Source organism: Heteronotia binoei, chromosome 1 (assembly GCF_032191835.1).
Source record: "Heteronotia binoei isolate CCM8104 ecotype False Entrance Well chromosome 1, APGP_CSIRO_Hbin_v1, whole genome shotgun sequence".
Taxonomy (NCBI): Eukaryota; Metazoa; Chordata; class Lepidosauria; order Squamata; family Gekkonidae; genus Heteronotia; species Heteronotia binoei.
In genome coordinates this window covers 76,258,987-76,403,165 of record NC_083223.1, presented here as the reverse complement: position 1 = coordinate 76,403,165, position 144,179 = coordinate 76,258,987, and the positions used below count along the sequence as shown (strand labels likewise).

Sequence of the window (144,179 nt, the reverse complement as noted above, 5' to 3'; positions counted from 1 at the left end):
AGACACCCAGAGCCACTCTGAGAGTGGGGGCAGTGCTGACATCCCAGTGGCTGATGGCATTGATAATAATAGAAGCCAGTGGGTGGGAGGCATTGGAGAGGCGAGCTGCTCTTCAAGGTGTTGGCTTCTTGTCATTCCTCTGCAGGCCTGGAACAGAAGGCAGAGTCAGGGCAGACCTGAGCTCAGTAGAGTTAGGCATGGTTAGGAAAATAAGGAGAAATGACATGGAAGGAGCAAAGAGAAATTACATGCAAAAGGAGCAAATGATGAAAATTTCTGCTCTGCTTTTTAAAAGCCTCTCACCCTTGCTTCTTCCCAGACCCACAGCCGGGGGGGGGCATTGGGGCAATGCCTCCTCCTAAATGTGCCTAACCCCCTGCCCCTCATTTCCCTGCCACCCCCCTCAGGGGACAGAGGGAACCTAGGGCAACTAGCAATGACTGTGCTTACCAGCAGCATATCACAGCCAGCCTGTGTACCTTGTGGTTGGCCAGGAGGGGGAGGGAGCCTGGAGTGCTTGGTGCTATCCTCTCATGACTGAGGCAAGGCCTCAGGAGGTGAAGAGAATGGTCCACCCCAGTGCCTCACTGCATCTGTGCCACCCCAGGACACATTATGACAGCAGTAAGCTCCTACCCCACTGCCATCACAGCCTCCAGTGACCTACAGTGGCTGGGTTGGCATAGGTGCAGTGAAACACTGTGGTGGACCATTCTCTTTGCCTCTTGTGGCCCTGTCCCATTCATGAGGCGGGCTAGTGGTGCCGTGTGGACATGGCCAGCTGGTGCAGCCATGCTGCCGAGCTCATCCACTACCCTGCTTGCCTGCTCTGTGCTGGGATGGAGAGGGAGAAGGAGAACCTGGTAGGAGGGTGTATGGGTGGCCAGTCAAGACTGGCTAAGCCTCCTTTCCCTTCCTGCTGGCTCAAGCGGGGTGATGGTGGTGGAGCAGGACCAGGAACTTCAGAAGTGACATAGGCAGTGATGTAGGCATGTCAGGGCACATGTACACCCCACCAAAAATATCCTGGCTATAGGGCTGTTTTCCCAAGTCCCATCCCTTCACTTACAGCACTATTCAAACAGAGCTTTCATCCTTTGCTCTCCTGCTGCCGACACTCTCTCTCTGGGGACACTGTCTGATCATAACAACATCAAGGATGGGTTCTGAGTTTCTGGACTGGCCTATTGGCAGAATATATAGCATAACTGGGTTAGCTTCCAGCAGAAATATCCTGATTTGCTTGTTGTTGCTGGTTTCATATATGTGCTGATATTATATGCCATCTAGTATTTTATATTGCTCTTTCAATCTACCTGCATTTCCCCCTGCTTTTCCTTCTGTTAATCTGACAAGATCAATAAAGGGAATATATTATTTCCCTCTCTGTCTGTCATTACAAGACTTTCTCTAAGGCTCTGCCCAAGTTTGCTCTTGTTTCAAGCAGAGAGAAGTCCAAAGGTGCATGTATGAACAAACTTTGCACATGGATTTTGAGCATATCTGGGTACATGATGATTGGACCCTCATGCAAAATATGATTGGTGAGTGTGCCAGGATATATGAATGTACTATACAGTGATTTGATGAATCAGTGACTGAGTTCTGCAAATGATGGCCAGAATCCCAAGTGACATATTGTTAATCTCATATCCAAGGGTTTGGGTCTTGTATATTTCCAAACAGTGCCTTCCATCCCCTGCCCATGCTACATTGTTCACTGCAAGGAAATTAAGGTACAATCCAAGTGCAAGAATGCATATGCCAAGTGAATACAAGAAAATGGGCTTGGGCTTGGGAATCAGGCAGGGAGGCAAAATAGGCAAGGCTAGAACATCCCAGGGACGAGCCCTGCAACTTCCCCCATTGTTCATACCAGCAGGACTGAGATAACCAAAACTGGCTGGGTCCTTTGGGCAAAAAGACAAGAGAGGGACAGCACTGGCAAAGCATTTGCATGCTGGACTCAGACATTGAGTCAGCCAGGTGGAAAGGACAATGCTCAAAAAGTCACTCAGATCCTTCCCCCTCCAGCGAGATTAAAATTCTCTTTAAACTGATTTTGATTATTTTTATTTATTTATTTAATACTTCCCTCCCTCACCAAGGCAAGGCTCAGGGCAATGTACAACACAGAAATTAATACAATATAAACATAATATCGTTTAAAACCATAAAATCAATACTACTAAAAGATGACAATAAAAAATCCAGGAGAGCCAACTGTTTGCAAAGGAGGGGGCAGAGAGGGTAGAAGATGGGAGTGCTGGGGGATACAGCTGCCACTGTCCTTAACCAAATGCCTGGCGGAACACCTCTGCCTTTCAGGCTCTGCAAAGCTGCTTCACATCCCAATGTGCCTGGATGTTTTTTGGCAGAGAGTTCCACCAGGTTGGAGCTGGGGCAGAGAATGCTCTGGCTTTGGTTGAGGACAGCTGGATATTTCTCAGGTCAAGGACCGCTAGTAGATTTTGTTCCACTGAGCGTAATGCTCTTCTGGGGTAATATCATTTTAACATACAAAAATGATGATGGATGAAGGCTGGGATGGGGGAAAACAAGCTCCTCTGCCTGCAGAGCCAACAGAGACCTGTGGGAGGGGGCTGCCTTGCTGCCCATGGAAGGAGACGGCACTGATGAGCAATGCGTGCATTGCAACATCAAGACAGGGCAGAGGCAGCAACATTTAAAGGCTGGCTCTACCCTGCAGCTTTCTCTTCAATCTCATGATTGCCCCACCCTTCTGACCTGTAGGCACTGTAGGCTTGCACTGGTTGCTGTTTTTGAGTCCAGATAGGAATTTTTTTTGCCCTCCTTGTGATTGGCATCTTAGGGGGATATCTTTTGCCTACCTTGCACTGTTTGCAGTGGAATGGATGATGGATGATGTCAGTTGGGGGAGCCTACACAGATTTGGTCACTAGACAGGTTGGTGCTGAAAGGGGAAAAGCAGATATGGGGACCACCAAAGAGCACCTTTCCAGTTTGGGGGTCAACGGGTCCATCACGATCTGCCTGTAGGTTTTGTGGTTTAGGGCAGGGAATAAGGACTGCCTTCAGAGCCACTCTGGCATCATTTCTCCCTTTTAAATTATTCAGTTTGGGAGGAGTGTTGGGATATGGATCATATTTGGGGCAGAACTGGCTTGCCAGCACAAGGCAAGGAGGTGGTAGGAGGGGCAACACCTGCCTTGACCAGTTTCAGCACTCACTCGTTTACCCTAGCTGCAGAAGTTCTAAATAATAAAGTTAATTCCAATCCTGCATTTGCCTTGTTATTCTGACTGGGGGTGGGGGGACAGTGTACTGAGTATTTTCAAGCATTTAACGAATAAAACAACTGAATTTCCTCTTCTTTTTGAAGTTTGTGTATCCAGCTTGCATTTGTGAGAAATTATGATTCAAGCAGAATGAGAAGAGGGATCAAGTGTTCCTGATTTTGGCATCTCTTTAAGGATTGTTGAATGACCAACTGCATGGAAAGTGGATAAGCTATTTATTGCTTTAGCCAATGAAGGAGAAGAGCTAGAAACTATGATTTATCTACCCTAGACTGATTTATTTATCCTAGTAGGCACTTAAACTTCAGAAGAGACTAAGCTTTTAGGGCAAAAATCCTTGCCTCAGGGCTGTTCACATATAAAATGCCAAGGTACATCAAATAGCTCCAAACTCCACCACTATATTTGCCCTTTACTGGCAATATTAATAACCATTAATTGTCAATCAATATCCTATATTGTCCTTTAGGAACAGAAAACACAAGGTCAGCACATTCACTATCAGCCCTGGTGTGAAAACTGTTCCATAGTAGAGAATCTCACTTCAGCTGAGTGACTGACTGGTCTTCTTCCCTCCCTCCCCTTCTCAATATTTTGTCTTGTTTCCTCATCCACTGAGGAACAAAGAATAATAAAGAAAAAGAAAATACAAGTTCAGCACATTCCCAACCTAGTTTGCTGCTAAAACATTTCCCTTGTTTTTGGGTGCCCATCCTTCGACCTTCAGACTTCAACCAGCTGAACTTCAGCCATCAATCAAATGGACTCCTGTGTACCAACAGATTCCACTTCTCCTTTGTCCTATTTAACTCATTTCCCCTACATTTGCATATCTAGCTTTAAAAGTACCTCCTGCTCCAAGCTCTGATTGGTTTTTTGTTGTTGCTGTTATATTGTTAGTTAGGATAAAGAATGTGCTATCTGAGATTTGATTATGTATTTTCTAGTATTTGCTTAGGTATGATCTGGGAGCCCAGCCTCCGTGGCGGATGGGGCTGCGGTCTCCCCGCGTGGGAAAGCCACCGGCCCAGGGTTGTCAGCGCCTTGCGGCTCCTCGGGTGCCCCTGTTCCCTGGGGCTGGCTCTCACTACGGTTGGGCTATGTCGGGGGAGATCTTGATGGGGCCGTGGTAAGTATTTGCTTAGGTATGAAGTGAGTCACTGCTCACTTCTTAATATAGTTGTATTTTTCTGTCGTATTGTCTGTGGCTACTAGAACTCACTTGTTGGTGACTAGAGCTGCAAGAGAAACCAAAGCATATCTGATGGCCCTGGGTTCTAAATGGTTGATATGAAGTTCTGCTTGGGGGTGAATCAGTGACCACTAACGTGATAGGAACCACACAGAGCGCCCCATCCCCAAGAGAGAGGCATCTGTAAAAATGTGAATATCTTGAGAGAGAATTCCAAAATCAGCGATCCACGATAAATTGTCCCACTGGGATCACCAAGCCAAGGAATACATTATCATTCTGGGTATGGACATCCTCTTCCATTGTGAGTCTTGGTTTTGTGAGTTTCATACCTCAAACAGCTGAAATGCAGGAGCAATAAAGCACCTGTAAACAGCTTGAGACATGGGAGCAGGCTGCCCTCACAGCTCAGTTGTTTCTCTTCTAAACAGGTGATCTATGGGGGCAGCCTGCTCAGCACGACTCAGCTGTTTTAAGGGGCTTTCTTGAGCAGCCAGCTCCAGGCTCAGAGCAGCAGCAGAAGAAGAAGAAGAGGAGGAGGAGATTGGATTTATGCCCTATTGTTCACTTGGAGTCTGTAATGTACTGAGAACTGAGACAGTTTGAAGGCAACATAGTTTATTCAGTAGCACATTACAAGAGAGCACGCGGGCCAGGCCCCGCTTATATACATTGCCTGGTACAGCCCCCCTCATCCGACCAGGCCAATCCTGGTCGGTCAAACTTCCCGCCACAGATCTTGATGGGCGGGGCCTCAGGCGAGCTCCATCCGGGGACCCAAGGGTCGCTTTTAGTCGCGATCGCCATGAGGTCTGGTTGCTTATGTTCAATACATAACACTCCTCCCCCCTGGCTCAGGACACATAGTCCCGCAAGTAAGCGGGGGCTGTGCACTCCCGATTAGACCTCCTTGGGATAGCTGGTGAAGTCAGAGCGGTCGCCGGTGCCTCCGGGGGCCCAGCCTCCGTGGCGGATGGGGCTGCGGTCTCCCTGCATGGGAAAGCCACCGGCCCAGGGTTGTCAGCGCCTTGCGGCTCCTCGGGTGCCCCTGTTCCCTGGGGCTGGCTCTCACTACGGTTGGGCTGTGTCGGGGTAGTTCTTGATGGGGCCGCGGTTGTGAGCTCATCCTTGCCCTGCGTCTCGGCCGGTTCTTCCAGCAGGGTGCGGCAACATATCTTGTCAATATGCCTCTGCAATATCCTGCCTCCTTCCGTGGAACGTCGTAGTGGCGGGACCCTATTACTCGAAGCACCCAGCCCGCAACCCACTCGGGGCCGTTCACATAGTTCCTCGCGTACACTGGGTCCCCGGGGAAGAATCCCCTGGCTGCTTCTCTGATCTCGGGGGAGCTGCGTATGTCTGAGGCTCGGTCGGGGTGCAGCCTATCTAATCTTGTGATTAGCTTCCGTCCCATTAACAGCTCGGCTGGGCTGACCCCCGTGACTGGGTTGGGAGTTATCCTATTATCGAATAGGAAGGCGGCTAGGTGGTGGTCCCAGTCCCCCTGCACTATACGGCCCAGTGCTTCCTTCGTGGTGCGCACCATCCGCTCGGCTTGGCCGTTAGTGGCCGGATGGAAAGGGGCGGACCGGATGTGCTGTATCAGGTGCATGAACTCCCAGAATTCCCGGGATGTGAAGGCTGTCCCGTTGTCTGAGACGATGGTGTCCGGGATCCCATGTGTGCATAGGACCCTGTGTAATGCCCGGATTGCCGCCGCCGTTGAGGTTGAAGCTACCGGGATCACTTCCAACCACTTGGTGTATGCATCCACCAAGATAAAAAATATTTGGCCCTGGAAGGGCCCTGCGAAGTCTATGTGTAGTCTGGACTACGGCTTCCTGTATGCTTCCCAGCGTTGTGCAGGGGCGCTGGGCGGATCGGGTCGGGACTCCTGGCAAGCTTTGCACCCTCAGACCCAACCCTCTATTTCTTCATCCATCCCCAGCCACCAGACATAGCTGCGTGCTAAGGCCTTCATTCGAACAATCCCTGGGCCAGTGGCTTTCCCACACAGGGAGACCGCAGCCCCATCCGCGACCGGCGACCGCTCCGACTTCACCAGCTATCCCAAGGAGGTCTAACCAGGAGCGCATGGCCCCCGCTTATTTGCAGGACTATGTGTCCCGAGCCAGGGGGGAGGAGTGTTATGTATTGAACATAAGCAACCAGACCTCATGGCGATTGTGACTAAAGGCGACCCTTGGGTCCCCGGATGGAGCTCGCCTGAGGCCCCGCCCATCAAGATCTGTGGCGGGAAGTTTGACCGACCAGGATTGGCCTGGTCGGAAAAGGGGGGCTGTACTGGGCAATGTATATAAGCGGGGCCTGGCCCGCATGCTCTCTCTCTTGTAATGTGCTACTGAATAAACTATGTTGCCTTCAAACCGTCTCGGTTCTCAGCACATTACAGTGGCGACGAAGGTGGGATGCAAAGCTTGCCAGGAGTCCCGATCTGATCCGCCCAGCATCTTAGAACTGCTTACAATCTCCTTTCTCTTCCTATTCCCTTAATTCCTCAGCCAGTTCTAGTAGAGCTGTAATACAGACATGGTAAAGAGTAATAATCAGTTGTTTTGTGGGTTTTGAAACGTATTCTGATTTTATAATGATAAGGCTCAATTTTTCCAAAGTTGGCTAGCAGGATTCTCTCCCCCTTCCCCCATCAAAGTGTTCCTCTTTGGTTTCTTGATAAAGGTATCTTGCACTGAAATCTGCTGACCCATGAAGGTTGTATGTTTGTGAATAGAACAAAAAAAAAAGACGATTTACATTCTCACGAGAGAAAGGAACAAACCTCAGAATATTAAACGGCTTATGTGATGCTCTGGGTTCACCGAGTCTGCACAGTTCACTGCCCCAAGAGAAAACTACAGTTCAGTCAGGAGAGCACAGATAAAATGGCATACTTTTAGGCTGCAGTCTGTGCAAACTAATTATTCTCAGGTTGGCTTCAGTAGGTGGTAGAACAAAAAATGCATTGAATATAACCACTCTATCATAATTGGTTGTAGAATAAGCTGTTAAGAAACACTGTAGCCAGTTCTTGAGTTGATTTTGAACTAGGCATTAGTGATGCATGATGGAGTTGTGCTATCAGTAGACTTGCTTTAGATCAAGGGTACCCAGTGGAAGACTGACTTGTATATTGTAGAAGGATACAACTAACTAAACTTAATAAGGAAACAAACTATCCTATGCCATGAGGTGGCTCCACAAGGAAGCATAAGAAATGCCAAGAGTTTTTGCTCCTGTACTCTGAAGCAGTCTAGGTTAGTGAAGAGGGGTTGCTAATAAAACACAAAGCTTATCAAAGAGAAAAGTGTTTCTCCGAAACCAGTCTGGTACATTTCCCTTGCTCCAGGACACTCCTGATAGTTTTCATGAGAACAGAAGCCATTGTATAATGAGCCCTATGACGATGACTCTTTCATTAGTATGTCCATCAATTTGTATCTAATTCTGAACACTGCTTTTGGAATGCAGACCAACGAATCCACATGTCTACAGGTTAAGATAGGGGAGATGATTTTGCAAGCACAGCGGGACCAAAGGTTTACAGAGAAATCTTAAATTGTAAAAACAAATGAGGGAGGGCTAGAATTTTTTAAAAAGCTTTAAAATGCTACATGAGATTTCTCTCATGAGATTTCAGCATTCATGGTGGATTGGCTAGGCAATTCTGGCGATCCCAAATGGATTCTTCAGCTTCTCTTCAACTCTAAGGGTGAATTAGGGAAAGCAGGAATAGGCAGGCAGGCAGGCAGGCAGGCAGGCAAGACAAGACAAGAAGAAGCTGGGGTGGGTGGGAGGAAGGAAAGAAAAATGGAACAAAGGGAAGAAAATGGGGACTGAAGGGAAGCAACCATTGATCTGAATGGAATTTTGAGCAGAAAAACTGTCACAGGGGGGAATTGTTAAGTATCTTGAACTCAACCATTCATCTCCTCAAATTTTAAGCCTTCTATGCATTTTTTTACTTTTCCCAAAAGGCGACAGACCCCTTTTCAATGTAAATATCCCATTGCCACCCCAGGCGGAATAACGAGACACACACCAGATTGGATTAAAGGGCCACTTTATTAAACTTAACGGCAAGGGCAAAAACATGGGGACAGGTCAAGCCAGGGGTCAACCCGACCACCTCCTAGACCTGGAACTGGGCGAGCCCCCTAAGCCCCGGGTATGAGCCAATCTCACGGCTCAGACCCGGCCGGCCCGGCATCCTGATCTTCGCTCACCCGAGCTCCGCCATCCCCACAGACGTGCAGCCTGGGATGCGGACACTCACCGCGTGCCGGGATCCACAGACTCCCTAGAGCCAACCTTGGGCCGTACAGCTTACTGTCCCCCAGGGAAGTCATGCGCCAAAATGGCGCGATGCTATGGGAGCTCACCGATCCCCAAAACATAATCCCAAGCACAAACTGCCAGTGACCAACCTATATAACGGCACCACCATTCCAATTGCCAGCACCAAACATCAGCAGTACAGGGTAGGCAAAAACACCCTGGAACTTGCCAATCCTTCCGGGGCGAAAAATTCCTACCCGGCCCCATACAGGCGACCAGCCTCTGCCTGAACTGCTTGACGGGCGGGCGGGTGGGCCGAGAGCGAATTTCAGACTGTGTTGGAGGGGGCGGGAGCGGCCCCTTAAGGCAGCACCACGCCCCCTCTCCCTGAAGGAATAAACCATCTGCCTCACATCCGCGCGGGGAGGCAATGGGCGGCCCCCAGCCTCAGCGATCATGGACCGCTCGGCTGGGAAGGGGCCGAATTGCCACCCCAGGCGGAATAACGAGACACACACCGGATTGGATTAAAGGGCCACTTTATTAAACTTAACGGCAAGGGCAAAAACATGGGGACAGGTCAAGCCAGGGGTCAACCCGACCACCTCCTAGACCTGGAACTGGGCGAGCCCCCTAAGCCCCGGGTATGAGCCAATCCCACGGCTCAGACCCGGCCGGCCCGGCATCCTGATCACCGCTCACCCGAGCTCCGCCATCCCCACAGACGTGCAGCCTGGGATGCGGACACTCACCGCGTGCCGGGATCCACAGACTCCCTAGAGCCAACCTTGGGCCGTACAGCTTACGGTCCCCCAGGGAAGTCATGCGCCAAAATGGCGCGATGCTATGGGAGCTCACCGATCCCCAAAACATAATCCCAAGCACAAACTGCCACAGACAGCGCCAAGCCTCTGCTTAGGCCGCTGTACCCCAAACTGTAAAACCCAAAGAAGCCCCTGCCGCAAGTCAGCCAAATTAGCTTGTTGCCCCTCTGACAGATGGACACAGCCCACTCTGTACAGTTCTGGCATGCTGGACAGAAAAAGAGAATGGCACGTAATCCCGAAAACCCCCAAGGAGGGCTTTGCCCAAGGCCGTGTTGGCCATTATCCTGTTGCGCACAAGCCACAGGGTCCCGAGCTGTCAGCCAAACCCGGCGCGGCAGCAAGGCCGACCACAGGAAAATGCCTCCGGCCACCTTTCGCCCCGGCCCAGCTGCGATGCGATCGGCGTCCGTCGGGCTTGGTGTGCCGCCCAAAATACAATGCTGTGGCTGCATATAAGGATCCTTTCCCTTGCCACCGGCCACAGCACCTAGAAGAAAAAACTGTTAGAATTGCAGAACAAGAATGAATAAATAACGCCTTAAACAGTTCCCCCGTCATAATAGTGGTAAAAACCAGCGGAAAAGAACAGGGTTCGGGGACCTTGATAAGTAATTCTAAATCCAAATAAGAACGCATAAAACAGGCGCCGCGCTACATCAGAACGAGGGTAAACCTTTAACTACAGTCTAAGAACCATCATCCGAATGGGGCTGGGACTCTTTACCAGGGTGGTGCCCCGGCCCGCTACCTGTCCGCTTGTTAGGCCACCTCTGTTTGGACCTGGTACAGGCTGCTAAGGCATGAGGACCCGCACAGATTGGGCACTCGTGCGTATATTTACAGTCCTTCCTGGCACACGAGCCTTGGGAGGTGAACTCCCAGCAAAGGAGCTGCGGCTGAGTCTACTGCCCCGCAGCTGCACGGGTGCCCGCAAGAGTTGATGACGCTGTCTTTTGTACCAGATGGCCGCTATCCGAACGCTCACCCGCATTGGGTTTTGCTGGCGCCATGAGCTGCAGCCACAGCTGCTGGTTTATCTGATTCCACTGCATACAAGGATTAACAGCCGCCCTCATGCGGAACTGTTCATCGTACTGGAGCCAAGCCCTGCCCGCAAAGTCATTATATGCGCGATATATAATATCGCAGTACTGGAACAACGGGGCTGCTCTCCATGGCTGGGCCCTGGCGAGAACGCCAGCATAAATAAGGAAACCGGGCAACCAATTTGCCCAAGTCCTATCAACTTTTCGGCGTCTGAGCTTCTCTTTGTCTTTCTCGTCAAGCTCGTCCTTAGATTTTTTCTCCAATTCCCTATAGAGGAGGCTAAATACGTCAACGTATTCGCCTTTGAGGATTTTCTCCCAAGTAGCGGCTGTAAGGTGGTCACCCAAAGGCATGGCCGGGTCACCAAAAGGCAAAGCGTGAAACTCCAATGAGCTGTAAGGGACGGGGGGATGCGCTGGAAAGCCCCAGAGCCCCCCCTGTTGCCCGGCCCACGGTAGCAACATGGGCGGGGCTTGCTGCCATCCCCATGGTGGCACAAACATAGCCGGGCCCGGACCCCCGGTCACAGGGCAACCCTCGGAACCGCTGTTCCCAGGGGCTAAACCCCAAGGAGACCAAACACTCTCTGGTGCGGGAGACGAAGAGGAAAGACCTGACTGAGGCGGGGAACCGAAGGCCGCCTGCCACCCCATAAGTGGAACTGCCCCAGAAGAGTTGGCCCCTGCAGCCTGAGCGCCTGTCCCAGGCCTGGGACTCGACACCACATTGGGCACCCAAGGGACCCAGGGCCATGCCACCCCTTGCTGTAGCGCGGGTAACTTACTATCGCCTACCGCCGGTGCCAGCACAACCACGTCGGGCTCCTTCAGCTGCTCAATATCCTGCGACACTTGCTCCTCAGCCACGCCACTGGTTCCTTCTGCTCCCTGCAACACAGAGAGACGAGCCAGCACCTCCTTTTGAAAGGAAATGGTGGCGGCCCTGCCAGACCCTAAAAGGCCAGTGGCCCTCCTGGACGGGCCGGGAAAACCTCTCGCCTCCTCCAGGGCAGCCAATTGGTTAATAATAGCTTGCCTGGTCTGAGCCTCGTTGCTGTCTACATCAGGGAGCGGCTCGGGGGGTAGCCTTTTGGCAGGGCGCTTTGCAGGCTGCTTGCCTTTTTTATTGCCCCGACCCTTCAGAGGACCCATGGCTGCTACTTTCTTGTTATTCCCAATATTATTATTATTGTTATTTTTTTTTTAATTTACAGCCCCACCAACTGCTCAGCAAAACAGGTCTGCGTGTGGGGGGTGAGGAAGGCCCAGTCCCTAATTCCAGGGGCACCCCCAAACTACTGATACTATAGGGGCATCCAGTAGCCACCCCCCAACCCACCAACCAAGGCCAACCGGCCTACCACTCAGCAATCTGGCCAAAAGAGGCCTGCAATCAAAAATGGGGGGGGGGATGTCACAGTAAATGCGAAAGGGAAGGGCCTGCAGAGGTCTAAGGCCGCCCACCCGACGCGCCAGGACGCACTAACAGAGGCCCGCCGGCCCCCTACCAACCGGCTTAATGCACAGCAGGGGGTGGGGGGGGAGGCGAACCGCGCCGGCCCACTCTCCACGAGGCCTAAATAGGCCTGCAAACACTCGCCGGGGAGGGGGGGGAGCGCCTAACCGAGGAGGGAGGCGAACCCTGCCGGCACGCTGCCTAAACGAGGCCGGAAGAGGCCTGCAGAACACCCTGAGGGGCAGGGGGGGGGTTAGGCAAACCGTGCCACCCACGCAGGCCCACGGGGCCTCACGCCGCCGTCCCGCCGCGCCGAAAGCCTCAAAGCCGGCAAAACTCTGCCGGAAGACTCTCGGGCAACTGAAGAAGACGTCCCACGCCGGAGCGAAGCCTCCCGAGATGCCGGCTCAGCCCTCCGCTCTCTACCAGGCCCGCAGCCAGCTGGTACGTGACTGCGCGGGCCGAGAGCGAATTTCAGACTGCGTTGGAGGGGGCGGGAGCGGCCCCTTAAGGCAGCACCAGCCCCCTCTCCCTGAAGGAATAAACCATCTGCCTCGCATCCGCGCGGGGAGGCAATGGGCGGCCCCCAGCCTCAGCGATCATGGACCGCTCGGCTGGGAAGGGGCCGAATAGTCATCAATATCAACTGAAATGCAATGTAGACTTTCACCTTCCTTCCTTTCCACCAGCTCTCTCTCTCTCTCTCTCTCTCAGTGGTAGTTACCCTAAGCAGGTAGCTGGGGTCAGTAATAGTTGGTTAATAAATTGATATTAAATCCAACTGATACATTAGTGTCAATAATGATTGATCTGGAAGAGGTTTTTCAAACATTTTGCTCCATTTTTGATGTTTTATATGCCGCTGTTGTTTACACCTATAATTTAAATGGTCTGTATTTTTTATCTTTTACATCATTGTAAACAATCCTTTCGAAAGGATACTAGATGGAGATCCTTGTAAAACCAATCAGTGAGCTAGTATTTGAAAAGCTCATGAAAATGACTATGAGGATTCTGAGAGTTTGGAGGAAAAGAGAAAGAATTGTTGGAACAAAATATAGAAAGGAAGATCCAGACAGTTGGTATCTAGATGGATGTGATAGCAGATAAGGATGTCTGCAACAACATTAGCCTTACTTAATGTTATTTGCCTCTGCAAGGGCTCTAAGGAGCAATGTTTGGTACATATTTTAACATACTCCCCCATGTCCTTCTTTATTTTGCCACAGCAGAAATCTAGGTTGCTTGTGCATTTTAGCACTGTCAATTATTGTTCCATAACCATGTTGATTTATTCCGGCTAGGGACCTGGACCTTTTCCTTAGCAGCAAATTGTCTCTGATTGATCAGAGTTGGCTTTTACAAATAAACACTTTGCACACATGATGGCCCTTTGGAGGATCAACACATTCTCCAATGCAGACTCTGAATGAGAAAATTGTGCCGCACCATTATCCATGGACTGTCTTTTCAGTGCTGATTTGCATAGCAGTGAACTCTGGAGTATTTCTTTCCTTTTACATTTCATGCCTGGTTCAGATTTAGCAACTCCTCATTCAGTGACACAACAATATTGACAGTTACTGCCTAGACTTCATTGTAGGAAACACAGCTACAAATTATATGGGATGAATAAGCTTTGCCTATGTACTATTCACTTCCAGGGATCTCATCTCCAGTACAAAAACAAAAGGGATTTTTTCTGAAACCTCTGTGCAGGCCCTGTCTTTATTGTGATACTCACTGAGTAAGAGCACCTAGAGGAGTGCTTTCCCAAGTCCTGAAGGGGGAATTGGTGGAAACCAGCACAAGATGAGTACTGATATCTTTTTTTCCTTCCTTCAAAGAATCTCTATGTAGTTCCAGTTTCTCCCTCCAGTCCCAGTTGTGGGTTGCATTTGGGGCAGAGCCTGGCACTTTTACTCCACCTGGGCATTCCAGGATGCACAAATACAACAGTAACAAGTAAGACAGAATTCAGTAGCATGATTTAATAACTAGTTCAGAGTCAAGGAGGTGGAGAGTTAGTCCAAAGGAGGGACTGGAGTTTAGGATGCACAGCTTGGAGGCTGGGGCAGGATATGGGGTCTGTGTTTCTAGCTAAAAAAGCAAGCACAGATTAAACAGGACAGTGTACAAGGCTGCAAGACAAGGTAGCACCCTGTTCACTGAGTGGGTCAACTCACAGAGGAAAGCAAAGTCACTTCCATGCCAAGTCTTCCTCAGAGTGTTCCTTTTAATTGCCTCCTTTTGATGACTCATCCCCAAAGCCCAATATTCACTTCTTCCTGCTGGATTCCCAATCTTCCGGGTGTAAATCCTTGCTGCTTTTTATCAGCATCTCAATCCTGATATTGTAAAGATTTTGCTCCAGGAATCAACATTGATCACTGCTGTGCCATTAGGTGAGTGCTCCATCTTTTCTCCAAAGCTGTCAAGTGCTCTGTCCTTCTATGCTTCTACAAAAGAAAGGCAAATATGATTTCAGAACAACTCCTCAGAACCTGTAATAGCATATATGGAACTCAAAATTAGGGATGGGCATGAACCAAGAAAATGAGGTTTGTAGTCAAGCCATGAACCAAAACAAGAACTGAATTAAACTAGTTCATGGTTCATGGCTCTGCAAACCCTGTTGAAAGGGACCACAGTCGTTTTAAACAGGGTATGCAGAAAACCTGAAAAACAGCTGAACAATGTGCTCTCTACCGTTCAGAGAGCAACTTGCAATGGGGAGCAACTTGCTCTCTACCATTCAGTGGTTTTGAGCTGTCTTCAGCAATCCCTTTAATGTTCAAAGAGACTGCACCCTACCACTCAGCTGTTTTTGCAGCTTTCATGGGGAACAGAAAGCAGAGGTTTAAGAGGAATTGAAGTCCCTTTAAACTTCTTCTTTCTGCTCTATCCATGAACTGCCATGAACTGCTTTAAAAGTTCATGAAAGTTTGTGACAGTAGACCTGTCATGAACTTCTGCATCATTCATGAACCATGAACAGGGGAAAATTCATGATGAATTATTCTTTGTGGCTTGGTTTGTTCCCATCCCTATTCAAAACACAAACAGGGTTTATTCAACAAGGTAGGGTGAGTAATTTAAGTAGAACACACACACATAAAATCTCACATAGATAACACAATAAAAATTAGAAACAGTAGAGGTGATAGTTTCTTTTGCTTCTTCTGTCCGCAGACTTCTGATTCCGAAAGTCTCTCACACTCAGTCTTTCCTGCAGCTCAGTTGGCTCTCTGTGGGGTGTTGCTCTTGGTGGTGCTGTAAATCTCCAGAGGCTACAGCTCTGGTTTGACTCCTCCTCAGGCTCCTCTCCACAGAGTAACATATGGTGCATTCACACAAACTAAATAATGTGCTTTGCAACTGGATTTTTACTGTGTAAGAACAGCAAAATCCATTTGCAAAAAGTTGCAGTGTGAATGCACCAATACTCTTTACACTCCTGAGCCTCAGAAACATCTCCTCTTTCTCTCCTGTGAGTCAGTGTAATGTAATGGTTAAGAGTGGTGGACTCTAATCTGGAGAAGTGGTTTGATTCCCCACATCTCTACGTGAAAACTGCTGGGCGACTTTGGACTAGGCACAGTTTTCTCAGAATTCTCTCAGCTAGGCCAGTGCTTCTTTTTTTTTTTTAGAAAAAACCCAACAGGAACTCATTTGCATATTAGGCCATACCGCCTGGCCTGGGAGCACATGGCTGCCACATGGTGGGTCAAGCCAGCCAGAGCCCTGCCTAGCCCATGTGGAGCTCTGCTGCTATGGGCTCCAGAAGAAAAAAAAAGGCCCTGCTCAGTCCCACCTACCTCACAAGGTGACTGTTGTGGAGAAAGGAAGGGAAAGAGACTGTAAGCCACTCAGAGACTCCTTAGGGTAAAGGAAAAGCAGGGTATAAAAATCAACCCTTCTTTTCCACTTTCCTCAAATTCCAATGATGGGACAAAACCCTTTTCACTCACAAACTCCAGCAGAAGGCCAAGAAGAGTAAAGGGGTGAATGCATCCATGTAGATATTCATCTATACCTGACTGAATAACCAGAGTCAGAAATGCTAGTAATGGATCAGTATTCTCTGTCGAAAACAGATTTCTGCATTTACCACGAAAATACCTTCCATATATGCTACCTGATCTCAGCTTCTCACATTGGTGGGTACTTTTCCTACAGAGCAATGTAGTGTAGAGGTAAAGAGACATCAGGAAGCTCCTGCCTGAGTGAACTAGGTAGCATTAAGTAAGCCACTTTTTTCCTTCTCCCTGCTATCTCTGAAATATGTGGATAATGGATAACAATACTAAGCTACCTTAGAGACCTTTGCCAATGATGATATATGTGAAGGTGCTATACAAATGCTAACTGTAGTTATTAAAAGCACTAAATGGAGTACAACTTTTAGATGCATAGTTCCCCCCCCCCCTTTGCTAGGACAAACAAACAAGGCTTAATCTGAAACAGAGTTTACTGATTCAGTCCTGAATTCCATTTCTAATTCCTTGTTGGACAAAATCAAGTACAAGAAGATGACCTTTCTCCCACTATTGAGAAAGCTGCCACTTTCCCACTTAAAAATCTAGGCTACCTAATTAGAGGGCACAGCTGTGTTGCAATGCTGAGCTCCAGCACCTTTCTGTTTAGAAATGTACCACTGGCAGCAGTAACGCAATGCCTCAAAACCCCTTCAACAAATCATGATGCACTGGAGTGTAACATGTGAAGCAAAGAGGGCTTCTGACAGCAGAGCAGAGAGCTGTGACAATCCAATCATCAAACCTTTTCACAGGGTTCATTTGCACTTTCTTGGGACTTGTAGCAGCACATCTGCTTTGGGGGGTTGAGGTTTAGGCCTTGGGTCTTTATCTACTGTAATGAGTTACAGCAGACTGTGTATGAAGTCCCTGCAGTTCTAGGAATATAGCAAGAATGCATTCAACCTCAACCGGGGAGCAGAAAAGGTGGTTTTACTTATACACAGATGTTAACATCTTCGCTAGCAAATCCAAGTAGCTGTTCTGCGAGCAATTAATTACCAAAGAGACCAAATCACTTCCTTTACATCTATTAAAACCTCTCTTTATTACTGAGAAATTTAATCAGCATGATTTATTTCTTTATTATGCAAGTTAAGAGACAATACAGCAGATTTCTATGAGGCAATGCTGACATAAACAAACTTTCACACATGGGTGTTTGCACCTTTGTTTTAAGATAACATAGATCAGGAAACCCCAGTGTTGGCACTGACATTACAGCTGAGGCAAGTTTTCAGCTTTGTAAAAAAAAAGTCCATGGGATTAAAAAAAAAAAAATCAAGTTAAAGCATATGTCAAAAGATGTACTTCTATTTAGAGTGACAGGTTGGTCAAACCCAACCCAAAAAGTGCTGGCATTTGATTCCTTACAACCTCAGGGTAATGTGCTATCAGCAGTTCCCTTAATTCAGTGTTTCTCAATCTGTGGATGAGAACTAAGGATGGGCACAAATCAGGGAAAAGAGTGGTTCAAGGTTCATTTGATTTCATGAACCAAACGAACCATGAACCAATCAAACCACCATTTTTCTGAACCATTCATGGTTTGTTGGTTTCTTATGGCTGGAGGAGTGTGGGGGAAGCATTTAAATGCCACCCCTCCCTTCTCAACTGGCCTGCAGTGGCCACATGGCTAGGGGAGGGTGGAGGAGGTATTTAAATGCCACCCCCTTCCTTCTCCAGCCCACAAGTTCTCTGTTGTATCCTATGAGCCCTAATCTTCCTTCACTTCTGAAGCCCTCTCCCCATGGGCTCAGCTCATGCTCTGCTGGGCTGCCTAGTTTCTACTTGGCAGCCTAGCAGCGCTCACAAAAGAGTCCAAATCATGGTTCATGGTTCAGTTCATGCCCATGCCTATTCAAGACCCAAAAGTGGGTTGCGAAGCCTCTGAAAGCAGGTCGCAGGCTAGCCCTCTCTCATGGCAGAGAGAGGGCTAGCAAATGTCCACAGGCATAGGGCTGCCAGCTCTGGGTTGGGAAATTCTTGGGGATTTGAGGGTGCAGGATCACTTTACTACAGTCAGTACAAATGCTAACTGAAGTAATGCAAAGGGGAGAATCTGCCAAGCATGCAGACAAAAAAGCAGGCAGCTGCTATTTTCTCTCACACATCTCTTTTTGTTTTTCAGAACCCAGCCTGCTGCAGAGTTGTAGCGACCTTTAAACATACATACTGTGTTGTATTATTTTGGCTGGTCTTATTAAAAGATATTACATGATTTTTGTTTTTGAATTTTTGCTAGTCACATAGGTATCATGCAAAGGATTTGGAACACACACAACACACACATGCAGAACACACTGCTTGGGAAGAAATTAGGGTTGCCAAGTCCAATTCAAGAAATATCTGGGGACTTTGGGGGTGGAGCCAGGAGACATTAGGGGTGGAGCCAAGATCAAGGCTGTGACAAGCATAATTCAACTCCAAAGGGAGTGCTGGCCATCACATTTAAAGGGACAGCACACCTTTTCAATTCCTTCCTTCCATAGAAATAATGAAGGATAGGGGCACCTTTTTGGGGGGCCCATAGAATTGGACCCCCTGGTCCAAACTTTTTGAAACTTGGGAGGTATTTTGGGGAGAGGCACTAGATGCTATACTGAAAATTTGGTGCCTCTACCCCAAAAAACAGCCCCCACAGAGCCCCAGATACCCGCAGATCAATTCTCCATGATTTTCTATGGGAATAAATCTCCATAGGGGATAATAGAATTCCCAGCAGACATTTCCCTCCCCTCCCCTCGCTTTCTGATTACCCTGAAGCGGGGGGAGGGTCTCCAAACCAGGGGATCCCCTGCCCCCACCTGGGGATTGGCAACCCTAGAAGAAATTCAAGCTCATGCAAAATAGGACAAAGCAAAATCTGCCAGAATATCTTTCTTGAATCTGCTGCTGTTACTTCCTTATCAATCCCTCAGGCCCAGAATGAAAAGGAAAAAAAAACCTTGCAGGCAAAAGGACAGGCAGCCAGAGGTAAAAAATAGGAGATTGTTAGATAAAAGGTTATTAAAGTGCATGGCAAATACGGGGATGAATCCCTGGACATATAAGTGCCCCAGATCCTTAAGGAAGCAGAGACAGTGGAAGAAGCAGAAACATTTGATAAAGAGAAAATATGAACATTACTGGAAAATCTTGTTTCATTTAACAATAACAATGATAAGATTTATTCTCCAAAAATGTGATTTCCACAAAAGCTATGGTTACAATATAGCCAAAAACTAAGTACTTCTTGTACTATTCATTTAATAGGAGAGATATTCCCACAGACCATAGAGGAGACAAATCATTGCTAGTTAATGGGTTTGATGTGATGGACTTTATTCATTTAGTACACATTTATTAAAATATAATTTTCCCATATTAGAATGGAACCCAAGTCAGCTAAGGTCCTGGGCTAAAAAGAATATAATATAAATAAATATTTTTTTAAAAATAAATCCCCGATGTCTGTAACTGAGACCTGACCTTGACAAACATACTTGTATTTGTGCTCACAGATGTCAACCATAGGTCCCCTGAGAAAACAGAAGTTTTCTTAAAGGGTGGAAGTGTGCAGCTTCTCTGTAACACTAACAGGTTGAAATATTTTTCCTTTCTTTCTCCAGGAGAATGTTCCATAACATAGAAGACACCACTGGGAAATCTCTTGGACAAAAAAAAAAGATAAGTGATGAGGCTGAGAGAAGAACTGATGTATTAAAGGCAAGGTAATGCCCTATGGGGAAAGGAGTTCCAGTCTTCCCAATTATTACTCTCAATTCTCTCTTTTTCTTCATATAAATTACCAAAAACTAATGTGGAACATGTTTATTTTGTCCAACAGAACTCTATGGGAGCCACTAACTAGGCCAATTCTTATCTGCATATCCTGGACATAGGCTACATTTTTTTTTCATGTCAGAATCATAGAGTTGGAAGAGATCTCCAGGGTCATCTAGTCCAACCCCTTAAACAATGCAGGAGACCCACAAATATCTCCCCCTCCAACATCCCCAGAGACACCTGCTCCATGACTAGAAGATAGTTAAAAACAACCACCACCATCACTCCTCCAGGATCCTTGGGCCAAATTTGCCGGGAGAAAAATTGCTGCCTGACCCCAAAGCAGTGAACACCATTCCCTGGGTGGAGAAGAAAGGGTCACAAGAATTAAGCACTTCCTGCTCTCCTAAGTTCACAGAATCAGCATTGCTGTCAATTACCAACAGAGTGTGACTGTTGGTAACATGGGTTGGAATGTTGGGCATTTAGATGTAATCAATAATTTGGCGAGTGTTGACAGTTGTGTGTGGATGCTGACAATCTTAGATCAATGTTGTAAATGCCTTAAAATACGATTAATTTGATCACCTTATGACATATATCATCTTTTTTGACATTCAAATACACAACTATTGACAGCCACTGGACATGCATTGTAGAGACATAGGCCATTTCCACATGGGTTATCCTCCTATGGGTTCATTGCTGTTGGGAAATGAGTTTCTTTCCTGCTTCCCCACAGCATCATGGTGTATTTGTGGACCTCCTGGAGTTCTTCAGACTAATAGCATTGAGAAGATAAGTTTTGGCAACCATTACTTCCATTCTTGTCTTCTCTTAGGCCTCAACATAATTAAAACTGCAGTATTTACAATGGTTCACAAATGCATACCCAATAGTTAATGTTTTCATTCAGTCACTCAGAGCTACATATACAAACGATTATTTTTAATTTAAATCCTGCTTTTGTCTCCAGTGGGGACCAAAAACTGCTTATAAAGTATTTCCCCTTCTTCCAATTTATCCTTGAAATGACAGGTTAGACTGAGAGCAACCAGACCTAGATTTAGAATCTATGATTCTATTATTCTAAATCCTGAGCTGGTTGCTCTCAGCCTAACCTATCATTTCAAGGATAAACTGGAAGAAAGGGAAATACTTTATAAACAGTTTTTGGTCCCCAATGGAGACAAAAGCAGGATTTAAATTAAAAATAATCTTTCTTAGTGGAAAGAGTGGGAAGGAGGAGCAGGAGATGAAGAAGAAGAAGAAGAAGGAAAAAAAGAAAAAGAAAAGAGGAGTTGGTTTTATACCCCATTATTCACTACCTGAAGGAGTCTTGGAGTGGTTTACAATTGCCTTCCCTTCCTTTCCTCATAACAGACACATTGTGAAGTAGGTGGGGCTGAGAGAGCTCTGAAAGAGCTGTGACAGGCCCAAGGTCATCCAACTGGTTGCATGTGGGAGTGGCAATTTCTAGATTAGAATCTGCTGCGCTTAACCACTATATCAGGGGTGGCTAAACTGGGGCTTGGGAGCCACATGTGGCTATTTCACACATATTGTGTGACTCTCAAAACCCCCAACACCCCATTGGCCAGCTAGGAGAAGGCACTTCTCTCCTTAAATCACTTTGCCAAGCTAGCCAATGACTGGGAGAACACATTTAAAGTTAAAAGTTGCTTTCTTTCCATCTCTCCTTTCCTCCCTCTTCCACATTGACTTCAACAGACTTAGAAGGGTTGTACTTTACCTGCTATAGGAGCAGCTATGATGAACAACAACTCTCTCTGAAGAGCAAACCATGTGATCTAAGGAGCTTGGACATATAATGAAAGAAATGGAAAATCACAGTTCAGCAGTTTGTCTGATGAGAAGATAGATGTGGCTTTTTTCAATATACAACTGATGGCATATGTGTAATGGACAAGAAAGGGAGTTCCCTTGAAAAAAACCCCTTCATTTTGATTCTCCCCACCAAAAGAAGATAATTTGATAATAAATTTTAATAATTTGATAAGCAGGAAATGGTAAGTTAAAATGTATAAAAATTATAAGACAACGATTTGAGAAGCCTTTTTTTCTTCAACAAACACTTCTGATGGCTTAGAAACCCCCCCCCCCCCTCTCATTCGTTCATTTTTACCCAGAGCTGCTGGATTCCCAAATGGGCAGCTATGAATTGCTTGGAACTTAGAGTAGTGTAAAGGGCCTATTTAATTACATGGGCTGAGTTAACTATATAACAATTTGCATTTGGTTTTTATGATTTTGTTCACTGTCAAAGTGCTCTAGTTGTCTTTTTTCATGCATTGTATTTGTTTCTCTTTCTTGTATTACAGTCACTGGCCACAATTCAAATAGAGTTAGGCACACAAAAGCTCATTTATGTTTCCTTGTGGCCACTAAGTAGTAAATCCAATTGAGCATGCTGGCATCTTTGCTTTCAAATGCCAGTTCTTATTTCATTAGCATTCACAACACATTGGTTTAACTTTCTGCCCATTCTAAGAGCTGAAACAGGAATGATGTAGAAGATCCAAGATCAACTATCTTGATGGTCATTTCTCAACATAAGGGATGTTCAATTATTTTTAGAGGAGCAGCAGGAGATGGAGGGTATAATCCTTTGCCCCACACTGTTTTCCCAATGTATATTGTCCTCTTGAAGCTGATATTACCTTGCTGTGGAAAATAAAGGCACTACAAAAGAATCTATGGACTAGATCCCACACAGTATTTCTGCAGATGGAAGGATATCTATCTGCTAAGTGTAGTGTGACTTTCTTGCCTCCCACTTCATTCTAGAAGCCCAGATGCTCTCTGAAATGTTGTTCCTGGGGACACTTTGGACTACACAGTGTGTGTACGGGGGAGGGTTGGGAGGGGAGACTCAGAAAGTCACAATTCTCTGGCAGAAATCTTTTAGCAGAAATGCTATACCTAATTTGGAAATGGGAATTTAGATCAGGAAAATGGCACAAGAAAAAGGGTTAGCTCCTCCCCCATTGATCCCACCCATCATGATTTAAAATATATATATTGGGGTCCAAACATTGATTTCTTGCACTGTATCTAAGTCTTAGATAATGCTTCTTCTTCAATAACCTTGGGAAACACTGATGTGTTAAGCCTAGATTCCTAACTTTCCCACAATTAATGAGACGTATGTATGAATTTAGCATTGCTCCCTAATGTGTCTTTGTATGAAATATTTTATTTTTATTTATTTTTATTTTATTCGATTTATATCCCACCCTCCCCACCGAGGCGGGCTCAGGGCGGCATATATACAGAAGGTATCTTGCAAAGGACAGAATCTTTTTCATCTGTTGAGGTGAATCAAACTCAATTACAGCTCAAATTATTTAAGTGCATAGTACTCAGAGGTAATTCTGTGTAATTTTTTGAGGGGAGGGGGAACAAAGGTAATTTGTAATGTTTTTCATGTTTTCATGTGTGCCTTGTAAGGCTTATAAAATTATGCTATACATTTTTGTTGAAAGAAAGGTCAAAAGAAAAAAGTCCTACAATAGCTTTTTAAAAACCTACATAATTTACTGCTGCTACATACTTTACTAATGGGTTGCAGAATTAATTGACATGCTTTCCTAGGAACGAATCAACGTGAATTTCTCTCTAGCCTTTGACTTTAGCTAATAGCAACTTGCTATCACATTATTCAATTCAACCTCATTGCTTGCTAATCATCACCACATTGAACAGCTGCCACAATCAGCACAATACTTCATATGCTACTTATTGCCAAAGGAGTACCTTCAGCCACTTGCTCATATATGAAACCTTTCAATACATTTATAATTCAGCCCATCATTACCTGCCCTTGCTTGCACCTTGAATACTATGCTGGCATTTTGTGATCTATGTTGGAAAAATCTGCGTATAGCTCACAGAGCTATGCTTACATACCAGATGTAGGGTTGGGGGTCTGTGTTTATGTCTGTCTGCCAATGTAAATGGTAATAGGCCTCTGACAACACAGAAATGAAACTAGAGAATTAAGGCTGCAGATATTCATTAATATTTATCCATTCAGATTTCTAGTCTGTTCCAGATAACAGTAAATTCATCATGTAAAATATTCAATTAACATCCAATTTAACACATCAAAATGAAAAAGATTTACTTGGAAGTGAGTCTCATTACAGTGATCTTAATGGGACTGACATCCAGGGATGTGCCAGGGATTTATTTGTTGTTCTTTGCTGTTAAGTGAGTTCCAGTTGACTGAAAATGATTTACAGTACCATCCCAAACCCATGAACTTCAAAGGAATTATAACCTGTAACTAGGATGGCATGGTTGCCATAAAGATAAAATGGGCATGCTGATAAACAGTAAGAAATTGTATATATGCTAGAATACTGGAGTAATTTGACCCCTTAAATTCTGATCCAGCTCCTGATTCAAATCAAAACGTTATTTAAGCTATTATTTATTTAAAACATTTATTAGATGCCTTTCTCCCTGGTGGAACTCAGTTCTACATTGACGTGATGGCCATGAAAAAACAAAGCAAACTTCTATAGCTTTATTGCCATAGGAATTGGTGAAAAGTATTCATGAGCATCAACCTACAGATCCAAGGGAAGAGGATAGCTGTTCACTTTATTAGGAAAGACTACCAGGGACTCTGAGTCTCAGTACTCCAGCTTTGTATCTATTCTGCTGGCACGGTATACAGCATTGCTTGATGTTACAAAACACACACCTACTCAGAAGGAACTTTTCCAAAAAGGAGAAATTGGATATGAAGACTTTTCTACCTAAAAAACTGGCACGTAAGCAATGTTTGTTTTTGTCCTTGAGCAGGAAACAAACAAGTCCTGGCTTGACCACGTACAGCATCTTGCCCTTGTTTAGGAGCCAGCAAGAAGTCCTGCTTCTTCTCGCCTTCAAAAGCCAGGATCTGTAAAAGTCTTGGGCTTGTGTGTCTCTGTATTGGTCTGCAAAACTGACAGATCTAGTGGGCTTTTGTACCGTTAGCAAAACTAGAAATCTCTGAAGGTGGCTTTGCAAGCTATATTTTGAATCTGAATATATATTGAAATACAAAATTCATGTACAGCTAATCAGTGATAAGTGCATTTTTGGAAAGTACTGCTCAATATACATAGAAGTACTTAATCAAAAAGGACTGGATCCCCATCACATCTGTGATCCCTTGGACCCTTACCTTTACCTTTCATTTAGATTACTGAAGCAAATGAAAGTGATGCCCCTGGGAAACAGCTATATTGATGGCTGTGGTCAAGTTGTTATTTTACAATTCAAAATTGCTGTCAGAATCAATTTCTGAAGAGAGCTCTGGAGTACTTTCTGCAGTACTTAAACAAAGAGCAGTGGCAATGTGGAGAGACCTCATATGGAGGTTCCACTTCACAAACAGCTGGGCCAGTTCCAAAAAAGCATCAAAATGACATAACTCCAATAATACTCCCACATACTCTTGATAATTTTGCATAGGACAACTGATGGCTGTAAACCAGTGTGGACCAGTAAATGTGCACACAGAAATGATGCAGAAAGTATCTGAGCAGTTTTGTATGGCTCAGTTTGACAGGGGATTGTGTGTTTTTCAATAGAAACTAAACCAACAAACTAATTCTGCAACTGAAATGCTAATCAACTCAATAGATAATCTCTAACAATTAATATGTGTTATTTCATATAATTAAATAGTGCAAATATAAACAGTCAGACAAAACAAGAAATAAGTTTCATTGAACAGTTCATAATGCTATCAATGTTCCTATGCCAAAATTCTAATTAGAATACAAGAAGTACGGGACTAAGTCTCAAACTCCGTACTGCAAGAATTTTTCAGATGTTTCTAAGTTGTAGATGCAAAGGAGGAACAGTCCTAATTAACAAATTTTCAATAAGTCTTGACGCAGTTCCTAGGTAGATGGCGTTTCAGAAACCTTCTTCAGGAAGTGTTTTAGTTCAATTATAACAGCAATTTAAACATCAAGGCTCCACTCCAGCAAATGCTTGCCGATATGGGCGGTGGGATCTGACCCAAGGGTTACTTGTTTGACATCCCTGCTGTAGAGTCAAAGGAGAAAGAGAACCTGTAAAATCCCTGAACTTCTGTGATAAATCTTTGGGAAGCGCCTCCGACACAACAGCCCATATATGGTTCATGGAATAGTCAGTAATTACTGAATACTGGAATATATTAATGAAGACGCGTGACCAGCAGAATTACATGGTACAGCTCTGATTGACTTTAAACACTTTTGACTGTAGGTAAGAGGTGACAAGGTTGAATCCTCCTCCATGTAAAAAGAACTCCCTGCATATAGAAGATTAGCACATCAACCAAGTGAAAACTTCTCATGAATAACTAACATTGTATGATGAGTTCAGACACTTTTTCATAATTTTAGTACTACTTTTTTAACTGTGTTAAGTGGATCTTTCATAAATAAAGATACAGTGGAATTCTTATTTTCAGATACATATGAATGACCTGATAACAAATCAGGCAGGGTGGAAATTCTAATTAGAAAGAGCACTATGAATACAAACTTTCCTCCCATTTAAAAGGAAAAAAAACAAGCGAAGGAAAAATAATTAACTTTTCAGGATGATGCACTGACATCTTAGAGTATTTGTAGTCCCCGCCAATCTTTTCTAGTTTTATTGGAAACTTGCAATGGAAAAACAAGAAGTGTCAAAAACACTTACAGTGATGTACTTGACTGACACATAAGTTCTTTACCCTGCTTGATGCAATTATTGCCTTAAGTGATTCGTATGCTATGGTGTAAATTTGTTTAAGCAGATTTCCCTTCCTATTTTGAGCAAAGCATTAGAAATGTCAAAACAAAGTCTTCAGGATTATACTTGAGTCACTTCACTTCTGGCTATTTAGAATGTCAATTTTGATCGTTTCATAGTTAGAAAAAGTGGGAAAAAGTAATGTTCTACTCCAGAATATACAATAACATATACCAAAAAGTTCATGAACAAAGGTCTGAATAAAAAAACAATCTCTAAAACATAATGTCCAGAAAACCCGAGGCAACAGTGGGCTGAAACTGGGCCGACTGCTGAAGGGAGGTAATGCAATGCAGAAGGTCGGGGGGGGGGGGGGACAAAATAAGAAGGCTGAATTCGATTTTAGTGCAGAATTGCTTAGAAGAAGAAGACTGCAGATTTATACCCCACCCTTCTCTCTGAAGCAGAGACTCAGAGCGGCTTACAATCTCCTATAACTTCTCCCCCCGCAACAGACACCCTGTGAGATGGGTGGGGCTGAGAGGGCTCTCTCAGCAGCTGCCCTTTCAAGGACAACCCCTGCCATTCCAGCAGGTGCAAATGGAGGAGTGGGGAATCAAACCCGGTTCTCCCAGATAAGAGTCTGCACACTTAACCACTACACCAAACTGACTGCAGTGAACATCAATTAAAAGGAGGGTATGGAAAGGGCCAATTTTCTATTCACCAACAGTTTGGCTCCAATCCTATCTTACTTACCTCAGAATAAATCCCAATGGACACAGTGAGACTTACTTCTATCATATGTATACATGGATTGGATTACATCAGGAAACTTGATGGCATTTGAATCCATATCTTGTATATTATGTGACTGTTCTTTGGCTTACCTATCTTATCCTGCTATTTCTTTCATTCTTGAAGATGATGTCCTGAATATATTTGCATAGTTCATAGTCTACCTCTCTGAGACTCAGTACAAATTACATAATATGCTCCCACATTCTTCCCGCAATTCTCCTGTAAAGCCAATTATTTTTCAAGGCCCTGTAAAAGTTACATTTTCCATCCTCAATAGATTTGTTTTTTAAAAACCTTAATTATGGGACAACATAGAACTACAAAGGTATGCACTGTTACTCAGAAGTAACTGCCAATTAACTTATTGCCATGGCTGAGCACATAAGTAAACTGATCCAAGCAGGCAGCCGTGTTGGTCTGAAGCAGTTGAACAAAGCAGGAGTCAAGTGTCACCTTTAAGACCCACCAATTTTTATTTAGAATGTAAGCTTACGTTCTAAGTAAAAACTGGTTCGTCTTAAAGGTGAAACTTAACTCCTGCTTTGTTCAACGTAAGTAAACTGTAATTCTTATTTTTAGTTTACCCAGTTACATTTACACGTTTCTTCTTTTGTCTTACAACTGATCTTCCAAGGTCTGTTTATTGAAAAAAAGAAAATTAGCAGGTATCCAACTATGCAGTTCTGAGGGCTTAAAGGCACACATCTTTTGAATTCTGAGAATTCCTTCCTCCCACTGCAGATTACCACTTTGTCCCCTTTGCTGTTCAGCTGAACTCCAAGAACAAGTGTGTGTGTGCGCATGTGTGTTCCCCCACAGTGTTACAGTGGGACCTTTCCTGAATGCCAGTTACTCCTGATTTTCATGGGTGTCAATTCATAAACATATAAAAATATATGTTTTTATACAAGGCATACTGCCACAATCGAAAAGGCTACAACTGATCTTTTTTTTAACAAAAAAAGCTGAGAAGTTAAAGAACCTGCTTGAACTATCATTGCAACGCTACAGCATTATATCACTATTTTAGGGCTCTTTAAAATTGAAATCACTCATGGGGTGGCAGGAGTGGCTTAATAATTATGATGATAGTCCACTCATAGAAAAGTGGGATGCGGGGGGAGGGGGGGAGAAAACTAACAGAAACTAACATAAAAAATGGTAAAGGTAGTTCCCTGTGCAAGCATCGGCCGTTTCTGACTCTAGGGTGACGTCACATCTCGATGTTTTCATGGCAGACTTTAATGGGGTGGTTTGCCACTGCCTTCCCCAGTCATCTACACTTCCCCCACAGTGAGCTGGGTACTCATTTTACCAACCTCGGAAGAATGGAAGACTGGGTCAACCTTGAGCCGGCTACCTGAATCCAGCTTTCGCAGGGATCAAACCATTACACACTAGGAAAAAGCTTACTCAAAACTGGCTTTGGGCATTGGAGTAAAAGTTGTCTCAAAAGGGGTCGGGGGGGGGACAGAAGAAGCACACACAGACACAAGTGAAAATTAAAGGCACAAAAATGCATGCAGGACTCAAGAGATAAACATCATTTTGCAATTGATGTTTGTCCAATTATCCTTTTATGCTCCCTTTTCCCTGGCCAGTTCTATCAACTTCATTCATTGTCTCTGGCCATATGTAAGGGACACAGACAAGTACACTCCTAATTAGACCGTTGGAGCGATTCCTCAGTGGAACAGGTGAGGTGGTGGGCTCTCCTTCCTTGGAGGATTTTAAACAGAGGCTAGATGGCCATCTGACAGCGATGAAGATCCTGTGAATATGGGGTAGGTATCTGTGGGTTTCTTGCATTGTGCAGAGGGTTGGCCTGGAGGTCCCTTCCAACTCTATGATTCTATGAAATTCTAATTTTTCATGAGAATAAGCCCCATTGAATACAGTGGGTCATCTGAGACAGATTGCATTTGAATTGTAGTCATTTAACTGTTTCGGAAATGTTTTCAGTTAACTGTGAAATGGTCTGCACAATTGTCTAGGTGCATGGAATGTTTGCTTTGCTCATTTCCTTTAGCATCCAGCACATCTGCGCACTCATCTTGCTTGAATAGGAAATGATGTGGCTTGCCTGTATTTACATATTACTGCAGGAGAGTGGTTTCTTACCTTAGGTTGAAAGTCAAATATAAGGCATGGGTTACTGGGATCAATGGAAACACTTTCTATGAATCTGCTACTGATGAGCTTTTTTGCTGTGACTTTTCTTTCCCCATCTTCTATTCAAAAATCTTTCAGTATTTGCAGCAGATTAACTGCAGGTCACTATGGATTTAAATCACCAGTTTTTGCTTTCTGCTTGGTACTACAAAAATGATCTTGCAGCAGGCTGCATTTGGTTTGGAGGATTACAAACCCTATAAAATCTGGGACCAAAGTACCTGAAGAATTGCCTCTTCCTGAACCTGCCTGCTATGATTATATTCAGAGCTCCAGCTGGGTGTGTACAATTAGTATGCTACTAAGGATCTTCTTGATTATGGTGGCTGGACTATAGAAGGCCATTTCTCAAATACTTGCAAAAGGAAAAATCTGGAGTTTTTCAGAAGCCAGGTGAAGCATTTTTATTTTCACAAGTTTTTAGGTACCTGTCAGGCTTTGGCTGGAGTCTGGAGCTACTCCACCCTCCAGAGTCTGTTTTTGGCAAGGTACATTCCAGAAGAGTCTCAGAACAGAGAATGGGGTGGTCTTCACCCTGGTTTCTCTCTTGTTTTCCAGTTGCCTTCCCCTGGAGTTCTTGGGATAAGTTTGACCCTGCCTCCTAGGTTCTCTCAGGATTTACCATTTTTAAAGGATTTCCTGTGAGCCTGCCCACTTCCTCTAACTTAGGGGCAGGACTTAGTGGAGATCATTGAGGCGTTCTCAGGCCCATGGAGTTGTGAGGCACAGGCTGGGCACTTCACATTGACAGGCATGCCTTCCTCATTCCTGCTCCCTCTGGCGGCCATAGCTGAACCCCAGATCCCATTGCCGACTGCCTGCCCATCACCCAAACCAACCACCACCTAGGGACTCAGGTTGTTGCTTTGCCACCTCCTCTGTCAGTACATCAACTCCCCTAAATTGTCCTGCCTTTATACAATTAGTTGGTGTATGCTTTCAGGATATCAATCCAAGGCATAGATCATCACCTACAAACCTTCGCAGTCTTGGACCCATATAGCTGCAGGACTACCCTTACCACTGTGCTCCAGTACAACAGTTTTTCTCATTGGAGCTAAAACTTTGGAAGGTGCCACTCTGCAATTACCCATACACAAGTTTAGGAGGGTTTTTAAATAAAGGGAATACGGCCATTCTTAATGTCTGTAAAATTTTGGATAGCCATCAGTACTTTGTTCATTGTATATTTCATGTTGTTATACCATTTCTAGCTCTGTAACCCAGGTTTCCCCACCCCCACTCCCTATTTCTTGAGTTAACATAAGCAGTTCTGAAACTGCAATTGTTCATAGAATCTGCTTATGAAACTCCCTGAAAAGTTACTATTAGGCATTTTTCTCACACAGCATACAGTGGGTGGAAATGTCATTGAGAGACAGTTACTCAGCCAATTTACTTGTATGTTTAAGCTTCTTATGTGCAGTTGATTGCCTACTATAATGACCACTTTACTGACAGAGCCACTCTAGTAATGTGTTTCTCTTCTTTGCTGAGGAACTCTGGCTTTCCTACCCTGTCACGGTACAATATTTTGGCTGTTGGCACAGCCCAGAAACCTGAGAGAAGGATCAGGAACCCACTTTAACTTAAACAACTTAAATGGCATTCAAGACATTTTGAAATTAAAAAATAATAGAATATTTTATTTATTTAACATAGAAAGATCATGTGAAATTAGGGGTTGAACTTTCCAGATAACTCAATATATATATATGACTCTGAGATAAAATCAGTAAATACACAGACTTTAGTTTTTGCATTTCAGGCAAATGAGAGCTTCTTAAGTTATTCAAAGTTACTTAAGGCCTATTATTCATGAGTGTTTCACTTTCACCATACACGTCTATCAAATTTTGTCATTCCACATTGATTTTCTTCCCTTCAGCACTCAGTTTGCTTTCCGGTCACCATTTTCCTGGGTTTTCTAAGTGCCAGCTTTCCCCTTGTTTCACTTCCAAGCCAAAGGTAATTCAAAAGCACACAGATTCCCTTGAATTCCACCCCCTCCCCTTGCCATCCCTTGAAGGTCACTCCCCATCCATACCAAGGTCGTTCCACCCACTCTTCACCTTCTGCCACCCTCCCCCCTTCATCCCCCTCATTTTAAATTTAATTAAAAAAAAAACTGGCATGAGTCTAGTGATATGAGACTATTGCTAATCTTGGATTGCTGAATTTAAAAAAAATTAAACAATGGAGGGAAAGTTTAAAAGGAACTGCACAAGGTTTCCTTTCCTGCTGCTATTGACTTGAAAGGGGAATCAGAGAGGAGGCAAATGGAAGCATCCCCAGTGCAACACACACACACACGCGCGCGCGCGCGCGAGAGAGAGAGAGAGAGGATTTCAGTGCAGCAGGCAAAAAAAAAAGGGGTGGATCATCAGTGTGGAATGAAATTGACATGAAATGGGGGGGGGGGGAGAAGAGAGCAAGAGAGAGACCAACAGACAGACTGGGATGGGAAGCCTAAAGCTTTGATAACATTTTCCCCTTTAATGATTTAGTGAACAAAATTGGGGTGGGGGGGCATTTTGCAACTCTTTGGAAGCCAAATGTTAAAATGGCAGCTGAGCCACAATGACCTTCTGCCAACTGCCAGACTCAAGAATCAGTTGTGAGGAAGAGTGCAATCTGAGGACATGTTTTAAAAACTGCCAAGATCATGACCAATGTGCAGAATCAAAATAGAGAATCACAAAGAGAAAAACGAAGTGAGGTTGCAAGGAAGGCAGGAAATTAGTGTTATTATGCAGCTGCACTAGGGCATTGGCAAAAATAGTTCCCCTATTTTTTCCAAATTAGTGGGACAAGACTAAAGTAGCTCTCTAGAGCTTCTACCAGAGGACTCCTCCCTTATACAAGATGCAGCCCTATGTAAAGTGTGGTGGAATTGCAGCCGACTGTCAAAGTGCACGTATGCATACACATACAGCCAGTGGTTACAGCTTGCAATGCCAGTGTCAGTGTGTTCTACCATGCATTCTGTACACTCAGCATGTTTCCCCACATTATGAGATGGTGTGACTTTCCCATTTTTCACAATAGCTGATAACATTGCAGATAATCCCCTAGAGCTGCACAATATGAAAAAATGCTTGTCAGTTTCAGAATAAGTCTGGGGTTTCCCCCACTTTGCCTGCACTCTTTTCTGTTCTCTTTTATTCAATGAACTAATGCTAAAATGCATGTGCAAAACCTGAACCCCAAAGATTTAAATGGAAGATGCTTGCTGGATGCTACTGCAAAGCTGTAACAGAGCAATCGTGTTAATTTAAAAAAACTTTTGACACCATCACCCACACGCCACAAGTGTCATTCCACCTCTGATTTAGAAAAGTGAGGGTGTCCCCCCCCCGTAGCTGCAGAATAAATACACCAGAGGAAAAAGAATGGTGTGTAAAGTGGGCACAGAATCCAAAGTCAAGATTAAAGGCTTACTGCTCTGAAAACCAGCAGCCTAAATCCTTATGTTGAGAGGTTTTTGTTCCGATGCTTTCCCAACCAATCCAGTCCACTTTCTTTGAATATTCTCTTCCTTTGGTTTCTAGAAGTCTGGTACAGTCTTCTCTCACAAGAATATCTATCCTCTTTCTTTGGCCTGAATGGGAGTCTTTGCCGACTTCTCAAACTTCCTTGCCAACTTCCCCCCAGTTCACCTGTCTGTGTTAAATTGCTCTCAGTAAGGGCTGAATTCTGAAACTGTCAGTACTCAACTCTTTTCAGCTAGGGCTGAAATCAGACTGAATTCTCTTCAGCATCCAGTTCAGAAGTCTTTCTTTGTTCAGCTGATGCTAACCAATTAAATTGCTTGGAGCAGCCTGTCACTCATGGCTCTTTTAACTCTTTAACCAATTAACTCTTCACAGTCCTTTACCTGTTTATACAGCACTTCTAAGCTTTTAAAAGTACAGTCTGTCATACCTGCCAACATAAATCCCCGGATAAAGAGTTACAGTACTGCAAATGGTTATTACTGCAGAATTATAGGTATTATTTTAACGCTCAGATTTACATCATGTTTTAAATGGTAAGAATTAGGCAATTCAGCACACCCTATGCAAGCTATCAGCATGCTATGACATACAGATTTCTCAAATCTTTTTTTTCCCTGCAGATGCTCTGGGAAAGAATCTAAGATTTCATTCTTAAATGCAATTTAGGTAAAGTAGGAATATGTTGTATGCTGTGTAACTCTAATGATATCTTATCTAACCATTTCACAAATTATTATAATACTTTTAAATAAAGTTTGTAACTAAAACACTGAGTGGTTATTGACTGGGGGAATACACGTTTGTGATCTGGACTTACAAACTGTTTATTTTCTCTGTAAGTTGTGGATATTGTGAATTAGTGGTTACTGTGCTGCTTTAATTGTGTGATCTACCTGTGTTTCTTGCAAAACTAGCATCAAAGTGAAGAAGGAAGGAGAAAAGAACGAGGTCAACAAACAGGGAGAATAAAGAGTTTAAAATAAATTAATAAGATTGCATAGACCCACCAGTGAACAGAGAGTCCAGCTGTTCTTGAAGCAGCTGCCTGTATCTCCAATTTGAAAGGAAGCTGACTCTACCATGTTAATATTATCTGATTTGAACATCAATTTAGTCCTTCTAAATACAGATGCTATAAGGGAAATGCTTTCTGGCTATGGCTATGCAAAATGAGTTCATTTGCTGTCAAAACGTTTCGTCTGATCAACTGATCTTAATTTTAAAGATCAGAAATAATTTATCTAGCTCTGTGGAAATTTTGGCTAATTATCCCCTTTAGCTACACTCAAGGGTTATCTGCATAAGTTACCAATTCTGCTGGGTAATTAGACAGCCCCTCCTTTGTGCTAATTATTCAGTCATTAGCTAACCAAGCTTAATGATAAAAAATTAAATTAATTAGCTGAAAGCATAAAACTAAAATTTAGCAGACAATCCTGAAAGAGGGACATTCACTGAGATGTATAATACAAAGAAAGAGTGATACTGGACTAACACAGTAGCTGACCACAATCCAGATTTATTTAGTTCCAGAAAACCTATGCACAAGGCATGGCACAACTCAAGATTTTTTAATGTCTGTCTGTCTGTCTATCTATCACTTTTTGGGAACCTTGAGTTAAATATACAATTGTGTTGTGGTCTCTTTGAAGTAAGATATTTTGCAATAACCCACAGATCACCGGCTGGAAGCTACTTCCAATATCTGGGAAATACAAAATAATTCTTGTAATATTACTAAAATGCTTCTGGCTTAGAGAAGAGATTGGATTTATATCCCACCTTTCACTTGGAGTCTCAGAGTGGTTTACAATCTCCTTTCCCTTCCCCTCCCCACAACAGACACCCTGTGAGGCAGGTGGGGCTGAGAGAGCTCTTTCAAGAACTGCTTTTTAAAGAACAGCTCTGAGAGAACTTGTGACTGACCCAAGAGTAGACCAGCCACAACATGGCAAGGAGTGAGGAATCAAACTCAGTTCTTCAGATTAGAGTCCTCACTCCTAACCACTACATCAAACTGGCTCTCAGTAGGGATGTAACAGTTTAAATATAAATAAAATTAGAGAACTTAGGCTACATATTAGAGCAGCTAGAAGCAGAACTCTAGAGGACTCACAAACACATACAAGTATTCCGTCCTTACTTGGTGCATTGAGTATTCTCACCAAGAAGAGCTATAAATCTTTTGTATTTTAATGTATTTCTTTTTTGAAATAGTATATTTGAATAGTGATTGTAATTGTAATGCAATGCAATATGCTGGAATATATTTCTCTGACATCACTGCACCCCACCTCTAAGAAAAGGATGGTAGACTAATGGAGACTAATGGAGCATAACAGAAGAGTCTCTGTTTATTACTCTCAACAATTAAGAAGGATACCTTTACACATCTGTCTCCTGACATGGCTACACTCTTCCCTCCCTTAACTGAATCCAAACAAACAGTGACCTGGTGACTGTATAAATCTACCTTGTTTCTGCTCTTTGGCCTTTGCATATGTCAAACATCTTAAGTTGTATGCAAATTTGCTGCTCATCTATATAGAGGCATCTGTCTCCATATAGGAACTGTTTACTTTCATTTCAGCGTTTTCTGAGGGTGCATGCACACGAAAGCACATACCTTGAATAAAACTTTGTTGTCTTAAAGGTGACACTGGACTCTAACTTTGTTCTACTGCTTCAGACCAACATGGCTGCCCACCTGGATCTATCAGTAGAAAGATGCAGCTGTGTTCTGCTGCCTATGCAGACTTATACTACTCTTCAGGAGGATACGAGCACTTTCCTAAGATCTGCCACTACTTTAGCTAAAAGAGGAGATAATCAATAATCAAATATTCTCTTTAGCTTCAAATCGAGCTATTTCTTCCCATTACCAATTTATATACCTAACTCCTTAAATCTATACATTTTACTGAGAAGAAAAACAGCCATCCAAAGAAGGTAATATAAAACCTTTGAATTGCCTGTTTTTTCAGGTTTACCAGATGTACTAGACAGATATTTGCATAATTTGATTGACACTCTCCCTTCTGACAAGTTAAAATATTTAAATATCACCACAGATATTAAACAGTGCTTCTATCTCTTGTTTATTGCAGAATTTGTCTGCACCTTCCTTATTCCTAAATTTGAACTGTAATCGAAAAGCATCTGTAATACAATGGGCAACCTGCAAAGGGAGACAGAACACCACACGTGAAGCCAAACAAGTTCTGCTGTAACAAGTAGCACCTTAAGAAACGAACAAAATATTCAGGGCATGAAATTTCAGGAGCCAAAGTTCCTGTCCTCAGATGGAGGTACCTGATAAAGGAAGCTCAAATTGCATACAGCATTAGTAATCAAACTAACAGGTCAATCTTGTTTTCACTGAATTTATTGGGATTCACCCCTCAGCAAGTATGTATAGAATTGCACCTAGGGTTGCCAAGTCCAATTCCTGAAATATCTGGGGACTTTGGGGGTGGAGTCAAGATCAAGGCTGTGACAAGCATAATTGAACTCCAAAGGGAGTTCTGGCCATCACATTTAAAGGGACGGCACACCTCTTCAATTCCTTCCTTCCATATGAAATAATGAAGGATAGGGGCACCTTCTTTTGGGGCTCATAGAATTGGACTCCCTGGTCCAATCTTTTTGAAACTTGGGGGGTACTTTGGGGAGAGGCACTAGATGCGATACTGAAAATATGGTGCCTCTATCCCAAAAAACAGCCACCCCAGAGCTCCAGTTACCCGCGGATCAATTCTCCATGATTTTCTATGGGAATAAATCTCCATAGGGAATAATAGAGTTCTCAGCAGACATTTACTTCCCCTCCCCCTGCTTTCTGATGACCCTGAAGCGGGGGGAGGGCCTCCAAACCGGGGGAACCCTAATTGCACCTTCAGGCTATAGTCTGTTAATACACTTTTGAGAGAGCATGTATAAGGGACCATACACATCTGGGCCATTTGCTTTTTGAGATCTTACCGTCAGGTAGACGATATAGAGTGTTGAAGGCTAGGACAAACAGATTTAAGGACAGTTTTTATCCAAGTGCTGTGGTTAGGTTAAATGCAGGGTTATGAAGGATTATCTGTTTTAGATGTATTTAATGGTTTAAATGGTTTTATGAATGTTTAATGGTTTTATGAATGTTTATTTAATGGTTTAAATGGTTTTATGAATGTTTATCCGTTTTAGATGTATTTAAATGGTTTATGAATATGTGTGTTTGATGTGTTGGTATGTTTGTGGAAGAGCACCTCATTTCGTTGCTCTCTTTTTGTTGAGAACAATGACAATAAATTCATCTATCTATCTATCTATCTATCTATCTATCTATCTATCTATCTATCTATCTATCTATCTATCTATCTATCTATCTATCTATCTATCTATCTATCTATCTATCTATCTATCTATCTATCTATAAGATCAGTCTGCCCAGTTACCGTTCTACACACATGCTATCTATTTGGATCCCACTTTATTCAGGATTGCAGCCTAACCTGACTAGTGCTTTATTGGTGCAAAAATGCAAAGATGAATTCAGCAAATTTCTTAAGAATCTACTATTAACACTTTCACTTTAATAGCTCTATTAAAACCACTTAGGCTTTAGAATTTCTTTCTCTATACCAAGGACTTTATTACATTCTCTATAAACAGCATTTTTTAGAAAGAAAAATGCTTCAGTAGAGGATTTTAGAGGAAAACCAACCATTAGAGCTAATTGGAAGGCTTTTATAATTCCCTTGAGCTAAAAAATAAAGTTCAGATGAACCAGTCTGACCTGGCAAAATGTTCTAAGATTGCTTGTAATAGTCTTTAAAAAACACTAAAGAAAGTTTTGCATAAAGACCTGTAAGAAACCTTAAACATTGTCATTTACTATAAATAGGATCAAGGGGATTGGAGGAAGACAAGTAGTGAGGTTATGAAAAAGACAGAAACCCTGAGCCCGATAGCGGAGGGCGGGATATAATAATAATAATAATAATAATAATTTTTAATTTATATCCCACCCTCCCCGCCGGAGCAGGCTCAGGGCGGCTAATATAATATAATATAATATAATATAATATAATATAATATAATATAATATAATATAATATAATATAATATAATATAATATAATATAATATAATATAATATACAGTAAAAAGTAGTGCAATAATAAAACAAAATAAAACATCCTAATTTACAATTATTCATCAGTTAAACATTAAAACATCAATAAAACCAGAGTTTAAAACCACAGATTAGTTTGGTGCTCCAAATATAACATAGCTTTGCATAACGATAGTATAATAATTCCACATTAAAAAGCCATATAAATGCAATAAATAAATAATAATAAAAAGACAAACACAAATACATGGTTTGCAGGTACTATGGTTGGACTTGTGTAGCAGATTCCAGAAAGCTGCCTTCCGAATAGAGATGATCTTGATCTCACATCTTTTCATGAAATGGCTTAGGCCTGTATGTACCACATAATTAACTGGCCAAGAGCTGAACTGTGAAGTAAAGTTTTCCACATAGATCCCATGTCATGACTTGCAGCTTTAGTGTGATGATTGCTTATTGTTGTTCAGTCACACAGTCGAGTCCGATTCTTTGTGACCCCATGGACAAAGTCCCGCCAGGCCCTCCTGTCCTCCACCATCCTCCGAAGTCTGCTCAAATTTGTGTTTATTACATCAGTAATGCTATCCAGCCATCTCATCTTTTGCTGTCCCCTTCTTCGTTTGCCTTCTGTCATAAGAATAAAGGCTTATAGCAGTCCATATTGTATACAACTTTTATTTTAAAAAGGTGCATGGAGCGGGTTTCATGTTTTTGTACTTTTGCCTTTACCCTACAGTTTTAATGTGTAGATCCTTGTTAATATTATGACCAAAGCACTGGCTATCCCTCTGCGACAAAAAGGAGCAATTCTCTTTCTCTTTGATTACCAGCACACACTTAAGGAAGTCCTTGAATTCCAAGCCCTCGAGAGGTTATAGAACTCTACAGTGCTTTATTTTGTCAGGGCAGTAATTTGATGATTACTGAGAATTAGTCAGAGATGTGGTTTGCATCAAAAGGTGAACCTATGAGTATGACAGATTGCCTTTATATAAAAAGCAAAATAATTATGCTTAATTATTGTATCATTCTGAGAAAGACTACTCCAAAAATAGAGTACTTCATAGAACAATATTCCATGATAAATCATCCCAGGTTCTTTTTCTTTGCCCACCAGCAGGTGCTTTAGAGAATGATTCTTTGTCTTATAATTAAATTGGAAGAGGAATTATTGTCTACCCATGTTTATCAGTTTTCATCCTCTGAATTATTCAATGTTTCAATTACTTACTTTGATACCAATAATAGCACTCTGTATACTGATTAATCGTATGTGTAAGCAAAAAGGTTTTTTTATTGAACATCTTTCATAAAGTGTAATGAAGAAGTAATTTTAACATAAATTATACAACGTAAATTAACATGAATGATGAAATCATGCTTTACATGACAATTTTCCAGTTATGCTCCTATAACAAAAGTAATACTTTTTGTAAGACTGGCTGTTGATTAAACAATTAAAGTACATTGGCACTGGCAGTACTTATGGATGGTATTTCAGGGCATTTAAGACCAACAGAAGGTAATGTCTAAAATCATGAATTATATGACAACAAAGGCCTATTCAAAAGGCTTAACTCATTCTTGCGTGTATACTAACATACCATGCACATGTACATTGATACTGTATAACACCTAATTATATGGTATATCATGTGTAAAAATTTCTAAGGAGATCAATGGGGTAATATAAATATTTGTGAAATCTGCTCCATTATATGTATATTTGTGACAAAAGTGCTTCAGTTCAGTGGTTGATGTTCAAGTAAGAGATTGTTTTTCTTCAATAAGGGGAAAAACAGTTTTATTGTGGTGAATCCCTGTATATATGCCTCATGCAGAACTGTCAAAAGTACACCTGGTGTAAATGAGGATGTTTGAAATGCGAGTATATATTTATTTGCAAAATTATAAATTGCAATTGTCTACCAACCAGTGGTATCTGCACTGGTGTATAACAGAAAAAGAACAGTGTAAATCATAATAAAAAAACAAGCAACTGAAAATAGAGCACGATACAAACAACAGCTTGCATTAAAAGTCAGTCTGAAAGATAGGCACAAAAATTACATTGGTAAAAAGAACAAAAGACTAATAATCCCCAATCAGCAAATGGTTTCCTGAAAAGCAAATTTTAACTAGGCACCAACATGTTAAACCAAGTTAGAGAACACCAGTGCACTAAGAGACAGTTCCACTCATTTTGGGTGATCTGCATAATGGTAGGTTTCATGACAGCTTCACAGAACCTCAAGAGCCACTTCATATGTTATCACAGCAATTAAACTTCCTCTCAGGCTGCTTGGCTAATATTTGGGTGAAGAAACTATGTGACATGGTTTCTTCTGATGAAAATTTCTGTCCTGGACCAACTTCCTGGAACCCCTCCACCTAATAACTGGACCAACTGGTCTATGCAGCAGCTGTACCCGAAAGTTAAAATTGAAACAATGGGGTGGATCTTGCTCCTATTCTATCACTACCACTCCACTAAGAAAAGTCTGAAGCCTTCCTCTAACTTAAATGGCTCTTCCAGTGAACAAAGGCTCATTGGAGGATGGTTGGATATATCCCACTGGAAGAACTATTACTCTGCAACAGGATGGCAAATCTGAAGCGGTTGGCAGGATAACAATGGCGGAAGCCGACATTGTATCAAAATCTTTGTTTTCACAGTGTCATTTGAATGGTTCAAGTGGATGGGTGGGAGAGTAAGGAATTACAACTGCTTTATAGAGCAATTACCATTGCCATTTGCCAAAAGACTGAAGATACATCATGTCAATCACCTCCCAGGAGATGCTAGCTTAAACAGAAAAGTGGGCTGTTGGACAATAATGGATTTATATATTTGTGACTCCCTCAGGTTTCAAGGGGACAGATTTGGATACCTTCCTATCCAGGATTGCCGTTTCTAAGTAAGTCACAATAAATATTGTCTATCTAAGTATTGAGCAATCCTATTAACATATATCTACATGTAATAGATACTTAGTATTTTTTAGTTGCAAATTGTTTCAATCTTTTTTCTTGAAAAAGGTTGGTTACTCCAGTGAAAAACCAATAAATTAAAAAGAAAAAACAAGAGGAATGTTAAAAACTAATTGCATACTGAATAGCTTGCTGGGTCGGCCTAATGCGCAAAACTTTTCACAGTTTAGATCCTAATTTTGTATACCTCATTACATTATATTTTAATTACTGTTTTAATTTTAATGCCAGAGATAATTAAATAAATTCAAATATTTTTTTTAAAAAAATCTTAACTCAGGGTTCTGTTATTCAAACATACTCCTGACAACTGAAACCATGAAACTGCTTACACCTTCTAAAGCAATTTTTGATACCAGAAAAGGAAATGGCATAATCACTGTTGTGATAGTATTTCACGCTCATTGTGATTACATACTTCCTTTAAATGTGAACACTGCTCAGTCTTGGTTCTTTCCCTCTGCTCTAATTTATTAGAAATAATTTATTACTTTGGAGCAGGCCAATTTCTCTCACCAGCAGTTTGTATTTCTGCTGCATTCAACAGAGTACCTATTCGCCATAAATAAATACAAAACAAGGGGAACTCATCAGAGAGATGAAAAATAGCTTGATCAAGGTTCTGCAGAAACTTCTTTTTCTCTTCTTCATCACAGATGGAACTAGCAGCATTTTCTTGCCCGGTCCCTCTTTCAAGAAGCTGTTCCAAAATTCTACACAGAAAGAAAATATTTTCATACTGAATAGCATACTTGGCTTGAACCTAGAAAGAAAAAACACAGATGGAAGAACATCATCAGCATAAATACCACAGTAAGCTTAAATTGCTAAAAACTTATCCAGCTCAAATATACACCCACTTCCATTGAGTTACCATTACTCTCAGCTGAGGGTCAAGTTGAGGATCCAGGATCTTCTCCTATCACTTTTTTTTTTGCTGTAGCCATTGATGGGAGTGGGGAAATAGAGTGGGATATTAATGTTAGGAGTTTCCTTGACAAAAATATTTGCCCAGCTGGTAAGTTCCTATAAGAAAAGCAGTGTTTCCCTCTGAGGACATATATTAACTTTATCAGACAATTCACACTGGGAAAATGGCATAAGAAGAAACAGTTAAGCACCCGCTCTCCCAGGGCCATAGTCCCAGTCTTTAGTCTTGCAGTTGTCTGATGCTAGGTCTGAAATTAGTAAATGATTAAACTGTTGTACCTTTGATGGCATCACCTTTTAAGGATCAACCAGATTTGACACACCATGAAAGCAATCCTTTAAAGAAATACAAGCTGACAATAGTTTATTTATTTATTAATTCGATTTATATCCCGCCCTCCCCACCGAGGCGGGCTCAGGGCGGCTATCATTAGAACTTTCATAAAATGGATGATTAAGTCTCTACTTTACATACATTATAAATTAAATTTTTTTTAAATGTATCGTGAAAAAATTAAGAACATTTTTAATCTTGAAGGGGGTGGGAAGAACCCCACCCCAACAATTCCTTCAAAGTTGAACATTTTCAAAGCTATGTGGATTTAAATTGTTTTGGGGTAGAGTTGCCAAGTCCCCAGTTTCCCAGAGCGGGGGACTTTTATGTGCACTTTGCACACGTGTGGGGCTATAACGTCACCCAGAAGTGACATCATCAAAATGGTGGTGCCTGTGTGGGGTTGCTCTAGGTATTTCTGGGAAAATTCTATGGTTTTTCCAGACGCTCTAGCCATTGGGGAGGTAAAAACTCTGTGGTACCTATTGTATAGGCTTTATTTTGAGCAGGAACGCACAGAAACGCAGTTCCAGCTGGTTTGGCAATGGGGGTGTGGCCTAATTTACAAAAAAAGCCCTGTATGTGATTAGCTTCCCCTGCCAGAGGTAGAAACAGTAGCACGTGACCTGAGAGGACAATCCTGCCACCATTCCCACTCCTGTTGATGAGGAGAGGAAGAGGCAGAGAAGCCACAAAGACTGCTTTAAGCTGCCATTATTGTTTGCTTTTGGTGACAGTCATGAGTCTTTTGCATCACCTAAGTTCTCTATCAATGTTATCATTATTAACAAAGTGAATATTCCACCAGAACAAGTTAACTAAGTTGGGAGACATCATGTGCTGAATACAACAGACTGAAGTTTTTGTCACTTTGTTTTTGTAAAGTTTCAGAGAGCACTCCCATTTTGCTATTCCTGGATACAGGTGTGGGGGTCCATAACAGGGTAAAAACAAAGTGGTGGTGGCTGATCACAGAGGATACCTACAGGAGAAACAGAAGCTCTGCTGTAGACAGCTAGTGTATTCTATTTCTGGTTCATGCCTTCAGAACCTTTGACTAACTATGCAAATTGCAGAGATCACCATGGATGCTGTCCACCAAGATTCTGCAAAACTACACAGCTACATGTGGCTAACTTTGCAGCTCAAGAAATGGAAATATACTTCAAGAAAAGTCTTGCAACACAGGTTCAAAACTACTAAATATAAATATATTTTTAAAAATTACAACTAGGCTTTCACATCCTGTAATTCCTTGCAGGTCCCCAGTTTACCATCTCAATAATACCAGATTTTGGATTTACTGCTAGAAGACAGTGGCTTGACAGGGTTGTCAGACTCCAGGTGGGGCCTGAAGATCTCCTGCTCTTACAACTGATCTCCAGCTGGCAAAGATCAGCTCCCCTGGAGAAAATAGCTGCTTTGAAGGGTGGACTCTATGGTACTGTACATGCTGAGGCCCTCCCCAACCTCCACCCTCTCCTGGATCCACCCCAAAATCTCCAGGCCTTTTCCAAAATAGACCTGGCATTTCTAAGATCATCCAAATGAGTACTGTACTATTAATAAACAAAGTGGCTGCAGAGTTTACAAATCATGAGCTGTGATTTTATTATTATTAATTAGATTTGTGAATCACTCAATCCCAGAATATACCACTCTTTAATTTAATTCAGACTGTCATTGCCTTTGACTATATCTCAGTTTAATCAGAGAAGAAATAGTGAGAAATAATTATTTAAGAAAAAATGCAAAGAAGTATTGTCCTGTGGTCTTGCTATAGCCATTGTTCAAATCAATTCTTCACTCATTGCTTTAAGCACTCCTAGTTTAATCAGCATTCTGTTAAGAATCATTACTTCTTGCTTCATACACATTTAGGTTATGATCTCTGAGCACCACAAACTAATTGGTATTTCTGTTAAAGTCTCTTTCAAAGGGTATTGGAATTGACCTCTATTCTTCTGATAAACCTGGGGTTTCCCCTCTCCAAAATTAAGACGTGTATTTTTTGTCAAGAAATGAGAAAGTGAAACTTTTTAGTTCCTGGAAGAACTTAAAAGTACATACAAAAGGACCTCTGAGCCACCATTATCACTATTTATTTAAAAACAGGGTTTTTCCGGGTTTCATACTTTCTGGAGATTGCAGCTATCATAAGGAAAAAAGAACAAAATCTTAATGTCTAGTAAATTGTGGCATGAATTTCTGAAGGACTGCACCTTCATTAGATGAATGAATCAAGCAGTGAAGGTAATGTGTGTGTATGTGTAATTCATATATGTTTAGGCTTGACAACACACATACAGCAAAGTAGGACAGCAATGTTTGAGAGTGTGTATATACTAGAATGGGTTGTGTCACTTCATTCTGTAGGTGTGGGAAATCTCCTTTTTGAACATTCCTTCAAACACATTCAAGCAGGAAACCAGTACAGCAGGAACAGCACTATTCTTAAAGAAGCCCTACCCACTGAGCTGGTGAATGGCTTGCAATGTGGTTTATGTAGGGGAATATTTTAAAATGGTATCATCATTCTACTCTAATACTTCATACTGCTGTAAGGGTCAGAGACCCCCTTCCAAGAATATTGTTGCTAGCCTCATATTGATTATTGATTAACAAATCAGATCAGGTGCTGGAGGCAAAAGGACAGGCCTGAACTTTATATGTGAACTCTATAAACAGAAGACAGGCAACTTTTAATAAGCTTCAAAATTTGGCCTTGAAACAACACAGACACACAGTTGTCTTTTGAAGTCACTAGTTGACTAAACTTGGCACACATAAGGAGCTGTAGTCCTCAATAAGGTTTTTAGACTGAACACCTGTTGCACATAATTGAAGAGTAAAGGAAGATCACCTAGAGTTCAACATGTGTCTTCTTCATTAATTAGCTATAGTGAGACTTGCTATGTAAGCTGTATGTCTTTTGAACCCTCGTCATTTCAAATTTATGGTTTGTATTGCTCATTAAGTGTCTGGTAATGGAACCTTGAACCATGGTTTGAAATTTTGGCTTGAAACACGGGTTTCCATTTATCATATTATTGGTGGGGTCAAAAGTACCACCAATTAAAAAGTGCTGACAAATATGTTTTGTTGGTATGTATGCTCAAGTTTTGAACAAAGAAAGTTCAATTGAGCATGCCCAATGATGTCACAAGGAGATGTTTTTGAGGAGGGGCAACCTCAGGTATAAAATTGTGTGTTACTACTGCATAATCAAGCTCCTTGGTAGCTTCCTTTATTTGCAAATAAAGTACTTTTTCCTATGCAACTTGGTCTCCCAACTCTGGTGTGACTTATTTGGCTCAGCCACACTTGCCTAAGGACCTCTTCTCTGAGGTATTGCTTTCATTGCTATTTCTGTAAATACAGCTGTTCACACATTCTCAGTGCTTGAGACCACAAAGACCTTTTTGAGGGGAGAGTTTTTTGCTGAGGTGGCTAAATTGTGAATTGGGAGCCGCATGTGGCTCTTTCACACATATTGTGTGGCTCTCTGAGGTTGAGGAGGAACTTAATTCCGGTTTACTCTTAAGTAAGCTTGCTTAGCATTGGGACCTCAGTTAGCCTCTGAGCACTGACCCATAGGTAGGTGACTATTTCTGCCATGTGTGAAGTGGGGAAGGGGCAAGTTTGCAAGCTCTTTTCCATCACAGAGGTCGCCTGGAGACCTAGAGCAGGAAAAGAGAGCACAAGAGCCAAGGGAGTCACTGAAAGGAAGGATGGGATTAAAAAGGGTGGCGCAGGATTCCCTCTTAGTTTCATAACTTTTGTAGATGTATTTACTATCCTTGGTGTCAAGGCAATGCATAGGATGCAGGCAGTGGTCAGTGATTAATATGGTACATATGTGTTTCCTTCTTCCACTGCTGCAAAAAAAAAGAAACAAAAAAATCCCCTAACCTTTCCCTATGCTGATTTTATGGGGACTGTTATTCCCAGTGTTTGTTTTTTAAAGTCTCCTTCTAGCATGGTCATGTTGCAAAGTGCATGCATACATATTTTATCTTTCTGTGCAAATAAAGTATTAAGAGTTTTAATAAAGATTTGTGTGTGATATTTGTTTATGCCTTGTGGCTCTCAAACATCTGACATTTATTCTATGTGGCTCTTATGTTAAGCAAGTTCAGCCAGCCCTGGTTTATTGTATGCAATGTCACTGAAACATCAGGTTTTCCTTGTCCTGCCTACAGCAACTGGAGAGTACTAACTCTCTGAGATGATAAATACTATTGAGCAGCCTTAATCCTTAAATGTGATAAAATACTAATATGTATTAGCCCACTATTGGCTATAAAAGGCCTGTTGTGGTATGAACAGAATGGCCCAGTTTGCATGAAACGCTTTTTAATAGGCAGAGCTTGCTATGTGACAGCTGTTACATGGAGCAATTTGAAGTAGCCTTCTTGTGATAGCCAACACAAGGTAAATAAAATGCTTGGAAGACAGTCATTGAGAATATTATATAGTTTACACTGCGTTTCTCTTGGCTGCTTTAGCCAATATTATTTTACAATATGAGTTGTTGTGAGTAGGTAGGTGGCAAACCACCACGGTTTGGCTCTTGCCTTAAGAACATTCTTGTTGGGTAAAAGAGACTTTTCAGGTGTAAAAGCAATTCAACTAGTTTAGTTTATATATATTTGTGTAATCAATTTTTACTTTGTAAAATTTCTTCACTCAGGGGAAATTGCATTTAGTGAATTGAGGTTCCCTCCCCATGACATGTGTCAAACCACCAAGCAGTAATCTTAGCAAAGAAACTGAGTGAATATCACTTGTGTTTGCTTACTGATGATCAACATTTCATTTTTACATTCTGAAGTGCTTGATCTGTTACCTCATAAAAGAACTGGTTTAAACAGATTCTCTGCAGGATATAAAGTCAAGATTAAACAAGAGAAAGCATCTAGTAAACATTTCACAGATTTTCAGTCACACTTGAAACCTACTCACAACAACTCATACTGTAAAATAATATTGGCTAAAGCAGCCAAGAGAAACGCAGTGTAAACTATATAATATTCTCAATGGCTGTCTTCCAAGCATTTTCTTTACCTTATGTTGGCTATCACAAGAAGGCTACTTCAAATTGCTCCATGTAACAGCTGTCACATAGCAAGCTCTTCCTATTAAAAAGCGTTTCATGCAAACTGGGCCATTCTGTTCATACCACAACAGGCCTTTTATAGCCAATAGAGGGCTCAGGGGTGATGGTGGGGGTGAGGCTGTATTAAAAAACACTCATAGTAGACATTGGTTTGATGAATCTGGATGCTGGGTCTTGGGTTCAAGCCTACCAGAACATGGACCCTTCAATCAAGAGGTGTTAAAATTGCATGTTTTCCCTGTCGGTTGCAACAGACGCTCTGTATCTGGGGAGGAGAACCTCTCCCACATTCTCCTAATAGAAGACAACTGTGTGCCCTTCCATCACCATAACTGTCACAGCATCTCTTGCCCCTCTGCCTCTCATCCATCAAACAGTTATTTAACAGAAGGTGCAAACAAACAAACAAACAAACAAAAAAGAACAGCAAGTGTGCTTTTCAGAAGTTGGTAAATGACCCAAATGACCAGAAATTCAGTAAATGATTCAGTTCCCAAACTCGGCAAAAGAAACTGCAAACTTTAATGACCAGATGGTTACTGTGCAAGCTTAAAGCTGTTTGGCATGGTACAGTGCTAGATGACAAACTCCAGATAACACTGAGACAATCTGGAGCCTTGCCTTACAAATGAGTAAAGGAGTTCAAATGAAGTATGTTCACCTGGTAATTATGGAAGTATGTTCAGGGGAAAGTATGATAAAGAATGTAGCAAGAGGTTACTGATCTAAAAGCATGCTCATACAAAGAACAAAAGGAGAGAGGTCACTTCTGGACAATGTGAAAAACAACCAAGAGGTTATACTGCTTGTAAGTTGATTATGGAGCACCCCATGCGAGAAGAATAATCGAAGCAGGACTGGTCAAGTCGACTGCCTGCACGTCGGGACTCCTCCTTACAAGCATTTTGATACTTGCTTATATTGTTATTTCACTGTAATTGTTATTATTACATCATAGTTATTTGGTCACTATAACCTCTTGGTTGTTTTTTACATCATACAAAGAACAAGACAAGACAATCATTAATTGGATGTTTGAATGCAATTGAACATTCACATCAAGAAGGCAACTATGTTGCTTTGTGATGCCCTAAGTCACATACTAAGTCACATACCAAGCCCTTGTATGGTACCCAACATTCATCACATTTACCAACAATCAGTCTGTCACTGCCTGTATATCTAATATAATCACTCTGTATGGCTGATATTCAAAAAGCCATGAAATGTGCACAAACACCTCAACAGGAGAGATATATCAAATAGCAGGGTGAAAAGTCCTTAAATATATTTTCCCACTTTGCCTACTATATGCATACTTGCAGAAGACATGACTTTATTTTCTGACTACACTACCAGCAATATAACCAAAAATGGTTACATCAGCTCCATAAATTCAATTTCTTAAGACCTTTTTAAAGGACATCTAAATGAGGGTAGCTGAAACCTCACTTTACACAGGCATAGCTAAGCAGTATACATGTGCACACAACTTAATTTTGTTGTGGTTACTGGACTAAGAATTTATAGAGAAATATTTCTGCCTTTTATGGCATCATATATTTAAAAGTATCCAACCTAACAATCTCTCTTCCACAGCTGAAAATTGAAACATTAAATTGCTTGCTACACAACTTGTTCCTTAAATTAAAGGGAACTATAGAATTTTTGTTAAAAGAAATTACATTCACTCAGGACTTTTTGTGTAGAAAAAGCCCGGAAACAACTCATTTGCATATTAGGCCACTCTCCCTGATACAAAGTTAGCTAGAACTGCGTTCCTGTATGTTCCTGCTCAAAAAAAGCCTTGCGTTTACTTAAGACTGGGTCATTTCCTGGGCTGGGTCACTGAAGGAAAGAGAATATTTAATGAACAATTAGTAAATGTCCCAATACTCCTCTCCATGCAATATTCTTCTAAAGATATCTAAAACCAGTTCAATGGGGGGAAATTCCAACACAATCCAAAATAAATGGTAAGCTTTCAGTATTACCTATATTTACTTACATGCAAATCAAACTATTGCCAACAAGACTTATTATGCCAAGTATTTATATCTAGTATTTCAACTATAGTGGAGAACTGTCAGAAAATCAGCACAGAGTTAACATCATCCTATTCTTTTTATAGCTATTTTTAGATTATGCTCAAGTGCTAATGTCTCAAAAGACTGCAGTAAACAACATACCTGCTTCTTGTACCCTTTAAATTAAGACACTGTTCTTTGTATGAACCTCTCCATTTCATCCACTGAATACAAGAAAAAACACAATAAGGACACAGATTTCTTAACAACTAGTGATGTGTAATTGATTGTCTCACTTATACACAATTGTATCATAGTACAATTGGTTATGAACTCACATTCTTTAAGGTGCTAATGGAATAATAAACAGATGAATACTTGAAATTGTAAAACGGCTACAAGAAATCAAAATTACCTTAACTTAGAGAATCCCCATTTGTTTTGTAGAGCAGAAGCTACCAAAATCACTGTCTCTGAACAATAAACTGAATCCAGGGTTTTTTTGTGTGTACTATTCTGCGAAAAGTGTTAGAAAGATTTATATCTGGGAGAACCTGAGTTATAGCCAGGCACTGAAGGTTCAGAGATGGCGGAGAACAATAAGCAATTGCATTTCACTACCCTCTGAGATCTCTTGACTGAGTCTACACAAAAGCACTCAGGAGCAATTACCTGAATAGATGCCAGGTACTGCCATATAATTGAAATGTTAGTCTGGATTTGATGATCCTTTCCTCTCCCTTCTTCCTGCATACAATAGGGACTGATCCTGTGTGTTCCTGCCCCAGTTGCTAGTAACCAGTCCTGGCCCTGAGATCTCTCGACATTCAAGGGAGGGAGCAAAATCTGAGTTATGCACATAACTGTAAATAACTGCAGGGTAGAACTGCACTACAATCCATCCTAGAAATCCAGGATGATTCTAGCTTTGTTGGATCCTCAAGCTGACTTGAGCCCTGGGAATTTTGTACCCTGCCTCCCCCCACTCTAGTGGGCCTGAGTCTGCCTTTTTTTTGCCAGTGTTGCATCTGGCATTCATCCCTGAAAGTGCAGCACAGCACACCTGTGGGCGGTGCCTGGAAGGGACGAACGCAGCCTGCCTATGATGATCAGCGGTGGGAAGTTTAACTGGCCAGGATTGGACCTGACCAGGAAGAAGGTTGTTCCAGGAAATGTATATAACAAGGGACCCAGACCCGCCATGTTCTCTTGATAATGTACTCGCTAATAAAGCATGTTGCCATCTGAACATCCCCGACTTCAGTACATTACACTGGCGACGAAGGTGGGATACCAGTGAGCAGAGAGTAGCCTCCAGTGCTCCGAGCTCTAGTGCTTCCGTGGCTGAGGCCATGGCTACTTCTCCCAGACAAACCCTACCGGCATTCGACGCCACTCGGCCTGACTTATGGGAATCATGGGTAGACCAAATCAACTACTATATAGAACTGCACAAAATGGAGGCAGCGGCTGAGAAGAAGGCGCTTCTCCTGAGCTCGTGTGGGGTGGAGACCATCCATCTGATGAAGCGACTCATCATGCCGACTACCCTCGCAAGGGCCACCTACGACCAACTGGTCAAGGCAATGACGAACCACATGGCGCCACAGCCACCCCGTCTCACACGCAAGCACGGGTTCTACATGAGACAGCAGAGACAAGCTGAGTCTGCCGCCAAGTATCTTGTTGAGCTCCGTTGATTAGCCCTGAGATGCGATTTCACAGGGGACCTGGAAGAGATCCTGCTGGACTGATTCGTGGTTGACATCCGGGAGGAGAAAATGCACTGAAAGTTGCTAGCATACGAGGACAAAGACATTGACCTTGCGAAACCACTCCGACAGGCAACCGCCTTCGAACAGATGCACACCAGCCCTTCCACGCACCAGGCTGCCACTGCCTTGATGTCTGGTTCCGATGAGGAAGGGGCACACCAGCTTCGCCGCCAGCCACGCAGCGGGCTGAAAACACCAAACTGACCATGGGCAGCGGAGAAGCCAAGCACCAAGTACACCAGCTGTGGGGATCTACATGAGTGCCGAGACTGCCCCTACCGTAACGCAGACTGCAGAAGCTGTGGAAAAGTGGGCCACATTGCCCGAGCTTGCAGGGCCAGAACCAACAGGATGCCTCAGTCCGCACACCACACCACACCACACCATGACACAACAGACGCACACACAACAGCTGCAAACAGCAGCCAGGTAATGCACTTGTCCCAGGACACCCCTTACAAGGCCAAAGTGCAGGTCTTGATCGAGAGGGGATTCCTGCCTGATGGAATTGGACACGGGATCCATCTCCATTATTTCGGAGGAGTCCCTCAGTAAACTGCCCCCACAACCAGCTGGCCCTGCGACCCAGGGAGTTCATATTGTGGGACTTTACAAAGAATCCAGTGCAGATCATGGGTTGGCCCAGAGTCAGGGTGGAGTTCAAAGATTTTAAAGGGGCCCTGGACATACTTGTGGTAAAGCGCCGGCTCACTACCCTATTGGGATTGGCTTGGTTTCAGCCCCTGGGCATCAAAATTGTAGGGGCGGACCACATACAGAGCCACAATTTCGACCAACTGTGCCGGGTGTTCCCGGAAGTATTCGATAAGGCTCTGGGAACGTACAAGGGGCCACCTATCATGTTGCAGCTGGACCCCACGGTTAGGCCCTTAAGGCTAAAGGCTCAGCGGGTTCCATTTGCACTTAAGCCAGAAATCAAAGCCGAACTGGACCGCCTCATGGCCCAGGGGGTACTAGAGCCCGTCTCCCATGCCACTTGGGAAACCCCCATAGTCATCCCAGTCAAGCTGAACGGGGATGTGCGCATCTGTGCAGATTACAAATGCACAATTAATAAAGCACTACAGAACCACCCATACCCCTTCCCAGTGGTCAGCCATGTCCTCGCCTTCCTGGCCAGTTCAAAGATTTTTGGGAAGTTGGATTTGGCCCAAGCATACCAACAACTTCTGGTAGTTGCACCACCTGCGGTGGAATGAGTTCCTCAACTCATACACCTACAAGCTCGTCTACCACCCCGGCAAGGCAATGGGCCACGCAGACACCCTCGGCTGCCTTCCGCTACCAGAGATGGATCCAGATCCTGCCCCAGCCCACCACGTGATGCCCTTGGAGTCTCTACCAGAGCGGCCCCTCCATGCAGTGGAGGTAGTCAGGTCTATGGGCAGAGACTGCATCCTTGGAAGAGTTTCAGACTGGGTGGGGAGGGGTTGGCCCACGGGCAAATTGGACACTGAATTCAGACTGTTTGTTTCCCGCAGGGAAGAACTCTCCTTATACAAAGGGTGTATTTTTGGGGGCAGCAGGTCCCTCCCCCACTCCGGAAGCAAATGCTCAAAGCCTTGCACGAGACGCAGCCGGGGATAGTGCGTATGAAAGCTCAGGCACAGAGCTATGTATGGTGGCTGGGAATGGAGAGATAGAGGGGTGGGTTAGGAGTTGCCCGCCCTGCCAAGAATCCCAGCCAAATCTGCCCGGCACCCCTGTTCACCACTGGGAATCCAATTGGGTGCCGTGGTCCCGGCTACACAGACTTTGCGGGGCCATACCAGGCGGTTACAGAACCCCAAGCAGCAGCCCCAGCTCCCCAGATCAAACCTTGGTGGTTGCTCAGAGAACAGCAGCCGTCCGCTCATTTGAAAGACTATGTATCTTGAACTAGGGAGAGAGGAGTGTTGTGTCTGGCGTTCGTCCCGGAAAGTATAGCACAGCACATCTGTGGGCGGTGCCTGGAAGGGACGAACGCAGCCCGCCTATGACAATCAGCGGCGGGAAGTTTAACTGGCCAGGATTGGACCTGACCAGGAAGAAGGTGGTTCCAGGAAATGTATATAACAGGGGACCCGACCCTGCCATGTTCTCTTTGTGATGTACTTGCTAATAAAACATGTTGCCATCTGAAGTCTCCGACTTCAGTACATTACAGCCAAGATTCAAGGCAGGTTAGCAGAATAAAAGCAAAATAGTTATATAGCATAACACATCCAATGAATGATACTATAGACCAGAATTTAAAAACCTTGTGAACCACAAACTGCTTAAAGCAAGGTATACCTACTGTGGAGAAATGTATTTTTTCCTGGAGGGAGGCTGGTAAGTGGCAAGTTGGTGTTTCAAGAGGGTTTTTTTTCCCAGACTGGGAAGGAGGAAGTAGCGCATGGCCAGGGTCGGCTTGCCCACTAGGCAAACTAGGCGGTTGCCTAGGGCACCAAGAGGCCGGGGAAGCAAATTGGGCTCTCCCCTCCCCAGTGCTCCAGGCAAGCACTTAGTTTCCCTCCCTCCCCCCTCCCTGCTGCTGCTGTGGCCGCTGCTAGCCCCCTCCAGGCTGCTGCCGCCCCCCCCCCCCACTGACCCCCCAGCACTCTGCTCCCCTGCCTGCCGCTGCAGCGGTGGTGGCTCTCCGTTTGCTCCCTTCCGCCTGCTCACCGCGGCTAAAAGTTCTGCCGGCTTCGCAGCCGTGCCTGTGCGTTTTGTCTCTTAACAAAACGTGCAGGCGTGAGCTGCAAAGCTGGCAGAGGCTGAGCTTACTTTTAGCCGCGGCAAGCAGGGGGAAGGGACTGCAGTGGCGGGGGGCAGCCAGGCGAGCATTGTATCAGGGACCCCATCATTGCTTCTTCCCCAATCGCCTTATTGACACCGCTGCTCCTTGCCTCCTTTCCCCTCCATCCCTGATCACTGCTTCCCCCCCATTGCCTCCTCTTCTCCCTGCCTCCCTCCCAGTCCCGATTGCCACTTCTTCCTGCTTTCCCTCCCAGTCCCAATCGCCTTTCTCCCCGCCTCCCTCCCTGTCCCGATTGCCTTTGTGCGCTCGCAGTGAGTGGGGGGAGCAGACCACAAGGGATGCCTGCTGCCTACTCTCAAGTAGCCCCATGACTGCTGCCTACTCATGACACGGAGCTACTCGCGAGTAGGCAGTGGGGGGGGGATCTGTGCTGCCTTGGGCACCAGAAGGGCTCGGATCGAGCCTGCTCATGGTCTTCCTGATGTATCTCTTAGGAAATGTTTATGGGTCTTGTTAAAGACAATGGGATGGGATGGTTCATCCCACTTTCTGCAAGCAGGGAACATAGAGGCTTGGAGGACTTTTCGCTAGACAGGTTCCACAAGGGGCTTTCCTAGAGACAACAGGAAAAGAAGTCTTGACCTGGGCTGAGTGGGGTCAAGAGAGAGGAGACACAGGTTTGTTAAAATTGCCTTGCAAGGAGAGGGTAGTCTTTTTTTCTTGGGACACTTGGCTGAGGAGGATGCTGTGCTCTGATCTGCAAGCAGGTGGCCACAGAACTTGTGGAAGAGCTGGGGCAAGCATTGAAGGCAGTGGAAAATCTTTAGAGAATTAGAACACCCAGGATAAAGAGTCTCTCCTAATTTTAACATCTAGCTAGGGTATGCTTTAGAGCAGGGGTCCTCAAACTACGGCCCGCGGGCCAGATGCGGCCCGCTGAGGACGTTTATGCGGCCCACCGGGTTATGGCAAAATCAGACCGGAAGTGACATTCAACCTAAACTCGCGTTAGCAACGCACACTTCCGGCACTGGGCTGAGGCGGCGGAGACAGAGTGTGAGGTGATACCGAGGTGAGGTGAGTTCCCAGGCCGGGGTGTGTGGTGTGGGGAAGGGAGAGAGATGAAGAAGACGGAGAACTGACGGCCCGCGGCCTTGTACAGTAACGGCAGTCCGGCCCTCCAACAGTCTGAGGGACAGTGAACTGGCCCCCTATTTAAAAAGTTTGAGGACCCCTGCTTTAGAGAGAGGGACAGAGGATTTGCGCTTTTCCAATTTCTTTTGTTTTTCCTTGCTTCAATCTGATGTGGTGCCAAAAGTATGCTTGTAAATATTTTCTTTTTAATAAATATTTTAAATGTTTGACTATGGAAGTGGTTCTTTGTGGTACACAGACCCCCAGTTTTGGATACCCTGTTTAAAAGGGGACCCAGAAGGAGGGAATGCAACTGGCTATTTCCTCAGGGGTGCACAAGGCATTAATTTGCCCCTGTGGTAGCTAGTGGGAGATACTGGGGCAAGGTCTCTGAGCATGGAAGGGGAGCTGAAGCTCCTGATCTCTTCAGTGGGAACCCACATATTGATCAGATGGTAGTGGCAGACTACCCTAGAGTGAAGGAAAAGCCTCTCCAGGAGGGTTGGGAAACCGAAAGAGGGCAAATCAGAATGGGGCCTGCAGGCCAGAGCAGGCATGTTCTGTCACACCTACAAACAGTGCAGAAAGTGGAATTGCAAAGGCAGAGGACAATGCAGGAAAAGCAGAACATCAGCTGGAATAATCATTGCAATAGATTACAATCCTGTTCCATTACAAAGGCACCCTCCTGATTCTGCTACCGTTCTAAACTTTTCATAAAGATGTCCTCTTGAATATTACTGTTTTGTACATTCTGCAGAATAGCAGACATGTTGGGCCTTCCTTACCTCCCCAGGCAGGTCATTCCACAAGACGGGAGCCACCACAGAGCATGTGTGAGAATGGGCATTTGCCAATTTAACACGTTTGTTCACAAAATGAGATATGTAATATTTTGCAACAGTAGGATTTTCCAGATGGTTAGTTCACATCCCAGTATAAGCATACAGTGTTTCTCATTCAAAATGCTGGCCACTTAGTTATTGTTTTAATCATTACTCTTATATAGATTCTCAGAATTGCTCCTGTATGACCCTTTTGTACAGATATGCTTTTTGTCTGGGGAATCAAAACACCATGAATATTTGCTGCCTCTGTGATACAGGCTGGTTAGCAAGCATCCATTTAACCAGGGATTACATGAAGTCAGAGTAATCAAAAGAAAGAGTTTTTCTATAGGATCCTGCCTGTTTTTGTTTTTTTTCTCCCATTTCTTGCCTGAAGGAGAAACAAAGGGTAAACCAGAACAAAATTTTACTTTAAATCTGTCTTATGTGTATTGGAAGTGAGCTTGACAAAGTGTGCAAAATTGGATTTCCCCCCTTAGTGTTAACTGAACATCCATATCCTGAACACAGACCAGCAAAGTTATTCCTCGCAGAGTCTGATGCCAATTTAAAACAAGGAACTTTTTTTAAAAAAGAGAAACAACCCAGAGACCCAAAGAGCAAGGTGGAGAAATTTAACTTGATGTCAATTAAATCAAGCTGTGCTGCTTTCTCATTTAGTTTATGCAGACATTCTGCAGAGCAAAACTCTCTGGAGAATAAACGTTGTGAGTGTGAAAAGTCAAATTCTGAACAGGGTATTAGGATTCTAAGTTGAAGTGACGGTCGTCCAAATATGAGACACATGAAAAATACAGAAAAATAAAAAAGACTGCAATTCCTCAGAGGTACAGCAGCTAATGCAGCTCTACCCAACACTGTGGCTCAAATTGAGAACCATTTTGCCAAGTGAAATATGCAAGCAATTACTTCTTTTACTTCAAAAGGACACTGATGGAAACTCAAAGATTTTTTCCGCCCTAATGTAATTTCAAACCTGAATTGATCTGGCTTGCGATAAGAAATAACACTTCTTCCCTCTACTGCTTCTCCACTAATTGCTTCATTGCAGATATTGTAACTTTCAAAGACCTATTTTTGCATATTTTTCATATTTGAACTATTGAAAAGTGAAAACACAAGACGCACTGAAGTGTCAAATGCATTAAATACTTGTAGTTTTGTGGTGGAAATATTTTACTCACCTCTGTAGCTCTAATTGCAGAATACAATAGTTTGTGGATTAAAGTAAATTCTCCATGCCTTCCTTCTTTGAGAATAGTTAAATGTTTCTCTCTCTTTTACTAGCTATTTTGGGAAAACCAGGTTCACAACAACATGTGTTGCACTGTTGAGAAGAAATAGCGCTCTTCCAGTGCAATTAATTTGAAGACTTGAAGAAATAATCTGAAGCAAAATTCCATTCTTATTGGACTTTATTTGTCAGAAAGCATAATGAAGTGGCTCAATAGCATTGTCCTATTAAGTTGCTTTCAGGGATACCATGTAAACACTATCCCCAAAGTAAACATAAATTTTCTTTCTGTAAAGTGGGATAAAACACAACCATCAGGGTACTTTTTAACCCCAGGCAATGCAAAACAGTGAGGTTAAAATATTACATGAATTTTTGAAAAGGCATATTGATCTAGGTTGTAGGTTGGAACCAATTATGGGACTTTCACAAAAACATGTACCTCACCACAAACAAATATGTGTTTAGGTGGGTGTTGAAAAATAACCCACGATCATCTGTTTTTACAGCTTATCTTGGTTTTCTGAGATCTTGGGTTCAAAGTCTGGGTATTATGAAACTCTCACTTCTTCCATCATAAACATGGATTCTCTTGGTGACATCTTGGTGATTTTGGAACTGGGCTTGGGATAGTGAATTATGTTTTTCACATATATCTGAGTTAGGCTTCCCAACCCTCCCGCCCTGGCGGGGGACCCCAGGATTTCCGCCCTCTTCCCCCGCTCCCCCAAAAAAACAGAAGCGGGGGGAGGGGGGAAACGGCGCCAGGGAGCATGGCGAGCCACCGCATCCCAGAGCGGGCGAGGCTGCCGCGCCACCCCCTCCCCACCCACCGCAGCTGCTCCTCCGAGATGAGCCCAGGCTGAGCCCATCTTGGAGGATCAGCCAAGAGGCGGCAGCAGCTCAGGGGAGGGTGAGGCAGGCCAGGAGCATGGCGAGCTGCGAATCTGGGCCCTTCTAGGACCCGGACTCGCGGCTTGCCACGCCCCCAGCCCGCCTCCACTCCCCCTCCGATTCCACCCTAGAGGTGGAGTGGGCGAGGCCACCGCGCCGCCTCTTCTCCGCTCGCCGTGGCTGCTCCTCCGAGATGGGCTCAGCCTGAGCCCATCTCGGAGGAGCAGCCACGGCGAGCGGAGAAGAGGCGGCAGTGGCTTTGCCCGCTCCGAGATGGGGCGGTTCGCCATTTCCCCCTCCTCCCCCATAGCTCCACCCCAGTGTGGCTCCACCCCCAAAGTCTCCTGGCTCCACCCCCAAAGTCCCCAGATATTTCTGGGGTTGGACTTGGGAACCCTAATCTGAGTTAACGTGGCATTAAAATAGTAAACCTCAACATTTAACACTTCACAAGCAACATGCTGGCTGTGTTTCATATGCTTGTTGCTGTTTTACCATGCAACATGGTACATGAATCAGGCCCAGTGAGAGGGCCTGTTATCAGGATACAACTAGCAAGTACTTGGGAGTCAATAATTGAATTGCAGTAAAAATTGTTTCTATAGAATGTTTGTTTCTATAAAATACGTGTTGTTTCTATAAAATCCATGAGTAAAGACAACAAAGAACATGTGAATAGGTTAGAGCTTTTTAGAGGTGCTGGGAATTCATTTAGCTAGAATTAAATACAGATATTTCTTACTTACAGAAAGTAGTTTTGTCCCATAATTAACATGACTAAATATATACATGGTCAGGCTCTCTTTCCTAATTATATATTGACATTACCAGTCACTGTTTATTATGACTGAGAATTTTAAGTCAAGCCAGTTTCAGAGGGTAGCCATGTTGGTCCACAACAAGACAGCTAGGTACAAGTAGCACCTTATAAGACCAATAAGAATTTAAGTGTATAAGCTTTTGAGAGTCATGTGTCCCTTCTTCAGCCACTGCTACTGGACTCATATCTAGTCATTTTATGTCAAATATTGGAACGTTTACAGTAAAACAGTTTAACTTGACATGATCTAACATTTTTAAAATTTGTTGGGTACAATTAAGAACTCTTTCAACTTGATGATTTGAATGAAACCATATGCATACTGAAGGAAGGAGATAGTAGTAATGTTACCAACCAAATGTCAATGCAGCTTACCCCACTACAGTTTTTAATGAATTACAGCTAAAATGTGTGCAAAAACTCACAAAGGAAGTTACAATAATTCAAACCCATCACAAAGATGGCGGCTGTCTTTCTTTTATTCCTATTGAAATTATAAAAGTATCAGTAAATGACAGGGAGCAGTACATAATAATTTATAATCAAAGCAGAAAATAAATTTTAGATATACATGTGACATTTAATAAACTCTAGCCATCAAGGCAAGATCAGGCTTAAGCATGCAACTTAGTTATGAAATGCTTACTGGAAGAACTGTACACTGCATGTAAGTTTTTGGGCATGAAATTTATACTTGTATAATTATACCTAACAGCATATTACAAAAGTGTGACACCTCAGAAAAAGTTATATACATGTAAATTTATACCAGGGTTTACACCACTGCCCCAAGCTTAAGTTCAGTTCTTTAAAATACAATTAGCAGACACCAAGGTTCAACAGAAGATTTAGGGCCAAACAAGAGGCAAGAAGGTGTCCCTGAATCTACACTGGGGATGAGCTGCCATTCTGTAGTAGTGAATTCACACCAAGGAACTCCTTATATCAGCACTGCAAGGGCCCAGTTTGAGTTGGGATAACTGCAGCATGGGGGAGGAGGGGCTGACCCGAAATGGCTAGTGAAAGCTAGCCAGGCAACGCTATTGAACCATTACAGGTGATTATCAACAGATCCCTCATAGAAGGGATCTTTCCCACACCACTTAAAGACACTGTGGTTCGCCCCCTCTTAAAAAAGCCATCTGCAGACCTGGCCGAATTGGTGAACTATCGGCTGGTAATCCAAATTGTTTTTTACCATGACTGTTAGTTGCCCAGAGTCCGCTTGCGGAGTGGGCGACTTATAAATCCAAAGTAAATTAATAAAATAAAATAAATTTGGGGGTTGGAAAAATTGTGTGGAGGGGACTGCCATTTTCAGCTAATTCTATACCTTGGCTTAGAGGTTTAGATGCAAAGGTTACCTAAAATTGTCTGTTGTAAAGAATAGGAATAAATTATTATTCCTTCCCATTACTGGGTCTTAATGTGGGAGATGTTCCCAGTGAACATTTTTCAGTGTGAAGATGCAAATACCAGTAAGTAAAGATTATTATTTCATTTAGTAGCTCTGCCGTCACAAATATAAATCACACAGAAAAAGATTAAAAAGTTAATGTATTCTAGAACTCAGGTTTTTTCATTAGTATGACAGGTGCTGTTGGCTATTCTATTTGATCAGTGTTTTCCATTTCTTCTACATACTACTTAATGTTTTCAGTTATCAGTGTATGTTATTGATATTAAATTTAAAACACCTGAGTTATTTTTAGCATCAAAACCCAAGCTGCAATATAGTTAATCTATATGTCGTTAACCATTTTGTTTTAATTATGAATAGTGAATAGTACTGAATAATATTTTCTCAATAAAGCATGACTGCTATAAAAGAGTGGTTTTAAAGGAGAGGATTTTAGGATGATTCTTCTCATTTATCTTTTAAAAAATGCTATATTCCAGATTTAAGACAAAGTCATCAATTGAAAATGGTAATATTTAGTAATTATTAATGTACAAGTTAGAAGTTCTGTGTGAAAAAGCACAGTAACTGCAACATCAGCAGGCATTCTAAAAAATAATTACTTAAATTTCAGAATGATTAATATATCGTGAAAATAAAAGTCTTCAAAACAATTATTCTTGCATCCTGACCTACAAAAATAACTGCTAATAAATTCAGCAATAAGAACATAAGAGAAGCCATGTTTGATCAGGCCAATGGCCCATCCAGTCCAACACTCTGTGTCACACAGTGGCCAAAAATTTACATATATTGATGATTATAGAATCATATATATATATGAATGATTCTATAATCATCATTTGTGACCTAATACAGAGATATAAATCAAAGGTCTCATTCTAGATAACTTGCTGCCATGGCCAAATACACTTCTCTTGAATAATAGTTCACATATATATATACACACTGTGGCTAATAGCCACTGATGGACCTCTGCTCCATATTTTTATCTAACCCCCTCTTGAAGCTGTCTATGCTTGTACCACCTCCTGTGGCAGTGAATTCCACATGTTAATCACCCTTTGGGTGAAGAAGTACCTCCTTTTATCTATTCTAACCCGACTGCTCAGCAATTTCATTGAATGCCCACGAGTTCTTGTATTGTGAGAAAGGGAGAAACGTACTTCTTTCTCTACCTTCTCCATCCCATGCATAATCTTGTAAACCTCTATCATGTCACCCCGCAGGCGACGTTTCTCCAATGAAACTCATCTTGGAAATTTGTTTTAAATAACCTCCAAAAACATCTAAGAAAGTTAACTAAATTGTGGTTTGGACCTTGCAATTTATTTCAAAGTGATAAAAATTTTTTTTCTTTATTTTAGCATAACTGTCATAAAGGCTCTCCCCACGTTTTGACCCCAATCCAAATCAGACCCACACATGCCTGGGAATTAATATTCCTGCATAAAACTGCAACACATGTCTGACCACGTGGGCCCAGTGAGGAAGTCAGAGATCTGTGGCTGGATTTAACAGGATTGTTAAGATAGTAACTGATCATTAATATACCAATATATTAACTAGATAGTTCATTCATCTAGTAATGAAAGACCTACTGCATTCAAAATGGGCAGTGCAATTCCCTCCAAGGCATTATCCTTGTCAGCCAGCATGACACCCAGCTATATATCCTTCCACCAGAGTATCTTTGCCTATATCTGTGCAACAGCCACCCCTGAAAATTGGAAAGCATCAAAGGAAAATGAAACATCAAAAAAAAAAAAAAACCCTGGTTGTTCTGCCAGCATACACTCAATTATCTTCCCTGTAAGGGAAAAATCTGAAATAAACCTATAGTTGGCCAGAAGTCCTTTATCTAAAGATTGTTTCTTAAGTGGTGGGCTGATAACAGCCTCCTTTAATGCTGCACCTTAACACCTCCATCTTGTTAGAACTGAACTTAAACATATGTGTTTTGTTTAATTGTTTTAAATATTTTCTATGCATTTGTATTTTAAATGCTCTTTTAATTCTTGGCATGTTTTAATGTTCACTGACTTGGGGCCCTGAGAGTTGAAAGGTAGTACAGAAATGTTTCTCTTTCGTTGGACAGCTTATGTATGTACCAGAAGTATACATGTGCTCTACTGGCATGGGGTCAAGTCTAAATTTAACAGCCACCCTAAAATGTAAATTATATGTAATATCCCTGTCTGTAAATTAAAGCCACTGATTAATACTAAATGATGCTGCTTTATGCAAATATTTTTGTTTCCTGGATTGCTTCACAGCTGCACTGTTGGATTTGTACCTTGCATGGCTCCTGGTGGGAGAGCATTTATTTTAACCCTGTTGATACACCAGAAGAAATAAGGCTACTTGGAGAAGACACTGCTCTGATAGCATCATGCTGCTAATCGAATTAAGAATACAAGGCCCAACAATTCCGAGTATAAACTTGAAGCATAAACACAAATATACCAAAATATACATGTAATTACTACAAATTCAATAAAAACAAATATGTCCAAGTTAATAGCCTCGATTCAGAATAAAATTACACAATAATCTCAACTTGCTGCCATGGCCAAATACACTTCTGTTGAATAATAGTTCACTTGTGTACCTTTCTCCCCTTTCAAGAAAATTTTTTTTAGATGCACTCTGGAGCCAATAGTAACTAATTTTTTTTTAAAAAAATTGTTAATATTTATGCTTCAATTCTGATTTCCTTGGTTTTTTGGTTCTTAATCCGGTTCTTTTTGGCTTAAGTCTCCCCCCCCCCCCCAAAAAAACCCTTTTGTTGTGCCAAAAAGAGGTAGTGCCACACAGGGCTTTTTTTGTAGAAAATGCCCAGCAGAAACTCATTTGTATATTAGGCCGCACCCCAATGTCACCATTGTTTCACACAGAATTTATTTGTAGAAAAGGCTGAGCAGGGACTCATTTGTATATTAGGCCACACCTCCTGAGGCCCAAGTCATCTGGAACTGCGCTCCTGTGCATTTCTGCTAAAAAAAAAAAGCCCTGATGCCACACATCATACCATGTAGCTGGAAAACACAGCATCCTACTCACTGGAAGTGATGAATATGTGAAATATGCATTGGTTAATCCATAGTACCTAGCCTGCGCCAAGGGAGTAATGTTCCAGAACTCCAGACATGCTGAATTATCAGCAGAAGACTACAAAACCTGTATGGTGTAGTGGTTAAGTGTGCGGACTCTTATCTGGGAGAACTGGGTTTGATTTCCCACTCCTCCACTTGCACCTGCTAGCATGGCCTTGGGTCAGCCATAGCTCTGGCAGAGGTTGTCCTTGAAAGGGCAGCTGCTGTGAGAGTCGTCTCAACCCCACCCATCTCATATGGTGTCTGTTGTGGGGGAGGAAGTTAAAGGAGATTGTGAGCCGCTCTGAGACTCTTCGGAGTGGAGGGCAGGATATAAATCCCATATCTTCTTCGTCTTCTTCTTACTTGCTATGGTGGAGGGGAAAACCCAGACTCCAAATAAACAACCCACTCACTCAGTCTTACATTGAAGTTAAGAAGAAGGTATGAGTAAATAGAAGCTGGGGGTGAGCTCAGTGGCTGAGGTAAGCACTGAAGTACCCTGTCAGTTTTGGCTAAGCAGTGAGTCCAGCAAAGTGGAATAAAATTGCAAATGTACTTCTCTTCATTCCTCCGCTGCTGCACTGGAGTGAATTGAATTGCTAACCATTCTGTATACAAGGAAGGTTAAAGGACAGTACATCTTTCCTTTACCTGCTGCATATTGCCAGCAGATGGGATATCATGCTATGGAAAAAGACCTGAAGGTGCACCCTACATAAGATAAAATGCAATGAACACTTGGGAGAGCCTTAACACTCTGCAAGTTACTTCCCTACAACATAGCATTTTATGAACAGAGAGAAATCTTCTCTTCATAAAATCCATTCAATTCCTTCTTTTGTTGTTAGAGAAAGTACCTGAGCTTTCTGATTAAGTGTCATCCTCAATTTTGCCATTTATGAAAGCATAAAAGCCAGCATCCACTTCTTGGCTGCACTTCTAGGACTGTTTCTAATCCCTCTTTTTTTTGTGGGAATGACATGATGCCGTGTCTTTATGTGAAAAATGAAGCTGTAAGAACCGTTTATCATCTTCCTATGCTAGCTGGTAAATTACACTGGTTTGTAGGCATTTTTTTTCCAATCTGTAGAAGTCATCTGCAGCCAAACTAGTTTTTGGACAACATGGTTCAAATGATGGCTGTGACTTGTATTGTATTTCAAATAAGAAACTCTTTCTTTAAGTGAAAGCAAAAACTCAAAATGAAATTCCTCCTATATAAATTCCATAACAGGCAAGGTATTATTATCTTGGAGTGCACACTGATTCCATTTCATTTCTATTTTTCACCAATGTAATGGAATTCATGAATGAAGACAAATTTAAAGATAAAAAAAAAGTTGTAAGGCGTAAGTGGAACAAGGTGACCAACTGTTACAAGTCATCAGCAATAGATGCAGAAAGTGGACTGAGAGGACCAGAAGGCGCATGCACGAAGTATTGAAGAGACTAACCAATGGAAAAGTTAGAATTAAACTTTTTAGGTTACAAAATATACTGCAGTTGTTGGGGCTATCATCATGTTGTGAAAACAATTACAAGCCACAGGAGAAAAACTTTGTGCAGCATAATACTCCTCCATAATTTATTTGCTTTATTTATTATCCCTGTTCATGCATCAAAACAAAATCAAATCTGCTAAATCAGGCTTTACAATATCCTGTTGTGAGAGCCCTTAGAAATGACTCAGGTATTGCAATTTGAAGGTTTAAGACTGAACACCCAGAGGCATTGCAAGAGGTGCTCTCATCTCAAGCCCTCTTAAATCAATTACTTAAACTGGTGTAATTTTGCATAGTATTGCAGTGTTAAACACCTTCCCAATGCTAGAACTTCTAGAATACATGTTTTTAAAGAGAAGAATTTAATAGTGGAAGCTTCTAAACTTTCAGTGATGTTTCTCCAAACTTGCAACCCGTAAATTAAACAGGCACAAAACGATATGGTATTTTCTACATGTGTGACCTTTTAAACACAAGCTAAAATTCACTACAAAAGATTTCCACATTCAGTTTTGCTATTTGTTATAAACACAACACATGGTTCAGTTTGTGTCCTGCCCAGATCAATGTAACTATTTATAATGTAAGTCCTTAAGTTCTGCATAGAGAGAAAGGTGACCTAGAAATGTTTTAAATAAATACGGTATATATCTTTTGTGCAAATGCATAGTTCAGAGTTTTACACACTGTGAGGGCAGCCAGCCATGTTTGATAACAGGGTAATCCTGCATGTGAACAAGCATTCACAGAAGAGAGAAGGAATGAAGCAGCAAGAACTGTGGAGCATTGGAACATACTTTGAAATTACAAGTGCAAGTCAGCATACGCTGAAGGCTCTGTTATAACTTCAAAAATGATAACTTTCCACTGTCATGGTGAAATCCATAACATTTAAACCTTCATGACAGCAAAAAATCTCACATACAACATTACCTCATTGGTATGCTGCAACTCATGTGCAAATCGACTGACTTCTCTGAAAAGCAAGGATATTGTGGAGTTCCTTAATGTGCTGCATTTACCCAACAACACAAGAGCATGGGATATGGAATCTTGCACCTGAAACTGAATAGAAATATTTGTAAGCTTCACCTCAATGTTTAAACAGAATGAACACCCCTATAAAAAGATACTGAAATATTTGTAACACTCTCTGCAGATGGGCAACTAAAGGCTGAACCAGAGATCCAACAGCCATCTCTCGACATTTGAGACACAGCAGATATAAGACCAAAACATGAACAGGCCTTGGGTTTACATGCAACTTACTTTCTTTTAGAGCAAATCATAGCATTCAATCTGACAAAATGGTCAAAATGTGAAGATCAGTTTAGGCACAATGGCAACCCACTGTTTTATTTAAGACATTTCTGTGCTGCTGTTCTACCACATCCAAAGCCATTTACAGAAATTTCCAAAACAAAGCAAATTGAACAATATCATTTAAGACAAGACCTCAAAGAAGACACACACACACACACACTGGATATGCCCTCATTTATTGGGCTAGCTGGCACAAGCCCCAGGCTGTGAGCGATATGCCAAGAACCAAGAGGCCTTCAGTTCACAGCCAAGGGCTTGTGCCTCTAGCCATGTTGACTATTGTTCCAACAAGTTGAAAGGAGGCAGAAGCTTATGGTAGGAGTTATGTAGCTGGCAAGATGTTCCCCCAATATTCCATCCTTCTGTGCTGAAAAAAAAGGAGAAATGAATTGAGCAGTTTTATTTATTTAATACCAAACTACGTCTGAACAAACCATGCCACAGCTATATAATGATAAAATAATACTTATTGAATCAACTCCCATTCATACCCGTGAAACTTGTGACTCTCCTAATTAATCTCATGAATGCCTCTCTAGGTATAATATCTATGCAGATATCCAAGAAAAAGTCTAAAAATATTATACAATTGGAATACAGGTTTTACACACCTAATAACCTAAAATTATAGATAATAGAAATCCTCAGTTGGTCCCAGAATAGGGTTCCAGGCAGTGCCTTGGGACTACCCTTGAAGAGCGTTCAGAAGCTGCATCTAGTATAGAATGCAGTAGTTAGATTGCTGGTCAGGAACTTGTCACCCTGATACTGCAGCAATACACTGGCTACTGATCTGTTCCTGAGCCCAATTCAAAGTCTTGTTTTTGTCCTTTAAAGCATGGCTTGGGTCAAGAATACATTTCGGCCCAAGAATAAAGATCACAGGGAGAGCCCTTCCTGACTGGCTTGGAAAATGTTTTGGGTTACAGAGCATTTAAGCCTTGAAGATTTGTTTTGAAAGTGTTTGAATCAATTCCAAGGGCCATTTACAAGTTGTCTTGTTGAACTATACCAACTCTGAGGAAGGATAGTTTCTGAAACTGGTGCCTGCGGAAGCTGACTGGATGATTTTGGACCAGTGACATCCTTTCAGCCTAACCTACCTCACAGGGTGGTTGTGTGGATAAAAGGGAGGAGAGAATAATGTGAGCTGCTCTGGTTCCCACTGTGGAGAGAGACCATAGTTTTACTAGGTAGAGGCTGCAGAGAAGGAGGTGACAAAAAGTTGAAGACAGAGGGACAGATAAAGGCAGGCTGGCTGTTGGGTAGGAAGGAGATAGGGTTGCCAACTCCAGATTGGGAAATTCCTGGAGATTTGAGCAGTGGGGTTGAAAAGGGGAGGGATCTCGGACAGGTATAATGCCATATACTCCGCCCTCCAAAGCAGTCATTTCCTCTAGGAAAGTTAGTGTTACCAACCTCCAGGTGAGGACTGAAGATCACCTGGAATTACAACTGCTCTCCAAATGACAAAGCTCTGTTCCACTGGAGAAAATGGCTGTTTTAGTGAGAGGAGCCTATGGCATTATATCTTGCTGAAGTAATTTTCCTTCCCAAACCTCACCTCCACAAATCTCCAGGAATTTTCCAACCTGGAGCTGGCAACCTCAAGGAAACTGAACTCTGTAGTTGGGAGATCCACTGTGATTCCTGGAGAGCCACCACCACTACCACTGAGAGGGGCGGAGGAAACAGGTAGGGAGAGTGACAGGACAGAAAGAGGGAGTGGGGGCAGAAAAGGAGAGGGTCAGACATGGAAGAAAGAAAGAGTAAGAGAACAGATGATAAGAGGGAACAAGAGGCAAAAGCAGAGGGAGAGGGGAGAAAGCAAAGGTGGGGAAAAATGGGATAGTTGCTTCTACAGTTTCTTGCAGGTCCCCACTGTAAGAAAAAGCCCCCTACTTTTCATACACATGGACATCGTGATCACCAGTATGGTTGCCAGGGTGTCTGGAATTTTGACTTACACACATCTGCTCTAAGAAGTGGACTTTGCCCACGGTTTCTAAGGCTTACGTGGATACTATAAGCCTCAGCTTTGCAGCAGCATTCTACATCTCTGGATGGGTGTTAGCCAGAACTACAGACGAGCTTCCAGCTGCACCTTGCGTGCCCAGTCTTGGCCGCTGCAGTGGAAGAAACCACGCCGCCATGAACTGTACAGGCAAACAGTTTCCAGCCTGTTTCTATGAACCAAAGCCTAACACCACCAGAATCCATCTTGTTTTCCTGACTCCATTACAGCAAAGCAAGAGACTCACGTATCCAACAGCTGCTTCAACTTCTGCATAAGGCAATCAAGCTTATCTTAGGCATGGATCCTGCCGGACCGCCTAAGCCTTTGTCTAATGGAACTCAAGACAAAGACTGGTGCCAAGAAGAAAACTGAAGAAGAGGAAGACCATCTTCAGCCAGAGCCAAGTTCCTTTGTGTAAACTGGGTGTTACCTTAGGTAGCAATTTGGCCATCTATTGTCACCTTTTTAGATAAGTTTAATAGTCTTAAGCACACCTCCACCCAGTAATTTCCCCCATTCTTTCCCCCAACAGTCATCCTGGAGCCTTCCCCTTGGCCCATTGCTACCTGGATAGCCAATCAGGTAACTAAGGCCAAGTCCACTCATTGGCTAGCTATGAGCGTCCAATCAGGGGTTGCCAATTAACTGGCTATTGGCTACTGCACTAGTCCAGCCCTTATGATAACTGCAGAGCCTCCCCTTTTCTGAGGTCATGTACCAGCTGACCACCTGTCATCCATCCCTGTACCTCCCATCCCCTGAGGGTCCAAGGTAGTCTATTTAACCTCTGACCCAGCTCCACTCATGTGTGCATCTAGCAGTACCCCAGTTCCGCTGTCTAGATCCATCCCCGATTCTGGCCACAGTTTTGGGTCCATTTCCCCCGTCCTCTTACGTCGCCATTGGAGCCTTCTTGAAGACTACGATCGGTAATTATCACCCTGTTTGTCTATCCATGTGTTGTCTCTATATCTCTCTCTATTTTTCCTAGGACTGTATGTATGTTTCATGAGCACATTGTCTTGTATGTATGCCTATATTTTCTAGAATAAATTTTAATTGTTTTTACTCAATTGGAGTCCTTGGTAGATTTAAGTATTAATTTCTGGACGTGGAATCCTGTATACACAGATAAAAGATCCTGATTAAGCCAGGTGCCCACCTGAGAATTCCCCAACCTCAGTTTTGAGGGCATTTTGGCTTACACCACTTGTCGATACTGATTGTTTCTTCTCTTCACCTTCCAGTATTGCTAGCAGCCTATATAGTTCTAGTGGGTGGTGGTGATTGGGGACAATCTGCACACCTAGCAGATGTCTAAGATCTAAACTCTGCATATTAATTTTGAGAAACAAACTGGCGGCTTTTTTTTTAATAAGAAAGATTAGCTCAGCTTAAAGTGCTGCAAATCAGCTGGAAGATAGACTACAGTAACTTCACATTAGTTAACTGCATCTTTTAAGGCCTACATTTCAGAGTTTAACAAAGCAGGAATCAAGTTCACCTTGAAGACCAACCAATTTTTATTCAGAATGTAAGCTTTCGTGTGCTCTCTTAAGCACACTTCAGCAGACGAGGGGATCAGGTATTGTGAGCTGAAATACTAGCAGTCTGGCAAACTAACTGGTCACATGGTCACATAAAACAGTGTGGCTAGGCCATTTGGTCTGGATAGCCATAAAAGGTAATAAAATTCTCTGCCAAATGGTGTTTCTGCAAATCTAGGTGAATCACAAAAGGACATGTATATCCAACTTGTAGTCCACCCAATCAACTTATCAACATCAATCTATACATATTAATATATATTAAACATATATTATTAAATATATATTAAACATATACATATTTTATGTTCTGAATAAAAATTGGTTGGTCTTAAAGGTGCACCTTGATTACTGCTTTGTTCTACTGCTTCAGACCAACACGGCTGCCCACTTGGATCTATTTCAGAGTTTAATTACACAAAATCCTTAGCATATATTATCTAAAACATTTACTCTCTGGGGTACAAATATGTATCTGAAATCACACAGTACATGCTAAAAAATAACACAAAAATCATACAACATGGCATAGAAATCTAATGAATACTGAATCTCACCCATGATTTTGAAACATATATAGCAATATGCTGAAATGTTTCTCTATTTGGTCATATGAGCTGCTATTTTATGTGCCAAAACATGACAGTTATATTAAGACAGGTTGCTTACCTGTAACTGTAGATCTTCGAGTGGTCATCTGTGCATTCACACTCATGGGATAGTGCGCCTGCGCCGATCCCCGAATCGGTAACTGAAAAAGCCCGGGATTTTTTCGCGCCCGGCGCCAGTGAGCATGCGCACGCGACCCACTGCGCATGCCCACCAGCGCCCGCGCGACAATCCCGCCAGTTCCTTCCTGACCGCCGAGAGCCCCTTGTTGGAAAGAGACCGTCAGCAGCGGGGAAGGAGGGCGGGTAGTGTGAATGCACAGATGACCACTCGAAGATCTACAGTTACAGGTAAGCAACCTGTCTATCTTCTTCGTGGTCTCTGTGCTTCACACTCATGGGAGATTAGCAAGCAAGCATACCTGGAGGTGGGAAGACGGTCAGCCCGAAGAAACAGCTTGTAGCACCACAGCTCCCAACCGAGTCCTCTGCTGAGCATGCACGTCCAGCGCGTAGTGCTTCATGAAGGCATGCGGAGAAGACCAGGTAGCCGCCTTGCAGACATCAGACAGGGACACGCCCTTCAGGAATGCCACCGACGTGGCCATCGCCCTTGTGGAGTGTCCACGAACAGGTCCAGGTAAAGGCTTCTTAGCCAACAAATAACAAAGTTTGATCGTCTCAGTGAGCCACTTGGAAAGTCTTTGAGACGAAATCTTGGACCCTAACTTGGGGGCAGAGTAGGAGACAAAAAGCTGATTATCCTTACGAAACCCCCGTGAACGATTCAAATAAAACAGGAGGGCACGCTTAACATCCAACGCATGCAGCCTGCGTTCCTCATCCGAGGAAGGGTTAGGGAAAAAGGTAGGCAACCAGACTTCTAAGTCAAGGTGAAACTGGGAAACCACTTTAGGAAGGAATGTAATGTCCGGAGCCAAAGAAACCCCAGCCTCCCGAAAGGCAAGGTATGGGTAGTCACACCTCATTGCCATGAGCTCCCCCGCACGACGTGCTGAAGTGATTGCAACCAAAAATGCAGTCTTCCAAGACAAGAGTTGCAGGGAACACGTTGCCATAGGTTCAAAGGGACGGCGAGTCAACTTGTCCAGAACCAAAGTCAAGTCCCACAACTGTGGAGGGGATCTAGAAGGGGGATGGAGGCGAAACAGCCCCTTCATGAATCTTTTTGACTGCGGGTGAGCAAAAACGGTGTAACCCTCAACCGAACCATGGAAAGCAGAAATAGCTGCTAGGTAGACCTTGATGGAGGAGAAAACCAGTCCCTCGTCCATCAAGGACAAAAGAAACTCAAAGATTGCCGACAGCCCGACCGAGGCGGGCGGCAACGGGGAGTCAGCTACAAATTTGCTAAACTTCTTCCACTTCCTCTCATAAGAGGCGCGGGTGGAAGGTTTCCTGCTGCTTTGAAGCACCTGCTGGACCCTAGAGGAAAAGTCTAGGGGTCGATGAACCACGCTGTCAGTTTCAGGTGAGGCACGTTGTGATGGAGCACGTGCCCGCCCTGGGCCGACAACAGGTCCGGTTCTGCCGGGAACTGGTAAAAGGTCCCCCTCGACTGCTGGAGCAGAATCGAGAACCAGCTCTGACGGGGCCACCACGGAGTCACTAGGATGCAGCGCGGCTTCTCCTGCACTAGCTTGTGAACCACCCTCGTCAGCAAAGGTAAGGGCGGGAACATGTACAGGAACCAGCCCTCCCACCGAAGTAGGAGTCCGTCTCCCAAGGACGCCGGATCCGCACCTCCCCTTGCACAGAACAAGGGGCACTTCTTGTTCTGCGCTGTGGCAAAAACATCCAACTGCGGGTAGCCCCAAAGTTGGAACACTGGCTCTAGGAACCTCCAATGCAGTTCCCATTCGTGTGGGGAGGCCCCCCCCCTGCTGAGAGAGTCCGCCTGTATGTTGAGGACCCCCGGCAGATGTGTGGCCTTTACAAAAATGTCCCACTGGAGGCACTCCTCCCAGAGATCTATCGCCAGCGAGCATAGCCTGCGAGACACAGTCCCCCCCTGTCTGTTTATATAGCACAGGGCAGTGGTGTTGTCCGTAAGCAATGCCACAGTCTTTCCCGCTAACAGTGGACGGAAAGATCGAAGGGCGAAGTGAACCGCCAGCAGTTCTAGATAGTTTATATGGCACCGACGCAGTTCTGGTGTCCACTGGCCTCCCACACATAGATCTTCCAGATGAGCTCCCCACCCCCACATGGAAGCATCGGTAGCGATGGTCACTGTAGGAGTCGGCAGATGAAAAGGAGCCCCTTGGCAGATGTTGCTCTCTACTCCCCACCATTGCAGTGAGCGGAGAGTCCCCAGTGGAATGGTGAACCTCTTTCGAGGTGAGTCTCTGAGAGGTCGAAAATGGCGCAAGAACCATAACTGTAGGCCTCTCATGTGCAGTCTTGCGAAGCGTAGCACGCTTGTCGTCGCAGCCATCAACCCCAACATCCGCTGGAGCTGCTGGGCTGTGCCCCACCGCCGTCTTCGAAGAAGTTGTACCAGAGCGATGATGTCCTTCGCTCTCTGCGAAGGAAGAAATGCTCGATGCTGCTGTGTGTCTAATAGAGCCCCTATGAATTGGACTGTCCTTGAAGGAGTGAGATGGGACTTCTCCAGGTTGATCTGCAGCCCCAGGGTGCCGAGAAGACGCAGAGTGATAGCAATGTGAGTTGTTAGACTCTCCCTCGACCTCGCCACAAGAAGCCAGTCGTCGATGTATGGGAAGACGACGACTCCCTGCAGACGAAGATGGGCAGCCACCACACTCATCAGCTTCGTGAACACCCGAGGGGCAGTAGACAGTCCAAAGGGCAGGGCCCTGAATTGGAAATGCCGAGCACCCACTGCAAACCTTAGGAAACGCCTGAACGCAGGATGAATGCTGACATGAAAATAGGCATCCTTGAGATCCAGGGTCGCCATCCAGTCCCCTTGATTGATGAGGGGCAGGATTGTTTGCAGCGTGGCCATTCTGAACTTCTGGTACCGAATAAATTTGTTCGGACTCCGAAGGTCCATGATAGGCCTCAGGCCCCCGTCCCGTTTGGGGACCAGGAAGTAGCGGGAGTAAAAACCTCCTGTCCTGGCCTCCAATGGAACTTCCTCTATGGCTTGTTTCTGTAGGAGGTTGTTCACCTCCGCCAGCAGAGGTGGGGAAGGGGGAGTGGTAACTACCACGGACTGGTCTGGGGTCTGAATAAACTCTATTGTGTAGCCCTCTTTGACGATGGACAGAGCCCACCTGTCTGTGGAGATCAACTCCCAGGCAGGCAGGAAAGGGCGTAGACGGATGGAGGAGTCGACAGTGGGAGCGATGACGCGTGCCAGCGGGAAGTCAAACCCCCTGCTTCTGTGGCCGGGCCCCTTTAGACTTATTAGAAGGCTGGCCCCCGTAACGGTTTCTGCCGTTACCGGAGTAGGATGGTCTTTCGGGCTGTTGAGAACGAGGACGCCACTGCTCCGGGGAGAACTTTTGGTACGGTTTTTTGGACCAGGGTTTGGACCATTGCTTGGATTTAGGGGACTTGGAGGACGACTGGACACCCAAGTTCCTAGACGTCTTGACACTCTTGTCAAACTCTTGCAGCGCCGTGTCAGTTGTGGCGCTGAAAAGTCCATCACCCTCAAAGGGTAAGTCCTCAATAAAGGTCTTGGTGTCCTGATGGAGTGCCGTTGACCTGAGCCAGGAGTGCCGGCGGATGCAAACTGCCGAAGTAATAGCCTTGGCTGAAGCCTCAACCATATGTTTCGCCGCGGCCAGCTGCTGTCTGGCCACAACGAGGCCTTCCCTCTGCAATTTCATTGCCGCCGTCTTCTTATCCTCGCTTAAAGAGGAGAGGAAGGGGGAGAGCTGTTCCCACACTGCAAACTGATATCTGGCCATGCATGCAGCGTAGTTGGCCACCTTAATGCCGAGAGCCCCCGCCGAATAAACCTTGCGGCCCATGACATCAATCTTCCTGCCCTCCTTGTCCTGCGGGGAGGAATGCACCTTCCTGGCCTTCGACGAGGATGAGACCACCACCGAGTTCGGACGCGGGTGGGTGAATAAGAATTCGGCCCCTGCCTCCTGGACCCTGTACATATGGTCCAGCCGTTTGGAAGAGACCGGTGTCGAAGAAGGCTTCTTCCAAGGTTCCTTGATGGCCTGAAGGATCACCTTGGTGACCGGCAGGGCCACTGCAGTGGACGTGTTGCGTTGCATGATGTCAAACACGTTGTCATCCACTACAGGCTCCGGCTGAGTTACAGGCAGTTTGAGGGTAGCAGCAATTCGCCTCACGAGGTCTCCGTAAGACTTAAGATCCTCCGACGGCGAAATCGGGAGATCTTCCGCCGTTTGGGGGCCCGGTGAGGGTTCCAACTCCTGCTCTTCAGTTTCCGACTCCGACGAAGAGGAGTCTCGCTGGGTAGAGTGCTCCGAGAACATCGGGGTCGATTCTCGAGGTGGAAGCTGAGTCAGCGGTGGTCTTAGCGGGGTCTCGATCGGAACCAGCTGACGGTCTGGGGGAACCGAAACCGATGCCGACGCCTTTCGGGATCGATGTGAAACCCTCGACATCGAAGAAACTCCGACGCTTGCTCCCAGTCTGGATAGTCGTCGGGGTACCAACGAACGGATTCGTATCTGGAGTAGGGAGGCTGCCACCTGCGCTGTTCCCATGGTGGTATCGGGAAGCGCTGGAGAACGGGAAATCGCTCTCGCCTCTGTCGGGGCTTGAACGGCGGGTCTACGACCGGTGCCGAAGCATCCACCTCCGACGCCGAATCACTGATCGACCGCCGACGGGAGCCGGAAGATGAGGACCGTTGTGTGAGGTCGATCTCAGGCTCGTGCTCTGACGCCGACAGCCGACGGACTGATGGACTCCGAATCGGAGAGACCCGCGCCGACTTTGACGGTTTTGTCGAAGTCGGTGCATCGCCCGACGGGGAAGGAGTGCGGGGTCGCTTGCGCTTCTCCTTCGACTTCGCCTTCGCCTTCTTAGGAGCTCGGGTCCCCGAGTCCTCTCGGCGTTTCTCAGCGGGCGTACTCGAACCCTCGTGGGAACGGTTTGTAGCGCCACGCTCCTCCGGCAGATCCAAAGTCAATATCGGAGCGGCATCGGCCGATGCGAGCTCCTGTGCCGGGGTGTCGGTCGACTTCGGTGCCGATGACTCCATCGGTCGATGAGGCCGAAGCGCCGATTCAGTCAGTGCCGCCGATAATCGAGCCGCGCGGTTCTTTCTAGTCTGTTTAGAGAACCGAAGGCAATGCGGACACGACTCTACCCTGTGCGTTTCTCCAAGGCACAGCAGGCAAAGGGAATGGCCGTCCGGAGGGGCGATCTTCTTGCCGCAAGCACGACAGCGCTTGAAAAACCCCCAGCGACTTTCCATAAGCAGCCGCCCGAGAAAAAACTCTCAGTTAAAAACGACTGAGAGAAAAGTGGGGGAAAGCGAAAGCGGAGCGCCCCAAGGGGCAAGGCCGCCAGACAAACGGAAAAAAACGCTTTTTTTTTTTTTTTTTTACTAAACACTATCTAACTATCTAACTATACACTATGACTAACTAAGGAACTATCTACACAGCGAAACGGGCAAAAAACGAGAGAAGGAAAAATCTCACCGACCGGGGAAGCAGAAAGTGAACCTCTCTAGCGCGGCGGTCAGAAAGGAACTGGCGGGATTGTCGCGCGGGCGCTGGTGGGCATGCGCAGTGGGTCGCGTGCGCATGCTCACTGGCGCCGGGCGCGAAAAAATCCCGGGCTTTTTCAGTTACCGATTTGGGGATCGGCGCAGGCGCACTATCCCATGAGTGTGAAGCACAGAGACCACGAAGAAGATTACTTCACTTTTGCCTTTCCTGTTCAGAGCTGCTTTGTCCTTCTATGGCCACAATGTCCACCCACATTAGCTTCAGGTTCAAGCCATTTATTATTGGTGACATAATCCAGAACTCATTCTGTGCAGCTGGCCTCTGAATTAGGAGTTCATCACCTGCTCAGCATCCTTTATATCACTCCTCTTCAGTTTGCAGGTCACAGAAATGGGACCTGCTTGCCATGTCAGAAGGAGACTGACCCTATTTTCTTCCTTGTGACTGTCAGAGGAGAAGCCAGGGAAATGAGAAAAAACTGGGGGGGGGGGAGGGATAGTATGAATGTAGCATTCATTCTGTCAAGAATATACAGATGTAAATTGAACAGCAAAACCAAATGCATATTCAGATATAGGCAAAATCCTAGGGCAAGCAGCACAAGACTAGAGGAATGGAATTTGCTCATCCTCAGTCTCAATGAAACTGCCTCCAAGTAAACATGATTACGATTAGACCACTCGAGTGAAAATTAAAGCATGAGGCAGGATATTTCTCTTAAGTATACTTTGGAAAGAGAAAATTACACCAGATGCAGCAATATGTACAATGTTGTAGGGACGTGAAGAAACAGAAGCAAGAAGAAACCTAAGGCTCTAGTCATCTTGTATTAAATGCTGCATCTATCCCATGCCCAGCCATCATGTACCTCCACAAGGTTTAGGAGCTTCTGTTCTGAGGTCAACTCTACTGTGCACGCACGCACACACACATACAGGCACTCAATCATTTTCTTAGGATTTTAAAACTGATATTATTACAGATTTCACAATGGCTACTGTTGAATAACATGGCCAGTAGCAGCAGCAAAATGCCTTAATGATCAGTCATAGCTGAATTTTCACAAGCAAATAATTTCAGTAGTACTTAAAAGCAACAGAAGAAAAAGACCATTGATGGACAAGTGCAAGAAGGGGTATGTGGGTGTGTGTCTGTGTGTGGAGAATATCAAAGCAACAGTCAAACGATGAAATGAGGCATGAAGAGAACTCTAGAGAGGAGCTCAAAAAGACTGAGAATACCCCCCAGTCAATGATTCATCACCTCTTTTTTATCACTAAGTTAACCCAGCAAAGAGTAATAGCCCACTGAATACATTCTCCTACCCGGAATGGCAGTTCGCTAATTCTACAAAGCCAATCAAGTCCGATTATATTAAGCGATTTAAATTCACTTCATTGAGCACCTTTAAAAATGTATGGAAGGTTAGACGAGTTACTGTGCTTAGATCAAAGCTGATTCTATTATATCCAATGGCGGCAATAACAGTTAAAACGAAATGTTCTGAGTAAAATTTTAGTGCAGTATTCCGCCCCCGTTCTCTGCATTTTTTCTAAACTGACAGAAACCTATTAGTTCCCCCCCACACACACATCTTAAGGCCGCTTTGACAAGTTTGTACAACTTGTGATCCTTTACTCACTACTGTGACCTGATAAGTGCTCAATAGCTATCTCCATTTCAGATAGGCAGCATAATGTGTGTGTGTGTGTGTCACATGTTGCACAGGTTGAAGTCACGGTTTTCAACTGTCAGCACCACTACCATAGTTAGCATACACTACTACACTTCCAGCCACACTTGCCACCAGGGCTTTTTTTGTAGAAAAAGCCCAGCAGGAACTCAATAGCATATTACGTCACACTCCCTCATGTCATCGGAAGTGCAGTCATCCTGCTACTAATGATTAGTAGCAGTAGAGAAAACTAACAGAGTAAGGTGGGTGTATCTTTGTGAACAGATGGGTGTTACGCATCAACAGCCCTCACCCCCATGCCAACATAGGTGTTCACTAGCAAGATACTTTCTTGGGATAGAACTTTTTCACACAGAGACTGACACCATACCAACAACACATTGCACAGGTTTTTTGATACAGGGCTGGCCTTTTTGTAGTACCCCACTGCTTCTAATACTTGATGGACTTCTGTTTATGTTTAATTTGATTTATAGCCTGCCCTTCCTGCCAAGGCAGGCTCAGGGCGGCTTACATCAGATCATAGAACAATGATCACAATAATAAAATCAATAAAATCATTAAACAATATAAATTAAAAACAGTATACAGTTGGTGCTAGATTAGATGTTACTCATTCTCAAGATGACATTTCCAGGATTCTTCCAGGATTCTCCTACAGTCAACTGAAGGGTTGTCAGAAGAGAACTGTCTTACAGGCCTTGAGGAACTGAGCAATGTCCCACAAGGCTCTAACCTCTTTTGGCAATTGGTTCCACCAGGAGGGGGCTGCCACTGAAAAGGTCTGATAAACATACGATAAACACTGAAAAGACTTCTGATAAACATATGTTGTCTCATGACAACCACAATCACCATGAATCTGGGCTGACTGGTCTGGCAGCTGAGTACTCATTATAACACTGAAGGTAAGACCTGGCTACTCCCCCCATTCCTCATAGGCTAGCACAAATCTTACTTTGCTACCAATGCCAGTCAAAATTTGTGGTCCCTGCTGAGATAGGCAGAAGACAGAATGGTGCAGTGGATAAGAGTGATGAACTATAATCTGGAAAAGGGGATTGGATTTCCCATTCCTCCACATGAAGCCTGCTGGGTGACCTTGGGCGAGTCACAGTCCTCTCAGAACTCTCTCAGGCTCACCAACCTGACAAGGTGCTGTTATGTTATAACCTACCTGTTATGGGGAGGGGAAGACCCTATAATAAGAGCCCTGTAAGATCGTGGAGGAATGGCTACATCAGGGGTGTGTGGCCTAATATGCAAAGGAGTTTCTGCTACAAAAAAAGCTCTGCCATAAAGTATATACCAGTACTCAGGGCTTTTTTTGAGCAGGAATGCACAGGAACGCAGTTCCAGCTGGCTTGGTGTCAGGGTGTGTGTGGCCTAATATGCAAATGAGTTCTTTCCAGGCTTTTTCTACAAAAAAGTCCTGTGCGAAACAATGGCGATATCAAGGGTGTGGTCTAATATGTAAATGAGTTCCTGCTGGGCTTTTTCTACAAAAAAAACTCTGCCAGTACTTGTTCAGAGAGAGATATTTTTGAAGCAGCCAAGCCAATTGTAAGAAAGGAATTTTATTAAAAATAAAATATGATAAAAACACACAATTAAACTCACACACACACATGAACACCAGAAATATAGGTTTTTAATTAAGCAGATGGGGTAAGATTTGTGGGTAAAAAGAGGTATTTTTAGCTACCTGTCCAGTGAGTAGAAGTCCATAAAGAAGGACAACAGAAAAATCAACCCTCTTCTGAGGAGGTTCCCAAGCAGAGTTTGGGGATGTGAGTCTGAAGGTGCCAAGACAGGACACAATGAGCATGTCCAGTGCCTCCTTAAGTAGGCAAAAACATATCCTGAGGCAGAGGTGGTCAGGATGTTCCTTGGAACAATGCAAGATGGGATTATGAAGTGGTGCGACAATGAGAGTAGGAGCAAGTTGATGTTTTTTTCTGAGAAAACAGTCTCAGGAAACCAGGGTGCTGGGTGCAGCTAATAACCCATAGCTAAAAACGTAGGGTAAGAAGAATTGAAACTAAGTAGCATGATTGGATTGGTTGAAGACGGCCAGAAGAGTAAGTAATATCTGAGGTGGAGCAGGAGATTTGGGGGTTGGAGACAAAGTATTGACAGGAAATACTGATATAGATACACCTGGAGGTATTATTGACAGAAGACAAAAGGTTTGGAACTCTCTGTCTGGGGCAGTGATGCTTTGAATTTTTGGTGCTGGGGGGGTGCAAAGTGGAAGGGCTTCTAGCCCCACTTGTGAGCCTCCTGATGGCACTTGGGTTTTTTTGTTTTGTTTTTGGCCACTGTATGACACAGTGTTGGACTGGATGGGCCATTGGCCTGATCCAACATGGCTTCTCTTATGCTCTTATGTTGAAGTGAGATCAGAAACTCAAGTGAAAAGACTTTTCTCTCTCAGCAGGCTTTGGAACGCCCTCTCTCCAGGAAGATTCATCTGTCTTTCTCCATTGGTATCTTTCGCTAGCAGGTGAAGACTTTTTTGTTCAAGAATGTTTTTTGGCCCTCCTTCTGCCATCATTTAATTATGCATTTTTAACTGCCATTTATATTTTAAACTGTATTTTAATTGTTTAAATGTTTTTATGTTTGCTGCCATGTAGACTCTGACTGGGTGGAAAGACGGCACAAAAATAAACATATATTTAGCTGTGCACGTCTAATTGTGAAATTCTAAACAGACTTGAACTCTTCAAAATCTATGGATTTAGGAAGGTGTAAATCTGTTTAAGACTGCACTGTACATTGAAGACAATAGCTGCTTAAGACTACGATAAAAAAAACCCAACAGGGCTCATTTTCCAAACTACAGCTACTCATAGGCAAAGCTAGCGGGTTAACATTAAACATACTTGAGAGGAGGGGTTAACACAAGAAAGCTTGGAAGATGTAACTAGACAACTTTTGTTATGTTTACATTTTCCTAGATGGCCTATGCACAAAGATTTCCCTGTTCACTCTACTGAGCAGTTTTTTCCTGTCTCAGAAATGTAGCTTTTTATACTGTCACTCATCATTACAAGGAACTGTTCCATTCTAGACAGATATTAAAACATGAGCTTGTGGAATTAATAAAGAAGGTTATCAGTTAAATGAAATAAAATGAGAACAGATTTTACTCCTTTATACTTTCACAGAAGGAAGGAAATGAGCCGTAGCCAAACACAGACACTTTTTTAATTATCATGAACCAGAAAAGTGTGCAGAGAAAGACACAGACGTGAAACAACCAGGTACAGAAAAAGGCAGACTATAATCACAAGATCTGCAGAAACAGAGGCACACAAAACAGATATTTTAAGATTGGAATATGTGGTTCTGAAGTTTATTTCTACTGGAATCTTAGGAAGCATACCTTTCAGGAATCAAACTGCCACTCAACAGGCTGTTGATATAAATGGGAGATATGTTCTTAGATTATGCTGGTGTCTAAAAATTTAAATATTTTCCCCAGACTAAGTTCTTAACATTCAGCTCCTAAAACAATAAACATTTTCCTTATTATGTGTTTTTAGGAGACCCTAAACATGATGAAAACAAGAGGCATACTTTTTTGTTTGTTTTGGAATTAATCTCCTGTGCTCATCACGTAGTTTCAATGGACTGAATTTGACTGAGCTTGAGAATTCAGAGCTATATATTTCGGAACTGTTATCCAGGAAGTCTCAGCTAGTAAGATATCTGGTTGATTATGTCCAATACTACAACCAATGCATTTTCTACATTTGTGCAAAACTATATGGAAGCTGGTTACAAGCCTTCCTTCCCAGTTGTAACAACCTTACTCTGAGCGTGTAGCCTGGCACACAGCAGAGGGGTTGCTTCTGGTGAGGTATAGCCTGTCTTCACACCTTTTAATGCCCTTCCCTGCAATCTCTTCAAGTGCCATGATGGAGGCAAACCTATCTGCCGCCACTAAGGTTCTTACCTTATGTGGGGGCAGTTCTGGATTCCCTTCCTCCCTGTGATTTGTGCCAGAAGGATCCCCACTTCCTTGGGCTCTCCCTCTCTATACAGAGGCTGTGCCCCACACCATACCCAAATAGCCAAGTGAGACAAACCCTACAAAGATATGAAAAGAAACATAACATTAATATAATAAAGTTTTTGTCCAGTGGCACCCTTAAGACCAACAACGTTTAATTTTGGATATAAGTTTTCATGCACTTTGTTGGTCTTAAAGGTGCTACTGGACTCAGTCTTTGTTCTGTTGCTTCAGACCAACACAGCTAGCCACCTGAATTTATATTTAATATGATTTACGGTAAGGAAGCCATGAAAAGGACACAACAAAATAAAAACACTAATGTCTCAAACTGCATCTATTACAACTTTAACACTGCTCTCCTTGAAGAAATAAGGAATATAAACCAATCTGTCAAGTCCCCATAGGGTTGCCAAGTCCCCTGCGTTCTCCAGTGGGGGCTTTTGGGCATGCGTAAAGTGCGTGCGCAACGCAATGACATCACCCGGAAGTGACGTCATCACACCAGCAATGTCATACGTGGCTGTTCTAGGCATTTCCGGGAAAACCATAGAGTTTTCCCAGAAACGCCTAGAGAGGCTGCCGCATGCTGCCGAGATGATGTCACTTCCGGGTGACGTCATTGTGCTGGTGACGTAGGGGGAGATTCCCCCCGCCGGCCCAATGTGGGTCGGTGGGTTGGGAACCTCCCAGGCGGGGGAATCCCGCCCGGACCGGGGGCTTAGCAGCCCTAAGTCCCCAAGTCCTTCAATAAATGAGGCTCTTTGTAATTTCAAATAAGCATTTTATTAGAAAGTAGCATGGCATACTTCAGACACTGGTGTAGAAACTGCTCCAGTTCAAACATAGCAAAGGTTATATAGGGCAGTTGCTGACAGTTAACAGCACGCCTAATTCAGAGCACGCAGGCACTTCAAACTACAAAGGTCAAAAGTTACATCAACAATTCTCACAAAGCACAGCAATAGATAATGGTATTCTAATGTGGGAGCTGCCGACCTCTAAGAAGGTGCAAGTGTAAATTTCGATTCCTGCAGCTACATTCTAAACACACATTCCATGAGAGACATACAGCAGACCTGAGTAGTAAATAAGGGACTTGTCACAATCTTGGTTTGCCCTAGCCAGTCTTTAGGAACCAACTAAAAACGTTTTTTTTACACCAGAGAATTCTGGAAAAGGAATTTTTACTGGTCACCAGTGTTCCCTCTAAACTGAGTTAGCATGAGCTAGCTCACAGATTTTTGTCTTAGCACAGGAAAAATGGCCCCAGAGCACAATAATTTATGCAGTAGCTCACAACTTTAGTGTCAGTAGCTCATAATTTTAATACCAGTAGCTCATAAAGTAGAATTTTTGCTCACAAATCACTGCAGCTTAGAGGGAACATTGCTGGTCACACCTCCAATTCATGACATCATCCATCGTTGTTGAGAGACTTGTCTTCTGACCTAATTCAGTTAAGAGAACTGGAGGGATTGTCCAGTTTTTAAACAAATGCTGTGATACTAAAGATGGCTTAGACATAGCTATGACAATCCTCTATTTCAGAATCTTCACAGACAATGCTGAGTAAAGTTCTCCCAGACTTCATGCAAACAAATGACAGCAAGAACCAAAGAATTCATCATACTGTTTGAGGATTCTGTACCATGGCTACAAGTGATTTGATCGGCACTGATAACACAAAATACCTGCTGCCGAAATTGTGCTAGAACTTAAGTAGCATAAAAACATGAGAAATCAATGCTACTTGGCTTTAAATTATCTTCTGCCTTTGACAGTATAATATGTAGTAACATTTGCAAGTAAATTGTTTCTACTGTTTAAACGAAAGTAAAAACTAAAGGACTCTTTCCAAATTCCATTTAACTCAGCAAAAATGAATATAAATGATCATCTCACAGAAAAAGAACAGCCTGAAAACAAAGGTCGTTTTCGCACTCACCTCCAGCCGGCGCGACCCCCCTCTTCACCGCGCAGGATCTGCACGGATTTCGCGCTAAATGCCGCGGAGCAGCCTTTTGCGCTGGAAACTCCCGTCGCAAAAGCCGCGCAAACGCCAAACTGCTTTTTGGCGATTTACGTTTGAGCAGCTTTTGCGACGGGAGTTTCCGGCGCAAAAGGCTGCTCCGCGGCATTTAGTGTGAAATCCGCGCAGATCCTGCGCGGTGAAGAGGGGGGTCGTGCCGGCTGGAGGTGAGTGCGAAAACGACCAAAGAGTAACATAACCTAGCACTACAAAGGTAGACAGTCTGGACATAACCAAATGGTAACCTGTTTTACTGAAATCATAATATATATCAGGGGTGGCCAGCGGTAGCTCTCCAGATGTTTTTTGCCTACATGTTGGCTGGGGCTGATGGGAGTTGTAGGCAAAAAACTTCTGGAGAGCTACCGTTGGCCACCCTTGATATATATCAACTGCCACATGTAGGAATATTCTTATACAATCTGCTGCAAAGCTTATATTCATTCAATGAGTTTTTAAAACACTACACTTAGTGAAAACTGTAACCTTATATTAGTGCCTCTGAATGTGGAGTGGTTACTAGCCACTGATAGATGGGTGAATCCGGGGGGGGGGGGGGGGTTGAGCAGGAAGCACAGGAACACAGTTCTGACTTGGTGTCCAGGGGTGTGGCCTGATACGCAAATGAGCTCCTGCAACGAAAGCCCTGGGTGAATCTATCTAATCTTCTTTTAAAGCTATCTATTCCTGTGGCTACCACCACTACATCCTTTGGCAGCGAACACCACATTTTAATAACTGAGTAAACAAGCATTTCTTTCTACCTGTCCTGAATTCTACTGCCCATCAGCTTCATTGGATGCCCTCAAGTTCTAGTATTTTGAGAGGAGAAAAACTTCTCTTTGTCAACTCCCTCCATCCCATGCATAATTTTATAAACCTCTAACTTGTCCTCCTTTGATGTCTATTATCCAAACTGAAACGTCTCAGACTCTTCAGTCCTTCCTCACAGGGAAGGTACTCCACCCTCCTAATAATCTTGGTTGCCCTCTTCTGTACTTTTTCCAGATCTGCAATGTCCTTTTTGAGATCCTGTAACCAGAACTGTACACAGTATTCCAAATACGATCACACAAAAGGTCTATACAGGGGCATTACAGTAAAGGCCAGTGTGGGCAAAACCATGGCATGCGTGCCAGACCCGGCACGCCAAGGCCTCTCTGTCGGCATGTGCGCCTTTGCCCAAAATCAGAAACAAAACATGCCGGCAAGCAGAACGTGTAAACTTTTTTTTTTTTTTAGTAAAGAGGTGGCTGAGTGCGCGGGTGGCCAGCCAAGAGGCCCTCTACTCTGGCAGCCAAACCGCACCCCCAGCTCCCAGAAGCCCCCAGTTGGGCCGAGAAGATAAGAGAAGAGAAAGTGAAACTTCTGCGACCCTGCTGCCACGTGCCAGAAGAGTAAGGTGAGTGTTGGGGTGGCGGAGAGCTTTTGGTGGGATTGGGTGGGCGGAAGTCTTGGGGGAGGCAGAGAGCCGTCGGCAGCTTGCTGGGCCCATGTGCAGCTCGGAGGGAGTGGGTTGCTTTGGGTGGACTGGGGCAGGTGGGAGGCTTTTCTCTGGGGGGGGGAAGGGGGACAGCTGGCATCTTGCTCAGCGTCCCAGGAGGAGTTCTCTCCCGGGACCCATGTGCAACATGGCAGCAGTGGCGGGGGTCGCTTTGGGTTGACTGGGGTGGGTGGAAGGCTTATCTGGGGGGGGGGGAAGGGGGAGAACCGGCATCTTGCTCAGGGCCCTGGGAGGAGTTCTCTCCTGGGACCCATGTGCAACGTGGCAGCAGAGGTTGTTTGGGTGGACTGGGGCGGGTGGGAGGCTTTTCTCGGCGGGGGTGGGGGGAGAAGGGAGAGAACCGGTATCTTGCTCAGGGTCCCGGGAGGAGTTGGAAACAAATCCAAGTAATTTCCATGGAGGCATGTCCCAAAGGTTTGTGACCCGAGTCTGTAAATCCCACAGCCAGGGTAATTGATTTATTATATACTTGTATTGTTTCTCTAGGGAGCTCAAGGCAACAACATGTGTCTTCTATTTTATATCTTCACAACAGTCTGGTAAGCTGAGAGAGTTACTTGCCCAAGTAATCCACAATGTATATGCATACTAAAATGGCACATTCAGACATGATCTCCAGCAGGAATCATTTGAGAGCCTGCTCTCAGGGTCACTTGTGGTCACCTGCTGGAATGGCCTTGGGTCAGCCATGGCTCTCACAGGAGTTGTCCTTGAAAGGGCAGCTGCTGTGAGAGCCCTCTCAACCCCACTCACCTCACATCACAGGGTGTCTGTTGTGTGTGGGGGGGTGGGAAGGTAAAGGAGATTGTGACCGCTCTGAGTGGAGGATGGGATGTAAATCTAATATCTTCTCTGTATTGTGCAGTGGTTTTAAACATTTTAAAAAATGTTTTAAGGATGTGTTCACATTTTATTTTTTCATGGAGCAAAGGTGTTCCAAAGCCTGCAGTTGGGTTCAGTTTTGTATTTATTGCAAATCTTGTTTGTGGGGTCATGCAGCTGTCTGTGAAATAATGTGTAGTGGTGGCTGTTGAGTGAATACAACAGGAACCAAGATGTTTGTGTCAGGGGAGCTGCATTCTTCATTTGCTTTTCCAGTGACTGTACTTCTAGGTTAATAGGAGCTTGGGGAACTGTACATGACAAGGTGTTCTATCTGTTTAGATTTGTATTGGGTGCTTCATTTCTTTTTAAATTTTATGTTTTTGTAGACTCCAAGTCTTGAACACCCAAAAATGAGTACAGCAAAAAAAGCAAAAATAGATAGTGGAAGATCATTCCAAGAGGCCTGGACAGAGTCATTTGGAGTGATTGAACGCAATGGGAAAGCGTTATATATTCTGTGCAATGAAAGTGTTGTGTGTCGCACATCAAGTGTCATACGGCTCTTGCCTGTAAAAGGGGGTGATTTTTTTTTTGGTGGGGGGGAGGAATGCCCAAATCCAGGAGACCCCCACCCACACCAGGGGTTTGGCAATCCTATTTAGCAGTTGTGACAGTAAGGTACTTTGGGATATTGTTCTCTGATAGATCATGTATTAGGATTATCAGATGCCATCTTTTAAAAGGACATGCCCTTTTTGGGGGGGCTCTTTCTCTTTTGGATTCGTAAAAAAACTGGTGAAAATATCCTTTTTGGGTCGTGAGACTGAGCCCTATAGTCCCTCACTGGAGGCAAGTTTCAGCTAAAATAGTAAGGGTAATTAAAATGAGATTTGTCAAAGTGATCAGTTGTTTGAAGTAGTCAGTCAGGAAACATGTCCTCTTTTTTGCTTTTCAAAATATGAAACTCTATTGTATGCCTGTGGATTAGAGAAAATTGATACTATTGATCATATTCTTCTTGAATGCCCTTGATTTTCAGATACCAGACATAAATTGATATTTTCTTTCATTGGAAAGAATATTGTTTCTATGGAGGCCAGTGTTTCACAGCTGCTAAGTGACAAAGAACAACAAATGACTTTGCGAGTTGCAAAATATATGATAGTAGTGATAGCTCATCAGACCTCTTTTCTATCTAATTGATTAATTCCCAAATATAGGAAAACGTTTACGTGGACTTTATTTAATATTCTTCCCTTTGCATGATGTGCAATAACAGGAATGTACGTGTCCTTGTACAAGTGGTGAAATTGAAACTGTTGGACATGTTTTACTTGCAATCTCAGATATGCTTTTATTACTGCCATCCTCCTCAAAATATTCTTTTGGACCATGAATCTTGAATTAAAGTAACTACTGGAGTTTATCACAGTTGCATACTGATTTAATGAGTTAGACTTGTTTTTCTATATCATCTGCATATTTATAAATATATTTTGCATTGCATGTATTATTGTGCTGGTCTATGACTATAATAAGCCATTCATTTATTAAATCAAATATTGGGTATAACGTTTTTTAAAGTGCAAGAAGAAATTATTAGATTTCTGTACATATCTGCAATTGGAATAGAGTAGGATTTTCAATGAATAATTTACTTTAAAATTAGTTTTCTGTAAATGCATTAAGAAAATTTCTCTTGAAATGTGTGATCTGAAATTGAAAAATATTAACCTAATAGCAATTTTTTTGCAGGCAGTTTCAGAGAGCTGACACAGCTTGTATTTTCACTGTCCACACGTTTGGAATCAGGAGCTGCATATGGTTATGGAAACCATATTTTTTAGAAGGAGAAAGACCTCAGTCTTCTCTAATGTGGAACAATTATTATATTTGTTCCTCTCTAAATAAGCCTAATTCTTAGGTGACATTATTGACATGTGAGGGCGACATTATTGTTTCTGATACTATCCTACAGGTAATGCAGCTAAAATAGTTATGAAGAAATGTACTGGAACAGTCTCTGCACAGAATGCGTGAAGCAGGTACATTGATCCAGTATGCTTAATTCAGTTAAAACTTATGCAATTAGAACCTCGTTGAAGGAAAAACTGAGGATCTTAAAACCATTATGCGCTTAAGTATTTTGTTGGCCTTATCTGAAGTGTCCAATTAATTACCTTTTAATGGAATAGAGATTTTTTTAAAAAAAATCTTGGTTTCTTTTAATATCTCTTGCAAAGTACAATGCTATGATATTCACATCTCTCATTTTCATTTGCAGTTGTGGTGGTTTTTTCCAGGTAGTCTGAAATAGATGTGACAAGTCCCATATTTCAAACACCATGGTTAATGGAGAGGCTGCTGAACTGCAGCCTACCGTTCCCCAGAGAGTTTTCCCTTCCCACTTGTATGAAGCTGGTTATGAAATATGGTTAAATGAGGAATCTAGTTAGCGTAAACTGTAGTTAACATGTACCTAAATAACGTGTCAGGAAGAATTTGCTATGCAAGTTAGGGAGGGTGGGATATAAATTTGATTGACTGATTGAATGAATGATTGAATGAATGAATGAATAAATAAATAAATGACTGTAAGAAGCACAAGTGCAATTCTTCAGCCTGAGTTCTTCCTCCACTGGCACAACTATATCTGGATGTGAACAATCTTACGGTGATTGAACACACCCAAGACCAAAGTAATGGCAACTGTCACTGAAGGGGTAAGCACAGTAAGACTAGCCTTAGCCCTGGTGTGGGCTCTGTCAGTAGTAGCCCCATCCCTCTAGAACAAAATTCCAGAGAAAATGAGCATTGTATTTTCTCTTCCTGTTTCTAAAAGCCTGTAAGCCATTGTTGGGAGGATATTTAATATAGCACAGGCTAATATAGTAGATGGGATTTTGCTGTCTATTGGTGCTTGTATCTGAATGGCAATAGTTTATATAGGATGTTTTCTACTTGTCTGATATTACAGCATGGTATGTACATATCTATTATGGTATATTTTCATTATTCTTTTCTATACCCTGCACAAGGTATTCATACAAGCACATCTCTGTTATTCTTTCTTTTTTTCTCTACCCCACTGCACTCCTTGTTTTTTCCCAGTGCACTCTCATGTTTGTTATTTCCCTTTCCCTCCACCAGCAGGTATGTTTAATCCCATCTCTCTCTCTCTCTCTCCTGTCAGCATGAACATCTTTGCTACATCAATTGTTTTGTTTCTCCACATCTTCATAGCAACTGATGTGGGTTTTCTCAGTCATTTTCCTACTGTTACCAGATCCAGATGTCATACATCCAAGAGTTCTGAAAGAACTCAAATGTGAACTTTTGAATCCCTTGCTGAAAACATGCAATCTATCGCTAAAATCTGTCTCCATTCATGAAGACTGGAAGGTAGCTACTGTAACCCCCCATCTTTTAAAAAATTTCCAGAGAAAATTCTGGAAATTACATGATGGTCAGTCTAACATCGATACTGGGTAAGCTGGTGGAATTCATTATTAAAGATACAATTAGTAGGCATATTGATGAACAAAAGCTACTGAAGAAGACTCAGTATGGATTTTGTAAGGGAAGATCTTGTCTCATTAACCTTTTAGAGTTCTCTGAGGGCAAGTGTTGGAAATATAAAAAACAAACTGGAACGTACTATCATACTTGGTGGACATGCAATTTGGTAAAGAAATATTGGCATATGATACATGAATGTTTACAAAAAATGTTATCTAGAACTATACCATTTAATCCTGAATTGTTTTTGTTAAATATAACACCAAATGATATTGATAAAAATGCTAAGTATCTAATTATACATGTGATAACAGTAGTGAGAGTTGCCATGGCAAAATTATGGAAAAGTGCTGAAATACCCTCCAAAGAAGAATTATTTGAGAAAATCTTTGAAGTAGCAGAAATGGACGTTCTTTCAACTGCATTGAGTGGAGGTGATACCCAAAGAAATAAGGACATCTGGTTACCCTTCTATAGTTGTTTTCAAATAAATATGGGTATCACTCCGTAAAATGACAGGTTAATCTCGACCATAAATGAATTGACACACAGGATGACTATAGTGGTATGCGTATTTCTCATAGACATCTTGTTTTATTTTCCTTATTGCACTTAATGTTGTTATATATCTATAGAGCTGGATACAGAGAATTCAAGTGAGCTATGTACTTGAGGAATTTTTCCCTTTTTCCCCTCCCATCCCCTTCTGATCCTTTTGGAAAATGTAATAAAATTTGTTTCAAAAAATAGAGTTCTCTTGAGGGGACGAACAAACATGTGGATAAGGATGACCCGGTAGATGTTTACCAAGTCTTCCGTAAAGCTTTTGACAAAGTTCCTTTTCAGAGGCTCCTAAGTAAAAGCTGTCATGGGATAAGAGGACAAGTCCTCTTGTAGATTAAAAACTGGTTAATTAACAGGAAACAGAGTGAGTATAAATGGGAAGTTTTCACAATGGAAGGTGGTAAGCAGTGTGGCACCACAGGGCTTGGTACTAGGTCTGGTGCTTTTTAACTTGTTCATTAATGGTTTGGACTTGAGAATAAGCAGTGAAGGGGCTAAGTTTGCAGGTGACACTAAGTTGCTCAGTGCGGTAAGAACAAGGGAAGATTGTGAGGCACTCCAGCCTGGGCAAGTAGATGATAATGTGGCGAAGTTCAACATGTGCAAAGCTATATGCTTTCAAGCCAAAAATCCTAAATATATGTTGATAGGGTCTGAACTGGCAGTAACTGACCAGGAAAGAGTTCTTGGAATTGTGGTAGGTAACTTATTGAGAATGTCAACTCAGTGTGCAAGTGCAATTAAAAAGGCAAATGCTATACTAGGGATTATTAGGAAGAGAACTGAAAACAAATCAGCCAGTATCATCATGCCCCTGTATAAATCTATGGTGTGATTTCATTTGGAAAACTGTGTACAGTTCTGGTCACTGCACCTCAAAAAGATATGGCATTGGAAAAGGTGCAGAAAAGGGCAACTAAAATGATTAAGGGATGGAACACCTTCCCTATGAAAAAAAAGTTACTTAGGGCTTTTTACACGGGGTGACATGAGAGGTGTACAAAATTATGCATGGGGTAGAGAAAGTAGTACTTTTCTCCTTTCTCACAATACATGAATATGGCATTCAGTGAAATTAATGTGTAGTAGGCTTAGAACAGATAAAAGGAAGTACTTCTTCACCCCAAGAGTAATTCATATGTGGAATTCACTGCTGCAGGAAGTGATGAAAAGTACAAACACAGACAGCATCAAGATGGGACTGGATAAGCATATGAAGCAGAGGTCCATCAGTGGTTATTAGCCACAACATATAGATATTGTCTGGAACACTGTCTGTATTCTTGCTTGGGGAGGCAACACAATGGGAGGGCTTCTGGAGTTCTGGTGGACCTACTGATTGCACCTGGGTTTTGGCCACTGTGTGACCCAGAGTGCTGGACTAGATGGGCCATTGGCTGGGTCCAACTTCTCTTACAGTCTTATTTCTTCCTACAATTTCTGGGCATCAGACACCGATTTAGGGAATCTTCTGTGTAGTCCAGAAGGCCTGGGCACTAACTCTACAATATAGTTTTGAATGCAGGAGAGAAAGAAAAATGTAGAGAAGAAAATGGTAGCCTGTCAACAAACCTGTGCAAGTTGGGCTTCAGACAGGGCCAGAAATAACAAACTGTAAAACTACCCTGGAAGAAACACAGGAAGAGAGGGAGATGCAACTGGTCCACACTCCTTAGGTTGTTCAGGCTTGCAATAAAATAAGAAGCCAATCCTTGGTTGATTACTGTTTCATTATCAACCAGAAAGGGTAACCGAATGCATCCTTCAACCAAGGCAACAACATTAGCTGGGCCTACCTAAATATTTTGAAAGTTGCTCCAGTAGAGGTTAATCAGTTTGTGACAAGTTTTTAGAAGCAGAGTAAGAACTATCCATACAAACTGGCTTTTCAATAGCAAGACAGGAAGTGCTTTTTAAAAGCACTTTCCACACATTATCTGTTGGAATTAGGCTTGCTGCCTTAGAACCATGTTTCTGTTACTAACATGAAACTTCTGGCACACTCTGCAATTAAAAACTTTAAGATCACAATTTTAAAAAGTAGAAATAAAGACTGTACAAGAACAAGATGATAAAAGAGGCTCTCTAATGAGCTTGGTCTCACACCTAGTAGCCTAACAAAATAATTCACATCAGCTACATGTTGTTGTATCAAATAAATCTTTCTGACCCTCAAAAGGTTTTGAACACCTTTGGGAATGTCACTTGTCTTAAAGGAAAAAAAACCTCCACGCTCCAATTAATAAAATCTGTTTCAATACATAAAATAGTAAATGCAAGACCTAATACAGTACCCAGCATGACTTGAGAGTTGTAAACCATGACCTATGAGGATGCCAGACAGATGCTAGGGAAACTAATTAGGATGTAGCTGAAAAGATGTTTAGCTCTGTACAGTTCCCCTGAGACAACACTTTTTCTGTTTTCATCTGGGCAGTCTATCTGAAGTAAGGTTACCCAGGATTTGATAATCATAGATGGATCAGAGCATTAAGAGGTCTGTAGCAAATAAAGCAGACTTGTCTGTTCACTGGTCCCTCACTTTTCTTCTTTGATGCATTATTTATTTTACTTATTTAACAGTTAACTTTTCCAGTCACTCAAGGTTATTTCCATTTTTTAAAAAAACAGGTGGATCCAACCCCAATATCCTGCCATTCCACTGAACAAAGTTTGAAGCCCTCCAATATAAGAGCCACTTAAGTTTACAGAATTCTTAGGCTGGAGGAAGATTCCTTAGAGCAGGGGTGGCCAACGGTAGCTGTCCAGATGTTTTTTGCCTACAACTCCCATCAGCCCCAGCCATTGGCCATGCTGGCTGGGGCTGGTGGGAGTTGTAGGCAAAAAATATCTGGACAGCTACCGTTGGCCACCCCTGCCTTAGAGGACAGCTGGTGTACCCCTCCATTATAGAAAATTATGAAGGGAAGAAAGGGAAGAAATTAAGGAAAAAATCTACTGTGAAGTTCCTGAGGCCAGGTGCTGCTTCTCTAGTGGAGTAGTAACCACCTCCAACCACCTGGACAACAACCAGCCACCAGTGGAGTTGGTGCCATCTAAAGTCTCCTTTGTGCTGAGAAAATCCTTTGAACTTGTGAACTGAGTGATTGCTAATGGTGCTTCCTGTTTTTAATAGATCCTACTAGGATGTTTTAAATATTTTAGATGTTCTCTTGTTTTTTATTACTACTGTGAGCTACATTAAGGGCTTGCTTTTGGCTGCAAAACAAAATAAAATATTCCACTAAGTAAATATGGTGAATGTAAACAAAATCTATGGTGACACCCGCCTCTAAACTTGCTGTACTCCTTGGGACTCACTTGTCAAGTAATTCTACAGATCCACCCCAATAAAGTGCAGGAATCTAACATCAGTTAACACTAAAAAAGTTCATATTCCATTTACCATATTTAGTCTCTGTACCTATACTGCATTATTGAACAACAAGCTGTCTTTCATGGCCATATTGCCTATTATGCAGAGGCAATTTGCTATTGTCTCCTTTTTCAGGTCACTCTGTTCTTAGGGATGTGAACAACCTAGACAAGAAACCTCCTCCCCTTTTTAAAAGAGGCTTAATGTGTAGAAATGCGCAAGTGAAGCCTTTCATAGCACAGAGGTAACATCCTATCAAAGGGACAAGACACTTTTCCTACCAGGAAGCCCTGTGTGTTCTTCCTTCTCCCTCCTGATTCTTCTGTAAGAGTGTTGCAACTCACTTTTAGATTTCATTCACACAACAAATGGTTTACTTCAATGCTGTCCTGCACAGAAAACTCTTGCAGCCTTTCTTAAATGTGGAGGGAAGTTGCTTTCCAAAGAGAGGAGACAAAACACTGAAAAACTCCTCATAGCGACACATACAGATTGAAGCAAAGGAGAGGAGGGTATTCATTGGCGTTTTTTTCCACAAACCTTGTCGCTTAAATACAGGTATCTCTAATTGCTTCCTACTTTGTTGCCCTGTCTTGCTTTGTCAAAAGCCAACTCTGGTTACAGAGTCATTAAGAAAATGTCAAAAGGCTCCAATTCAAACCACAAACTCAGCCATGAAATGACTGGTGACCTCAGGCAAAGCCATACATGTCCGCACAATTAATAAACTGGTGACAATTTTTCTGGCTATGCTAAATACTGGACCATTATTTTTTTTTTAAATTGCCTTTTGACACTGAGCATTGCTTTTAGCTACCAATGCAGAAAAAAAGGACACAGATTTGGCTAAATAGAATCGAGAAAGAACTTACATTTCTGAAGGATAAAATAAAAAATGATTAATTCAAATTCAATAATACATTAAAAATAATACAGTTCTATTTGGTTGCAATTCCAAATTTGAGAAGACTAGGATGGGGTCAAGCATCTGCTGGTTCAACTAACATTCTGTTTGCCATTGATGATTAGGCGTCTGATTAATCAACAGGCCAGTTTGAAAAATCCGAGTTTATTCATAGTAGTAAGATTGCCAGCTAATGAACAGTGACTACAGCCCTTCTCTGCAGCCCTAGCTATATTTGATAAGTAGACATTATCTACTTCCTTCTCCAATCCCCCCCCCCTCAAAAAATGATAATTTGGGCTGCAGAGCATGGGATCTGATCATTCATATTCTATCAGTTTTCAATGGAAATGAAAGAAGTGATTACTTTTTTTCTTTTTCTTCACCAAAAACTGACAATGTCTGCAAAGAACAGGAATAATTTGCTTGCGGCTCAAGGTTAACAATTGGGGTGGGGAAATGGAGAAGCATCTTTCTTCTCTCCCCATCTGAAACCACTTGGGCTGCAAAGAACAATGTCATTCAGTAACTTTTCTCCACAACTGAAGATGACAGTTCGGGGCAAAAAGGGAAAAGAAGCCTATTTTTCCAGTGGTCCTCATCTAAAACTTTTCTCTGTGTTCTAGTCTTTTTGGGGTTATGAAGAACTGACATGGAAGCACAGAGGATATCAGGTGACTGTCAGCTTTTGATCTTCCACCTCCAAACTTCTCACTAGGTCCCTGAAGGCAAGGACTCAGCAAGTAGTTGGAAAACAGTCTGTATCTGGCAGCTGTTTGTTTGTCAGGAGCTGGAACATACTGGGTGACTGGCTCTCTTGCGTTCAGCTAAACACAGTATATTTGGATGTGGAACATGTTCACTACAAAATTCACAGCATCCCCAGAGAAGACTCTAATTTTAAAAAGCAGGAATGGAAAAAAAAATCATTACTTAGATACTGAGATTTTTTTAGACAACAGTGTTCATGCTGGAATACCATCATTATGTTTGAAATTATTGTATTGCCTCTGTGGGATATCTGTGGAACTGAAAAGGCTTGTACATTTTTTTGTGTTCTCATATAGGATGTTCTGGTGTTTCTCTTCTGAAATATATTTCCTTAACTACGTTAAATAATTTAACAACCTATTCTAAGGGATTTTTGTTGTTGCATTTGGGTTCACTTCTATAGTGGAGTGCATACCGCTTCTGAGGAAGGATCATACTAACCAAGAAATCTGATAATACTATCCACTGGAACTCTTGTTCCAAAACTTTCTAGTACTCAAAAGTTTACACATCACTTGTAGCTATTCATACAATATACTTTTTCAATCCTCCTTTTCTTGGATTTATAACTGTTGGATTCCTCTTGTTGCCTAAACTTTTAACACATCTATATTAAGCATGACCCACATACTATATTCCATCTGTGTGGAAATACCAAAATGTAATTACCCCATTCTATCCAACACAGGAAATCTTAAAAAACAAATTCAGATTCTCCCCCAATTATACTATTAAGTCTCTCTATCCTAGAAACAAATGCAAGAAGCACTATGCAACTATATATTGATTGTTTGATTTTCACTGTAGGGAATTCAACTTATTAAGAACCGAAAATTTAGAAAGCTATTAAAACAGAAATGAGGCCAAAAATTAAAATAAACTACTCATCTGTCAAGGCACATTATGAGCTCTCTAATATATGAAAATGCCAGGGGACTGTTTTTTAGATATAGTGGTCTTCAAGGTAAGATCACTGTGCAAGTGGTATAGAAGGAGAGAGAACACAACTAGTAGGATATACACAACACATATAACGAATGAGTCTCTTCTTGAGACAATAGGTCCACTGGGGATCTGGCTCAAAAGATTTGCAGTAGACCATGAAAGCTATCTTAGGAAAATTTGTCACGATGTTCAGGGAGGTCAGACCAGAACAAGCTGGTGGTGTTACTGACAAAGATAAATGGGTAACACTACAACTGGCTATAAGTTTGTGCCCTAGGTTATGATGATAACACTCAGAATCTTCTCATGCAAGTCTGGTCAATTAACAGTTCACTAGCTTTACCCTGGATTACTAATTATAATAGGAATAGTAAATTACTGTTAATTCTGCTTCTTTTAGCTATAAAAACTTATCTTTTATACACTTATCATGTACTTTAATCTTCTAATGCAGGTGTGTCAAACATGTCATTCGGGGGCCCAATCAGGCCCCCGGAGGGCTTCTATCAGGCCTCCAAGCAACTAGCTGTCATCTGCTTCCTTCTGCATCACAGCTTGCTTTGCAAGGCTTGCTTAATTGCACAGGAGCTACAGAGCAAAACCTCTACTTTTTCCATTGGCTGAGGCTCCTCCTTGGGGAGGAAGGCAGGGAGGGAGAGCTTCTTTGCCAGGCTCTCTCAATTGCACAGCAGAGCAACTGAACCAAGCCTCTCTTCCTTCTATTGGCTGAGACTCCTCCTCCTGGTCCCTGTGGGAGGAAGGAAAGAACCAGTGCTTCCTTTGCCCAGTTCCATGGATCCCATGGGAGAAATACAAAGAAAGTATCTTTAAAACCAATGAGTGTTAACATTTGAAGCATGTTTTATGTTTTTTAAAAATATTTGTGTTTGTCTGCGTTCTTTGTAAAATGTGTATCTCTGCTACCAAATCTTAAATAGGTACACGCCGGGCTGAGCCCAACCCAACATGGCCTGGCCCAACAAGGTCCCATTTATGTCAGATCTAGCCCTCATAACAAATGAGTTTGACACCACTGTTCTAATGGATATTTATAGATTTTACTTGTTATTGTGATTGTCTTGTTTGTTTGTATTGGTTTGCTATGGCTTTGTGCTAGGGTTGCCAATCCCCAGGTGGGGGCAGGGGATCCCCCAGTTTGGAGACCCTCCCCCCACTTCAGGGTCGTCAGAAAGCGGGGGAAGGGGAGGGAAATGTCTGCTGGGAACTCTATTATTCCCTATGGAGATTTATTCCCATAAAAAATCATGGAGAATTGATCCGCAGGTATCTGGGGCTTCGGGGGGGGGCTGTTTTTTGATGTAGAGGCACCATATTTTCAGCATAGCACCTAATGCCTCTCCCCAAAATACCCCCCAAGTTTCAAAAAGATTGGACCAGGGGGTCCAATTCTATGAGCCCCAAAAGAAGGTGCCCCTATCCTTCATTATTTCCTATGGAAGGAAGGAATTGAAAAAAGTGTGCCGTCCCTTTAAATGTGATGCCTAGAACTCCCTTTGGAGTTCAATTATGCTTGTCACAGCCTTGATCTTGGCTCCACCCCCAAAGTCCCCAGATATTTCTTGAATTTGACTTGGCAACCCTACTTTGTGCTAATGCAATTAAGTGAACTGCTGGTATACACAACAGCAGCATCTTAGTACCAAACATCAAATCTCAATAAGTTCATGACAAGAATAAGCTAAGAAGCTCGTGCTTCTTCCATTCTCCTATCACTTGCAACATGCAGACTGAAGATGTCCCAGTTTGGAACAAACTAAAGGTTGCCATGAAGGCAGACTCAGGCAATGGTTTGTCCTCTTGCTTAAAACTGCGATTTAGAATTCTGGTTTGTAGAAAGTAAAGTAACCCAAAATTTGTTCTTTTGCCCAATTTGTTCTAAATAAGGATGTCTTCAACCTCCACACTGTGTGTCAGGGGACGGCAGAAGCACATAAACCCAAAGACCATCTTGTTTATTCAAATAACAAATGAACCAAGTTGTGTTTGTAATGTCTGAATGAAATCTCTTCCTCTGTGTATTTCTAGATAATGGATGAATAAATGTTGAATGTTTTAAAGATTCAACTGTTTTTCTGCCATCTTGTATGATATTCTTGAAGCTGATCAAAATTGCCTGGATTTCAGTCATAAATCCTCTTGGGACTCAATTAATTTAATGCAATGGAAGTTCAGCCGCTTCAAACGTGAAAGGCACCAGGCAGACACACTAATTTAATTTTAAATGTTACCTGTCCCTATGCAGGGAAGTTTTTTTGCAGCAGCCAAAGGGGGAGTTAATATCACCAGGACTATTCACAACACAAGGCAATATTACATTAGTTTGAATCAATTCCACATTCACACAGCTGGAGGTTATTAACAGTGCAAATAAGTAAAACAGAACAACTTAGCAGAGCAGTTTCCCAGCAATAATTGTCTAGTAACTGCACAATAGCTATTACACCTGTTGTAACCAATGTTCCCTCTAAGCTGCAGAGTCTTGTGAGTAGAAATTCTACTTTGTGAGCTACTAGCATAAATTACTAGCATAAATTAAAGTTGTGAGCTACTGCATAAATTAGTTTGCTCTGCGGCTATTTTTCCTGAGCTAAGACAAAAATGTGTGAGCCATAGGCTAAAAAACTGTGAGCTGGCTCACACTAACTCAGCTTAGAGGGAACACTGGTTGTAACCAATTTTGTTGCCTCAGATAGTACTGTATTTACTTCCATTGTTTTTCATCTCTTCAGTCCCTTTCCACTGCATTGTTTTACTAAAGATCTGTCCTGTTTGAATTTGTTTTTTTTCATAACTTGAGTCTCAATGAGAAAGGTGAAATATACATGAAGATAAATCATTTTTCTTTTTTCAAAAGACTTCTCAGTTACAAAGGTACATATAATAAAACCTTGTTCGTCTTAAAAGATTTCACTGGACTATTGCTTCAAACCAACATGGCTGCCCACCTTGCTTTAAAGGCATATATAATCAAAGTCCAATGCAAAGGCATTTACTTCTTTGCAATGTACTATTTTAATATAGGGGTGTCAAACATGCAGCGTGGGGGACGAATCAGGCCCCTGAGTAACTGTCTGTCTGCTTCTTTCTGCATCACAGCTTGCTTTGCTAGTCTTGCTCAACTTCACAGGAGCTAGAGTCTCTGGTTTTTCCATTGGCTGAGGCTCCTTCCTTGGGAAGGGAGGAGGAGGGATAGCTTGCTTTGCCTGGCTTTCTCAATTGCACAGCAGAGCTACTGAGCCAAGCCTCTCTTCCTTCTATTGGCTGAGGCCCCTCCCCATCCTGGTCCTCTGGAGAAGGAAGGAAAGAGCCAGAGCTTTCTTTGCCCAGTTCCCTAGATCCCATGGGAGAGATACAAAGGAAGCACCTTTAAGACCAATGAGTGCTAATGTGTTAAGCATGTTTTTAAGTTTTTAAAAATCTTTAATTGTGTTTGTCTGTGCCTTTATAAAGTTTATATCTCCGCTACCTGGCATTACATTTTATGACACACATGGCCCAGTCCCACAAGGTCACATTTATGTCGGATCTGCCCCTCATTACAAATGCGTTTGACACCCATGATTTCCTTACCTTAGAAAGTCTGTATTAAATTCATTAAGATAGCTGCTTGTAGTCAAGTACTGCACAATCCCCATCAATTATCATCTCTATGATGTACTCAAATAAGGTTAATTCATTAATGAGAAGCTGTTGCAGTTCCAAGACAAAGTCTTGGTGAAACTGAGCCCTAGGCTCAGTACATACAGATATAACCTTGGGTTCCAGTTTAAACTCAAAGCACTCTTTTCTCTACTAATAAGAAGCATCCCTCTTCCCCCTCCATCTGAGCTAGCTGGTGCAGGTTTCTCTCAAAAGCGAAAGTAGGAGTCTCTGGGTAGCAGATAAGGCCTCTTGACCTTCAAATGCTGGCTGTGCCATATTTCCAGGTTAGAACAAATTACTTATGTTTGTTACAGACATAACAGGATAGGTTAGTGAGTGAGCAAACCTAGCTAAAACAAGTCATAATGCATCACTTAGGCCTGGACCAAGATGGATGCAGTTATGGCAAGAGACATTCTTGACACCTGTAAGCTTGCAAATACTGTCTTAATCACATGAAGCCACTTTATAGACCTTAATCACATGAAGCCATTTTATAAGCCTATAGTACATTGAATAGGACGCAACGTACTATAGAAGACATATACTGTAAAAGATATTCAGCCCAAACAGAAGCAAAATGCAGAGAGATGCCTGCCATAGTAACATACACACATCACCCTGAGAGCCAGTTTGGTGTAGTGGTTAAGTGTGCAGACTCATCTGGGAGAACCGGGTTTGATTCCCCACTCCTTCACTTACAGCTGCTGGAATGGCCTTGGGTTAGCCATAGCTATTGCAGGAGTTGTCCTTGAAAGGGCAGCTGCTGTGAGAGTCCTCACAGCCCCACAGGGTCTGTTGTGGGGGGAGAAGATATAGGGATTGTAAGCTGCTCTGAGTCTCTGATTCAGAGAGAAGGGTGGGGTATAAATCTGCAGTCTTCTTCTTTAATGCTTGTTCTTGGAATTTTTGCTGTGACAAAGGGAGGGGACACATCCTGAAATAGCTATTGGTAAGGCTTCAACTCTTCAGTTCTGCATCCTCAAAACCTCTGTTTGTAGTATGGTGAAAATATTATTTCAAGATAACCTATATTCAACCTTGCCTTGCCTCTGAAGAGCCGTACAAGTTACAGGAAGGCTCCTTAGGCTGGAGTAAGACTTCAAAGTCTGCTCAATGGAAAGAGGTGGTATATGTCACTATTTTGCACAGTAAATGGGAAAAAAACCCCAGAAATCAAACTATAAAGCTACTATGCCCTCCAAAACCAAATTTAGTTTCAAAACTTTAAACTAATTTTGCATTACAGAACTTTGCTTTCAAAGTTTTTCAAATTCCCCTAAGAATACCCACTTAATTGTTTTTACAGAAACACAGCTACTATCTAAATCATGGTTTAAATATTCTGTTAATGCCAAGCACGCAGGTGCTGGGATGCAATACAAGCAGATTCAAAAAGAGGAGCTAACACTTCTAAAATATTTTTTCTTCTTACACTGAAATGAAAGCATGGAAAAACCTATTAAGTCAGTGGATGCCATGCAAGAGTACTGCATTCTGCTACAGTCTTTAAAATGCGAAAAGTATCCCCAAATATAAAAGACTCTTGGAATTCCACACATGGGCAAAAAAGAAACCTCAAGCAATCTGGAGCTCTGTGTCCCGAAATTAACATTCTATTATCAACACACTGTATGAGATCAAGAACCGTAAGCTGCCTAGGTTGTTTCAACCCAGTAACAAGACCCATCCATACTGTGTGTCTATTGGTAACTCCCAGCAAAAAAAAAAAATGTTATTTGTCCTGGCTGAGAGCTGGAAGGTGGTGGAGGAGGGGTGAGGATAGGGGAACAAAGACTGACAAGTACAACAGGAACAATTTAACTTTTCTACCATGGCCTTTTAGCCAGAACAAAAACAAAAGAGAAGATTTCACCTTGTAGCCCACTTACATAATCAGAAGCTTCCACATCTTAACTTACCTTTCATGCAGGGTCTTAAGAGACATAGCTCACTACTTTCAGTGATATATAATGTTCAAAATCACTCTTACATAATCAAAAGCATTTTGAAATATAATCAAAATGAGCATCATTCGTGCAATCTGAGCTTCATTCTGCAATTCCACATACTGAGTTTGTAAATGGCATTTTACTTACTCGATTGAGATCACCGTTATTCAAAACAATGGCAACAAGTCTTTTTACAGATTCTTCCAGCTTTCTGAAACACTTTCCCACAATCTGTTGAGATAAGTCAGCATCACTTAATAACTTGGTGATGACAAGAACTGTCTGCTTCGGAAAAATTGAAAAAGGGAGTTCGGGAAGGCTATATGAAGTAACCAAGCCATCAACTAATTGAGAGAGAGAATCTGATACTCTGGAGGAATCAATTCCAAGTTTTTTCAAATCTGTTCTCAGGCCTCCAGATTCTGCCAGTTTTTTTAGTTCAAGGATACGTTGTAGGAACTGCATGTGAGCAACCAAATAATCTGTCTTGAAGGCATGGCAAGGAGTCAATATTGGATGCACACTTGATGGGATAACAGATATAGAACTGTTGCTACCACATTCACTTGAGGTGGACGTAAACAAATTCTCTAGAGGATCAGCAATACAGTTACTTGAAACATCACATCCAGAATCTTCAAAATGGTCTGAACAGTCTTCTGTATTGGTAGATAACACAGTCTCCCCTATGACAGCTGAATTCCCTGTAACACAAGAATACATTCAGTCTGGTATACTGATTAGGGCAGGAGTTGATGGAAGTCACTAAAGAGTGACAAGTCACTATCCAAGTAATTAAAAGTAGCTCTCTTGTCCAATGCTATTCTAATCACTTTTTCATCCTTCTCTTTAAAGATACTGCAGCAGCTTTTCTCCTATCTCTTTTGCATGAATGAGGAGGTGGTACATGCATGAACCTTTGCTCTGGATGGGAAAACTGACAGCACCAGCACCTTTTCCTCCATGCTTGAAAACACCCTTCCTCTGGATGGGAAAGGAACATACTATTGGACTCTTCCCACTTGCATCAAAACTGCTATCTGCTTTATTCATGTAAAAAAAAAGAAAAGAAATAATTCTGTATTTCCCCACTACACGACATTACAATGGGGGGGGGGGCAGAGTGATGGTTTGCTTTGGGAAAACAGCAGGTTTTGTTCCCTGCTATGGGCCTTCTGTAATTTTTGTACAAGCTGCCATGTTGTGAGTGAATCCACCCTCCAAGCTGCCATTTTGTAACCTGTATCTCCCAAAAGTCTTGAAAACATTTAAGCAGCTTCCATAAACAGAAAGCGTACCCTTTCCTGGATTAGACAGCTGCACTAGGACTGGCAGAACTCAGCTATGAAGCTCACTAGGAAATTGTCACAATGTGAATTTTAGCCAAAAACATTGTTTTATATTGCTTCAGTTATAAATTTGGTCAAGTTTTATCAAATACCTCATTGTACTGCTAAGTGCTCAAAATTCTCTCCTCTGTCAGAACTCTATTTACTGGTACATTTGCACTGACATATGATAAACAAATTCCTTTGTGTTATCGCATCTTTGTTGATATCCTGAGGAATTTTTTCATAGTCCTAGTGGTTCATTGTATAAGTGGGTTTAGTTGTGCAAGAAGAAACCTCTCTTTCCTGTTTAGGTGAGAATAGGCTATCACCTCAGTCTATCAAACTACTATACTTAGTCCTATTCCTTTTGATCAGATAAGTTTCCACTTGTTTAAAAAAAATGAGACATGCTTTCCAGTCAACCAAAATGGAAGATTTTCCTTAACCATCTACATATCAGTCTTCAGTTACTTAGGAAAAAAAATAAACAGGAAGAAGCTGAGTTGTAAGTAAGCCAACTGCTAGGGATGTTTGAGGGAAAGAACCAATATGGCTTCTCTAAATTGAAAAAACACATTGCTTGGGACATGATTCAAGAACTCTAAACTCTTTGCAAGTAAGCTCTGAACCCTTCCTAGAGAAGGATCTTGTACCAGGCAGTATAGGAATGAACACATCAGAAGATCTGTTTTCTGTGAGCTGCCATGGAAACAGGAAAAGTGGCAGCCACAAATGAGACATTGCTCCAGACAGGAACTTGCAAGAGTCATTATTCTGGATGGTATCTTGTTATGCTAATCCTTATGTAGAGCTATTACAATGTGATTTGTCAAATAACAGTGTTGCCAGTTAAAAATACTTACATAAAACAGTTTATATAAATGCACAACAATAAAATCTGAAAAAAGAATACCTAGGTGTTATGATTGCATAATTTGAGAGGAGGTGTCTCATCACATAAATTTAGAAAAATCTCTCAATATTTAAAAGACTCTACTTTGATGCAACTGAACTAATAACTGAACAGCCATTTCAAGAAAAAAGGAATTCACAAGCAATAGAATACAATGGAAAAGAAAAAGGAAGGTGACAGTATTTACTGAACACCAGATTGCACTTCACAGGAGATGTTATTGATTTCACTTGCTTTCTGCTTCAGTTACTTGGCTGTTTCGGAATCATCTCAGTAAATGATGCTGTTTATAAACAAAGATTTTTAACAATGCATTATGTTAGAACATGATCTTTATATTCATGTTTTCTTCACTATGATGCATTGGGTAATGGTACAAGTTTGGTGCCTAAAAAAAAGAAACATTTGGACTACCTCAACCACATGAAAAGTGTGAAATTCTGAGGAAAAGACACAGAGCTAGCTGTCACAGTCCAGAAAGGAGGCAGAAAGATTCAAAAAGTTCATTCCACACCCTTCAGTGCTGGTGAAGTATATACCCTCATCAATTCAAACACTTCCTAAACAGAACCCTGAACAGCAAACAGAGGATTTATTTATTTCTGTCAAGTCACAGATGACTTATTTTGAACGGCCCATTGGACTTACCGTGAGGGGTCCTTCTCCTCAGAGGTTCGGAGGACATCTCTGTGGGTTATTCCTACTATTCCTTCAGGGAGGCAGGAACACTTTTTTCAACTTCCTGTTGGCGCCTTCGGAATAACCCCGCCCTCAGTTGTGGGACTCCGAAAGCAGTGTCGTCTTCCCTCTAACTAGAAGGACTATAAACACAACTAACAACTCGTTTTAACATGTAAACTGTAAACTTGAACTCCGATAATACTGAAAGTAACACAGTACAAGGGAGATAGGCTATAGAAAGAAACCTAAGCGATGAAAATGAATCTGGGAGTGGCGAGATGTCCTCCGAACCTCTGAGGAGAAGGACCCCTCACGGTAAGTCCAATGGGCCGTTCTCCCTCAGAGGTTGTCGGACATCTCTGTGGGACCTACCAGAGCAGTCCCCTTTAATCGGGTGGGTCTTCATCGCTGACCTCCCCCAGAACATGCAGTAATACCTTTCTCCCAAATGCTGCATCTGCTGATGCCATGGAATGGATCTTATAATGTCTTATGAACGTAGACGGAGAGGACCAAGTAGCAGCTCTACACACCTCTTCGACTGAAGCCCTGTTCAGCAGTGCCGCGTTTGTGGAGGCACTCCTAAGAGAATGTGCAGTGATTCCTCCAGGTACCTGTAACCCTGATGCCCTATATGCTTCGCTGATACAGGCCTTCAGCACTGCACTGATGGATGAATTAGACATCTTGTCTCCCACTCTTGGAGGAGAGATGTTGATGAACATGGATTCAGTTTTTCTAATTGACTCAGATCTTAGAATGAAAATCTTCAAGGCCCTGCGCACATCTAACGTATGCCAGACTACCTCCTTTGGGTGTTTGGGTTCTGGACAAAAGGTGGGTAAGTAGATTTCTTGTGAGCGGTGGAACCTAGAAGCAGCCTTAGGAATGAAGGAGGGATCCGTGCGCAGAACCACCTTTTCTTTGTGGAACACGCAAAGACCCGCCTTCACTGATAAGGCCCCCAGTTCCGAGACTCGACGTGCAGACGTGATGGCTACTAAGAAGAGAGTTTTCATTCGCACCCATTTTAAGTCCACCTCTCGAAGGGGCTCAAATGGCTTCTTGGTAAGCGCTGATAAAACGGTATGGAGCCGCCAAGACGGAAAGCGATGGACTGTCGGAGGAGATTTCGATTTTGCCCCCTGCAAAAATAACTGGATGTGTGGATGTTGAGATAGCCTATACCCTCCAACGACCGGTAAGACAGTGGACAGGGCAGCTATCTGCCTTCTCAGCGTAGCTGGTTTTAACCTGGACTCCAGGCCCTCCTGTAAAAACGCTAGTATCTCCGCAATGGAAGGGGAAAGCGAAGGAACCTTTTTCCTACGACACCATCGGACAAAGGCCTTCCAGGTGGTGTTGTATATGCGAACTGTGGAGGGCCTTCTTGATGCTAGCATAGTGTCCGTCACCTCCGGAGAGTAACCTAGATTTCTGAATGTCTCCCGCTCAATCTCCACGCGGTCAGATGAAACCACCCCGGGTCGGGGTGCCACACCGGACCCTGATGAAGCATGTCGGGAGGAACTGGAAGTGACATTGGAAGGTCTATTGATAGCTCTGTCAACATTGAGAACCACGGACGCCGTGGCCAATAGGGAGCTACCATGATGATTTCCGCCTGTAGAGCTCTCACCCTCCGCAGTACTCGAGAAACCAGAGGGACCGGAGGAAACGCATACAAGAGACCTGGAGGCCATATGGCTGTCAAGGCATCTGTCTGTTCGGCTTCTGGATGGGAGAACCTTGTGAAGTACCTTGGTAGTTGCGAGTTTGTGTTTGAAGCGAAAAGATCCACCTCTGGTAGACCCCAACGCTGGCATATGAGGTCGAATATGTCTGAGCTGAGGGCCCACTCGCCCTCGCAGATTTCCTGTCTGCTCAACCAATCTGCCTGTATGTTGTCCTGGCCTCTGATGTGTTCCGCCCTTAGAGAGGCCAGATGTTTTTCTGCCCATGTCAGAATTCTTGATGCTTCCCGGTGCAACTGTGAAGACCTGGAGCCCCCCTGGTTGTTCAGATACGCCTTGGCTGCGATATTGTCCGTTCTGACAAGCACATGCTTCTGGAACAATTGGGTCCTGAATGCAACCAGGGCTAGACGTATGGCTCTGATTTCCAGCAGATTGATGGGAAGCAGACTCTCGGACTGAGACCACCTGCCTTGGACTGGCTTGTCCTGAAGAGAAGCTCCCCAGCCCCCCAGGCTGGCATCTGTGAATACCTCCAGGTATGAGGGAGGATGGAACAACTTGCCCTGGCGAAGATGAGACAAGTCCGTCCACCATCGCAAACTCCTCTTGACTGACAACGGAATTATCAGATTTATGGCCTTTCTCTCCATTATCTGAAGTTGAAATGGTCGTAGGAACCGTTGAAGAGGCCTGGAATGGAATCTGGCCCATTGAATCATGTCTATGGTCGATATCAAAAGTCCCATTAGTTTGGCAAGCAACATCAGAGGTGATGATTTGCTCTGGATGACCCTGGAAGCCAAATCCTTGATGGCCCTGGCCTTGGACAGAGGTAGAAATAGCGAATTGCAAGTGGAGTCGATCATTGCGCCTAGGTGTTCCAACCTCTGACTCGGCTGAAGTGAACTCTTTTCTTTGTTCACCAGGAATCCGTGAGACTGAAGACACTGAATGGCCAGAGTTGTCCCCCGAAGGGATTTCTCTTTGCTGTTGGATCTGACCAAGAGGTCGTCCAGATAGGGGTGAATGTGAATACCCTGCTTCCTCAGCTGGGCTATTGGGTGAATTAACATTTTGGAAAAAACTCTGGGCGCTGTTGACAGGCCAAAGGGTAAGGCCCTGTATTGGAAGTGCTGATTCAGTACCACGAACCTTAGAAAACGACGATGAGAAGGGTGGATAGGGATGTGGAGATAAGCTTCGGTCAGGTCTATGGAAGTGAGGTACTCCCCTGACAATAGAGAGTCCATAATGAATCTCAAGGTTTCCATTCTGAAGTGACGTACTTTGACATAGCGATTTAGAAACTTGAGATCCAAGATGGCCCTCCAGTCGCCATTCTTCTTGGGTATGGTGAAAAGGATGGAGTATACGCCTTTCCCCTTCTCCAACCCTGGGACTAGTTCGACTGCTCGAATGTCGATAAGATGCTGAATTGCTTTTGAGGTGATGAGACGTTTGTGCTTCTGCTTGGGGGAAGGTGATCTGACAAATCTGTCTGGTGGAATGCGGTGAAACTCTATTGAATACCCCTCTTTTACAATTTCTAAAGACCATTGGTCTGCCTGAGAGGCCTCCCAGGCTTCTGCAAAGTGGAGTAGTCGAGCTCCCACCGGTACGTGACCGTAGTCATGCCTGCTTGGACTTGCCCTCTCTGTCAGGCTTGTCCATTTTGGAGAAGTTATTACGATTGAATTTGGAGCCGAATGAGCCTCTTTTGAAGGAATTCTTTGGTGTTTCCCAATTAAACTTCTTTGATTCAGAACGATATCTGGCCAAGGAATGTTGGGTCCGAAAGGACTGGGGGCCCCTCTTTTCATTCCTCCGAATGGATTTGGGCATGGCCTTCTTTTTATCCCTAGTCTCTACTAGGATCTTGTCCAAAGCGTCCCCGAAGAGACGATCCCCTTGAAAGGGATAAGCTGCCACTGTGGACTTAGAGAGGAAGTCAGCTTGCCAAGCCCTAAGCCACAGGAGGCGTCTAGCCACAGTAGCGGAAGCCATTGTTTTAGAGGCAAAGGTCAGTATATCTAAGGTTGCGTCAGCTGTGAATGACGCTGCCTTAAGGATGCGTGAGGCGCCCTCTAACATGCGTCTGTTGTCCTCTGGTAACATCTGGAGTAACTTACGTACCCAAACAATGGACGCCCTGGAGACCAGGGAGGACGCGGAGGACGCCTTAACTATCATGGCCACAGATTCGTACAATCTCTTCAAGGTTGCCTCAGCTTTTTTGTCCAGGGGATCTCTAAGAGAACCCTGGCCGTCCTCTGAAACCAGTCCCGAAGACTGTAGAGCTGCTACTGGGCCGTCCACAGTTGGAGCTTGTAACAACTCATTGGTATAGGCAGGCAGTGCATATAACTTCTTTACTAAGTGAGGAAACTGCTTAAGGGAAGCTGGCTTTTCCCATTCTGCTCTAACCTGCTTTTCAAAGTATTCTGGAAAAGGGAAGACTTGTTCAGAAGCTTCCCCCCTGGGCAAGAACTCAGAATTACCACTGGTTCTTGACTTAAACTTCTTAGATTTAGCTACCTTGACTTCCTCATCAATAGGGCCCTCCTCAATTTCTAAGGCTGAAAGCGTTTTGGCTAGAAGAAACTGGTAATCTTCCTGATGGAAGAAACGACTAGCCTGTTCAGGAATTTTAACCTCCTCCTGTTCCTCCTCAGAGAAACATTCCCCCTCTTCCCTGTCTTCCTGGTCAGAGTGAGATGCCATAGTCTCGAGCTCTAAGGATTGGGAAGACTGCACTGGGGCCTTTCGCGCTGCCTTAGTGGGCCAGGAGAAAGAGCGGGGAGGGTCTGCAGGAAAGGTTGATCCTTGAGGGAGAAGCCCCAGCCGGGCGCAAAAGGAGCCCATTTCCTCCTGCATAGCTCTTCTAATAAAAAGCATAGCCTCTGGGTTCAGAGGGTTGCCCATTTGTACATTACCCCCGTCCTGGAAGCCTTCGATGCGCGGTTGCAGGTAGTTCCGAGTCTCCGGAGTGCCTGCTCCTGGGGGTTGGAAGGTCTGAGAGCTACGCTCCGCACTTCCAAAATGGCCGCCGCTGCTTGCTGCCGCCCCGAGGGACGTAGCCTGGGCCTTCATTACGCGCCGTTTCTTGGCGCTGGCAGCTGGCTCGTCTGCGGCCGCGTCAGGAAGGGCGCGAACAAGCCGCAAAGGCAGGTCGGCTCCTTCGACGTGAGTCGGCGCTGCTAGAAGCGCGGCGCGCGACTCTCCCTCCTCGTCCGATAGGAAACCGTCCCTACTACAGGCCATTCTAAAACGACCCAGAACAAGTTTCCTCGGTAGTCTTTGATCAGCAAAGGCAGAAGGAAAAGGAGGGATAAGTAGATATGGAAAGGAAAGGATATGGAATGGAAATTGAGAAGAAGAAACAGAGAAAAAAGGCTGACTCTAGCCTTGTGCTGCTGCTCCCTGTAGAGGCAGGAACAAAACTGAGGGCGGGGTTATTCCGAAGGCGCCAACAGGAAGTTGAAAAAAGTGTTCCTGCCTCCCTGAAGGAATAGTAGGAATAACCCACAGAGATGTCCGACAACCTCTGAGGGAGAAAGAGAGGGTTTTCAAGGCATGAGTCATTCATAGCTGGTTTACCGTTGCCTGCCTCTCTGTAGCGATCCTGGACTTCCTTGGTGGTCTCCGATCTAAGTACTAACCATGGCCAACCCTGCTTAGCTTCTAAGATCTGATGAAAGAAGCTAGCCTGGGCTACCGAGGGAAGGGCAAACGGAGGAAAGGGGATTGCAAGGTAGCTGGCACTTAGGACTAGATCCTGTGCTTCTTTAGATGGGGCATTTTCAAAAATCAATTTTTACTGCTTTACTTTTCCCTTTCAAGTTTTTCATTGCTAAAGATCAATGGACCCTGTGGAACCATTGGTGGGTGATTGACTGCTGTGGAATCCTTCTGTGCTGCATGGCATGCTGTTCTGACAGTCTGACCCTCAGCAGTGACTTTAATGGAGATGCAAAAATCCATATAAGGAAGGGGCAGGTGGTAAAACACACTTCTCTGTGCTTCCTCTGTTTGCAGAAGGACTGAATTCAGTCTATTTATTGATATATTTTAAATAAAAGATGTAAACAATGCATGATACCTGGAATTCATTCAAACTAGGCTTCAGAAACTTACAATTTTCCAAACAAAATCCTGAGGAAAGTTTGCTCAAATACAGCTGCTGCCTTAAATGAAGAACTTCAGCTTCCAATGCCTCAGCTTTTGACTTCCACTTGGAATCCGGTCCAGATACAACCTTGGCCAGGTGCTCTGTATATTCTTTACTACTTTTATCTGGTGGTTTTGCGTGGATAATAGCTAAAGCCAGTGCCAACTGTGAGATTTTCAAGTACCATGTCACATCTTTTCTATCTTTTATTTCTGTCAAAGACAAAGAGGGGGAAAAACATATTATAGATATTTTCCATAATAAAAACTCATCTCATAAGTTTTATTTTTCCCCAGAGGAAAATTAGTTTTCCTAACCCTGATGAGGCCTTAGATCAATCAAAAGATACAACCTCCCACAGAGGGAGAGAATGAAATATTTACAACATACCAATATCATGTCAAAAATAAAATGCAGCCTGACAGTTTGAAAGTCACAGAAAGAATCGTAGGAGTCTTTAATAACATATGCTAGGAAGGAGGAAAGCTGAGCTGCTATATAGTTATGGATATTTTTTTTGTCTTTTAAAAATTAAAATGTCACTGAATTCAGAGGCAATATTGCCACAGTGGTAAAGCACTGTGATGAAACACCTTGGATGGGTAAGGCAGAGGAGAACTGCTAAGAAGTGGGACAATATGGTTAAGAACATAAGAGAAGCCATGTTGGATCAGGCCAATGGCCCATCCAGTCCCACACTCTGTATCACACAGTGGCCAATATCTATCTATCTATCTATCTATCTATCTATCTATCTATCTATCTATCTATCTATCTATCTATCTATCTATCTATCTATCTATCTATCTATCTATCTATCTATCTATCTGTGTGTATACACACACACACACTGTGGCTAATAGCAACTGATGGACCTCTGCTCCATATTTTTATCCAATCCCCTCTTGAAGCTGGCTATGCTTGTAGCCGCCACCACCTCCTGTGGCAGTGAATTCCACATGTTAATCACCCTTTGGGTGAAGAAGTACTTCCTTTTATCCATTTTAACCTAACTACTCAGCAATTTCATTGAATGCCCACGAGTTCTTGTATAGTGAGAAAGGGAGAAAAGGACTTCTTTCTCTACTTTCTCCATCCCATGCATTATCTTGTAAACCTCTATCATGTCACCCCGCAGTCAATGTTTCTCCAAGCTAAAGAGCCCCAAGCATTTTAACCTTTCTTCATAGGGAAAGTGTTCCAAACCTTTAATCATTCTAGCTGCCCTCTTCTGGATTTTTTCCAATGCTATAATATCCTTTTTGAGGCACGGTGACCAGAATTGCACATAGTACTCCAAATGAGACCGCACCATCGATTTATACAGGGGCATTATGATACCGGCTGATTTGTTTTCAATTCAACTTCCTAATAATTCCCAGCATGGCATTGGCCTTTTTTATTGCAATCGCACACTGTCTTGACATTTTCATTGAGTTATCTACCATGACCCCAAGATCTCTCTCTTGGTCAGTGTCTGTCAGTTCACATCCCATCAACTTGTATTTGTAGCTGGGATTCTTGGCCCCAATGTGCATTGCTTTGCACTTAGCCACATTGAACCTCATATGCCACGTTTACACCCACTCACCCAGCCTCAACAGATCCCTTTGGAGTGCCTCAAAATCCTCTCTGGTTCTCACCACCCTGAACAATTTAGTGTCATCTGCAAACCTGGCCACTTCACTGCTTACTCCCAACTCCAGGTCATTAATGAACAAGTTAAAGAGCATGGGACCCAGTACTGAGCCCTGCGGCACCCCACTGCTTACCGTCTTCCACTGCGAAGACTGCCCATTTATATTCACTCTCTGCTTCCTATTAATTAGCCAGTTTTTGATCCACAAGAGGACCTGTTTTTTCCCGGATCTCTTCTGGAACCCTTTTTAAAGATGGGGATGACATTTACCTTCCACTCCTCAGGACCAGAGGCAGATTTCAATGAAAGATTACATATTTTTGTCAGAAGATCCACAAGGTCAACTTCGAGTTTTTTCAGAACTGTTGGATGTATGCCATCCGGACCTGGTGACTTATTAGTTTTTAATTTGTCAATCAGTTGTAGGACCTCCTCTCTTGTCACCTCAATCTGACTCAGGTCTTTCAACACCCCTTCCAAAATTAGTACTTCTGGAGCGGGCAAACACTTCTCGTCTTCCACAGTGAAGACGGAGGGGAAAAAATGTATTCAGCTTCTCAGCCATTTCCCTACCCTCCTTCAGTGATCCTTTGTCCCCTTGGTCATCCAAGGGCCTCATTGCCTCCCTGGCTGGTTTCCTGCTTCTAATATATTTGAAGAAATTTTTATTGTTGGTCTTTATGTTTTTTGCAATATGCTCCTCATAGTCCCTTTTTGCCTGCCTGATCACAGACTTGTATTTGATTTGCCACAGCCTGTGTTCCCTTTTATTAATTTCACTTGGACTAGCTTTCCACCGCTTAAAGGAGTCCTTCTTACCTTTTACAGCTTCCATTACTTTGTTTGTTAACCATGCAGGCCTTCTCTTATACCTGTTTGTGCTTTTCCTAACTTGTGGTATATCTGAGCTTCTAGGATTGTAGTTTTAAATAGCCTCCAAGCTTCCCCAAGGGTTTGGACTGTATTTACCTTTCCTTTCAGTTTCCTCTTCACATGCTTCCTCATCTCAGAGAATTTACCCCTTTTAAAGTTAAACGTGGTTGTGCTGGTCTTTTGGGGCAACTCCCTATTTATACAAATGGTGAAATCAATAATGTTATGGTCACTGCTCCCAAGCAGTGCGATCACTTTTACATCTCTCACTAAGTCTTGGGCATTACTTAGCACCAAATCCAGGATCGCCCCACCCCGGTAGGTTCTGTGACCATCTGCTCCATAGCACAGTCATTGAGAGCATCTAGAAAATCTCTTTCTCTCGACCTGAACACATATTGACCCAATCAATCTTCGGCTAGTTAAAATCACCTATTATGACACAATTTTTATGTTTAGCCGCTATCTTTAATCCTTCCATCATATTATAATCGTCCTCTTATCTTTTGATTTGGTGGGCGATAACAAACTCTCATAGTTAAATTTCCTTTTGGGCCCTCTATTTCAACCCAAAGCATTTCTAGAAAAGAATCTAATTCTTTGACCTCAGTCTTACTGGACTGTATACCCTCTCTAACATACAGAGCCACCCCACCTCCAACCCTTCCCTCCCTATCCTTCCAATATTACTTATATCCAGGAATCACCGTGTCCCACTGATTCTCCTCATTCCACCAAGTTTCTGAAATTCCCACAATGTCTATGTTTTCCCCCAACACTAAACATTCCAAGTCACCAATTTTACTTCGAACACTTCTAGCATTTGTATGCAAACATCTATAATTTCCCAGGCAAGTTAGGCACACAACCTTCCTCCTGCTGCCTCAAGACTTTGGCAGGCAGTCCATATTGTTTGTCACCATCTCAATGGACAACTCTGTTCCATTACCCAGTAGAAAAGTAACAGCTAACCCTTCACCTCTTTGAGATGAGTCCTCCCGAATCAGAGACATTTCATCTCCTGTCAGCTTTCCCCCTAAATTTAATTTAAAAACTGCTCTGCTACCTTTTTTATTTTAAGCGCCAGCAGCTTGGTTCCATCTGGGGACAAGTGGAGACCATCTCTTTTATACAGCTCCCAGTTGTTTCAGAAAGCATCCCAGTGCCTAACAAACTTAAACCCTTCCTTCCTACACCATCGTCTCACCCACACATTGAGAATTCTAATTTGTCCCTGTCTTTCCAGCCCTGCACGTGGACTGGGATTGGTACAGACCTGAACCTGAGCCAAAGTCCAAAGCGGACTTTGTGAGTTGAGAGTTTGTGAGCAGAGGTTCATGGAAGATGCCTTCCCCCAAACACTCACCAAACTTTTCTGCTTGGTTTGGCTCACAGTTTCACACATCACTTCCAGGTAGCATCTGTACCCACCCCGAGTGCACCCACATCACCTGGTTTGCAAGTCCTGAACCACACCAGGCTTTCCTGGTCTGTTCCCATCCCTAGTTATGACTCTAGAAGTCCATTCCTAAAGCTTCTCTGAGGACCAATCTGAAGGACATGCACACTGAGGAAGAGGACTTAACATTTGATTCCATCCCTGAAGTCAAACCTCAATCTATTCACATAATGAACTCAAACCCACCCAGTCATCAATCCTAAAAGAGTAATGGAAAAGATTCACAGTCTTTTAAATTCTACAATATATGGCAATTTATAACATCAAACATTCTGTTTAAAATAAACACTTTTGGGAAAAAGATACTTTATATGTATAATTTGATAATTTGCTTGAAGACAAATGGGGTAACTACCCCACCAGAAAGCACCTTCAAGGACTTGTGTGGGTTGTTCTATTTCCTCCTGTATCCCCTTCCCCACACTATTCCCTCTTTCTCTCCTCCTGTCAGCACCCATATCATTCTCCATTCCCTGCTTCCTTCTCTTCTTCCCACTCACCAACCAGCCTTTCTTTAATCTGGCCCCCATCTTCAGCTTTAACATAAGAACATAAGAACATAAGAGAAGCCATGTTGGATCAGGCCAACGGCCCATCCAGTCCAACACTCTGTGTCACACAGTGGCCAAAAAAATTTATATATACACACACACTGTGGCTAATAGCCACTGATGGACCTCTGCTCCATATTTTTATCTAAACCCCTCTTGAAGCTGGCTATGCTTGTGGCCGCCACCACCTTCTGTGGCAGTGAATTCCACATGTTAATCACCCTTTGGGTGAAGAAGTACTTCCTTTTATCCGTTTTAACCTGGCTGCTCAGCAATTTCATCGAATGCCCACGAGTTCTTGTATTGTGAGAAAGGGAGAAAAGTACTTCCTTCTCTACTTTCTCCATCCCATGCATTATCTTGTAAACCTCCATCATGTCACCCCGCAGTCGACGTTTCTCCAAGCTAAAGAGTCCCAAGCGTTTCAACCTTTCTTCATAGGGAAAGTGTTCTAGCCCTTTAATCATTCTAGTTGCCCTTTTCTGGACTTTCTCCAATGCTATAATATCCTTTTTGAGGTGCGGCGACCAGAACTGCACACAGTACTCCAAATGAGATCACACCATCCATTTATACAGGGGCATTATGATACTGGCTGATTTGTTTTTCTTTATTTACATCATTTGTATCCTACCTTTCCCCATAATGGTGACCCAAAAAAGTTTATATCATTCTCCTCCATTTTATTTTCACAACCACCCTGTGACTGGGCCAAGATCACCTTAGCAAGTTTTCATGGTAGAGTAGGAATTTGAACCTGGATCTCCCAGATCCTAGTCTTGCATTCTAATCACTACACCACATTGATTCTCTTCTTCCCCTCCTACACACTTCCTGAGAAAAGTTTGGCCAAGCAGAAGAAGTTGTGCCAGAGAACGTCACTCAGGTGAATTGTGTGGTGACCACTGCTGTGCTCAGCAAGGTAGTGCGAGTAGTGCAGAGGTGATGGTCCCAGGAGAGTTGTGTCACAGCCATCACCATACCAGAGTAAGTTGCACAAATTGCAGAGTAGCAAGTTGCTTGTGGTTGCTGCTGTGCTAGCCCTGATTTAGTCCTGCCAGGATGGGTTGGGGAACGAAGGCAGACTGGGAGGCTAAAATACCCTTGGGAAAGGGCCCATGGCTTTTACTGAAAGGAACCAAGGTTTGAAGGCAGACAAAACTGTTGCAGTTGTCTAGCGAGCACCACAGTGAACACTGAGATCTCAGAGGACATCAATCTCTTAAAGGTATAGGAATTGCTTCAGTAATTTTGTGGAGATTTTACTTGAAACGGTAGTGTTTAACAGTCCTTCATTAACTTGGCTTTCAAAGTTGGGACTACTCCCAATGTCTCTCAACAAGTAGGCAAGATGTAAAGAGCTTCCTTTTCACATCCTCAAGAGTTTCCTTTCCACATCTTGAGAATCTACAATCTCACTTTGGGAGTCCATCCCCTTCTGGGGTCAGTCATCTTCCTGCCTCAAAATAAGGGGTGGGGACACTTTTTCATTGTCCCAGTCTCTGTCCCTTTTGTTAGCCAAATTGCCTTTTTGTATAAATTTGGGGGATTCTATTTAGGTGGGAAATATGGCCAAAATAGTACAGGAACAATAACCTGTGCATACCAGGGTTGGATTTCCCAGGATCCCAAGAGTCAATGATGAGAGTTTTAACTAAAACACAATTATATTTTATTGGGGAAAAACTCAAGCATACAAGATAAAAATCACACATTCAACACAAACAGTTCAGAACTAAGAAAAATAGTTATGAAAAGATAGGGATGTTTGCATTAGCAGGAAATATTGTTGGTAAGAGATGCGTTACTTGTTCCTGGAGAGAAGAAGTTCAGCAGGGAAGATGAGAGGGAAGGGAAAGCGTGAGATGACCAGTGTCACCCATAATAATGGACCCAGACTGATCAGGAATGGGGATGGCTCTTCCAGCAAGGTAGGGGTCTTGAATGGCAGAGAGGTCTGCCTTAAAAAGCCAAATTCATAACCTGAGGCAGAGCCCTTAATGATGCTTCCTGATAGATGGTTCCCACAATGTTTTAGACAAAAGGCACCCAGAGAGCAATAATAGCTCCTTTAAGTGGATCATATGTAAAAACAAAGAAAACTATACTGGGCAATTTAGGATCTAATGCATGGGTGTTGAACTCATTTGTTATGAGGGCCAGATCTGACATAAATGAGACCTTGTTGAGCCAGGCCACATGTGTCATAAGACGGAATGCCAGGTAGCAGAAATATAAACTTTATAAAGGACACAAACACAAAGATTTTGTATCTTTTCCAGGGGATGCAGGGAACTGGGCAGAGGAAGCTCTGGCTCTTTCCTTCCTTCCCTAGGACACCAGGAGGGGGAGGACCCTCAGGCAATAGAAGGAAGAGAGGCTTGGCTCAGTAGCTCTGCTGTGCGATTGAGAGAGCCTGGCAAAGCAAGCTGTCCCTTCTTCCCTTCCTCCCCAAGGGAGGAGCCTCAGCCAATGGGAAAAATAGAGGCTTTCCTCTGTAGCTCCTGTGCAGTTGAGCAAGCCTGGCAAAGCAAGCTGTGACACAGAAGAAAGCAAGAGAGAATGAGAAGAAAGCAAACTTGCTAAGTGGGCCTGACAGGAACCCTCCGGGGGCTTGATGTGGCTCCTGGGTCGCATGTTTGACATCCCTGACCTAATGCTAGCTATTGTGACAGCTCTTGTACAGACATAAGAAAGACAAAGGAATCAGGAAGTGGGGAGATAGGATCTGGCTGATGGTGAAAGATCAGTCCAACTATGATCTATTGACAGAAGTGATTTCCTGAATAGGCAGCAGGAAAAGTCTTTTGTATATAGGTAAATGTTATGAATGTCCTTTTGATAACAAGGTATCTGCATAACCAAAGCATAGGCAAGATTCTGGAATACAATGCATGATACAGTCACATTAAGGGCTCCAGATCCTGTCACCCATCTCTCCTCTTTCTGATTCCTTTGTCTTCCTGATTCATGGCTGCTTGCAGGAAAAAATATGTTGTCCTTTTTGAGGTTTTCCAGAAGCATGGCTTCTCCTTGGTCTGTAACTCCCATGTCTTCAGGAAGATGGGGTTGCAGTTGTCTGCTTGCAGTGATTATACAGCCAAGGAAGTGACACACAATCTAGATTCTCCATGGCTCTGTGGGCAAGAGATACTAACTGTGTATTAATTCAAGCAGGAGTGCTCTGAGCATAGCTTGGCTCAGCAGGGCAACTGGCGTGGCATGAATGCCAATCCATATACATTAGAATCCAGTGTAAATATGAGGGTTCACTGAAAATCATAGTTCTTTTGGGCAACACTTTAGGTGTAGAAATCTAGCAGAGGTGGTACATGTCTGACTTTTTTTGTTGTTCAGTTGCACAGTCAAGTCTTACTCTTTGCAACCCCACAGACAAAGTCACACCATGCCCTCCTGTCTTCCACCATCCTCTGAAGTCTGCTCAAATTCATGTTAGAAGAAAGCAGTAGACAAGTTCACCTTTAAGACCAACTAAGTTTTATTCAGAATGCAAGCTTTCGTATGCTCTTAAGCAGACTTCATCAGACAAAATGAGAATGGCTTAAGAGCATACGAAAGCTTACATTCTGAATAAAACTTAGTTGGTCTTAAAGGTGCACTTGTCTACTGCTTTGTTCTATTGCTTCAGACCAACATGGCTGCCCACTCGGATCTACGCCGCCGCCCGGCTGTTATTGGGGCTCCCAAGATGGGAGCACATTCAGCCGGGACTTCGGGCTCTGCACTGGCTGCCAATATCCTACCGAGTTTGGTACAAGGTGCTGGTTATTACCTTTAAAGCCCTATATGGTCTAGGACCTGCCTACCTAAGGGACCGTCTCTCCCCGCATGTTCCCCAGAAAGCACTGCGATCGGGATCTCAAAATCTTTTGGTCGTCCCCAGGCCAAAGGAGGCCCGCTTGAAGATCACAAGGGACCGGGCCTTCTCTGTAATGGCTCCATTTTGGTGGAACCAGTTGCCGGAGGAGGTAAGGGCCCTGCAGGATCTTACTCCATTCCGCAGGGCCTGTAAGACAACCCTCTTCCGGCTGGCCCACAACTAACCGGCCTTGTATCCTTGTATACCTGTATACCGACTACTGAATATCGAATATGGAACATCGAAATGTTGAAGACGGTATACCGAATCAGTATTTGAATTTGAATAGAGTGTAGCTTTACGACTGCTGTCTGATTTTAACGACATGTACATTTATAACAAACATTGGATTTTAATTATTTAAGGAAATGTTAATTTTATAGTGTAACTTATTTTTATGTTAGTTTTACATATGTTGTAAGCCGCCCTGAGCCACTCGATGGGAAGGGCGGGATATAAATCCCAGATAAATAAATAAAAAAAATAAAATATCCAAATTCATGTTAGTTACATCAGTAATGCTGTCCAGCCATCTCATCTTTTGCTGTCCCCATCTTCTTTTGTCTTCTGTCTTTCCCAGCATCAGGGTCTTCTCCAGTAAGTGCTCCCTTCTCATTTTGTGGCCAAAGTATTTAAGTTTCAGCTTCAGCATCTGACCTTCCAGGGAACAGTCAGGGTTGATTTCGCTTAGGACTGATTGATTTGATCTTCTTGCAGTCCAAGGGACTCTCAAGATTCTTCTCCAGCACCATAGCTTGAAAGCATCTATTCTACTGTGCTCAGCCTTCCTTATGGTCCAGCTCTCACAACCATACATTACTACTGGGAATACCATTGCTTTGACTATACAGACTTTTGTTGGCAGGATGATGTCTCTATTTTTCATTATACTGCCTAGGTTTGCCATAGCTGTCCTCCCAAGGAGCAAACGTCTTTTAATTTCATGGCTACAGTCACCATCTGCAGTGATCTTGGATCCCAGAAATGTGAAGTTTGTCACTACTTCCATGTCTTCCCCTTCTATTTGCCAAGGAGTGGGGCAGGATGCCATGATCTTAGTTTTTTTGATGTTGAGTTTCAAGCCTACTTTAGTGCTCTCCTCTTTCACCCTCAACAATAGGTTCTTTAGGTCCTCTTCAGTTTCTGCCAATAGAGTGGTGTCACCTGCATATCTGAGGTTGTTGATGTTTTCCCCAGCAATCTTAATTCCAGCTTTTGCTTCAACCACATGATGTACTCTGCATATAAATTAAATAAGCAGGGTGACAATATGCATCCTTGTCGAACTTCTTTTCCTATTCTAAACCAATCAGTTGTTCCATATCCTGTTCTGACAGCTGCTTCTTGACCCTTATACAGGTTTCTCAGAAGACATGTGAGGTACCCAGGAAAAACAGTATCAAAGCAGCATCATGGCATAAGCAATCTGGGTTCAGTTTTCCATCCCAAACTGTTCTTCTGCCACTATAGAACAAGGCTTAGTGGCATGAGGTTCTGCTCCTTTCCCAGGTCCCATCCTCCACCCATGAAATCACTAAACAGAGACCTTTCCTTTCTGCCCAGACACCTCCCCTCACCTAATTACCTGTAGCTCAAGAACAGTACACTGCTCTTTCAATCTGACATTTCCTGCCTTTTTTGTCCAAGGAATCTGTAGGTGCATGCACATGTACCCCCAGCTTTTTAAGCAACAGGTCACAAGAAAAATGGGATGGGCTTAGAGGGTTGCACTGGGAGACACAAAAATCCCATTTCATGAGCTCCATTCCACTTGCAATAATGGGGATCCAACCCTTTCCTTTTAATTGGTAGCGGAGAATCTTGCTATTATATGCCTAATAGTGTATGCTTTCTTTGGTCAACACTGGTACTGAGTTGCAGTACACACTCATCAAGGCTCTTCTTAAGGATTTAACTTGTTTTTTTTTCTTTCCCTGGCAGGTCTTAGAGGCAATAAAATGCAGTATCAGTGAGTCAAGTAGCCTTTTGGACACACCTGAATTATTTTATGACACCACTGATGTACATGGCACTTCAGAAAGTAACAAAAACAAAAAGGAAAGATGAAGTTGAAAAAAAAAACAACAAGTTCACTGATGGAAGTTATGATCTAAATGGGGAAGGAGCAACAGAGGCAAGAGAAGAAAGGCGTAAGCAAAAATGATAAGAAAAGAACAGGCATAAATCCAAGTGACATATCCTTAAGACTTAAGTTTCTGCAGGAGGCTACCAGTGCAAACCTACGAATACTTTCCTAGGATAGGAAATGCTTTCCAGTAGAATAGACCTGAACAGGATGCTAAGTAGATCTGCTTCAGATTGTTCTCTAAAAGGTCACCACGGATACTAAAAACAACAAGAAGAAGAACACGGCACAAGTGCATGTGTGTTTCTTTTGTTAGAATAATACTTGGTAACTGTCATAAACTACATGGCTGTTCTGCAGCTTTTCTCCCATTCTGAAACTCCACGGCAGAACTTTTGCTATCCCCTTTGAAAATGCTGCCAGTGGTACCACTGGCAAACACTCCACACACAGCTTCTCATGCATGTAGCATTTCAGAAGAGGAATTTAGAGAACCAGAGATGAGAGTCATTCCTTTCAACTATCATTCAGTGTTATTTAGAGGGAAAATAAAGTAGGTGTCAGTTTTCATTTATTGTCTTCCTGCAATATATTTCAGTCCACTGTAGCACTATTTAAGCCGTTAAGGACTAAGTCTTGCAGAGCAATCACATGCCAATCCAGAACGGAAACACTGAAATTGGAATTCCATGCAACTACTTATACTCTTTTAGGATCAAGGAACTTCACTGGCCAGCTTGAAAGAGTCTTTGAGACAACTGGGGATTTGAGAAAGACTGGAGAAAAGCCAGGGAGACCATGGAAGGCGCACAAATTTACCATGATGCTGTGAAGAATCAAGAAAAAAAAATCCCATTGCCCAAGACACTTCGGTGAGAAGGGCGGGATATAAGTCCATCAAATAAATAAATAAATAAATAAACAGCACTGAACACAGGGCAAATAACCTGTATGAAATGACCTCTGAGTGGGTGGCAAATGCAGCTTGCCATCTAGAACACATTTACAGCACTTCTGCATGAACACTCAAGATACTGTTCAGCACTCAGCCTGCCATTTCACATACTGCAGCAGCCAAGGTCCATGTTCAACACGTGATAATATGTTATATTATTCTATTCCCTGAGTGGGTAGAAGTTCTAGAGGTCATGTTTTCAGGCCACACTTTCCTTTGGACAAGATTAGTAATAACCTGCTTTATTTTGAAATGTACTGGAGTATAAGTGAAGGCAATGAGACACTCATAAAGAGCAGCAGATTTAAATGGATAGTAAAGTCACTTATTCTTTGTCCTCTCAAGGATCAATATATAACTCCTTCCCTAGCTTTATGGAAGTGATTTAAAACCCCAATATGATACATCGTCACTCACAGAATACGTATTCCTCTTAATTACCTGTAGTTCTATTAACTGCACTGGGTAAAATTCTGTATCAGCAGTGATATACCATTAGACGATTGTTGGAGGCGGGGTACAGGGACTATACCAAAAGGTCTGTCCTGGATGCACAATTTAAAGTTCTGGTTCTTAACTTTAAAGCTCTAAATGTCTTAGGACCAGTGTACTTGAAGGACTGATTCCTGTCATAATGTCCATACCACTAGTTAAGATATTCCTCTCAAGCCTTCTATCAGAGTTGAGGAAGGTCACCAGAGACAGGGCCTTTTCAGTAGTGGCACTCAACAAACAGAAAGCCTTCCCTCCCGAGGCTTACCTGATGCCTTTCTTTTCGCTACCAGCCCAAAATGTTTCTGTTGTCTTGATTCAAACTGAATATCTAAGCCCTGTAACAATTCCCCCTCCAGCTGTATGTTCTGCAGGACCAGCAGGACAGATCTATTTACAACAATCCGCACAACCCCGTTCTGTTCAACACCTCAGATTTATGCAAAGCAGGATATCAAACCAGGTATTATTCACAAACTTTTGGATAATTTTAGCACTTGCCTCTGAAGTACGTCAGCTGTAGGGCAATGTGATTCCATTCATTAAGGCCTTCTTGAATTTCATCTCTTTCCACACCACTCACTTTGCATACAGCTGTACTTTCTTCAGCTTAAATGCCTGCAAACTCTTTCCCCAGGAACTCTCCTAAAACCTGTATCTGTTCCTCTAGCACAGGGGTGGCCAACGGTAGCTCTCCAGATGTTTTTTGCCTACAATTCCCATCAGCCCCAGCCATTGGCCATCATGGCTGGGGCTGATGGGAGTTGTAGGCAAAAAACATCTGGAGAGCAACTGTTGGCCACCCCTGCTCTAGCATTTCATTGTTGTTGGCAGGCTCCTGGATGGACAAAGGTTCTTGCTTTTCAGCCACTGTGCATGCACAGAACAAGGCATGAAGCTGCTCATTCACCTCATGGGTCACTTTAGTTTTGTTTTTTAAAAATATTTTTTTTCTTTATTATAAACTCAAACAGTTTACAGAAAAACATAAAGTTCCAAAATATGAAACAACATAAACTCAACAGTAATGTTACACAAATTAAGACAAAGTTAAATAATTAGCAAAATGGATTCTTTAAAAAGGAGACCATTTTTCCATTACAGATTTATGTTGAGGTATATTAGCACGTGACTGCACCTCATCAGTAATCTTATCTAGTGTAAAGTAATCCCAAAGTTTGAGATACCAAGCCCATAGACTAGGGGATTGCTCATCTTTCCATTTACAAGCAATAACCACTTTAGCTGTAGTCAGTAAACTCATTATAAGCTCTTTATCTTGTTTCAAAGCAAACCCAGGTCCCCAAAGATTTAAAAGAATCAAAGTTGGAGAGAATGGGATCATAACCCCTATAATTCTGAAAATTTCCTTAACCACCTGTTTCCAGAAGGTGACAATCACTGGGCAAGACCACCAAGCATGGTAAAAGGTAGCCTTAGAACCACAACGTTTCCAACAGTGAGGGGACATATCAGGAATGGAATGCAAAAGTTGAGCCGGAGTTAGGTACCATCTAGAAATCACCTTATACGTTTGAAGCCTAATATTAAAAGCAGGTGATGTGTACACTGCAGTATTTCAAATACAGCTCCACTTTAGTCAGCTCTCACTGGCTGGTGATGTGCAGCTAAGCTTCTGACATTACAATCCTAAATATGTTTACTAAAAAGTAAGCCCCGCTGAGCTCACTGGGATTTACTACCTAAACAAGCATGCTTAAGATCGTATCCTGAGTCCGAAAAATTCAGCACATCAAGTTCTTTATCGTTCAGTCAAACCACAGTTCTGTATCTCTGCTTCTGTCTGTCTCTTCCAAATGCAAACTGATTTTTTTTTATACAACTTTACATAGCCAACCCTCTGCCTTCACCTACCACCTTCCGTTGGTCCTTGAACTAGATTGCCATTTGGCTCTCTTGTCATGTCCTGACATATATGTATGTTATGCATTTTAAATGCTTTTAATGCCTGGAATTAACATTTTAACATTGGCCACCTTGGGGACCCTGAACTGGGTGGAAAGATGGCACAGAAATGTTTTAAATAAATTAAATAAATAAGACAATCACATTTTTTCTAGTATATCTTTATAAAACATATATCATCTTTGCAGAGTAAATGAATATCACAAAGAATATTAGCAGCAATGTAAGGGGAGAGAGGAACTTTGAGTTATGATGCTTATTGTCAAAAGGGAGGGGGGTCCCCATGTTAAAAATGAAATATAGCAGGGGTGGCCAGTGGTAGCTCTCCAGATTTTTTTTGCCTGCAACTCCCATCAGCCCCAGCCAGCATGACCAATGGCTGGGGCTGATGGGAGTTGTAGGCAAAAAACACATCTGGAGAGCAACCGTTGGCCACCCCTGAAATATAGCATACATGGAAGCAAGAGATGCTGGGAATACAGAACCCTGAGCCTACTACTACCCCAGAAACATCTATGTCTTATGAAGTAAACTGATCATTTGAAACAGAGTTCTGCGTTGAGGAAATGAGGAAGAAATCACACTTGAAACAAAGAATTGATTAAACCAGACAATATATTTCACCCAGAAAATTATCTGATACAGAAAGCTGACTGAAAGCTAACAGCCTTTATCTAGGGACTGGGATACTAATTCAGAGTCACTGACATTTCTTTAAATCAACAAACCTAGGCAGCACAGACTTTCAAAGACCACAGCATCTATAAGATTTATTCACTTGAACAAGATGAAACTGGATAAAAAGCATACTATTGGGTAACAATTATTTAAGTCACTGGAACAATGCAATGTTTCATTGCACAGGTTGCTGTGGGATTTCTATTCTCCACTGCTGGTCACCTTGCAGGATGATTGTTCAAGTGACCATATCAGCTCAGGTTTTATCTTACAAAAAAAGAGGATTTTTTGGGGGGGGGGCGGTTAAACACAGGTTCTGAAAGCCTATCAAAAATGAGTGGCCATGTTCTTATACTAAACATTTTGTGCCAAACCACTCACAGAAGATGAGATCCTATGCATTCACAAACTTCTGTGTTCAATCCCTGGCTTCTTCTCCAGTGTGTTCCCTTGTTATTGCTCAGCATCTGCGTTCCTCTTGCCTGGCAAAAGGCTGCTTCTCTCAAGTCTCACCCAGGGTGCGATCCAAACCTTTAGTGGGAGACGTCCTGGGTTGCCCATCATGGCTGCCTGTGTTGAGTGAGCTAAGGGAGCATCGGAAAACTTTGGCTGGACTGGCTATACTTCCTCCCTTGTAGGTCCATCTAGTCAAAGAGAATTTGGATGCAGCAGGCAGGGAATTAAACCCTTACTTTTGACTATAGTCTTAACTCCAGAGCTCTTACAGGGTGTTGAACTCATTTGTTATAAGGGATGGATCTTACATAAGATCCTTGTTGGGCTGGGCCATGTGTGTCATAAAATATAATGCCAGTTGGAAAGATATAAACTTTATAAAAGACACAAACACAGTTAAATATTTTTTAAACTAAAAGATTAGAACTCTTGCAATATTTCATTTATTTAACAGCATCTGATAACTGACAACTCTTGCTCTGAATTATTGCATCAAAATTTGGATACAATGTCTGTGCTGTAGCAATCTTGAGTATACTGTTCAGGTGTGTGTGTGTGTAAATTGCAAACCTACTTTTGATTTACTGACATTCATTACAGAAATCTCATGGTCAATGTTTTTAGCCTAAGACCCAGTGAAAAACATTAAATGGCTGGGCATTGTGAGCTTTTGTACATAATTACTTCATGTGTTGGTCAGTCAATGAAGAAAATAAAGACTTTGTCTGTAGCTTTTGAGCGACTGAGCAAGCCTGGCAAAGCAAGCTGTGATGCAGAAGGAAACAAGAAAGAGAGAAGGAACCAGATGACAGTGAGTTGCTTGTGGGTCTAATAGGATCTCTCCAGGGGCCTGATTCGAGCCACACAGTTGACATCCCTGCCTTACAACTTGCATTATTAACCTCCATGGGGTTCAAAGGCTCAGACACTCTGCACCCCTGTCTTCTGGCCCACCATACGGATGGCAACACCATGACATCTGTGGGTTGTGGCTGCAATGGTGGCTGAATCCATGTGTGCCATTCAAGGGATGTGGCAGCACATTGTTCCATGACTGGTAGATTCTACCAGAGCTGCTGTGCACTCTGTAGATGAAACCTTGGCTGAAGGATGTATCATATATTTCGTCTCTGTGGAACAGCTGCAGGTACCAAGTTGGCATCAGCACTGTCAGGGTTTTAGGACAGGTGAGGGGGTTCTCATTTTAGCTAACAGCCTTCTGCCTATACTCATCTCAGTTTTTAAAAAACCCTATGTTCTGAGATATGATACTTTCTTTTGTTTTCCACTCCAAAATACAGAACAAATCCTCAAAATAGTCTTTTATGATTGAAGGCACTTGCAGAGTTACAAAATAATCCCAAATTATCAACTCTTAGTTTTTTGTTTTAAACTTCTCTAACCTTGCCAGTGCTGGGAATTGTAACTGAGTTTTTAAAACTGGAAGAAAAATGAGGTGAACCCTAAGGTTAGGATTTGAAATGCAAATTCAACATTGATTCAAAATAATTGCTTTCACTTTGCTTTCTAATATTTATCCTCAATTTAAGATGTGGAACAGCATTCTACTCTGCATTCCAGTGCTCAGACAACAAGGCATGTGTCAGTAAACCAAGTAAAAATAGTTAACCGTAGCATATAAAATTTCAGGCAACAGAGTTTTGTTATGGTTTCTCTCAGACACATTATATCATTGCCTGGGGAATCTTATCAGATAAGGACAAGACAAATATACAGATTTACAACTAAATAATCTTTTCCCAAAGATTGGAAAAGATTTCCATAGACACCAGTTCAGTGTCATCTCATGGGTTAGAACAAAGTTTAAGTTCAATGGCTAAGTTTTATTAATTGTTGGTCTTAAAAGAAACAATTGGACTCAGACTCCGTACTACTACTTCAAACCAACACAGGTACCCACCTGGATCTATCTCATGGTACCCACCTGGATCTATTCCCATCTCCTACTCTGTATAAATATTCCATCCTTTTTTTTTAACTTCTGATGGTAGGAAGCCCTGGGGGGAAATCTTTTGAGCCCCCCCACCCTTATTTTCCCTTAAACACATCCTCATAGACTACCCGCTCCCCATTTTTTCTGATGCAAGTAGAAACTTGGAAGAGCACTGAAAAGAACTCTTGTGACATATTTTCTCTTTCAGAATGAGTGAAATACTTTTAAAGACAATGTTGTTCAGTTTCTGTGCAACACACCGCACATACAGACAACATGTTTTCAAGGATCTCTTCACCAATTTACTGAGACTTATTCACAATTAATATGACAAAATGTATATGATAAAACATTGTGTTAAGTTTAACTCAATATGAACATTGCTGATAGTCCTTAAAACTTGTTATGTTTCTAAGCTCAAAGAGAAAAGCAGGGTTTCTGTCCAGTAGCAGCTTAAAGACCAATAAGATCTTCAGCATATAAACTTTCAAGAGTTAAAGCTCTCTTCAAGCTCCAAAGCTTTGATGCTTAAAAGCTTGTACTCTGGAAATCTTGTTGGTCTTTAAGGTACTATTGGACTCAAATTTTGCTTTTCTACTGCAGACCAACATGGCTACCCACCCGAAACGAAGGCCAAATAATAAACTTTCTGTGGTTCATTACTAAATTTATGGCTATTCTTCTCTACATATCAGGTGATAAAAAGTAATATGAGTTTAAACAGCATGAGTGCAACAATCTGAATCTCCACTATTGGATACATTTCGGTTTTGCATGAAAATAGGAATGCATTTATACTTTTAAACTTCACAAACATGCCAAATAAGTACAATAGTATATGCTAATAAATTTACAGGTGATGTTTTTATGCTTGTTAAATTTAAGCAAGAAAATAAGAAGGTATTATTTAATATGCGTCTCCCACTATTCCCCCCCCCATGGGGAGTGTTTTATTCATAACATCAAAATTTCTATAACATTTACAACCATACTCTCTACCTTCTTCTGTTCCCCCGCCCATATCACCCCTTATCGTTTGTCCAGAATTAAAGACTTTTAAGCTCTTTACTGTTTGAAGAAGACTGCAGATTTATACCCTACTCTTCTCTCTGACTCAGAGTGCCTCACAATCTCCTATATCTTCTCCCCTCACAACAGACACCCTGTGAGATGGCTGGGGCTCAGAGGGCTCCCACAGTAGCTGCCCTTTCAAGAACAACTCCTGCAATAGCTATGGCTAACCCAAGGCCATTGCAGCAGCTGTAAGTGGAGGCGTGGGGAATCAAACCCGGTTCTCCCAGATAAAGAGTCCAAACACTTAACAACTATACCAAACTGGCTCTCCTATTTGAGGAGGCTGAAGTCCAAACCAGATCTGGAAGACTTATTGTCAGCTTGCAACAGCATTTTACTGGAAAATTACAATCACGTGTAGGTGGTGAGAGCAGATCTGGATCAGTGCAGCAGTGGGGTGGCAGGAGTTAACTCTTCTGTGATGGAAGCCAGACTCCCTTTCCAAACTATTTAAGTCAGAAAGTAAAAGAAAGACAGGCTAAACACAAAGCAGCTAACTAGTGTTGCCAATCCCCAGACACGGCAGGATCAAGGAAATGTGGAGAACCAGTATGAAATGGACTTTGAAAATTGAATGAATGTTGTTAGTACTGTGTTAATTATATTTTATATGTGTTTTATAAACCTTTGAAATTTTGTAATAGAAGACGACGACATTGGATTTATATTCCGCCCTCCACTCAAGAGTCTCAGAGCGGCTCACAATCTCCTTTATCTTCCTCCTCCACAACAAACGTCCTGTGAGGTGGGTGGGGCTGAGAGAACCCTCACAGAAGCTGCCCTTTCAAGGACAAGCTCTGTGATAACTATGTCTGACCCAAGGCCATTGCAGCAGGTGCAAGTGGAGGAGTGGGGAATCAAACCTGGTTCTCCCAGATAAGAGTCCGCACACTTAACCACTACACCAAACAGGCTCTCAAAAATAGCAAATCAAACCTATAGTGTGAATCTTGTTCATTATTACTCCACAATGATATTGTTACTTAATCCCCAGTTGGTGGCAGGGGATCCATTGGTTTGGAGGCCCTGTCACTGCTTCAGGGTTATCAAGAGGGGGGGGGATTGAATGTCCACTGGGCACTCCATTATACCCAATGGATTTTGGTCCCCACAGGGTATAATGGAGAATCGATCTATGAATATCTGGGGCTCTGTGTGTGAGGGCTGCTTTGTGAAGTAACCAATTTTTCAACATAGCATTTGATGACTAAAAACAACAACCACCCCAAGATTCAAAAAGATTGGACCACGGGGTCCAGTTCTATGAGCCCCAAAAGAAGGCACCCCCCATCCTGCATTATTTCAAATGAAAGGAAGGCATTTAAAAGGAGTGTGGTCCTTTTAAATGTAATGGCCAGAACTCCCTTTGGAGTCCAATTGTGCTTGTCACAACCTTGCCCCTGGCTCCACCTCCAAAGTCTCTTAGCTTCATCCCAAAAGTCCCAAGTGGGACCTGGCAACCCTACAGCTAACCATGCAGCTACATACGGAAGCAACAGAAATTGAGCTTATGCCTGCATCTATCCCCATGAAAGGGAGGCAAGAAAGTATTAGGTAAGGTTTTTTTACAACATCTTTTCTCCATGTAGCTCAGGATGGCCTGCATGGTTTTCGTTTTCAACCCCACCCCATTTTATCCTTACAGCAGCCCTGCAAGGCTGATAGGTAATGACTGGCCAATCTCCCAGTGTGTTTCATGGCTAACCCAGGATGCAAAGCTCGATACTAGACCAGCGTACAATATACTAAAGGAGTCCAAGGAAACACACATACCATATGATCCACTCACAACCCATTTCACCACCCTGTATTAAAAACAGCCTAACATATGGCAGCTGTGCCCTTGGCTATGCCACCAAGTGTGATTTTAGATGTCTCTTTGGATAGCTGCTACACATGTGCTTTGAAAGCAAGCGGCTTTCAAGGCATGTGATAAGCAAAGGTGGGTTTGCCACTGCCTTCCTCTGCAGAATATTCCTTGATGATCTCCCTTCCAAGTACTGATCCTGCTTAGCTTCCAAGATCAGTCTACACCATGCTGCCTTTCCTCCACACACTTTAAATTATAAGGCTCTTTTAATGGCACGTTCTGCCATTTGGTGTGTTACAGACTCCAAAGTGGTTTGGGTTTTCAGTCTGAGGACAGATAAAGCGTCAAGAGTTTCAAGCTACGAAGGCCCAAAGCTGAAGTAATGCAGTGCATTTGCTCTCTTTGCATAATGCATAATCGGCAACTGTGCTTTCTGTATTTGCTTTCCACCAATATGCTATGCATGTATACTTGTAAATTAAAGAAATATTACAAGGACAATAGGGCCCTCTCATCCAAAAGAAACTTGCTCTGGAACTTCCCACTACAGGGAAGTGGGGAGCACTTAACGATGCATATTTTAAATGTACTGCTACAGTACCTCATGGGAGGGGCAGTAATATAAATTTAGCTAAAAGAAAAACCTATTTCATCAAATATACTAAGCCAACAAGGCTCCAGGTTGAAACAGCAGTTTGTGCTCTATCCTCCTGCTCCAAAATTTGGCTGATTACTAAACAAAATCCTCTTTTTTTGGCCAGGATTCTTCACTTTCCCACCCCTCTCCACCAGATTAACCACAGTAATGTGGAAAACGAGTAGATGTTCCCACACTACCTCAAGAGCTCCTCGCAAGAAGCAAAGTAAACACTAATTTGATCCCCATGGAAATTTTCCATAAGGCTCATCCAGACATGAATTGTGGCAGAATCACCCATTCACTTAAATAATACAGGCAATGGGGTCTGGAGAATGGTTTGCTGGCATTTTTACTCCCACTTTGGCTGAGTTCTTCAGTTTCTTTGGTATGAATTTCTGGATAACTAAACCAAAGTATTATTTATCATTTGTCATTGTGTGAAACACTAATTGCACAATACAGTGAAGAAAAAGAATCCAGTCCTATAACCTTCAGTAGCAGCAATCAAAATGGTTTGAAAGTATCATAACACAGAATCTACCAATCTGGGATCTCTTTCTCACCCTCCCTCTGCTCTGCTTGGCTTTCAGAATATTAAAAAAAAATTCTTCTTGTACTTAGAAGACTGAAACCATGCACATACTCACTTTAGTTGGCCACTAAAGAATCAGCCAATTAATTCTGCCTGACTTGTGACTTTACATCACTCCTTGATTTGAGGCACTTTTTTCTAAATGTTATCATTTTCTTGCTGCAAGTTGAAAAGCCTTGCTCTATCTATATATTCTTTCCTATGGGAGACAAGGGCATTTGAACAGGCTACAATTCTAATCACTAGGAAGCGCAGAGAATTAAGCTGAACTTAATGTTGAGGAAGCAAATTTAGGGTCAAATGGCTGGAATGTACTGCTTACTTATTTATTTCATTTCTGTTCAAATACAACACAGATAGAATTTTTAACAAAATTATTTATCAGCTAACTCTATTCTAATACTTACCTAAAAGAGGAGAGTACAAATAATTGGCTTAATTGCATTTTACCCATAAATAATTCATGTTAAAATAATTAGGGTCACGGAAATCAACAAGCAAGTCATGATCACACACTGAGGGGACCTTGGCAATCACTTCGAATTTGTCATCAGCATTTAAGTGCATTGTATAACATTATTTAGTCCACACACAAAAAGTTCATATTACAAGTGATAAACTTGGAAGACTGTTGTTTCAAGCGATTTTGACCATTTTATTCCTAAAGAAATCAATGTTTAAAATAATATGCTGTTCAAACTGCAACCAAATACAAAAGCCTACCTATCTTCACTGTTAGACATTTATGGTTGATGCATGGCTACTGCTAATACTAGAGGCCCAGTTCTTTCTCTTCCTTCTTGGAAACACCAAAGATGGAAATCCATTACAAATTCATCTTTTCCCTTCATGCCAGTCCACTGGATGCCATTTGTGGGGGTAGGGCAATTAATCATGTCACATGTTTGTTTTAATACTCCTACAACAGATTGCAAAGTTCTCCAAGAGAAAGGACACAGTGATCATGGGAGATTTCAATTACCTGGACATCTGTTGGAAGTCCAACTCTGCTAAAAATGAAAGGTCAAATAGATTCCTGACTTATCTTGCTGACAACTTCCTTTTCCAGAAAGTGAAAAAGGAAACAAAGGGATCTTCTATCTTGAATTTGATTCTCACCAACACGGAAGAATTGATTGAAGAAGTAGAAATAGTGGGCACCCTGGGCAGTAGTGACCATGTGATTTTGGAATTTACAGTTTTAGTGAAGGGAAAAGCTATACGTAGTCAGACTTATAGGTTGAACTTCAGAAAAGCAGACTTCAACAAACTTAGAACTATGCTGAGTAAAATCCCATCGTCAGAAATACTTAGGAAGAAGGGGGTTCAGGAGGGATGGGAGTTTCTTAAAAGAGAAATACTGAAAGCACAATCACAGACGATTCCTATGAGAAGAAAAAATTGAAGAAGCCTAAAGAAGTCGAGTTAGTGCCGTAAACAGCTCTCTAAAGACTTGAGAAATAAAATAGACTTCTTTTGGAATTGGAAGGAGGGCCTTAGAACCAAAGATGAATATAAACAAATTACCAATGCAAGTAGAGAAAAAGTTAGGAAAGCTAAAGCTCAGTATGAGCTTAGGCTGGCCAAAGATGCTAAAAACAAAAAAGGGTTATTTTCTTATGTTCAGAGTAAGAAAAAGAGCAAGGACAATGTAGGCCCATTACAAGGGCAGGAAAGTGAAATTGTAACAGGTAATGAAGAGAGGGAGGAACTGCTCAATTCCTACTTTTCCCGTCTTCTCTTCTGAGGGAAAGTGCTCAACATGGCAAAAACAGAACATATAATGAGGATATGAAGTTCCAACCTAGGATCAGTGTAGGGGTAGTACATAAACACCTCATTTCTTTAAATGAAACTTAGTCCTCAGGGCCAGATGAACTGCATCCAAGGGTTCTAAAAGAGCTTGCAGATGTAATTTCTGAACTTCTGGCTAGTATTTTTGAGAATTCTTGGAGAACAGAGGTGCCGGGAGATTGGAGGCGAGTGAATGTTGTCCCCATCTTCAAGAAGGGGAAAAAGGAGGATCTGGGTAACTACTGACCTGTCAGCTTGTCATCTAGTTTTAGAACAAATCATCAAACAGTCAGTCCTGGAACATTTAGAAAGGATGGCTGTGATTACTAAGACCCAGCATGGGTTTCTCAAGAACAAGTCATGTCAGACTAAGCTGATCTCTTTTTTTGAGAAAATGACTACCTTGCTGGATCAGGGGAATGCTGTAGACATTGTTTATCTTGATTTCATTGAAGCTTTTGATAAGGTTCCACACATTATCCTTGTTGACAAGTTGGTAAAGTGTGGTTCAGATCCTGTCACCATTAGGTGGATCTGCAGCTGGTTGACAGATCGCACCCAAAGAGTGCTTGTGAATGGTTCCTCATTCTCTTGGAGAGGAGTGACTAGTGCAGTGCCTCAAGGATCTGTCCTGGGACCTGTTTGGTTCAACATTTTTATAAATGATCTGGATGAAGGAATAGAGGGAATGCTTATTAAGTTTGCAGATTATACTAAATTGGGAGGGGTTGCAAATACAGTAGAAAAAAGAAACAGGATACAGGATGACCTTGACAGGCTGGAAAACTGGGCTAAAGCCAATAAAATGAATTTTAACAGGGATAAATGTAAAGTTCTGCATTTAGGTAGGAAAAAATCCAATGCATAGTTATCAGATGTGGGAGACTCGTCTTAGCAGTAGTATGTGCGAAAAGGATCTAGGGGTTTTAGTGGACCATACCCTGAACATGAGTCAAATGCAATTTTGGGCTGTATCAACAGAAGTATAGTATCCAGATCACGTGAAGTGATGGTATTGCTTTACTCTGCTCCGGTAAGACCTCACCTGGAGTATTGTTTTCAGTTTTGGGCACCACATTTTAAGAAGGACAAGCTGGAAGGGTCCAGAGGAGGGCAACGAAGATGGTGAGGAGTCTGGACACAAAGTTCTATGAAGAAAGGTTGAAGGAGCTGGGCATGTTTAGCTTGGAGAAGAGGCAGCTGAGAGGTGATATGATCACCATCTTCAAGTACTTGAAGGGCTGTCATTTAGAGGAGGGTGTGGAATTGTTTTCTGTGGCCCCAGAAGGTAGGACCAGAAACATTGGGTTCAAATTAAATCAAAAGAGTTTCCATCTCAACATTAGGAAGAACTTCCAGACCGTTAGAGCGGTTCCTCAGTGGAACAGACTCCCTCAGGAGGTGGTGGGCTCTCCTTCCTTGGAGGTTTTTAAATAGAGGCTATCTGACAGCAATGAACATCCTGTGAATTTAGGGGGAGGTATTTGTGAGTTTCCTGCATTGTGCAGGGGGTTGGACTAGATGACCTTGGAGGTCCCTTCCAACTCTATGATTCTATGATTCCATGTTTTAATTCACAATGCAGTACCAAGGAATAACATGGAGAAGATATGGTGCTACTATCTTCTGCGCCTGCCTCAAAGTGATGGTAACATCCAGTTTCAGGCTGTAATAAGGATTGCAATAATAAGCGACCCTTTCCTTGCGTGGTTACAAATGAAAACTCAGGGAGCAACAAATAATAGAACATCTGACAAATAATATTTCATCTATTTCATAAAATTATATTTGTCATAATTGCCTTGTAAATTAAAGCTGCAAATAAACACGACAAATTACTTACAGCTAGTGCTATCTTCCTGTCCTACTCAGTTACCAAGAAACTGACCTTTCAACAATCATTAAAATAGCATACAATATACAGCAGTAATAGAACACTTTTTTTTCAAATGGAGTGAAGAAGCATGCAGTAACTATAATGGTAAGTAACACTTCCATAAAACCAGTCTGATTGCTGTGAGTATATAATAAAGGACAACACCAATGAGCCAGGTCAACAGTGAGTGTGGATTTGACTCTACAGGGTATTCCAAATGAAGCAGCTTCCAAAAGAATACTCAAGACACTCCCCACACAATAAATTACATTCCACAAATCTGAACAAATCCTCTACCAAGTAAGTTTTATGGCTCTAAAACACAGATATAACAATTACAGTGGCAGCTGATACCCTTCAGGGCTGACTGGGGCAGAGGGCAAATGCTAGGTGAAGCTGCACAGGGTTGGATTAACAATTAGGCCAAGTAGGCACTGGCCTATGGGCCCCCATGCCTTTAGGGGCCCCAGGCCAGCTCCCCGTCCTCGATTCCCCCCCTGCTTGCAGCCTCCCAGCCTGCATGTGCAGCCAACAACTGAGCCACTCTTTGCCTGACTTGTCTGGTGTGGCTGCTGCTGGTGTTATTGCCAAGTTTGCCTCTCTTTGCCTCTCCCATGCAGCTTTGTCAAAGGGACTTTTTATAAGGTGCCTGAAGGCTCCAGCAGGGGTGGTGGGGCAGTTGCTTCGACTCTGAGGTAATTTCCAAGGGGGGGCCATGAGATTTTGACTGCCTAGGGGCCTCCACAGGGTTTAATCCGGCACTGAAGCTGCAGCCTACTAATTCTGGTTCTGTCCCCCATTCACCTCCCTCGGGGTGATACAAAAAACATTTAAACACCGCAGTACAGTTTCTGAACACTTAACTGATCTTTTTGTGGGTACCATCCTAATGCAACTCCTCATTTGGCTACTGAGTTCCCAGTAACAGCAGGAGCACCCAGTTCAAGAAAGAAATCCTGCGCCATACCCCCTTTCCTAAACCCCACTAATCAGAAGAGAGAAAGAAGAGCTCTACGAGTACCATGGATTTCAATTTGATCCCCAAGTCACCAACAATCCTAGCTCAGTATTTTGTTTTCCATGTTAAATAACAACACAAAGCAAGGAAGTCTTTCTTTTGACATATGCAGAACCTGAACACATTTCCACACCGATAAGCAATTAAATATTCAACCTAACCCAAATATAAAACCCAACTAACCCAAACCAGATTAAGGCTTGTTGGTTCCAAATGAGACTTTCAGGAGCCAGCATTTTTCATAAGTTCTGGTGACCATGTGCAGAGTACCTTCATGTTAAGACTCCTGGTGCAAACTTATGCATGTTTACTCATAAGTAAGTCCCACTATATTCAATATGATTCACTCTCAAACTAGTGCATATAGCACTACAGACTGGAGGTTTGATTATCGTTGAGAAAGGAAGTTTATGGGGGAGGGGAAGTTAAAACCTTTTCCTTGAGGACATGTTACGTTCAACAACTGAGTTGCTGAAGGAGTTACCTACCACAACCCTTCCTCTCAATTTCTCAGAGCCTGATAAAAGGCTGACTCCTCAAGTGGTGGCTGGATATCCCCTGGGATTACAACTGATGTCCAGATAACGGAAATCTGTCCCCCTGGACAAAATGGCTGCTTTGGAAGGTGGACTTTATAGGGCTATACACTCCCTTCTTCAAACCCTGCCCTCTCCAGACTCCACCCCTCAAATCTCCAGAAATTTCCCAACCTGGAGCTGGCAACTCTGTAGTGATGGACAATGTTGTCTGCCCTTCACACTAGGAGCAATTTTTTTTTCATATTGTCTTTGCTGCAAAATTTTATTGTGAGATACATACCTGTAGGAATTCTCTCGCTTCTTACTAAAAAGGGTTTCGCTTCTTACTAAAAGAAAATGGACCCCTTTTCCTCTATAAGAGGCGGGTTCAAATGTTCATGTGCCAAATAAACAAGCATGCTCACACACACCCTGGGTTCACTCTACTGCATGGGCCTGATTCTGATTAGGGGCAAAATGGAGGCTTTAAAGAGGCAGTGCACAAATTTATTGGGTCTTCATTAATTTTGTCACATTATTTCTCCATCTATGTGAGGCCCTGATTAGCCACTTTGACCTTCTCTTCCTGACCCTTGAGAAAGAAGAAAGGCTGGCAGTCCTCATCAATAAGTTCTTATGAATCTACTGACCAATAAGGGACTTAGAGGGAGCCATAAGGACAAGATCTCCTATCAAATGAACTAATATACTTGTGTGGATGGGCCTGACTTAAAGGGGGGAAAGTCTTCTTGCTTTCATAGGGAGGGACTTTTTTATTTTGGTGCTGTGCTAAACACAGACAAACTTAGCTGACTGACTGCCGCCTCTGGACTGTCTGGTGAGGACAATAAAGAGGCAGGCAGAAGAGGTTAAGGGCAGCCTGAATTGGTGGGGCAATGTTCCATCTGCCCAAGTGGACCAGCCTCCACAGAATTATCCAGCTATTGCTTTATGTACTTACCAGAATTTTAACATATTATAAACGAAGTTCACAATGGAAACAGCAACCAACATATTCCATTGAACTCTGATGAACTCAGGGTTTCAAGTATTTCACAGAAGCAAACATGTTTGGATAATAAAAGTAAAAAGACTGCAATTATATACAAACACAGGGTTTTTAAGCTATACAATTTCTCAATACCTGAGCTATCGCAGCCAGCAATTTGCCACTGGCCTTCATGCCTGAATTGAGTGGAAATTGCAGTAAGCGGGAAACCACACAGTGCCATGGTAACTCCATGTGCAATGCTTGCTCACTCTCTCTTTTACAATTTCAAATGGTGATTAGCCTTTTAAGGTTACAGGAAGAAGAAACCAAGATGCTAATGGCAAATGATTGGCATGCCAGAGCCACAAACACCACACAGGCAGTCTCCATCCCTTTCTGCCTAGCTTGGTGGCAGCAGCAGCACAACAGTCACCATTATGACAGTGTTAGGCCCCCGGGTCTCAAAGAAGCGGGGGGCAGCACTAGAGCACAGTAATTTTTTACAAATAAGTATTGGCAAGATGCACTAAAAGGCTGAAAGTCTGAAACTTCGAATACCATATATAGTAAACAAGAATACGGTTCTGTACCAGTCTCTTCTTCATGGTCTCAGAAAAATCTCTTGCCTGTAAGAATATAGAATCACTGAACAGCATGCAGTTTTTCTCTTTAATAATAGAAGAGGTCTTAAAATGGACAGTAGCATGAAGAGCAGAAACTTACAGAAACAAAAGCATCTTCCCCAACAACAGTTTTATCACCATCAGAAGCGGATCATTATAAAAATAAACTTGAGACTTAAAAAAACCACTTTAAATTATTAACATGCATTAATCCAACAAGCAACCCCCCTTTCTTTCTTCATATCAGGTACTGTTGTTGCCTGATAGTGTCATCAGATAAAGACAATAAAATAAAGGTTTAGCCTGACAGATCACATGTCTACAGTGACTTTAGGTCTACAGTAATGTGAAGCTTCATATGACAAGAAACCATAAGCCACGTTTTGGTGGAATGATAAGCTCCATACGTTACCTAGATCAAGGATTGTCAAATGGTGCCCACTGACACATTTTCTGACACCTGCCAAGTGTTTGTAGGAAGTGAGCAGGGCATAGTAGGGATTCTGAGCAGCAAGATTTCTGATTGACTACTGGAGATCTGATTGGTTTTGCAGACATTAGAAAACATTGCTTTGGCAGCAGCTGCTTGCTATTAAGCATCGATATTTCCCAATAATTGTTATTGAATCAAAAGTGGTTTTATTGTAGAAACTCCATAACTTTGCCAAGGACAGGATCCTTGGAAGTAATGACGTATACAGACTTACATAGTTACTTTATAGGGTAGCTTCAAAGAATAACATACAGATGCAATTTGAGTCACGTGTTCAAAGGTTACTACAAAGTATTTCTTTTACTACTAAGGAATATAGGTTAATAAAAACATCTCCCTTTCTCACACTTTCTCTGCTAGTAGATAAGACCTGTCTGTGTGAATCTGGGGGAGAGGCACATTGCACTGTTACCAGCAAGGCTAACCTAAACATCCTTGGGCCAGATGGATTTATTACTGCCCTTAGGTTGGAAAAGAGGGGGGAGCAGGGGAGCTTGGTATTCTGCTCTTTGCCTAATGGACCATCATAGCACTCAGAAATATGCATGCCTGACACTTGCCACCACTGCACAAATCTGTGCTGTGTTACTGAAGTTAAGCTGTAATGACTGGCTCTGCCTCCCATAGCAGCCATTTTGTTGCTGCGCCCCAGAATTTCAAATATGTCTGCAAATTCAAAAACGTTGGGGGCCCCTGACCAAGGTTATTTACCATGCAATTACTCCAATCTAAATCTATGGGTTTTAGACTGGAGTAACTGCATAGAATTACACTGTTAAATAACTATAAACCACAGTTCTCCACAAACCTAATGTCATTATTCTCTGTTTTCTCTTTTATCCTCACAATCACCATCCTGTGAGGTAGATTAGGTATATAGATAGTGACTAGTCAGTCACTCAAGCTTTGATGGTAGAGTCAGTATTCAAACCTTGGCCTCCCTGACTCTAGTCCAATACTCTACCCACAACACCACACTGGCTCTTCCAGAGAGCTGGAAACAAGACTGAATGCCTTTGAACTGTGATCAGTTGTACAGGGCTTTGCCCAGAGATTCACATTAACTTCTGTACTGTGAATGAGGGCACTGACCTGATTATCTGCCTTTCAATACTCAGACTATATAAATCTAGAAGACAACGAAACATAAGAATCCACATGGCATGAGAGCTGTGAAAGAAATATCTAGCCATATTCTACACAATTCGGTTTCATCATCATAATATTTACTAATGTCCCTACTGGATAGTGTAATCTAAACATATGCTAACAGTTCCCAAGGCACAGAAGTGTGGACAGCTGGGAAATGAGATGGAACAAAATGAAAAAGAGATAAGAACATAAGAGAAGCCGTGTTGGATCAGGCCAATGGCCCATCCAGTCCAACACTCTGTGTCACACAGTGGCAAAAAAATTTATATATACACACACACTGTGGCTAATAGCCACTGATGGACCTCTGCTCCATATTTTTATCTAAACCCCTCTTGAAGCTGGCTATGCTTGTGGCCGCCACCACCTCCTGTGGCAGTGAATTCCACATGTTAATCACCCTTTGGGTGAAGAAGGACTTCCTTTTATCCGTTTTAACCTGGCTGCTCAGCAATTTCATCGAATGCCCACGAGTTCTTGTATTGTGAGAAAGGGAGAAAAGTACTTCTTTCTCTACTTTCTCCATACCATGCATTATCTTGTAAACCTCTATCATGTCACCCCGCAGTCGACGTTTCTCCAAGCTAAAGAGTCCCAAGCGTTTCAACCTTTCTTCATAGGGAAAGTGTTCCAGCCCCTTAATCATTCTAGTTGCCCTTTTCTGGACTTTCTCCAATGCTATAATATCCTTTTTGAGGTGCGGCGACCAGAACTGCACATAGTACTCCAAATGAGACCGCACCATCGATTTATACAGGGGCATTATGATACTGGCTGATTTGTTTTCAATTCCCTTCCTAATAATTCCCAGCATGGCGTTGGCCTTTTTTATTGCAAACGCACACTATCTTGACATTTTCAGTGAGTTATCTACCACGACCCCAAGAACTCTCTCTTGGTCAGTCTCTGCCAGTTCACACCCCATCTTGTATTTGTAGCTGGGATTCTTGGCCCCAATGTGCATTACTTTGCACTTGGCCACATTGAACCGCATCTGCCACGGTGACACCCACTCACCCAGCCTCAACAGATCCCTTTGGAGTTCCTCACAATCCTCTCTGATTCTCACCCCCCTGAACAATTTAGTGTCATCCGCAAACTTGGCCACTTCACTGCTCACTCCCAACTCTAAATCATTCATGAACATGGGGTGCAGAAACAATGTACATGGGGTGCAGAAACAATTAAGGATAGCTAAAGCTAGGGGAAAGTATGATAGTGAAAACCATACGTGTCCATATTCATTTCAGACCATTGGGACAACAGGCTGGTGTGAATGAGACACACAAACACACCGCATGCAGACCACATCGTTTTCTCTACATAAATCAACAGAGAAAGCAAAAAGGACTGCAGCTAGAAGATATACTGAAAATGCATCACTTGTCCCTGACCCTGAGCCCAGAACACCCAAAAGATTTAATTCCATAATAATCTGTAAAACTGTGAAATCTGTATTTTAGTTGTGGTAGTCTTGGTGCTGCAGTAACAGATGAAGACCAGTTGGCAAACAAGTGTGTTAAATGTTTTCTGTTAAAAAGTATTCCACAAAATGATGCTGCTTTGGCATTAGTTTAGCACTCAGATAGTACGATCCTATGTCAATCTACTCAGAATCCTACTGAAATCTACTCAGTGGGGCTTATTCTGCAGAAAGTAATTCTAGGATTGCACTGTTAGTGTTATATACTGCCAACAAGTATCCTCTTAGAAGTTGATGGTGATCACTTTTGTGTAACTCAAAAGCTCATATCAATAAAGCAAAGATATTCCAACTGTTTTCTCTAAAAAAAATGGTTTTTTAATCATTCCTCCAATATTAGCAATATAACAGAGAGAATATCTATTTCCTTATTGTGGATACCTCATGCTGCTGTTATAATTCATACATTGTTCAGGGTTTTTGCTGTTAGTTAATTAGTTAGTTTAATGATATTATTCCAGCAACTGATGTATATGCCCTCAAAGGAGAAAACTCATCAGAAAGGGTATTCTCTAAAAGTACAGCTGTCCCACATAGAGGATTTTTTCTTTGGATGTTCTCTAATCTGAGGAACAAAGCTTTTCCAGATAATTAATTTAATAGGACACATATTAGAAACTTGACACCCCTCCAGATTCTTTCCTAAAAAACCTAGCACATGAACCTACACAGAATTTTCCAAGCGATTTGGCTCCCCCTCAACACACAATCTTACCCACAAGCTGCCCACAAGAAAGCAATTCGACGCCCTCCATTCCATTCTCCAGGCCCCGCCCACTGAATGGTTATGAGACTGAGACAGAAGCCTCGTAAGTTAGTCTGCCCCCTGCAGGGCCTCAGGCAAGATGCCCCTCAGAACGGGTTGAGGTTGCAGTGGGAGCTTCCACGCCAGCCGGGGTTGACTATCTGTAAGAAGAAGCCAAGCGCTCTACCTATGGGACACGCAAAAACAAAAATAATAATAATAATATATATGTAAAGGATTTCCTCATAAGGGAAGAGTTTGCGGAGCTGGTGCACCACTTTACTCGACAAATGAGTAGCTAGCCGCTCTGTGTATGGCACAGGCAAATCCTAGCGAACAATGCACAGCTTTAACCATCTGAAGAAGTGAGCAGTGACTCACGAAAGCTCCTACCCTGCCACACATTTTTGGCAGTCTTTAAAGTGCTACTGGACTTTTACTTTTTTTTTCTCTTGCTACAGACAGACGAACCCGAATACCCTTCCTGATACATCTTGCTTCAACCAGTGGTTTAACTGGTAGCAACTACCGTGGCCAGTGGCCAGCTCAAACACCGCAAGTCTGTGGAAATGCTTGCATGCAAAACCGAAAGTACTAAGTATAAGCGTGCTGACTGCTCTGAAACTGCATACATTACAAACCTAATGCCAGGGTCGCGAAACCTGTGAGGTATTCAGCAGCCCCTCTGATTTACACGTAGCCAGAGGGAGCAATGCGTTCCAGAGGCAGCCGAATGGAGTGTACCACTCCTGAGTGCTGCTTAGAAATCACTTTTTTTGGGGGGGGGGAGAGAATAAATAGAAAAGTAGACCCCCTTCTCGCTGTTCTGCTTGCTATTTTTATTTATTTTTTTAAAGAGGGGATTGAAGAAAAATAGGGCACGCCATTCAAACGCGGTTTCAGCGTGATGCCTCAGTCATTACATCCAAAAGGTGGGTGTGGGGAGAGGGTTTCCCCTACTTTCTCGTAGCGAACAGGACACACATTTAAAAGGGGGGAAAGCAGAAACGATTCCGCAAACACCCCTCTTCAGTGGGAGAAATGGTAGCGACGGCTCCTCCTCCTTTCTTTGGTTGATGAAAAGATACCTCGTGGCCGGCTCTTAATTATTAAATAAGGCAGCTAATAAAGCATAAGCGCCTCAGAGGAAAAGAGGGTTTTCCCTCTCCACAGAAAGAGCGGAAGAACGGCTGTTAAAGGTATATACCGTAGGGAACCTTGTGACCTCACAAAGTAAAAGAAAACTTACAAGGTTGAGTTGAGGGAATGCAAGCAGTAAGGCTGCTTGTTTGAAAACTTAGTGAGCAACTGAAAGGCATCTTTCAAGAATGACTACCACCGCTGGTGGGAATTCAGTAGAACGCTGGTATTTCAAAATTCTGTTTTAAAAAAATGTTTTTTTTTCCCGTGAGTGCCTTAATGAAAGTGCGTTATAACACCTGTACTAGACTGCCAAGGGATTGAGGGAAAGCTATATTTTTGTACCTGGGAGTAAATATTCATTTCAGTAGAGCTGTGCCTGCACATATCTTTCATTGGTATATCCACTCCCTTCTTAGGTACTTTGCTCGTCCAGCATGATCTTCAAAGAATT

The 144,179-nt window shown here is 42.8% G+C and overlaps 1 protein-coding gene and 1 long non-coding RNA gene across 3 annotated transcripts in view; one reads left to right on the top strand and one right to left on the bottom strand.

Annotated features, from left to right (window-relative positions):
* Nucleotides 1-41,507: 41,507 nt before the first annotated feature.
* MEI4 (meiotic double-stranded break formation protein 4) lies at nucleotides 41,508-115,993 on the bottom strand. Its single transcript, XM_060233301.1, has 5 exons — nucleotides 115,984-115,993; nucleotides 110,794-111,039; nucleotides 102,185-102,741; nucleotides 66,044-66,175; nucleotides 41,508-41,995 (listed from the first exon to the last, which is right to left on the bottom strand). Exons 1-5 carry the CDS (start codon nucleotides 115,991-115,993, stop codon nucleotides 41,720-41,722), a joined length of 1,221 nt encoding a protein of 406 aa, XP_060089284.1. The 3' UTR covers nucleotides 41,508-41,719.
* Nucleotides 115,994-143,578: 27,585 nt separating this feature from the next.
* LOC132569850 (uncharacterized) overlaps nucleotides 143,579-144,179 on the top strand; it is a 2,180-nt gene continuing 1,579 nt past the window's right edge. The window contains exons 1-2 of one of the 2 annotated variants that reach the window (XR_009555292.1): nucleotides 143,600-143,784; nucleotides 144,145-144,179. The exon at nucleotides 144,145-144,179 is cut by the window's right edge and continues 127 nt beyond it. This is a non-coding gene — a long non-coding RNA (uncharacterized LOC132569850). Of the gene's footprint in view, nucleotides 143,785-144,144 lie in introns of both variants that reach the window. The other variant, XR_009555293.1, reaches the window with a different exon arrangement.

Bases quoted from the DNA above. Each gene is read 5' to 3' on its own strand.
- MEI4 (XM_060233301.1), bottom strand. The intron at 102,742-110,793 runs GTAAGTTTCTGA...CTTGTGTTACAG, and splicing joins AGGATTTTGTTTGGAAAATT to GGAATTCAGCTGTCATAGGG. The intron at 41,996-66,043 runs GTAATGTTGTAT...TTTTCTTTCTAG, and splicing joins AGTTGCAGCATACCAATGAG to GTTCAAGCCAAGTATGCTAT.